We start from the raw sequence: 144,179 nt of genomic DNA, 5'->3' as shown, positions 1-144,179 counted from the left end.
TTAAGTGTGAAGCGTAATAGTAATGCTTAAAGTTAGGTAGGTTAATCCCCCCTGAATCTTTGGGTCTTGTCAGCCAGGGTAGCCTAATCCTAGGTTTTTTTTGGTTCCAAAGGAATCTCAAAATTATAGAGTTCAGTGCACGAAAAAAGGCATGAGGTATTCTGACTGGTAGGGTGCGCATTAGATATAGAAACCTAGGTAAAATAATCATTTTTATAATAGCGGCCCGTCCGAACCAAGATAGAAAGTCCAGGTGCCAGTCTTTAAGATTCTTTTCACAGCTCTTCAGGAGTGGAGGAAAATTCTTTTCAAACGTGTTCTGGAGTCGGGGGGTAAGCCAGACTCCCAGATATTTAAGTGCATTGGGGACTCATCTAAACTGTGAATTGGAAGTGGTCAGTCGGAGCAGATTATCTGGTAAAGTAATGTTAAGGGCTTCCGATTTTGATTAATTTATCTTTAAATTTGAAATGTAGTTGTATGTATTAAATTCTTTCAGTAGGTTAGGTATGGAGACAGTAGGGTTCGTGAGAAAAAATAAAAGGTCATCTGCATAGGCTGCCACCTTGAACTCCCCGTCCCCAATCCGGAATCCGGCTATTGCGGTATTTTGCTTAATCGTTCTTATGAAGGGTTCTAAGGTTAGTATAAACAGCAGGGGTGACAACGGGCACCCCTGCCTAGTCCCATTCGCTATATGTACAGGTTTAGAGAGGGTACCATTAATTTTTAATTAAGCCTTGGGGTTTTGGTATAAAGCTGATATCCAGGAGAGCATGTGCGTGCCCAGTCCTACATGTTGGCAAACTGCCCTCATGAAATCCCATGCCACTCTATCGAAGGCCTTCTCCGCATCCGTGGACAGGAGAAGACCCTCGATATCTCTTGTTCTTGCTGCATGTATAAGAAGGAGCGCTTTAGTGACGTTATCCTTAGCGTCTCTTCCAGGGACAAAGCCCACCTGTTCCAGGTCAATCAGCTCTGGGAGTAGTGGGCTCAATCTTGTAGCGAGTATCTTAGCGAACAGCTTAACATCCAGATTTAGCAGGGAAATGGGTCTATAACTAGGACATTCTAACGGGTCTTTTCCTGGTTTCGGTATCACCGTGATGTGGGCCGAAAGAAAATCTGGGGTCACCTCTCTAGGTGAGGACAAGGAGTTCAGGGCAGCCGCCAGGGGGTTCTTAAGGATGTTCAAGAAAGTTTTATAATAAATGGCTGAATAACCGTCCGGTCCCGGACTCTTGCCATTTTTTAGATGTTTAATGGCCTGGGTGATTTCTAGTGGCGTGATTGGGTCCTCTAGCAGGGTAGAGTCCGACTCCTGAAGAGCTGGGAGACCGCTCCTGAGTATGTAGTCTCTTATGATTTGGGTTCTGTCGTCAGTCACATTATGTTCTCTGTGTTGTGGTGGAAGATTATAGAGTTTTGTGTAATATTTCTGGAAATGATCAGCTATCGCTTCTGTTGCTACGTCAATTTTACCTTGTGCCCCTCTGATGCCGGGGATGTTATTAGAGGTTGTGTGTTCCCTTATCGCTCTTGCTAACAGTTTTCCCATTTTATTTCCCGCCTCGTAGTATAATTTCTTTCTGAAGAATAGCGTTCTTTTAGCTCTAGAATCCAATATTTGTTGTAGAGTCTTCCTAGCTTCTAGTAGTTGTGTGGCTGTGGTTGTAGATAAAGACTGTTTGTGCAAGGTCTCTAGGGTGTTAATTTGTGTGATCAGTTTTTTAATATTAAGTTCCTTTTCTCTTTTACGTTTGGATCCCATTCTTATCAACTCACCCCTAATCGTGCATTTGTGGGCCTCCCATATCATAAGAGGATCTACATCTGGGGTGTTGTTTAATTTAAAAAACTCGGTCAGTGTGGAAGTCAGGGTAGGAAGAAGCGACGGGTCTGTCAAGAGCGATGCATTTAATCTCCATGTCGGTTGTTTCTGTGGAGGGTTTAATAAGTCCAGCGACAGGGAAATAGGTGCATGGTCAGAAATCGTTTGGTGTCCTATGTGTGCCCCCTCTACTAACTGGAGATCTCTCTGTGAAATAAACAGGTAGTCTAGTCTCGCATATCTAGCATGTGGGATAGAAAAAAAGGTAAAATCTCTATCCTCAGGATGGAGAAAGCGCCATGCATCAACCAACTGGAGGGATTGTAGCAGTGCCTTTAGTTTTTTGAGTATTCTGTAGGTGATGCATGTTTTCCCATTGGACGTGTCTGCTAGAGGGTTGAGCGGGACAATAAAATCCCCTCCCAGAATCAGACAGCCGGAGGCAAATCCCTGCAACTCCTTTACCATTCGTTGGCAGAACGTGACATGTGCCTTATTCGGGAAGTACACGTTTGCCAGAGTTACTGGGGTGCCTCCTAGAGATCCCTTTAAAAAAATAAACCTACCTTCAGGGTCAGAGAGTTGTTCAGTTAGTTCAAAAGGTGTGTTTTTGCTTAGTAAAATTGACACTCCCTTGGATCTGGAATCGTTATTTGTAGCATGGAATGCCCTTGTAAAGTGGGAATTCGTAAGTTTAGGGACATGATGTGTCCTAAAATGAGTTTCCTGCAGGTAAACAATTTGCGGCTTACCTTTTTGGAGTTCCCTTAGAAGGGAAGTGCATTTCTCAGGGACATTCAGTCCTCTTACGTTGTGTGAGATGATTAGAGGGTTTTTCCCCAGCGATGAGTAGGCCATGGTGGGAGGTCAGGAGGAGGCGGCTTCGAGGACAATCTGCAAGGAGACAACTACAGAAACCTGGTTAAACACTTTGTTATTATTACAGACTCTCGATCTTAATCCCAATTGGGGTAGGTCTGAGTAGGTTAGAACAAAAAAATTGAGCACCAAAATTAAAAAGATATATAAAAAAAAAAAAAAAAAAAAAAAAAAAAAAGGGGGGGTGGGGGATAGAAAAAGGGAAAAGGTAGACGAAGTAGATAAAAAAAAGGGGGAGAGTAGATTGAGGGAGCAAATAAGATACTGGGGGGTCCCTCACTAGGGCGTGCTCTTACCGCCCCAGAGGGGGAGCCCACTGGGTATAATAGTGAACCCTGAAACCTGCAGTCAGGTCACTGGGTCACTTTGTGGGGGAAGAGGGAGTCGTCAATGACCAAGTGGGGGCACACCAACCAAGTAAGTAAATGTGTGAAATTAAGTTTGAGTGAGAACTCTATCGAGTCACACACAGTCTTAAGAAGATTAGCTAAATTACAAAAAAGAAAAAAAACTGAACCATTGTATACCCAACCCAGGTATTAATCAAAAATTCGGGTTGAAGTGGTGGGATGTCTTATAGGGTCAGGGCTGAGACCCAACATCAAATTCAAAACTAAGGCTAAAGTTCTCTATGGACGAATAAAGAGAGATCAAATGGGGTATTAAGGGTATTATCGTCCTCTTTGGAAGATCCATGTTTCCGTCCTGTGAGAACAGCTCGTCTTCAATTGTAACTTAAGATGAACCTGTGGAATAAGAACAGCTGCAAAACTGTGAAGTCGCACATCTGTGCAGGGAATCTTGAGATTTAAGAATGTGGGAGGAAATTGGGTGTGTTCAGAGCAGATGTAAACGAGAGTTATCATGCTTGAAGTTTCTGCAAAGCACCCGTGAACAACAAAACTGTGCAAACGTTAGTGTACACTAACAGCAAATTGGGATACGAGCGTCACATCATTCATCCTCCTGGAATCTGGCTTCTTCTGCGGATCTTCTTGAGGTTCCCATTTTGGCGTTTCCAGATCTGCTATATTTGGATTTCTTGGGCAGTCTCTTGTCAGGTGAGGAGAGGGGTGAGCTCGGTGGACTTCTTTCAATAGGTGTCCGGAGGAAATCAGCGTACCACTCTGGTAGGTCGATCTGATCCATATCTAGAGCGCGGCAAAATTCAGGGAGGTCAGCGGGGGTGCGCAGGGTGTGTTGGTGACCATTGTATGAGACCATCAGAGCAAAAGGGAATCGCCAGGAGTATCTGAGATCTTTTTCCCTTATTTTCTCCAGCAGAGGGCGCAAAGCGCGTCTATTTTGCAAAGTGATCTGAGACAGGTCTTGAAATAGCACGATCGTTGCACCATTGAAGACAATTCTCTCATTTCTCCTTGCTTTCCGCATTATTTCATCTTTTAGCACAAAGCTTTGCAGGCAGCATATAATATCCCTTGGAGGAGCTGTGTCCGGGCCTTTCGGTCTAAGGGCTCTATGAGCTCTGACAAAGTCAATCTCCATGTCCTCAGGTCTCTCTAATAAACTGTTGAACACCCTCTGAAGTGCTGGAGCTATTTGGGCCTGTTCCACTGATTCAGGAATCCCTCTCACCCTGACATTGCACCTTCTGCCCCTGTTATCGAGGTCTTCTATATGTCTGTTCATGTTTATTAGGTGCTGGGATTGCGTCAGTGAGGCCTTTTCAAGCCTGCCTATGGCCTTATCTCTGTGTCTTCCCGCGGCCTCTGCCGCCGCCATTTTCTCATTGATTACCAGCATGCTGGTCTTTAGGTCTGTGATGGCAGCGGAGAAAGTGGCTTTGATGTCTGCGGCTATCAGGGACATGTCGGCGAACGTCAGGGGGTGATCCGGTTTATGCTTACCCCTGCCTGAATCCTCCGGAGCCGACTGGGAGTCTTCGCTGTACTCCTCCTCGTTGTGAGCCGGCGCCATCTTGGATCTCGTATTGCCGCCAGAGAGCTGCTTAGCTTTAAAGATGTCCGGAATCGTAGAAGCCAAGTGAGGCACCGATCCACGTCTCGGGCGGGATTTAGGTGTGTAGTATAGCTTCTTACCCGGCATCTGGTGGCTCTGGGTCGGGTATTAGGTTGCGGACGGCTGTGTGTGCTGCGGAGCTCAGTTAGTGTGCGACCATCCTCGCCGCGCGCCAAGCCACGCCCCACTTTTTCACTCTTTATGCACCATTAATAATTTTTTGTCCCTCACTATCCACTATTCCTTTCACTTTCTTACTTTCCTCACTGTTCTGTTCACATACTTCCCATCATTTAGAATGTGCCCGCAGTCCAGTGATTGCCCAGGGCTGCGGTTCCCCACTTCTATTACCACTAATAACCATTCTTAGTGCACTACCCTCTTCACTGTACATAATGGCTCCCGTTAGTGGATTCCCCTTGTCATCTGGGCCGTCTATGGAGTGTCAATTTCCTCAGTGTTTACCAAACACCGTAATTGTTATTGTGGCATTTACACTGCCACTTATACCCAATTGTACTTGTAATTGTTTTACAGTATTTATTTTCTTTTCTATCTTTGTTTCATTGTTGTTTTATATTTTTGTGGCGATCCCTGGGTGCATGGTGCGTTTCCTGGCTGCCTTTGTCTCCCTAGCGGCGGACTTGTGTTTCTCCTGGCAGGGATGACGTCACCGTCTATTCCCTGCTTGCTCTCGTCGAGCCCAGGGCTCACCGCCCATTGGCTCGCCTCGAACGCGCTTGCGCAGTAGCGCTGGTCGCGCACCTGCGCAGTGCGGAGAAACTGACCCGGCGGCGTCGGGCGCCGCCAGATGGTGACGTTAGACGCCGCCGGACGGCGGCGTCGTGACCGCTTCCGGGTTGGGGAGCTCACTTAATGGGCCCTCGGGCCTTTTGGGTGAGCAGTGCGGCCCTCCCCACCAAAGGTTGTACACGTGGGCTTGGATGGAAGGGACGCCTCCGTTGTTCTACCGGGAATCCCTTGGGTACGTTTGTCCTTAATTTTACCCTGGATACTATCCTTTACCCCACGTTATCTATTATTGATACCGTTTTACGGATACTACCCTGTATCTCATGTTATATGCGATACGCTTTTTATTGACAGACCTCCACATCACCTTGTGGGCATCCCCTTACACTGTTGGGCTCCCACATCCACGTACCCTGTTGGTGCCCCACTTGGTGGACATTGTGGGTGCTCCTGCCCCCCACGGGCCATCCGACCTCTGCGCTACCAAGAAGCCCCCACGTGGCTTGATACCGTATCACCCCTTCTATGGTAAGCTTTAACTTATGCCTTAATATCACCAGCGAGGGTGCGGGCAATTTTATTCCTCCTTTCCTTCCCGGTTCTATGCCCTGTCTGTCTCCTTTTTGTTTCCTCCCTTTTTCCCCCCCTCCCCCCCTCCCGTTTCTTCCTTCCTTATCTTTCCCCCCCCTCCCCTTCCCTCTCCCCCCCCCCTCCCTCCCTACCTCCTGTTCCCTTCCCACCCTCCCCTTCCCTGGTTTCCCCCCCTTCCCTTCCCTCCCCCTCCCCCTTCCCCCCCTCTTCTCCCTCCCTACAACCCTCTTGCCCCTTCCCCTCCCCTCCTTCCCTGTTGTTTCCCTTCTCCCCTTCCTTCCTTCCTTCCTCCCCTTCTTTTTCCCCCCCTCCCCCCCCTCCTCCTCTTTCCCCTCCCCATCCCTACCTTTCCTTTCCCCACTTTCCTTCCCCCTCTTGCCCTTCTCCTCTTTCCTCTCCTTCCCTTCCTCCCCCCTGCCCCTCATTATCTCCCTCCTTCATGCCAATGGTTACCCTTTTTTTTTTTTTTTTTTTTTTACCCCCAACCAGCTAACAATTAGATCCCTCAACTATTGATTTGTTACCCATTCAGGGAATTTCGCACAATCCCCCTTGTCCGCCGCGGGGGAGTTATGTTTGGGCAGCTGGGTGCCGCACATATTCACCTAGATATAGGGTAAGCCACTTCTCTATCTATCTCTTATGGTGTCTTTTTACATGCTGTATTATGATTTTTGTATGTATATTGTTTGTATTATTATGTACTATCTTTCTCATAGATTGGTCCTCCTGAGGAAGCGGTAATACCGCGAAACTAGTCGAGAACCAGACCATTCTATACCCTGTAACAACAGATGTCTCTTGGGCTTTTCCGAGCCTCTGTTTTTGCAATTTTAACAAGTACACCATGTAACTTCTTTCTTTGTAATAAATTCTTTTACTTAACTTCTCATTGTTGTTTATCTGTACCGATATAGTCCAGTCATTTCCAGGGTGGGATCATGATCGGGCCAACATCAGCCACTGTCCCCTTGATCCCACTCTCCTTTGTCTTTGTATATTAATTTGGATGATGGTACGTTTCTAACAAATTATTATCTTCGCTTACAAGAGGCTATACTCATAATTTGTACATTAAAAACATACAGTGGACTTGTTACCCAAATTCAGCTTTGACTGATGTCTAGTTGATATAAGCTGAATTTGGGTAACGAGCCCACTGTATGTTTTTAATGTATTGGAATTTTAACATAGATGTAATAAAAAAATATATAATTTATAAAATCAGTGTTGTACTCTGGTGCCTACAGAGTCCATCAATTTTTCCAATTTTCCGCAAAGTTGAACTCCAGCCTTACCTTTAGTTTTGCACTGTTGTACAGGCTCCTCTCCTGTACTCAAATTCTTACTATAATCTCACTACACACTATGAGCTTCTAACCGTGGGCATAGGAAGCTGAAGCAAGTCACATAGAGCTTGTCTTATTTCCTAACTGAAAGTATCATCTGGTTCTTTCTTTTCCTTCCTCACTGTCCCTTGGCCGCCCATTTCATGCATTGGACTTTATTATGTTCAATCATGAAGTCAGTGCCGGGACAAGGTTATCTAGAGCCAGGGGAACATGCTAAAATGTGCAACCCCCCCCCCCAAGATTTATGAGCATTACAGTTCAGCGAAATCCCCCCACAAAAAAGCTGAGCACTAATCTGCATGCTTACACCTAGCCATAAATTCCCCCTTCTCCAAGTACAAATCTGCCCCCCTGCTAAAATCCCCCCCCATCCCCCAAATCCCCCTAGCTCAAATGCCTCCCCTTCTACCCCTAAAATTTGCGCTCCTAGTACACATCTTCTCCCTCCCACTTCCAATTTCCCCCTTCCCAGCACAAATTTCCTATGTTGGAGATGTAACACCCAAATAGGTAATTTATTAGATACATTATGGGGATGTAAAGCTTTGTCCAGTTTTTGGAAATCAATTTCCTTATTTATAGCGTTGCTTACAGGAAATCTAATAGCACTCACACCAGCAATGGCCTTATTAGGTCTAAACTTAGATATTTACCCAATCAGTTATAGGACTATAGTAGCCAATATTTTATTGGCTGCGAGACTCACCATAATCAGATTATGGAAATCCACTTTAGCTCCTAACCTATCAGATGTCATACTAAAACTTAATTCTATAGACCATTTTGAACTAATGCTAGCGCATAAAAATGATGCTATAGCTAAATTTACAAAAGGTTTGGCTTGCATGGACTTTACATCCTAGAGCTTCAAATTTCCTGAAAAATAACGAGAACTACTAATATTGTGTTTCAGGTAGATCATATAACTAAGAGTTTGAACTGATATGGAAACTTCCTCTCCTTTTTCCTTCCTTTCCTCCTTTCCTAATGTTTAGCAACCTACCCTTGTTTACAGAATGTTCCCGTTTGGGGTAAACAAGGATTCATTTATTATTCAAGAGTAATACACTATTGTATTGTATTGTACTGCGAACAAATCATAATAGATACTGGTAACCCAATAAAAATATTTGAACTAAAATTAGACCATAATTATAGACCGTCATATGTTTGAAAATGTTGAACATCACATACCCATTGGTGTCTTGTGAATTCACACATTTAGGTAAAAGCAAAAGACCCACAGAGGGTCAGTGAATGCAAAATGAATCAGACTGACAGGATAATTGATGGCTGTACCCCAGGTGTAGGATGACACTATGGAGGTCCACCTAAATAGGGGCCACAGTTGAAAGACACCAAAGGTTGTTTGAAGAGGGTATCATGTAGTTATGGGACAATAATAAAAAATGTACAATTATGGTCTATTTTTATGTTGTCTATAATACTGTATGTTTTCTTGATAGATTTGCTATATGATTGCAGTCTTCTCTGTATAAACCCCTTCTCTTCTCTGTATAAACCCCTGAAGAAAGGCAGTCAAGCCAGAAACGTTGGGTACACCAGAGACAATAATTACAATCTGAATACATTGTACTGTATCTTATGTATAATATCCATGCTGTCTTTGCATAGACATTTTTATTCTACTGTAAATTATTTTTGTAATAAAAATTTATATTTTTATACTGTTTGGTGTCCATGTCACCTTTTAAAGTCCCATCCCGTCAAGGGGGTATACGTTTGTGTTAAGAAATGGGATGTGGGGACGGGTCACCTGGCTCGGTGGATGGTGGAATCTCTTTCCAGAAGGTTAGAGCCATCTTTGTTTTGGGATCAGCATTTGCCTTCTGGAATAGGGAGGACACAGTCATTTAAATCCTGATGCCTGTGAAGTTATTAGCTGTGTTCACAGGCATCCAACATATCAGCCCTCGCTGCAGCCTCTGACTTGGTAACTTGCCATAAAGTTACAAAGTTGTACCCTGGTCATTGGGTCAGAGCAGACTGAGGAAATGCTCTTCCACATCTGAAGGGCATTGACAATATCATCTCAGTTACAGTGGGAGTAAACTCTTATGCATGACTTTTACTCATAGGGAAGCCTGTAGTAAGGTTTACCTAAAGGTACAGTAAATATCTCCTAAACGTGCACTGTTTAGGAGATAGTTATTTTGGATGCAGACGGTGACGTCACTGGCGCATGCTCTCTGAAGGAACGGCATACCGTGCCATTTTTTCAGTCTTGTGCCATGAACGGCAGCTCCCACGCGCATGAGCAACATCATCACGGCTCCGGCCACTCACACACCCAGGGTCCGTGAACACGGAAGGAAGGCCGGGTGAAGATGGAAGCACTTTCAGCGGTGACAGCACGTCACTGGAGGGATTGGTTTTAAGGTAAGTTTTACATAATGTGCTAGTATGTGATGCATACTAGCACATTATGCCATTGCCTTGCAGGATTGAAAAAAAAAAAAAAAAAAACAGCGGTTTACTACCCCTTTAAGCAATATCAATGCACTTGACAGGAGTGCTTTTTAGCAACAATAGATATAATCTTTACATAAGATTTGCACTGTCTCTCTATTTTATGGCATTCTAGGAATGTATCCCTGCAATTTAAAAAGCCAGCAAAGAGACAGCCCATATCCAGCAAAGAGACTGCCCAATCCAGCAAAGAGACAGCCCAGTCCAGCAAAGAGACAGCCCAAATCCAGCAAAGAGACAGCCCAAATCCAGCAAAGAGACGGCCAAATCTAGCAGAGACAGCCCAGTCCAGCAAAGAGACAGCCCAGTCCAGCAAGGAGACAGTCCAGTCCAGCAAAGAGACAGCCCAATCTAGCATAAAAATAGCCCAATCCAGCAAAGAGACAGCCAGTTCAGCAAAGAGCAGCCCAATCCAGCAAAGCGATAGCTCAGTCCAGCAAAGAGACAGTCGAATGCAGCAAAGAGACAGCCCAGTTTTCAGAAACCATGAAACAGACTGAGACAGAAGTAAAGTTAAATCACACTTGTTTAATAATAATAATAATAGTAATAAAAAGGTAAACAGAGTAAACATAGTCAAAACATAGCCAGAGTTCAGGAACCAGAACGGATAGTCAGACAAGCTAAAATGTCAGGGAGCCAGAGATGAGCATAGTAGAACAGCGAGCAGGATCTGAAGCCAGAAGGAATGTCAGCCAAGCAAGTCTTTAACAGGAACACAGGATAGCGTCTCTATAGATGTGACCAAGGTGAAGGCAGAGATCATCTGGGCTGAACGGCTTAAGTAGGCAGGACTGACGAGCAGGATATCATCAACAGGTGAGTCACTGTGGAGAGAAAGGAGCTGGCAATTAGCCGACAGCTGAGCAGCAAGCTTTGAGATGAAATTGCTGAGCCCAGCCCTGACAGTACCCCCTCCTCAATGATCCCTCCCCCTCGGAGGACCACCAGGCTTGAGGGGAAAATGTCTATGGAAATCACGGAAGAGAACAGAGGCATGTACATCTAAGGATTAGAACCAAGTGCGTTCCTCCGGACTGTAGCCTTTCCAATGCCCCAGTTACTGTATGTGCCCATGGAACCTATGGGAGTCAACAATGGACTGTACTTCATACTCCTCATGGTTCTCAACCTGTACAGGGTGAGGACGAGGCACCGAGGTGGTAAAGCGGTTGTAGACCAAAGGTTTTAACAAGGAGACAAATACATTCAATATACGCATATTAGAAGGAGGGTCTAATGCATAAGCCACTGGGTTAATCCTGCTAAGAATACGGAAAGGACCAATAAAGCGAGGTGCGAACTTCAGAAAGGGAACACAAAGTCAGAGGTTGTAAGATGACAGCCAGACCCTGTCCCCAACCTGATAGGAAGGCATAGGCAGGCGTCTGCAGTCAGCATGGAGTCTGTACCTATCATTAGCATGTCGCGAAGCCTCCTGGACTTGTGCCCAAGTGGAACAAAGACCATGGATATGCTCCTCTAATGCAGGAATACTCTGCGGAACAAATGAGTCAGGCAACATGGAAGGTTGGAAACCATAGTTCGCCATAAACAGGGACAATCGGGAAGCAGAATTCAAGGCACTATTGTAAGAAAATTCCGCCCGTGGTAAGAGGTCTGACAAGTTGTTATGATGGTCAGAAATATAGCAACGTAGGAATTGCTCCAAGGACTGATTGGCTCATTCTGCTTCCCCATTAGACTGTGGGTGATACGCAGAGGATAAAGCAAGCTGAATTCCCAACTGTGCACAAAAGGCTAGAACCGGGACACAAACTGACCACCTCTGTCCGAGACAATCACCTTGGGTAGCCCATGTAAGTGAAAGATCTCCCAAGCAAAAATGGAAGCCAGTTCCTTAGAAGTGGGCAACTTCTTAAGTGGAATACAATGGGACATTTTCGAGAACCGGTCAAGCACCATAAGGATAACTGTGTTGCCCTAGGAGTTGGGTAACTCTACAATGAAATCCATAGACAGGTGGGTCCAGGGCCTCTCTCCATTGGGTATGGGTTGTAGGAGGCCCACTGGAAGGCTATTCGGGAGTCTTACTCTGAGAACACACGGAACAGGCAGCTACGAAGGTGGTTACATTAGCACATAGACTAGGCCACCAGAATTGTTGGTAAATGGCCCAAAAGAGTTGATTCTTCCCAGGGTGGCCAGCAGCCTTTGGAGAATGGTAAGTCTGGAGCACGGCAGTACAAAGACTCTCTGGGACAAAGCAGCGGTCACAAGGTTTCTCAGGAGGAGCATGAACCTGAGCAGCAAGAATTTTGTCACCCAAAGGAGAAGCGAGACTGGTGCGAATCGTAGCCAGAATACGATCAGGAGGAATCACAGGAACTGGAACAGACTCGATCTTGGAAGTGGAGGAAAACTGTCGTGACAAAGCGTCAGCCCTTACATTCTTAGTACCAGGTAAGAATGAGACAATGTAATTGAAACTAGACAAGAAAAGAGCCCATCGTGCCCTTCTGGGAGAGAGGCGTTTAGCCTCAGACAAGAATGTGAGATTCTTATGGTCAGTAAGAATGAGAACCGGCACGGTGATACCTTCAAGGAGATGTCTCCATTCTTTCAAAGCTAAAATGATCGCTAACAGCTCTCTGTCACCAATCTCGTAATTGCACTCCGCAGGTGACAATTTCTTGGAAAAGTTGCCACAAGGATGCATAGCGCTCTCAGAGGTAGGACATTGAGACAACTCCACTCTTAGAAGCATCAACCTCAAGGATAAAAGGTAACGTAGGATCAGGATGTGCCAACACAGGAGAAGAAACAAAGGCAGCCTTGAGACTCTTAAAGGCCTTAATGGACTCCTGAGACCAACTCTGTGGATTACCATGCATTTCTTGTCATATCAGTCAGGGGCTTGACCAGAGACGAGAAGTAAACTTCTGATAATAGTTGACAAAGCCAAGAAAACGCTGCAGAGAATGTAAACCCACAGATCGGGGTCACTGTAGGAGTGTTGAAAGTTTCTCTGGGTCCATCGAAAAATCAGCAATGAAAATTACATAACCCAGGAATTTAACCTGTTCACGATGGAATTCGCACTTCTCCAATTTACAATAGAGATTGTTCTCTCTTATGCCCCGTACACATGGTCGGACTTTGTTCGGACATTCCAACAACAAAATTCTAGGATTTTTTCCAACGGATGTTGGCTCAAACTTGTCTTGCATACACACGGTCACACAAAGTTGTCGGAAAATCCGATCGTTCTAAACGCGGTGACGTAAAACACGTACGTCGGGACTATAAACGGGGCAGTGGCCAATAGCTTTCATCTCTTTATTTATTCTGAGCATGCGTGGCACTTTGTCCGTCGGATTTGTGTACACACGATCAGAATTTCCGACAACGGATTTTGTTGTCGGAAAATTTTATCTCCTGCTCTCCAACTTTGTGTGTCGGAAAATCTAATGGAAAATGTCCGATGGAGCCCACACACGGTCGGAATTTCCGACAACACGCTCCGATCGGACATTTTCCATCGGAAAATCCGACCGTGTGTACGGGGCATTAGTTTTTGAAGCACACAACAGACATCTGTGTGGTGGCTCTCCAAGGACTTGGAAAATATGAGGATATGGTTGAGATAAACCACCACACATAACTGCAACAAATCTCGGAGGACATTGTTAATAAATTCCTGGAAAACTGCCAGGGCGTTACAAAGGCCAAAAGTCCTTACGAGGTACTCATAATGGCCTGGTCTGGTATTAAATGCAGTTTTCCACTCGTCGCCCTCCTTAATCCTCATGAGATTGTATGCCCCTCTCAAATCAAGCTTTGTAAAAAACGTTGCTCCCTTGAGGCGGTCAAATAACTCCATAATCAATTAAATCGGATAGGCATTCTTAATCGTGAAACGATTGAGACCCCTATAATCAATACAAGGTCTCAGTTCACCACTCTTCTTCTTCACAAAAAAGAAACCAGCACCAGCAGGAGACGAGGATTTGCAGATGAAACCTCGAGAAAGTGCGTCTGCAACATACTCCTCCATGGCCCTATCCTCCAAGACTGACAAAGGGTAAACCCAGCCACGAGGGGGTATGGCACCAGGTTGAAGGTCAATTGTGCAATTATACGACCGGTGTGGGGGCAAACTACTGGCTTGACCTTTGTCAAAGACATCACTAAAATCGCAGTACTCCTCCAGCAGGGAGGAAAGTGAAGAGGTGCACAGGACCTTGGCTACCTTCTTGAAGCATATTTTACTGCATTGTGGTGACCAGGAGAGAACCTCAGCATGGAGCCAATCAGAAGAGGGGTTGTGCCTCTGTTACCAAGGATAACCAATAACCAGCAGAAACTTAGGTGAGGAAATAACTTGGAATTGGATTATCTCATGGTGAAGAGCCCCTATGGCCATGGACAGCAGAACAGTCTCATGAGTCACATGGGCAGGCTGTAGAGGTCTCCCAGAAAGAGCCTCAATGGCAAGTGGAGTGTCACGCAGCATCAGCGGAATTGAGTTCTTCGATACAAAGGCAGCATCAATGAACAGGCCTGCAGCCCCAGAGTCGATTACAGCCTGTATCGACTCAGCCCAAGAAAGGGTAACCCTAAACCAGGGGCTTATCCTTCTGGATAACTAGGTGTCAGAAACCATGAAATCAGACCAATACAGAAGTACAGTTAAATCACACTTGTTTAATAATAAAAGTAAAAAGAACAAATGTAGTCAAAATATAGCCAAAGTTCCGTAACCGGAACGTACAGTCAGCCAAGCCAGAAGTCAGGGATCAATGTAGTGGAATAGCAAGCAGGATCTGGAGCCAGAAGGGATGTCAGCAAAACAAGTCTTTAAACAGGAATGCAGGAGATGTGATGTTGACCAAGGCGAAGGCAGAGATCCTTTGGGATGGACGGCTTAAGTAGGCAGGACTGACGAGCAGGATATCATCAACAGCTGAGTAACTGTGGGGAGATAGGAGCTGGCAATTAGCCGACAGGTGAGCGGCCAGCTCTGAGAAGGAAGGGCTGAGCCCAACCCTGACACTGGGGATAAAACAACGCCACCTGTCTGTCTGTGACAGGACCTCAAGGTTCTGGCGTTCCCTGGATGGGTAGGACAAGACTTCAAAAAGTGATCTGCCTGGCCACAATAAAGGCACAATCTCTCCCTCCTCCTAAGGGTTCTCTCATCCGCAGAGAGACGCATGAAGCCCGAGTGCATGGGTTCATCTTCACAGACCGACTCAGTACCAGGAGGCATGGGAGGTGAGGGAGGCAAGGGTGGAACTGTTCGGAGACAAATGTACAGAAGGCTTCCGCAAGCGCTCCTTAAAAGGAAGTCTTTCTCTGAGTCTGGAGTCAGGATGGCAAACAGGATCAACTTCTCCAGCTCAGTGGGTATATCTCGGGCTGCTATCTTATCCTTAATGGTATACGAGAGACCATGAGAAAAGCAGCCACAAGTACGGAATTCAATGGCATAATCGGCAACAGTTCTCTTACTCCGTTTGATGGACATGAGGCACTTGGCAGCAGAAGCGGAGCATGCGGTAACGTCAAATACCCTTGTAAAGTAAGGCACATACTCTGGGTAACTCAAGACTAAAGGTTTTTGCGTCTCCCATAGAGGGTTTGCCCAAGCCAAGGCTCTCTCAGAAAGTAAAGATATCACAAAACCAATCTGCTTCTGTCCATGGGAAACGCCTGGGGCAGCATCTCAAAATATATCTCAACCTGATTGAGAAACCCTCTGCATTGAACTAGATCGCCCCCAAATCGCTGAGGAAGCGGAGCGGAACCAGACATACCTCCTATAGTGGTAATACTCATGATGGGTGCCGGCATAGAGACTGGAGCAGCAGCAGGGATGGCGTGCAACACAGGTTGTATGAGAGCAGCCACAGTGGGAGATTCCGGGTGAGCCGTGTGACTCAGGAGTGTTTGTAACACCATGGCAAACTGATCCATGCAGTGATCCTGCTCATCCAATCTGGAAAAAATATTACCAACAAGTGGATTAACTGCATCTTCTGAATTCATGGCCTTTGCCTACTGTCAGAAACCATGAATCAGACTGAGACAGAAGTACAGTTAAATCACACTTGTTTGATAATAATAATAATAAAAAGGTAAACAGAGTAAACGTAGTCAAAACATAGCCAGAGTTCAGGAACCGGAACGGATAGTCAGACAAGCCAAAACATCAGGGAGCCAGAGATAAGCGTAGTAGAACAGCAAGCAGGATCTGGAGCCAGAAGGTATGTCAGCCAAGCAAGTCTTTAACAGGAACACAGGAGAGCGTCTCTATAGATGTGACCAAGGTGAAGGCAGAGATCATCTGGGCTGGACGGCAGGACTGACGAGCAGGATATTATCAACAGGTGAGTCACTGTGGAGAGAAAGGAGCTGGCAATTAGCCGACAGCTGAGCGACCAGCTTTGAGAAGGAAGGGCTGCCCTGACACCAGTCCATCAAAGAGACAGCCCAATCTAGCAAAAAGACAGCCCAATCCAGCAAAGAGAAAGACAGTCCAGTCCAGCAAAGAGACAGCCCAATCCAGGAAAGAGACAGCTCAATCTAGCAAAGAGACAGTCCAATCCAGCAAAGAGACAGCCCATTCCATCAAAGAGACAACCTAGTCCAGCAAAGTCACAGACACAGCACAGTCCCAATAAGCATCATTGTCAATTAATTTACCAAAAAAAGGCTAAAAATGTGTCTCGACTCAGACACACAGTCAATCCTCTCCACACCTCAGGTGCGCCTAGACTAGCTTCCAGTCTTCAGGGAGAGGTGGAGCAGAGTGCAGATCACTCCACTTTCTGTTCTCTCCAGCTGCAGCCAGAGAGTTGAGCTGTATATCCTGCTCGCCCGCTCCACCATATGATAACTCTGGCTGCTCCCAGTGCCTCCCACACTGTCTCTGGAGGAGATGCTGGAAAGCACGTTCCGCCAGAAAAAAGCCCTGATGGGCACTCTAATACAGGATGTGTGTTACTGGCCAGATCACCTGGAAAAAAAATCAAAAACAAACTTAAAGCAAGGTTAAACTGCTGGTTAGTGCACCTAACTTCCTTTAATAATGGGTGAGCAGCAATATATTACATTTTTGGTTTTGGGTTTAATACCGCTTTAAGACTTTAGCCACCCAAGCAGGTGATCCAGGTCTGTAGATGCAGGTCACTGGTCTGCCCTTTTGCTAGCAACAGACTTCAAAACAGAAGTGACAGTTTCAGTTCATCTGTATAGAAGGAATAAGCTGTCATTCAAACACGTTGGGGGTTAACGTACACTCTGACAAATGCAGTCAGAAAAAGCACAGTAATGTATAACCATGCATGCTGATGTTCTGTTCTGTCTGTTCGCTTTTGCACTCACTTACATCAGTTGCAAAATTAAAGGAACTCCACGTATTTTGCTTCTCTGTATAATGCATGTAAATGTGTTGCATGAAGAAATATTAAGTTGTTATCCATGTAATTGGCACAGCTTACATTTATTCTAGTACACTACAAATTGACAGAAATTTGTGCTGAAAAAAATATGTAGTCTGCCATTGCTGAACTTTCTTCTGGAAAATGTAAATTGCTTGGCTTCCTATGCTTCCTATGCTGCTCCAGGGTTTTAAAACTTACTGAGCCACTGAAAACAAACACATTTTATGATTAGGCATTCTTACATGTCTGACATCACAAGCTGCTTACTTTTTCCTTATAGCAATAAGGTTGATTTACTAAAGGTAAATAGACTGCACACTTTGCAGTTGCACTCGTGTTTGCTGATTTCCATCATCCAATCATATGCAAGCAAAAATGCTTTTTTTTTAAATTTTGCACCTGATTGGGTATTCTTTACAAAGTGGAGCTTCGCCACATTCATTAAACTCTGGGAAAAATTATTCCTAGTGCACGTGTAAAGTGCACAGTGTATTTGCCTTTAGTAAATCTACCCCAATATTTCATCCTTTCAAGCTGCATGTTATATGCGGCTAGTGCGAGTGAGGCATTTTCAATAAGTGGCCATCTCTATCTGAAAAAAAACCTGTATCCCAAACTTTTTTTTAACTAATATCCTAAACCTGAACTCTGGGATAAGTAAATATTGTCTAAACCTATGCGCACACTATTTAGTGAGCGCTTGCATGTGCATATCAGGGGTACAGCAGCTCATTCATTTGAGTAACCTTTTTTAAAAACATGCCACACTGGAACAGCATGGTGCCAGTTTTGTGTACGTGAACATAAGCCACATTTTCTGATGCGTAGGGATGCACCCCTGCGCGTCTACTTAAGAGTAGTCTGCGGGTTTTGAATGCTCACAAGTATACACGCGTTCCCAACCCACACATTTGTGAACCTAGGCTAAATACAAGAGTCATTTGTATTCTTACTTTAATATTTGTGTGTTTTGTCTATTTCTTACAGATCTGTGCAGTAATTCAGTATATAACTTTACCAATGTGCATGAGCTTCCTGTAATAAAGACCATAATAAAGTCACTGCTCATCTCTCTCCTTGTGCAGGGTGACTGCTGGTCTGGTCTCCGCCCCCTGCTGTAGTTTTCTGCGGGCAGCCTACAGTGGATGGAGCCTGCTGGGCTCCTACCACAGCTCTGCTCCCTGTACAGGCTATAGTTAGCACAATGATAATGTCACTGCTACATTTACAAGAGAATATATTGGTTTATAAAGTCATTTGATGCACACAAAGTAGATTTTTATCTTTTGAGCCTATTCAAGAATTTATTTAAATTAAAAAGCTAAAAATCTGTAAGTGAATTTAAATGTTAACTGTAGGCAGATATATAGGAGTCAATCAAGGCTGTTATATATTCATGAATTAATCTTTAGATGTATTTGTCTTGATGCAACTAGTGTAAATATCTGAATTTGACTAGGTGCAGGCCTCTTATAATCTTGTGTACAGCACTGAGACTGGGAGAGGAGAAAGGAAAAAAAAGAGCCATTCAGGTGAGCTGTATTGATTATGTGCTTACAAAAAAACATTCTTATATGAAGGGCAATGTCAGCAGAGAACCTTGTCAATATTCTGCTGCTCTGTCACTGTCCAATAAGCAGCAGAGCAGGGTGGAAAAAGACATTGATGTACTAATGTATTTGCTCAAGAATAAACATTGCAGCTTATCAGTCCTTAGATGTGGTGGCTGCATTACTTTTCTATTTGCATGGTTGTTTCCTTTTATTTTTACCTGTTATTCTCCCAGTAACACACGTCCCATATTAGAGTGACAACATTTCCTCACTGTACTGTATCTATGTGTAGCACAGGGGTTTGCTACCAAAAGTTATCATGTTAAGTAATGTGTTGTTTTCTTAAGTAAGGGTTTGGCTCCCTCTAGTGACCGCTGAAACTTTACCAGGACCTTTCTTTCTTTTAAGAAGCAAACAGTTATGCATTATGGGATATGTAGTTAAATGAGGAAGTGACTCATGTTGTTAACTCAGTGTGGGGACTACTGGACCCACAATGCCAAGTCACAGAACAGCCTGCTGGGAGCAGTAATAAAAGGGACAGCGTGGCCATCTTTCTGTCTCTCCGGACGCCATTTAACAACCAGCAGGGAGGTCGCCCCATTGTACGCCTGTCTGCATATACTCCCTACTGTGATTACTGAGCCTACTGTTTCACATATACACTGACTATTATCTACTGTCATTTATTGTTTCTGATTAAGCACATTGTTCATTGTGTTTAATATCTACTTTAGTAAACCTTCTGAGTGGTTATAATTGATATTCTGTGTGAGTCTCTATTTACTACTACAGCTGGTGAAGTGACGGGATCCAGGGCTATGGTAAATATACTTTATGGTTTATCATTACTGTGTTTCTCTCTATTGCTGGGTCCCATACTAATATTACCAAGCAGGTGTGCCAGAGGGGTTGAGACCGTTCTTGGGGTTAAGAGGCAGGGTGCAGAATGCAACATTCATTAGCGGCTCCTTCCGGGGTAGTGCTACATATATAATGTTGTTAACCTAGGACAGAACATGTGTTAGGACTACAAAACATATCTCCCTCTTCTTGTCTTCATAACATAGGAGGAGGTGCTCTGTAATCTTCAAAGATAACTGAGACAAATGATAAAACTCAGCAGAGTACACATGAGCAAACCACTGCTAAGGCCCCTTTCACACTGGGGTGGGAGGTGCGTCGGCGGTAAAGCGGCGGTATTCGGACACTAGCAGGGCATCGCTCCAGTGTGAAAGCCCTCAGGCATTCACACTGGAGACACAGCAGCGGCTGTTTCGGGTCGGTTTGCAGGCACTATTTTTAGCGCCCTATTTTGAAGCCTATTAGAGCTTGTGACAGACCTAGCCGGGAGAGAGACTTTTGGAGGGGACTGAATGCTAGCCTCTTGCCAATCGATCATGGGCCCTGGCATTTGGGGGAATGGTGCTCTTTGTGAGCTGTGTGCCTGGGGACCCTTGAGGTGGTATTACTGTGGATTTGGGTCATGGTCCCCCAGGACACACAGACTCTGGGGACCCTGGATTTGCCATATTAGAAATAGTGGCTGATTCATAATGCTGGGGCAAATACTTTTGGGAGGTGCTGGTGTCAATTCCAGCCACCTGTCTGTTGCCTGCTAGAATGTGTATTGTAAATAAGTCTCTAGCATGGGATCTAAGAGTCATTAGATCCCCATTGTTGTTTGTGTTAATTAAACTCTGCTATTGTGATAATGTTGATTGGGTTTTCTGAGCTACAAGACGGCCAGTCTGGCCTAAAGGTCATTTCTGAGTCATCTAGGCTGTCTAAAGGGATTAGTTATTTAGCCCATGTTAATTAGGTTAATTAGGTTACAAGTGTATTGTTAAAGTAATACGAGCAGGTCTGCACCTCCTCTTTTACTGTATAAAAGAGACTGTATTCCTGTCAATAAAGAGAGATTCCTGGTTGAACTTACATACAGCCTGCCTGGTGTTTGTTCTGAGCTATCACAACTGGGTTAGAATGGCACATAGCTGTAGTTCTAATCCCAGAGCATCGGATGACTGAACCATCAGACGTGCGATCTGCAATCCGATTCTATAGCAGCAGAGGAGTGTCGGGAGAGTGGAACCGAGCGAGCAGGGGCTCGTTACATTGGCTGGCAGCGATGGGATTTGCTCTCCAGTTACTGGGACACTCCAAATCAGCCTGCAGGAGAGCCACGCTGAAAGACTTACTTGAGAGCCATGGAGGGAATGGTGGGATCGTGCTTCCTTGCTGTGAACACATTCAAACCATCACCTGGATCCAAGGTCCAGATAGCAGGAGAGGAGCGGTACAGATACCAGCCACCATGGAAGAGGAATTCAGGAGGTTGCGAGAGATGCAGATACAGCACAGAGGACCAGTATCAGAGCAGGTCCTGCTAAGATGCTTTGATTCTATCCGCTGCGAACTCTGGAAGGAAGCACTAGCCCGTGAGTAGCAAAACCGGGGAAAAGTTCTCCCCTCCAACCATTTAAGGTACTGGTCGCAGTATGAAGTGTGAATGCTGTTATTGGGGGAACAGCTGAACCAGGAGTGGACAGCTGAGTTAAGCAGGCTGATCCGGGCAGAAATGCGGTTGGACAAGAGCTACAGAGCCCTCCGGTGGTATGTAGCCCAAGTGTGCCTGTGGACAGCGGATGACAGCCCCACGGAAGGCTTTGATTACGATGGCCTGGGATTGTTATACTGGAGGCTGTCCGGGGACCCTGACTTTGGGAGTGATCGGGAGTGGCATTTGGAGGAAATAACGGAGCACAGAGAGTGAAGACTGAATGTCTCAGAAGTGCACTGGGCACAGGAAGATTTGGAGTTTCTGGCCATTCAGGAATGGGAGATGGAGATCGCCTACAGACAGCTGTTAGACTCTGCTCAGCAGCAGGGTGGTGCTCCCTTTGCCTGGGACTATCAGGAAATACCAGTTAACAACTCTGAAATCCTGGCTGAAGAGTTGACAAGGTGGCAGAGCAACAGTGTGCTTTGCCAACCTGCCCCCGCAGCTATGGAGGTCTTATGGTGGATGCAGCAAGTGCTGACTGACCTTGATGAACCTGTGTCTGCATTGGATGATCTTGGATGGAGGAATGTGCCTGTCCAGCAGAATGCCAGAGAATCAGCAGTGGAAAATCTGAAGATTGCCATCCCCAAACCTGAAGTGCTGACAACAGGGCAGAGCTCTGCTAACCTCTGCCCAGCACTGATAGCATCTTCTGGGTTCCACAGAGAGGAGATGGTGAACCTTTATCCCCAGACACCAGTTGCAGAGACAGGGGATTTGATAGACTTTTCTGCTGAGGAAGAACAACCTGGTGAGCCTCCAGCAGAAGAAGAGCTGTTATTAGGCCAAACTTCACTGTGCTCTGCCCAGCACCAATAGCAGTATCTGTGAAGTTACAAGGAACTTCCCCAGCTGAATCGCTGGCAACCGGACAGAGGGTCCAAGATCTCTGCCCTACACCTGCGGCAGTTCCGGAGGCTCAGGGTGAGAAGGAGGTGGTCACTTCCCAGCAGCAGATCAGGATACAGGGGGAGAAGGAAGAGGAGGTGTTCGTCGTCCCTCCCCAACAGTTGGCCAGGGTGGAGGAAGTGGTCTTTCCTCCCCAGCAAAGATCCGTGCACCTGGGAGACAGTACCACAGACATAATATCATCCCAACATCCAGATGATGGAATGGAAAAGGAGGCAGCCGGCTCACCTCCCCAATGGCAGCTACACAGTTTGGGAGAAGAGGAAGCCAGCCTCCTGCCCCAATAGTTAACCCGGAGCAGATGGTGTGGGGTTTCCAGCAGAAGGGCTGGCAACAGGGCCGAATACTGCTGGACTCTGCCCTCAACTAACAGAGGATGGAATTCCTGTGAAGGTGGATGGGACTTCAGTCTCCACCTGTATACCCCAGGGATGCTGGGCAGTCGGCCCGGATCCCCAACAGCAGGACAGAGTGAGCCCAGATACCCTGTCTTCTCTCCAGCGGCAGAAAGGACTCCAGGGAGAAGGGCCAGTCCAGGCCTCTCCCCAGCAGCAGATATGTTCTCTGAGAGAGGCAGAGGTTGGCTGGGTGAGTAATGCTTTGTTTGGAACAATTTGTTTGGGGTACTGTGTGGGTACAGGCATTAGAGGACTGGAACTACTGACTAACTTCGGAGTCAACCCGTCTGGGGTCTCCTCCTGTGTTAGTCTCCTGCCAAAAGGGGAGAAATGTGACAGAACTAGCCGGGAGAGAGACTTTTGGAGGGGACTGAATGCTAGCCTCTTGCCGATCGATCGTGGGCCCTGGCATTTGGGGGAATGGTGCTCTTTGTGAGCTGTGTGCCTGGGGACTCTTGAGGTGGTATTACTGTGGATTCGGGTCCTGGTCCCCTAGGACACACAGACTCTGGGACCCTGGATTTGCCATATTAGGAATAGTGGCTGATTCATAATGCTGGGACAAATACTGTTGGGAGGTGCTGGTGTCAATTCCAGCCACCTGTCTGTCTGTTGCCTGCTAGAATATGTATTGTAAATAAGTCTCTAGTATGGGATCTAAGAGTCATTAGATCCCCATTGTTGTTTGTGTTAATTAAACTCTGCTATTGTGATAATGTTGATTGGGTTTTCTGAGCTACAAGACGGCCAGTCTGGCCTAAAGGTCGTGTCTGAGTCATCTAGGCTGTCTAAAGGGATTAGTTAATTAGCCCATGTTAATTAGGTTAATTAGGTTACAGGTGTATTGTTAGAGTAATATGAGAAGGAGGTCTACACCTCCTCTTTTACTGTATAAAAAAAACTATTCCTGTCAATAAAGAGAGATTCCTGGTTGAACTTACATACAGCCTGCCTGGTGTTTGTTCTGAGCTATCACAACTGGGTTAGAACGGCACATAGCTGTAGTTCTAATCCCGGAGCATCGGATGACTGAACCATCAGACGTGCGATCTGCAATCCGATTCTATATCAGCAGAGGAGTGTCGGGAGAGTGGAACCGAGCGAGCCGGGGCTCATTACAGAGCTTATGGCTTTAATCAGGTGCTTAAACCCCCCCCCCCCCGCTGTAATTCATGTGTCCAGCGTCCTTAAAGGGGCTGGACGCATGAATAGGGGGTGGCCGTGGCAGCCATGGATTACCATATAGGGGGGTGGCATAGAGAGAGGGGGCGGCGCCTATGCGCGCTTAATGGAGGGGCCGCCCCTGATTAGATGTTTGGCTGGTTTGGGCTTTAGCTAGTTTTAGCTTGATCAGGTAAATGGAATTCAATCAAAACAAAGAGCATGCAACTAAAGATGTCATTACATAATTTAATAAAGGGCATATTTTCTGTAATAAACAACCTAATAATTCTTTACTTTTTTTTTTTCTTGGAGAAAACAACATAATGCCACTTTCAGCAAACCTGATATGCTTTAAATAATAATTGGTTTGTAACAGTATTTAATTAGTAATTAATAAATATTCCATTGCAGTGTGCAGGTGCTTTAGCATATGCTGAGCGGTAAGATGGATGTCTCTGCACTGTTATTCACATTTTAACTGGAAACATACCGAACTTACGAAAAAGGGATTTATTTTTAGTGCCATTCCTGATTTAAACCAATGATTAGCAATGATACTGATGGCCTTATGAATATGCAACATTTGGCATGATCACTGCTATTCATCAGCAAGAGCCATTGCAATCCAGCATTTCAAGAAACAGAATGTCAGAAAATACATTAAGATTCTAGGACAGAATGTACAGGAATGCTTTCAGAATACTCCTAAGGACAACTACAGCTACTTTAGAAGAAATGTTATGGTGCTTGCACACATTAATGAGTGGATGGACATGACTGCACTTTAAAAAGATAGATTGATAAAATTGCTCAGTCATATAACGTGAGTTTCTATGTATATGTACTGGGTAGACATCTAAAGCACCAGCATTACATAAGAGGGAGCACTAGAAGCTGGAAAGTCTTTTACATCTAATCAACTTTTTTTCAAGATCGGACAGCTAAGGATATCTACATCTAATCTAAGGGTACCTTTAAATATTGCGAGCGTCATCTCACATCTATGGTTACCTTTTCTCATAAGAATCACTTAACCCAGATCGTGTCTTGGGATATAATATTATATATATTGTATTTTATTTTTATTAAAAAGTATTCACATAATCCCATTGTAACATTAAAGAGGAACATCAACTACCTTTATTTTGGCCCTATCCCCCCCTTATCCTTTTGCTGCTGACATGTTTGCTATTCTGGTACATGCAAAGAAGTTTTTTTGGGTCCTGGCAAGGCCCTGTGGCTTGCCCGCATACTTGTGAATGCGCAGACACCCTGAGCTTTGGGAGTTCCAAACCAGCCTTGTCTTTGCACATGTGTGGAAAACCCATTTGTGGGCAGATGTGCCATAGGGCTCTGCCAGGACCCGAAGCCCTGCATCACATCTGCACACAAACAGCATCTGGGGGCAAACTTCATTATTGCCTAGGTGAGAAAGTTGGAAATGTTGCGTTGCAGCACAAGAACTTTCTTAATTTAAAAAAATAGCACCGACAGCATATAAAAAACATTGTATATTTATATAACCAATAGGATTAAAATTTTAGTTAAGAAAAAATAAATAAATTTAAAAAAAGTATTTTACTATTTAAGTTACATTATTAATAACCCCTTTTTATATCCATGTACACTTAAAGTGACCCTTTACATCAATACCTACTTCTCCAGCTGCCTGTACTTCTGAACCCCACTGCATTGAAGAAGAATGGCCAGGTGAAGTTTCTCCAGAAGCAGACATTTCCATTAGTGTCGATCTTCTGGTCCTCTGCAGCGCTCAGGTGACACCAAGGTACATTGGTGACATAGAGATTAATGGGAAGAACCACTGAGCATTGTGAGGGAACCAGGAGATTCACACCTCATTCACGTGATTCACGTGATTCATCTTCAATAGAATATTGTCTGGCAGCCCAAGAGGCAGGAGTGGCAGATATCCACTATGTTCTTCACAAGTGCAGCTTTAATTGGGAGTTTCAATTTGCTGACATGGTCACTTTAAACCAGTGTTGGGACAAGGTAATCTAGAGCCCAGGGTGAACATGCCAAATTGTGCCCCCCTCCCCCCCACCAAGATGCATGAGCTTTATGCGTCAGCAAAATCCTCCCACAGAAACACTGAGCACTAATCTGCATGCTTACCCCTAGGCATAAATTCCCCCTTCTCCAAGTGCAAATTCACCCCCCTGCTGAAGTCCTCCCTCACAGCACAAATCTTTGCCCCCCATCCTCCAAATCCCCCCATCTCAAATGTCTCCCCCCCAATAAAAAAAAACCCTCCTAGCACAAATCCTCTCCCCCCCAGTACACATCTTCTCCCCCCCACTTCAAATTTCCCCCAAATCCCCCACCAGCACAAATCTTCCTCTCCCCATCCCCCCTCCCAACATAAATCCCCCTAACTTACCACTCTTGGCACTCCCCCCAATTTTCCTTTCCTAGAACAGTACTTACCCCCTGCCACCCCCCAAATTCCCCCTTTCAACACAAATCCCCTCCCCCCAATCTCCTTGTGGTGCCCCCCCACCTCACATGATACCACAGTGCCAAGGGCGGGTACCCCTCCTGCCCACCTCTTGTCCTGACCCTGCTTTAAAAATACATTTTGCTAACTCTGTATTAAATTTGACCTCTGTCTCCATCTGAGGAGTGGATGTGAGGAATACCCCCCAAAAAACAAAAACAAAAAAAAATGGGCAAACTCGATAGACTACTCTGCCTTTTTCTGCCGTCACTTTTCTATGTTTCTATGTGGATGCAGAAGAGAGTTAAAAGTATCTGGGGGTTCACATAGATAATAAGCTGGACTGGAGATAGAACACTGAGGTGCTCTATAGGAAGAGCCAGACTCAACAAACTGATTCGCAAGGCCAGTGATATTGTTGGATTGGAATTGGAGTCTTTAACAACAGTGTTGGAGAGGAGAATGTTGTTCAAGGTACTCCTCCCACCCACTCCACAATATGCTGGTCAGTTTGGGAAGTGACACCAGTCAGTGCCATCTTAAGAGCATTATAGGCCCCCCGGCAATACAGTGCACTGGGGCCCTGTCTACATTATCACGCACGATTGCCCATCACTGTGCCCGTGAATGCAGCCTCACTGTGCCCATCAAATGCAGCCTCACTGTGTCCATGAATGCAGCCTCACTGTGCCCACCATTGCAGCCTCACTGTGCCCCTGAATGCAGCTTCACTGTGCCCACCATTGCAGCCTCACTGTGCCCACCATTGCAGCCTCACTGTGCCCGTAAATGCAGCCTCACTGTGCCCTCCATTGCAGCCTCACTGTGTCCGTGAATGCAGCCTCACTGTGCCCACCATTGCAGCCTCACTGTGCCTATGAATGCAGCCTCACTGTGCCCACCATTTCAGCCTCACTGTGCCTGTGAATGCAGCCTCACTGTGCCCACCATTGCAGCTTCACTGTGCCCACCATTGCACCTTCACTGTGCCCACCATTACAGACTCACTGTGCCCATGGATGCAGTCTCACTGTGCCCACAATTGCACCGTCACTGTGCCCATGAATGCAGCATCACTGTGCCAATTAATACAGACTCACCATCGCCTGGTAACACACACACACACAGCAGGCATCTCCTCCTGTGTATCACGGAGCTGGCTGGGTCTATGTTCGGCGGCTGCGCTGTAACAATGTCCCGCCCCTCTAGACCGGCTCGTGTTATAGGCGGAACCAGGGGCGTTGCTAGGTGTGAAAAAGACCAGGGGCTTCAGCCCAAAGCCCGTGGTGGGGGTGTTAGGCTCACTTGCTGGTTGCTGCCTGGCTCACCAGTGCCCATCCATGCTGACCATTAAACTGACCTATCAGACCCCTAAACTACTGATCCCCCCCGACACCTATACTGACCCCCCTGACACCTACATTGACCCCCCCTGACACCTACACTGATCCTCCCGACACATAAACTGATCCCTCTCCTGACACATACACTGATCCCTCTCCTGACACATACACTGATTCCCCCTGACACATACACTGATCCTCTCCTGACACATACACTGATCCCCCCTGACACATACACTGATTCCACCCTGACACATACATTGATCCCTCTCCTGACACATACACTGATCCCTCTCCTGACACATACACTGATCCCTCTCCTGACACATACACTGATCCCTCTCCTGACACATACACTGATCCCCCCGACACATACACTGATCCTCTCCTGACACATACACTGATCCCTCTCCTGACACATACACTGATCCCTCTCCTGACACATACACTGATCCCTCTCCTGACACATACACTGATCCCCCCTGACACATACACTGATCCCCCCTGACACATACACTGATTCCACCCTGACACATACATTGATCCCTCTCCTGACACATACACTGATCCCTCTCCTGACACATACACTGATCCCTCTCCTGACACATACACTGATCCCTCTCCTGACACATACACTGATCCCTCTCCTGACACATACACTGATCCCCCCTGACACATACACTGATTCCACCCTGACACATACATTGATCCCTCTCCTGACACATACACTGATCCCTCTCCTGACACATACACTGATCCCTCTCCTGACACATACACTGATCCTCTCCTGACACATACACTGATCCCTCTTCTGACACATACACTGATCCCTCTCCTGACACATACACCGATCCCTCTCCTGACACATACACTGATCTCCCCTGACACATACACTGATCTCTCTCCTGACACATACACTGAACCCCCCTGACACATACACTGATCCCTCTTTTGACACATACACTGATCCCCCCTGACACATACACTGATCCCTCTCCTGACACATACACTGATCCCCCTGACACATACACTGATCCCCCCTGCCACATACACTGATCCTTCTCCTGACACATACACTGATCCCTCTCCTGACACATACACTGATCCCCCCTGACACATACACTGATCCCCCCGACACATACACTGATCCCTCTCCTGACACATACACTGATCCCCCTGACACATACACTGATCCCCCCAACACATACACTGTTCCCCCTCCTGACACATACAGTATCTTACAAAAGTGAAGAAATTACACTTTGCTACAATGTAAAGTAGTCAGTGTACAACTTGTATAAATTTGTGTAAATTTGCTGTCCCCTCAAAATAACTCAACACACAGCCATTGATGTCTAAACCGCTGGCAACAAAAGTGAGTACACCCATAAGTGAAAATGTCCAAACTGCGCCCAAAGTGTCAATATTTTGTGTGGTCACCATTATTTTCCAGCTCTGTCTTAACCCTCTTGGGCATGGAGTTCACCAGAGCTTCACAGATTGCCACTGGAGTCCTCTTCCACTCCTCCATGACAACATCGCGGAGCTGGTGGATGTTAGAGACCTTGTGCTCCTCCACCTTTCGTTTGAAGATGCCCCACAGATGTTCAATAGGGTTTAGGTCTGGAGACATGCTTGGCCAGTCCATCACCTTTACCCTCAGCTTCTTTAGCAAGGCAGTGGTTGTCTTGGAGGTGTGTTTGGGGTCATTACCATGTTGCAATACTGCCCTGCGGCCCAGTCTCTGAAAGGAGGGGTTCATGCTCTGCTCCAGTATGTTACAGTACATGTTGGCATTCATGGTTCCCTCAATGAACTGTAGCTCCCCAGTGCCGGCAGCACTCATGCAGCCCCAGACCATGACTCTCCCACCACCATGCTTGACTGTAGGCAAGACACGCTTGTCTTTGTACTCCCCACCTGGTTGCCGCGACACACGTTTGACACCATCTGAACCAAATAAATTTATCTTAGTCTGCTTGTCTTCAGTAAACTGTTTGTGGGCTTTCTTGTGCATCATCTTTAAAAGAGGCTTCCTTCTGGGATGACAGCCATGCAGACCAATTTGATGCAGTGTGTCGTATGTCATATTTGATGCAGGGCGTATGGTCTGAGCACTGACAGGCTGACCCCCCCACCCCTTCAACCTCTGCAGCAATGCTGGTAGCACTCATACATCTATTTCCCAAAGACAACCTCTGGAGATGACGCTGAGCACGTGCACTCAATTTCTTTGGTTGACCACGGCGAGGCCTGTTCTGAGTGGAACCTGTCCTGTTAAACCGCTGTATGGTTTTGGTCACCGTGCTGCAGCTCAGTTTGAGGGTCTTGGCATTCTTCTTATAGCCTAGGCCATATATATGTAGAACAACAATTCTTTTTTTCAGATCCTCAGAGAGTTCTTTGCTATGAGATGCCATGTTGGAACTTTCAGCGACCAGTATGAGAGAGTGAGAGTGAAAACACCAAATTTAACACACCTGCTCTTCATTCACACCTGAGACCTTGTAACACTAGTGAGTCACATGACACCAGGGAGTGAAAATGGCTAATTGGGCCCAATTTGGACATTTTCACTTAGGGGTGTACGCACTTTTGTTGCCAGCGGTTTAGACATTAATGGCTGTGTGTTGAGTTATTTTGAGGGGACAGCAAATTTACACTGTTATACAAGCTGTACACTCACTACTTTACATTGTAGCAAAGTGTAATTTCTTCAGTGTTGTCACATGAAAAGATAGAATAAAATATTTACAAAAATGAGAGGGGTGTACTCACTTTTGTGAGATACTGTACATACCTCCCAACTTTTGAACTTCAGAATGAGGGACACTTTAAGGAGTGAGTGAGCTGTGGTGCTAAGCCCTCCATGCAAAATGTGGGTGTGGCCAAACACCTATCAGTGGAAGGAGCTTAAGGGTGAAGCGTCGTTGTGTCCAAACTGCAGGGATGAAGAGTGTGCTATGTACAGAGTGTAGGGTTGAGGAGTGTGCTGTGTACAAAGTATAGGGTTGAGGGGTGTGGCTGTGGCACTGTTAAAAAGACAGGGAGAAGGCTGGCATTATAATTGTTAGAGGGACACAGGCTATGTACTATACAGTAACAGTAAATCACAGATCCAGATGTAACCTACCAACCTGTGTGATCATTTACTAAATGTCCTCAGTCTGGTCACCTTGTGCTGTGCCAGGAAGAAACTGTCCCCTATATGGGTGCTCCCTGTCACCATCTGTTGCCACCCCCATACCCAGAGCAGTCAGTGCCCCTCCCCATGCCCCTAGGTGAGTGGCGTCCTCCCCAGTCATTGTTTGCCCACCTGTCAGCTCCTCGCCCCCAGTGATCAGCAGGTACATAACTACATACCTGTAACTTGTAGTAGGGGAGCAGCTCATTGCTCAGCACGAACCATCTCCAGACTGGCAGTGGTGTGGTAGCTCTTCAGGTAATTGGTTCATTTGAAGAGTCAGCCTGTGTAGGTGTCAGGGCTGGAGGTTTAAAAATGTAAGGCAAATGGAGAGAAGAATGCCCAAAGGACCACAACATCGAACCACTGAGCAACAGTGACCAATCTGAATAAGAAAAATAACATACACAAATGAAGTACAAAAAATCCTTTATTACTACAAAAAAAATATATAAAATAAAGTGCAAAAAAACACAGAAACCACCTTCTGTCACCATTAATAGACAACCTTGTCTATGAAAACCAAAAATTGCATCCAGGCGCCACGCTCACATACATATAGTCCACACATACATTGAATAGCGCAGCCATAAGATGGAATATTGCATAGGGGATTGTGTATGAGGGCCACCTGAACAATGTCCTCAGAGAGATGCTGCAGATAAAGGTTTGACAATGGCACAGTGAACCAGCCCAATGGCTCAGACCTGTAACAGCCAATGAAGGCTTAAATTATGCATTTTCTGCTGCAGCACCCCTACACAGAGACATACCGGGTACACAAGGTGGGTCACATAAATCAAAGAAAAGCACCCAGAGCACCAGCTGCAAGAAGAGAATGTAATAATGGCAAGCCTACGTATACTTCAATAGTTAGTGACTGTACCTACCTATATTAGTTGTTCAAAAAGTACACATGTCCATTGGTGAATGAGCTGGTAATATAAAAAAACTTATGCTCAAAAATTGTCTACATACAGTCACTCCTCACTATGCTTAGGTATGAGCAGGCTAGGAATTGAATAGAAGGTAGTGGCAGCAGAGCAGTTAAGTGGCAGCAAGTGAAGAGTTAACATAACTTCTCTGCAGAGCACAGTATATGCAGCCTAGGAATGCAAACATAGGCCCCTTTCACACGGGACGGATCCGTGTTGATCTGCCCCGTGTTTATCCGCTGCTCAGCGGGGATCGCTCCGCTTTCCCCAGCTGAGCAGGCAGATGACAGGGCGGGACCCGCACACTGTGCAGGGACCGCCCTGTCAGATCTCCGCTCTCCCCTATGGGGGATCGGAGGAACACGGACCGTCTGTCCGTGTTCCTCCGATCCGCTCTGCAGACGGATAGAAAAATAGGATTTTCTTCCGTCCGCAGAATCGGACGAGAGCGGAGGCGGACGACATCGGGTGTTAGCGGATGTACATCCACTGACACCCGCTATCCCATAGGGATGCATGTATGTCCGTATTTCATCCGAAAATGGATGGATGAAATACGGACATACGGTCCGCATGTGTGAAAGGGGCCTAAGATTAGACTTATGGCAGAGGCAGCAAGAAAATGAACAGGCTTCATTGTGGAACACAGCACATCATATACACACTCATACACACGCACACACACACTCACATGCAGACCCATACAAATCCATACATATTCATACACACATACAGCACAGTAAACTGACTGAACTTCTGTGTAGACCCCTCGCCCCTGGCATTCTCTGCTACACATGGGGGAGGGGGCGTGGCTGAGCCGAGACTGAGGGGGTGGATTTCTTTCATTAGTGAATGCAGCCAGCAGGAGCCAGGAGGAGAGCTCAGTGAGTGAAATCACAGGGCAGCTCTAAAGGGCTCTGTAATCACTTGTGCTGCTGAAGCGACTGGAGGTGTTATAGGAAGCACAGCCCGATGTGCTCTAGACTGGCTACCATGTGACCCCCCCCCTTCTCACATGTAAGCTCTGCAACTTGTAGCCAGGAGCCAGGGCGGAGCTGGGAGAGAGAGCCGCTCTAAACAGAGGTAGCTTCCTCCAGAGTGCGCACCCGCAAATCGCGTCATCAGTTGCCGGGATGCCGGCGGTCCTGGCAACCAGTGTCTGGACAGAAGTTTGGAGCTGTCAAAACTAAGCACTGATGTCCTGACACCGACATCAGTGCTTAGATTTGACAGCTCGACACTCACTGCGGCCGCACGCCCCAGCTTGCCCACCAATCACTGGATGTTTACACTTGGGGCATGAGAAATACGAGACCCGGGGATTCTTGGGGATGCTGGGCAGGTGGGGCCCCCCTGGCAAGTGGGGCCCCCGGGCAACTGCCCAGCGTGCCCATGCGAAAAGACGGCCCTGCCACCAGTGGCAGATTGTTACAACCATGATGCACCACAGAGTGACACAGGAAATCATTTTTGCCTGTGCCCATCAAATTATATAATTCTTCCCTGTGAGGGCTGATGTGAAGATTTAATCAACCGTAGTTTATGATCAGGATTTGTATGTAGTTTTTATAGTATGTTGGAATATTGTTAATTATTATTTGGGGTAATGTTAGGTATTAGTGTATTATTTGCATTTTGGCAGTTTGATTTTCTATTTTCAATCAGTGTTATTTATTCTATGTTGTATTTTAATAGTGTGGATGTTTTATTAGAGTATAGTTTTAATTTGGTATTTGTACTAATTGCTGTTATTGGTAATTTTAGTGTGTCATTGTGCTTTGTTCTGTTCATTATTGTGATCTTGTGTAGTCTTTGTTGAATGTAGCTGTATCGCAATAATTTCCCTTTGGGATTATTAAAGTATTCTGAATCTGAATTTAATAAAACCCAGCTCAATGTGCCAATAGCAGCAACCCTTTTACATCCTATGAGAAATTATCTTTTGCTGAGTTGACTGCAATAAACTGAAACCTGACCAGTTGCTAAATAATAATAATAATTATAATAACATGAATCACTTACATGCACTTCTGCACTCACCACCACTGCATATAACCCACACGCTGCCACTACACTGAGGCACACTTCTGCACTCACTGACACAGCACCAACCTGCACTTCCATATTAATTATTTTCTAAAAAAAAAAAAAAAAACATATTTAATTTTAATAACAATATTTATTATTATTTTTCTTATTCAGCCCTAAAAGCCTCTTAGATGAAGGGAAACAGTTACAAGGACAATACCAATAAATATTCTAAAGCAATACTGCCCTCATGTGGTATTTCCAAAGCATTCCTGTGGAACAGAATAACAGAGAGCTTCATTCTGATGGTTAGTATATTTTTTTTCTTGCCAATCTCTTCTTTCTTTGTATATTTTTTTTTTGTTTTATCGTTAAAAAAAAAACGAACACAAAAAACAATAATAAGTATTTTACTGAAAATAATATTTTACCATGGGAAGTTTCAGTTGGCTGCATTTAATCACCATGTCCATGCACATGAATTCCATCTAAAGACAACATTATTAATTAATTATTATTATTTTTTTTTTTTTAGATAACCTGGGAAAGAGGTAAAACCTTCTAGAATATTTATGTTCTGGGAATAACTTGAAAATGTTGGATTTCCCCTCCCTTTTATTATTGGTGACATTGATCAGCGGGAAAAATAGAGGGGGGAATCCCTGGTGGGAACACAAACAGCAATAAAAAATTTCCCACTCTTTCCAAAACTAAAGATATACTTGCCTAGAGATACACTTCATTATTTTATGTAGTGTTCCGATTTCAGTCTCTTGACAGAGAAGGGAGATTACTTGCAGAGTAGGAAAGAGAGATGTGCAGAGTAGGAAAAGAAGAAGCAGATGTATGGTTTCTCCACCAAGAAAATATTTATTTTGTTGGTTTTTTTTTCTTCTCCCAGTAAGGTTTAAATATTTTCATTCTTTTGCCCTCCTGTGAGCACTTTGTATCCTGCATGCACAAAATGAATAGAAAAATGTCGTCAGCACAACAAGGATTCCTCAGAAGGGTCCAAAGCAGGGCTTGAGTCCTGCGGGAACGCATGGGAATGGCGTTCCTGTACTTTTTGCACAGCAGGAACGCCGTTCCCGTTAACAGCAGGACCCGGTCCGGCACACAGTCCAGCCTGGGCGGTATGAGGTGTGTGGCTCCTCTGTCACACTGCCCCCCCACACACACACACACACACACTGCACCCCCCTCCCTGACACACTGCTCCCCCACCTGTCACACTGATGCCCCAAACACACACTGCTCCCCCGACACACTGCTCCACCTCTCTGATACACTGCTCCCCCACCTGTCACACTGATGCCCCCCACACACACTGCTTCCCCCCCGACACACTGCTCCTCTCCCTGATACACTGCTCCCCCACCTGTAACACTGCTCCCCCACCTGACATACTGCTGCCCCCCACACACCCGGTTTCCCCCCCCGACACACTGCTCCCCCCTCCCTGACACACTGCTTCCCCACCTGTCACACTTCTGCCCCCCCCACACACTACTCCCCCCCCCAGACACACTGCTCCCCCCCAACACTTCTCCCCCTTCCCTGACACACTGCTCCCCTCCCTAACACATTGCTCCCCCACCTGTCACACTGCTCCCCCACCTGTCACACTGCTTCCCCCCCCGACATACTGCTCCCTCCTCCCTGACACACTGCTCCCCTCACACTGCTCCCTCCTCCCTGACACACTGCTATCCCACACACTGCTCCCCCTTCCCTGACACACTGCTGCCCTCCCTAACACATTGCTCCCCCACCTGTCACACTGCTTCCCCCCCCAACATACTGCTCCCCCTCCCTGACACACTGCTCCCCTCCCTAACACATTGCTCCCCCACCTGTCGCACTGCTCCCCCACCTGTCACACTGCTTCCCCCCCGACATACTGCTCCCTCCTCCCTGACACACTGCTCCCTCCTCCCTGACACACTGCTATCCCACACACTGCTCCCCTCCCTGACACATTGCTCCCCCCACCTGTCACACTGCTTCCCCCCCCCCACATACTGCTCCCTCCTCCCTGACACACTGCTCCCCCTACACTGCTCCCTCCTCCCTGACACACTGCTATCCCACACACTGCTCCCCTCCCTGACACATTGCTCCCCCCACCTGTCACACTGCTCCCCCACCTGTCACACTGCTTCCCCCCCCGACATACTGCTCCCTCCTCCCTGACACACTGCTCCCCCTACACTGCTCCCCCTTCCTGACACACTGCTCCCCACCTGTCACACTGCTGCCCCCCCACACACTACTTCCGCCTTGACACACTGCTTCCCCCTGGCACACTGCTCCCCCCTCCCTGACACACTGCTCCCCTCCCTGACACACTGCTGCCACCCCACACACTGCTTCCTCCCAACACACTGCTCCCCCTCCCTGACACACTGCTCCCCCCTACACTGCTCCCCCCTCCCTGACACACTGCCCCTCCACACACATTGCTTCCCCCGACACACTGCTTCCCCCCCTGACACACTGCTCCCCCTCCCTGACACACTGCTTCCCCCCACCTGTCACACTGCTGCCCCCCACACACTGCTCCCCCCATCACACTGCTCCCCCGCCTGTCACACTGCTCCCCCTCCCTGACACACTGCTTCCCCCCACCTGTCACACTGCTGCCCCCCACACACTGCTCCCCCCCAACACACTGCTCCCCCGCCTGTCACACTGCTTCCCCTCCCTGACACACTGCTTCCCCCCACCTGTCACACTGCTGCCCCCCACACACTGCTCCCCCCGACACACTGCTCCCCCGCCTGTCACACTGCTCCCCCCCCTTGACACACTACTCCCCCCCACACACACTGCTTCCCCCAACACACTGCTTCCCCCCGATACACTGCTCCCCCCTCCCTGACACACTGCTCCCCCCCACTTGTCACACTGCCCCCTCCCTGACACACTGCCCCCCCCCCCCCAACACACTGCGAGTATGAGGAATGCATGAAGTGTGCTTATATTAGATAATTTTCTACTGTTTTTAAAAATGTTGAAGTTTTTTATTTTTTTTTTATTTTTTTTGGAGGGGGTGCCAATAGCTGGTCTTGCCTAGGGAGCAGAATAGTACAGCACCGAATAGTACAGCCCAGGGCCGATCCTGGGAGGCTCAGGTGCAGAGTCTTTCCCTCCTCCCTTCCTCTTGAGTTCCTCACTGCAATGTTTGCCGGTCGGCCACTGTAACAAAGTCCCGCCTCCTAGACCGTCTTCTGTGATAGGCAGAACACTGATTCATTCTCCCGGTATTGGATCAGTGTTCTGCCTATCACAGGAGCCACCGTCGGTCTAAGTGGGATTTTGCTATAATGGCCGGCTGCTGAACATTGCAGACTCAAGCTCCGTGATAAAGTGGGAGATGCCCGCTGTGTATAATCCAGGCACAAGTGAGTCTGCAATTATGGGCACAAGTGAGGCTGTGCTGATAGGCACAGGTGAGTCTGAACTTGATAGGCATGGGTGAAGCTGCAATGATGGGCACAGTGAGGCTGCACTGATGGGCACAGTGAGTCTGCAAAGATAGGCACAGTGAGGCTGCGTTGATGGTCACAGTGAGTCTGCAATGATGGGCAGAGTGAGGCTGCATTGAACCTTTATCACACATTTTAGTGTTTTTTTTTTTGTTAGTATAGCATACAGGTTATATTATTTTGTTGTTACATCTGTTATATATTTTCTTGTTTAATGTATATGAATTTTGGAGGTGTCCTCATAAAAAACTGGCACTTTACAAATGTTGCACTTTATTTGTTAAAAAAGGAGTACATAAAATATATATATATATTATATACACAGTATCTCACAAAAGTGCGTACACCCCTCACATTTTTGTAAATATTTTATTATATGTTTTTATGTGACAACACTGAAGAAATTACACTTTGCTACAATGTAAAGTAGTGAGTGTAAAGTTTGTATAATAGTGTAAATTTGCTGTCCCCTCAAATAACTCAACACACAGCCATTAATGTCTAAACCGCTGGCAACAAAAGTGAGTACGCCCCTAAGTGAAAATGTCTAAATTGGGCCCAATTAGCCATTTTCCCTCCCCAGTGTTATATGACTCATTAGTGTTACAAGGTCTCAGGTGTGAATGGTATGTTAAATTTGCTGTTGTCGCTCTCACTCTCTCATACTAGTCACTGGAAGTTCAACATGGCACCTAATGACAAAGAACTCTAATGACCTGAAAAAAAAAAAGAATTGTTGCTCTATGTAAAGATGTCCTAGGCTATAAGAAGATTTCTAAGACCCTGAAACTGAGCTGTGGCATGGTGGCCAAGACCATACAGCGGTTTAACAGGGCAGGTTCCACTCAGAACAGGCCTCGCCATGGTCGACCAAAGAAGTTGAGTGCACATGCTCAGCGTCATATCCAGAGGTTGTCTTTGGGAAATAGACGTATGAGTGCTGCCAGCATTGCTGCAGAGGTTGAAGGGGTGGGGGGCATTTTACGATGTGAAAAATGAAATGCATATTGAATTAAATTATGTGATTTTAGAAAATGAACTATAATTTCCCCCTAAGCCCATTGCTGCTCTCTTAACAGCTGTGCAAAAGTTAAAGCGGAGGTCCGCCCAAAAAAAATAAATGAATAAATAAAAGTCAGCAGCTACACATACTGCAGCTGCTGGCTTTTAATAATAGGATACATACCTGTCCCGAAGTCCAGCGATGTCGGCACCGCAGCTGATGTTTCCATCAGCTGTTGGGTGCATGCCGCTGCTAAGGAAACCCGGCAGTGTAGCCTTAAGGCTTCACGCCGGGAACCCTACTGCACATGCGTGAGGCCCCGCTCCTCTCTCCTACTGGCCCGGCGACAGGGGGAGGAGGAGAGAGCCCCGCAGTGACGTCATGGGCCTCTGAGTGGACTCCCGGAAGTGGGAACACTGAAGAAATGACACTTTGCTACAATGTAAAGTAGTGAGTGTACAGCTTGTATAACAGTGCAAATTGGGGAACATGAGACAAATGTGCGGAAGTTCCACTTTTGGGTGGAACTCCGCTTTAAGTATCTGAAATTTCAAGTTTTACCCTGTTAGAAGTCAATACGGAACGCCTATGCTTGTAAAAGCAACAAGTCCTCTGAGTTAGGTTTGCAAGTTTTTATTGAATTCCAAGGGAAATCATTTGTTTTCCTGTACATTGCTATTACTTCTAGTTTCAGCTAAAACTTCTGTCTGACTGAACACATTAGTCTAAGCTAGCGTTGATTGATCCATCTTCTATAGTTCATACTGTGACTCATGTATTAGGTTTCCATAATTCTGCTGTCACCTCGATTTGCTTTTACTTCTCTTTGCACTTCTAATACCGCATGCTAAAACAGCTTGTTCTCTTCTATTGATTTCCAAAATGTCCCCAAGGGTCCTTTACAGAACTGTTATCTTCTTCCCTTTAGACTATTATTCCAGGTGACCTGATTTCATCCTACACTTATTTTCACATATCACACAAATCTACTTACTCCCTGACCTCAGAATATCAATTCAGAAAGTTACTGGCCAGCCAAGAGTCGTATTGATTGAACCAATAAATCGTTAAAAGCCCTAAGGCCACAAATACTGTTTACAGTCCAATAAATAAAAACAGCATTGAATCAAATGGCTGTTGCAGAACAGTTTAGTCAATTAATGCCTGAAAATTATTTCTTAAAGTGAACTTCGGTAAACAGCGGCTGGCCTGTAATGTATGAGTAATGACATTCTATAAGACAGGGGTGTCCAATCTTTTTTCCAAGAGGGCCAGATTTGATGAATAGAACATGCTTGAGGGCCGACCATTTTGCCTGACATTCTTAAACCATTAAAATTTGGTCTAAGTGTGTCCATCCGAGCACTAATACACGGCCCAACAAGAATTCTCTTGCCTTTGTGCTGTGTGTGGTGAATAGATGAGCTTGGGCGTGTTATTTGGATATACCGGATTTAATCTGCTTATAACACGCACCTTCACTTTAAAAATGAAGTTTCAGGAAAAAAAATCTTAAATTTTAAATAAAGAACTGTGAAGCAAAATAAGGGTCAGTGCCCATCAATGCAGCCTAATCAGTGCCCATCTGCGGCCCCCACTCCATTGCCATGAATGTGGCCCCCACTGTATTGACATGAATGCAGCCCCCACCGTATTGACATGAATGCAGCCCCCACCGTATTGACATGAATGCAGCCCCCACCACATTAACATGAATGCAGCCCCCACCACATTAACATGAATGCAGCCCCCACCGTATTGACATGAATGCAGCCCCCACCGTATTGACATGAATGCAGCCCCCACCACATTCACATGAATGCAGCCCCCACCACATTCACATGAATGCAGCCCCCACCACATTCACATGAATGCAGCCCCCACCGTATTGACATGAATGCAGCCCCCACCGTATTGACATGAATGCAGCCCCCACCGTATTGACATGAATGCAGCCCCCACCGTATTGACATGAATGCAGCCCCCACCACATTGACATGAATGCAGCCCCCACCGTATTGACATGAATGCAGCCCCCACCGTATTGACATGAATGCAGCCCCCACCGTATTGACATGAATGCAGCCCCCACCGTATTGACATGAATGCAGCCCCCACCGTATTGACATGAATGCAGCCCCCACCGTATTGACATGAATGCAGCCCCCACCGTATTGACATGAATGCAGCCCCCACCGTATTGACATGAATGCAGCCCCCACCGTATTGACATGAATGCAGCCCCCACCACATTCACATGAATGCAGCCCCCACCGTATTGACATGAATGCAGCCCCCACCGTATTGACACGAATGCAGCCCCCACCGTATTGACATGAATGCAGCCCCCACCGTATTGACATGAATGCAGCCCCCACCACATTCACATGAATGCAGCCCCCACCGTATTGACATGAATGCAGCCCCCACCGTATTGACATGAATGCAGCCCCCACCGTATTGACATGAATGCAGCCCCCACCGTATTGACATGAATGCAGCCCCCACCACATTCACATGAATGCAGCCCCCACCGTATTGACATGAATGCAGCCCCCACCGTATTGACATGAATGCAGCCCCCACCACATTCACATGAATGCAGCCCCCACATTGACATGAATGCAGCCCCCACCACATTCACATGAATGCAGCCCCCACATTGACATGAATGCAGCCCCCACCACATTGACATAAATACGGCAGCCCCCACCACATTGACATGAATGCAGACTCACCATTGCTGTCAGTGCAGCCTGATTCATGTCCATCTGCAGCCTTGGAGGAGACAGGGAGGGGGCGGGACGAGCGCCAACAGATATACAGGAGAAATTCCTGTTTACACGGCGGCCTCTTTAATTGAAAGTCCCGCCTCCTATGATGGACAAAACAATTGTCCAATGGCAGCGCAGGAGACGGGACTTCCTTTTACACAGGACGCCGTGTAAACAGGAAATTCTCCTGTATCCTGTACGGCGCTTGTCCCGCCCCCTCCAAGGCAGCCAGCATATCTATCTTTTATGGCCCCCGGCGCTCGGGGATTCGTTGGGGGCCACAAAAGATATATATGTCAAAATTACCAGGCGGGCCGTCCGAAACCGGACCGCGGGCCGCGATTGGCCCGCGGGCCGGACTTTGGACATGCCTGCTATAAGATAATTTTATTGGTGTCAATACATTTTGGATTTACTGTGATGACAAATGGAGGATATAGTATGCACCACACCTAACGTGAGGTTGACAGATCTCTGCTCAGATATTGAGCTGGTATGTACTTATATGACAGCAACATCAGGTGTATTTTTGCACAGTTGCATCTGTTATTTAATGTACGTGATAGTTTATGTTTTTGGGTTGTATTCAATATGTGCAAAGAGAGTTCACTCAAACACGTATAAGTATAACATTTGATCAAAGTAATGACAGATACAGATATTAATATTAGAAAATGTAACAAGAATACTTACTGAAGCTGTTGTTTCTGGCATGGCCGATGACAAGCTTTTGCTAAAATAGGACTCGAATGAAAGGAAATGGTCAACTTCCACTGCAAGCAACACTATGACCTTTTAAATACTTGGTCAGTTTGCAGTGACATTCCTTTGATATGAGTCAGCTATGGTAACCAGGATATTAGAGGTTTTCTTATATATTTGTGAGGCAACTAAACAAATTTAATAAGGAAATATGAAAAATGCCATTTTTCCATCACAGAAGCATTAAAGAGACACTAAATGAGCAAAGTGATAGCATCTGCTGAGAGTTCACACCTTCAGTAAGATATATTCACCCTTCCAGTGTCTCTGGCCTCTTAGCCGCTGCAAGAGTTGACCCCAGGCAGGGGCGTTGCTAGGTCTGCAAAAGATCTGGGGCTAGAGCCCATAGCAGTGGTCACAGGTCACCAACCGGGGGGGGGCTGGGGTGCACGCCGGTGGTAAGCAAATTTTCGTGGGCAATGGCCGGTGTTGGCAGTACAATCATCATGGCACCATGGTTGATATGGTGTCAGGGTGATTAAAGCACATTGTTTGTATTGTTACATTCTAATATATAATGCCACCAGATGCAGCTTGATACTTGCCACTGTCACCTGCTACTAGATGTGGATTGTCACTTGCCACTGTCGCCTGCCACCAGATGAGGATTGTCACTTGCACCTGTCACCAGATGTGGAATGTCAGTTGCCACCATTTTCAGATTGTCACTTGCCACGTCACCTGCCACCATTTGCAGATTGTCACTTGCCACCTGATGCGGATTGTCACTTGCCATGTCACCTGCCACCATTTGCAGATTGTCACTTGCCATGTCGCCTGACACCAGATGTGGATTGTCACTTGCCAACTGATGTGGATTGTCACTTGCCATGCCAGCCAGTGCCACCAAATGTGCATTGTCGCTGCATTGGTGGCAGGCTGGCAGCACTGGTCCATTTAGTGAGGGCAAGTGAGCGGTGATGCAGGCGGGCAGTGAGAGATGATGTCATCTCTGCTCGTCCGCCCGCTCACTTCTTTCCACACTTTTAGGCTACTTTCACACTGAGGCACTTTACGCTAAATATTGCGCCTGCAAAGCGGCTGTAATGCACCTCTCCTGTCACTTCAGTGACAGTGTGCTTTCACACTGGGGCGGTGCGCTTGCAGGACGTTAAAAAAAGTCCTGCAAGCAGCTTCTTACGGGTGCTTTAGGAGCGGTGTATACACCGCTCCTAAAGTGCCCCTGCCATTGAAATCAATGGGCAGCGCCACCGAAGCACCTGCAATGCGCTTCGGTAGCAGAGCTTCGCGGGTGCTATTAACCCCTTAATCAGCCGCTAGCGGGGGGTTAAAAGCACCCCGCCAGTGGCCGAAATCACTGTTTAAACTACGGTAAAATGCCGCTAAAAATAGCGGCGCTTTACCGTCGATGTCCCCCCACCACAGTGTGAAAGTGCCCTTACAGTAGCCTCTGTGTGTGGGACATCTGCTGCAAGGAATGCAGAGAGGGAGTCAGTGTTCTCCTCATGATCAGCGGGCTGTGCTGGCAGTGAAGCCTAGTGCTGCTTTTTGGCTGAGGGCAGCTTAGTGGGTGATGAGGCTGGGGAGACTGCAGCACTCTTACTTCTTTCAGATGAGGAGGAGAGGGAGGCTTCGTCCATGTCAGAGTCTGGGTGACAAAGTCTCTGGGCAGTGGTTGTGGTGAGGCAGGGCAGCCGTTCTCTGCAGAGCCATCTTGGACTGCTGTGTGCTTCATAAATAAATCTGTGAGGCGGCGGGCAGTGGCGTCACTAGGGTTGGTGTCACCTGGTGCGGCAAAACATGGTGTCACTCCCCTCCTGTCTATCCTGCCCAGCGCCCTGCAGGCGCACCTCCAAATGGCCCCTGTAAATTAAAGTATAGGGTGGTATTGGGCAGGCTGGTTTGATATAGAGCAGGTTGGGGTGGTATAGTACAGGCTGGAGTTGTATAGGGCAGGCTGGATTTGTAAAGGGCAGGCTGGGGTGGTATAGGGCAGTTTGCGGTGGTATAGGGCAGGTTGGGGTGATATAGGGCAGGCTGGGGTGGTATAGGGCAGGTTGGGGTGGTATACGGCAGGCTTGGGTGATATACGGCAGGCTGGGGTGGTATAGGGCAGGTTGCGGTGGTATAGGGCTGGCTGGGGTGGTATAGGGCTGGTTGCAGTGGTATAGGGCAGGCTGGGGTGGTATAGGGCAGTTTGCGGTGGTATAGGGCAGGCTGGGGTGGTATAGGGCAGGTTGCAGTGGTATAGGGCAGGTTGTGGTGGCATAGGGCAGGTGGTGGTGGCAAAGGGCAGGCTGGGGTGGTATGGTGCCAGGTTAGGACTCTATGTAGTGACATGTGCAGCGGTGCAGTAACTTACAGCATGCCTGGAGCTGAAGACGCTCTGGACTGCTGTGTCCTCGTCTCTTTCTTCTTCAGCTGTGGGATCAGCCAGTGAGTGAAGGAGTCTGTGGGAGGAGTGGAGGAGGCAGCCACACCCCCAGCTCCGCCCACCAACTCTGGCTGCCTCCGGAGACATTGGAGATTCCCAAGGCCGAGGGACAGCTTAAAATGGGGGGAGTGCTACAGGCAGCCTCCCCCGCACGGCTTGGTACTCTGCTCACACCGCTCCGCTGCGGCTCTGCAAGCAGAAGTACAGTGTGTACTATACACTGTGTAGCGGTGGGCGGCAGCCCCGGTGCAGCCCGCCCCCCACCCCCACCCCCATAGCAACGCTGGCCGGGACACGATGTCTGCACTCTGCAATCGCCGCTGGGCCATGATCTGCTGGTGTGCAGGGATCTCCTCCTCCCTGGGACAGATAGGCTGAGTGGCAGAGAGCCGGGTTTTTCACCCTGTGAATCGGATCACACAGCCATACTGGCTCGGCGGTAAGGACACACCCCCGCTTCTCTCCTCTCATACGCCTCTCATGCAGTCCGCCCGCCGCAGCCGCGGCCCGAGTCTCTGCAGCAGGAGACTCGGGGCTATGGGACCCAGATTCGGGGCTATAGCCCCAATAGCCACCCCCTGGCGACGCCTCTGACCCCAGGTAAGCTCCAGGATCAGAGCTTACTTGGGTGGATGACATCAATGATCCTCCATATATGGAAGTGTTGGGACTTGGCAACTGAACACTCAGGCTTGAACGCTGTCACATGGGGGAGGTGACATGTCCCCCATACCTAGAGGCCCTGCCTCATTCAAGTCCTTTTAAGTTCATAGTAATTAAAGTGAAAAGGCAAATGTGTAGGGCACAAAGCTATTCTAAATAAATGCGAAAGATTACTGTGAATAGCTTATAAAGACCCACTGGCCATACACTGTGGTTTGCTTGAGAGTCTTTCAACAAAACAAGCTGGCACAATGGCATGTCAGTGGTGTGATGACTTCTATTTAATGCAGAGTATTACAGCCATAAATAAGTCAACATGTTTCCACCATCCAGGCCTTATTTGTGACTGACATGTACCTCCAACCAAATATGTTAAAAAAGAGAAGTGCGGGAAAGGCAAAAAAAAGTCATACTCACCTAGATGGCTACAGCACTGATGCAAGCTGCAGCTGTCCCCACCAGAGAACTGAGCGATCAAACACTGCTGATCACTCAGTTCTCACTCCTCTGCCCTTCCAGTACTCTCTGGACACTGGGCTGTTGAGAGGTGGGGGCTGGCTCAGGCTCTCAGCAGATTGTTGAGAGCCTGAGTCAGCTGCCAGTCCAGGCTTCTGGGTGGATCCTGACTATATGGTGGGGATTTTTTTTTAAGATCCTGCACCGGGTGAGTGACGTCAGTTGACAGCAAACTTTAGCCCGCTGACTACTGAAAACAGGTCACAGGAGTGCAAAACAAACTGCACTCCTTTGATCCATAGGAGATGTATAGCCAAACAAGCTTTGGCTTTACTTTTTCTTTAAATAGAAAATCCAATCACATGTGCAAGGGTACAACACAGAAGGTGGGGTGGAGCAAGCAACCACAGTTTCTATTTAACATGTTTGGTTGGAGGCACGTGTCAGTCATGTAAAAGACCTAAATGGCCGAACTATGTTGACATTTTTGTGTCTGTAATGCCCCGTACATACGGTCGGACATTGATCGGACATTCCGACAACAAAATCCATGGATTTTTTCCGACGGATGTTGGCTCAAACTTGTCTTGCGTACACACGGTCGCACAAAGTTGTCAGAATTTCCAGTCGCCAAGAACGCGGTGACGTACACCACGTAAGACGAGACTAGAAAAGGCCAGTTCAGAACCAAGCGCGGCACCCTTTGGGCTCCTTTTGCTAATCTCGTGTTAGTAAAAGTTTGGTGAGAGACGATTCGCGCTTTTTCAGACTCGTGGTTTTCAGATCGTTTTCTGCTGTTCAGTATGTGCTTGTGGGTTTGTATCTGCTCTTCAGTGCGTGCAGCGAGTACCATTGATTTATCATTGTGTTCTTGTTCGTTTGTTACTGTTTTTCAGGTCGCTTTTCACAGGCCTTGCTGTTCTTCAGTGCGTTCTGTTACTTTGTTCTAATAGACAAAACGAGGGGCTTCTATCATAGCAAATATAGAGTGTGGTGGTCTCATCCCTATCAGAATGAACCATAGAAAAAGAAATCCCCCTATGTTTGGGACTTTAGCAGGCCACCAACTCTTTGGGTAAAAAAATATATATTTTATTGATATAATTAAAAAAGACGTAAAAGCGTCTAAAACATACAAAATAGAAAATCATTCCATAGTAGATACACAATCAAAACAGAGAATATGTATAGGGTGACAAAAAGTAGATATACTCTCACAAGGGTAGTGTACCCCGATACCCGATGCATTTCTGGTGTTCTGGTACCTTCATCAAGGGTTTGAGAGTTGGGTATTTTGTGCATACATGAATTCCGAAAGGAATTACTCTTATGTATCTACTATGGAATGATTTTCTATTTTGTATGTTTTAGACGCTTTTATGTCTTTTTTAATTATATCAATAAAATATATATTTTTTTACCCAAAGAGTTGGTGGCCTGCTAAAGTCCCAAACATAGGGGGATTTCTTTTTCTGTTACTTCGTTCTGAGCAGCTGACCGTTTTCTAGCCATGTTGCGTATATGTACTCCTCGTAGAGTTCGTGCTGTGCGGGGGCTTGGTGTTGGGGTCCTGACCTTGACACAAGTCCAATCCATGAACAGGGTGGGGAGGAGTTCATGGACCAAGAATTGGTTGCTTCAGCGTGACCAGTTCTGTCATATGCCTTTGCTCCGTGAGATCCGTGAGAATAATCCTGATGATTTCAGGAACTTTCTCCGGATGACAGACCCCGTATTTCACCATTTGTTGGCTTTGCTGACCCCTTATTTTAGCAGGCAGGATACCTGCATGAGGCAAGCCATCACTCCGAAGCAGAGGCTCATCGCCACCCTGCGGTACTTGGCGACGGGGAGAAGCCTGCAGGACCTCAAGTTCTCGACAGGCATCTCCCCCCAGGCTCTGGGGATCATTATCCCGGAGACCTGTTCTGCCATCATCCAGGTCCTGCAGAAGGAGTATATGAAGGTAAGATTTTTATCCTTTAATCTCACATTTTCTTGTATTTAATGTTTGATAAAATATTGTATTTCTTTCCTCATTCCCTAATTACCATGATTGGAATATGCTGTGAATGTCCCCTTTGTCCTCACGCATGCTGGATTTTTATGTAATTATTTTTTTTGTCCTTCATACATATTTGCCTTCACTTACCTCCCCAGCATGGTCTCCTGGCCCTATATTTACCTCATGTAGTCACTTAACAATGTATTTTATCAGCTCCATAGTAGTGCTTTACCCCAAACACCCCCTAAAATGTGTAAAAATGTGATTTGTGCTTTAAATTCAGGCAGAGTGCCAGAGGCTTTTTTTGGGGGGTCCCCAAATCATTTGGAACCCTCCCTCCCCCCAACTGCTAAGTCAGCTGATACCAATTCTCTATCTATTCTCAATCATCTATCTTCTGACTTTGCCAAACCCATACACACTATACCCATCTCTTTTGTGGTCAGATGTATGGATGAATTCCCCAAAGCATGTAGTGCAAGGGCCTGCCTGTATACTTACAAATGGTACTGTTTAAAGTTTTGGTATCCTATTATTATCTTAATAGGTAATAGCAGAATTTCCAAATGTGCTAAAATTTGTACAATGTGTATTTATATCTTTGTATTATGACACTTCTTACCTGTCCAGTGGGCTGCCAATAGTGTAACTAAGGAGGGGCTGGCCAAAGTAATACCCATTATTTAGGCATTCATCTCTCAATGAAGTGGAGAGGGTTACCTGTCCAAGAGTCCCCCCCTATAATGTTAGAAATGGCCCATGAGAGGGGGTGGGGGAGGGGGAATCTGATAGGTGTACCTTATACTTTGGTCTTTAAAATCTCCCTCAAATAAATGTTATCTTGATGTTGGCCGAGAATGTTTGTGTCTAATCTGCTTTCCCTGTTTATGTGCAAAATGACTAATTTGTTTTTGTTGTTTGACTCCACAGTTTCCTTCCACGCCACAGGAATGGCAGACTGTGGCCTCCCACTTTGCCCAGTGGTGGGACTTTCCTAACTGCGGAGGGGCAATTGATGGGAAACACGTCCACATCGTCCCACCACCCAACTCAGGGTCATACTATTTCAACTATAAGGGGTTCAGTAGTATTGTGTGTTGGCGGTGGTGTCGGCTACTTACGAGTTCCTGTATGTGGACGTGGGGAAGAATGGCCGGATGTCCGATGGTGGAGTCATCACCCAGACAGAGTTCTACAGGCGTCTCCAGAATGGCAGCTTGGACTTGCCACCTCCAGAAGACAATGTGGAAAGACTCCCATTCGTCTTCGTTGCAGATGAAGCGTTTGCGCTGGGGGACCATCTTATGCGGCCATTCCCTATGAGGACCCTCACCCCGGACCAGAGGGTTTTTAATTACTGGCTGGCCAGAGCCAGAAGAGTGGTGGAGAACACGTTTGGAATCATGGCCAGCCGGTTCCGCCTATTTCTTACACCCATACACATGGCGAAGTACAAACTGAATCATAACATCCTGGTGTGCTGTGTTCTACACAACTTTTATGGCAACATTCTGCCAACTATGCTGGCTCAGTTGGGCCTGAGGCTGGAATTCAAAATGAACCAACCCTGACGGCGCTTAAAAGTGTCCGTTGTGGCTTGCCCCCCCAGAGTGCCTGTGATGTCCGTCTAAGATACCTTGAATACTTTGCGGTAGGGGGGCTATCACTATGTCAATGTCTGAAACCTTTTTCAAATAAAAAAAAGAATTTAACTACTAAAATCTTTGGTGACATTTACTGCTTGTGTTTCTTTTAGCTGACCCTGACAGAAATGTGGTGAGTCCTAAAAATGGCATGATTGTGTAACATTACAAAGCATTATTGGGTGTTATTTACTAAAGGCAAAGACGCTTTGCACTACAAGTGCACTTGAAACTGCACTTGTAGTACAAAGTGGATTTGCCCTTAGGGAATAACCCCCATTGTCACTGAAAACACCAATTAGAGCACAACAAAAGTTTTGGAGCGTTGAAACAATAATCCACACATTCTTGATTAACAATCTTTTTAATACCAGCACAATCACATGTGCATTTAGAAAAGGTTTTTAAAACAAACCAACATGTTTGTTGTATAACAATTTTTGGGGTCACATTAGAAAAAGTATAAATGTCCATATAAGATAAAACAGGTATGTTTAAAACCAACAAGAAAGACACAAATCTTGAACTTACAAAGTTCACATTTGGTAGAACTTGATGGCAATATCAGACATGAGTATTTACAAACTGTGTTTGATATTGCGTTCAGATGGGGTGAAGTCACCCCTAGAAAAGCCAAATTTTGAAGATGCACACCAATTGCCGAATGTCAACATGTGCTAGCTGCCATCATGGGGGATCAAGGGACGTGTTTTGTGGGTGCAACCCCTTCCTCACAGCTACTTTATTATTGAGTAGGGATGAGCCGAACACCCCCCTGTTCGGTTCGCACCAGAACATGCGAACAGGAAAAAAGTTTGTTCGAACACGCGAACACCGTTAAAGTCTATGGGACACGAACATGAATAAACAAAAGTGCTAATTTTAAAGGCTTATATGCAAGTTATTGTCATAAAAAGTGTTTGGGGACCTGGGTCCTGCCCCAGGGGACATGGATCAATGCAAAAAAAAGTTTTAAAAACGGCCGTTTTTTCAGGAGCAGTGATTTTAATAATGCTTAAAGTCAAACAATAAAAGTGTAATATCCCTTTAAATTTCGTACCTGGGGGGTGTCTATAGTATGCCTGTAAAGGGGCGCATGTTTCCTGTGTTTAGAACAGTCTGACAGCAAAATGACATTTTGAAGGAAAAAACTCATTTAAAACTACCCGCGGCTATTGCATTGCCGACAATACACATAGAAGTTCATTGATAAAAACGGCATGGGAATTCCCCAAAGGGGAACCCCGAACCAAAATTAAAAAAAAAAAATGACGTGGGAGTCCTCCTAAATTCCATACCAGGCCCTTCAGGTCTGGTATGGATATTAAGGGGAACCCCGGCCAAAATAAAAAAAAAAAAATGACGTGGGGTTCCCCCTAAATTCCATACCAGACCCTTCAGGTCTGGTATGGATTTTAAGGGGAACCCCGCGCCAAAAAAAAAAAACGGCGTGGGGTCCCCCCAAAAATCCATACCAGACCCTTATCCGAGCACGCAACCTGGCAGGCCGCAGGAAAAGAGGGGGGGACGAGAGTGCGGCCCCCCCTCCCTCCTGAACCGTACCAGGCCACATGCCCTCAACATTGGGAGGGTGCTTTGGGGTAGCCCCCCAAAACACCTTGTCCCCATGTTGATGAGGACAAGGGCCTCATCCCCACAACCCTGGCCGGTGGTTGTGGGGGTCTGCGGGCGGGGGGCTTATCGGAATCTGGAAGCCCCCTTTAACAAGGTGACCCCCAGATCCCGGCCCCCCCCCTGTGTGAAATGGTAAGGGGGTACATAAGTACCCCTACCATTTCACGAAAAAAGTGTCAAAAATGTTAAAAATGACAAGAGACAGTTTTTGACAATTCCTTTATTTAAATGCTTCTTCTTTCTTCTATCTTCCTTCATCTTCTGGTTCTTCTGGTTCTTCCTCCGGTGTTCTCGTCCAGCATCTCCTCCGCGGCGTCTTCTATCTTCTTCTCCTCGGGCCGCTCCGCACCCATGGCATGGGGGGGAGGCTCCCGCTCTTCTCTTCTTCTTTTCTTCTCTTCTTCATTTTCTTCTCCGGGCCGCTCCGCAATCCATGCTGGCATGGAGGGAGGCTCCCGCTGTGTGACGGCACTCCTCGTCTGACAGTTCTTAAATAACGGGGGGCGGGGCCACCCGGTGACCCCGCCCCACTCTGACGCACGGTGACTTGACGGGACTTCCCTGTGACGTCACGGGGAATGCCACAGGGAAGTCCCGTCATGTCCCATGCGTCAGAGGGGGGCGGGGTCACCGGGTGGCCCCGCCCCCCGTTATTTAAGAACTGTCAGACGAGGAGCGCCGTCACACAGCGGGAGCCTCCCTCCATGCCAGCATGGATTGCGGAGCGGCCCGGAGAAGAAAATGAAGAAGAGAAGAAGAGAAGAAAAGAAGAAAAGAAGAAGAGAAGAGCGGGAGCCTCCCCCCATGCCATGGGTGCGGAGCGGCCCGAGGAGAAGAAGATAGAAGACGCCGCGGAGGAGATGCTGGACGAGAACGCCGGAGGAAGAACCAGAAGAGCCAGAAGAACCAGAAGAACCAGAAGATGAAGGAAGATAGAAGAAAGAAGAAGCATTTAAATAAAGGAATTGTCAAAAACTGTCTCTTGTCATTTTTAACATTTTTGACACTTTTTTCGTGAAATGGTAGGGGTATAAGTACCCCCTTACCATTTCACACAGGGGGGGGGCCGGGATCTGGGGGTCACCTTGTTAAAGGGGGCTTCCAGATTCCGATAAGCCCCCCGCCCGCAGACCCCCACAACCACCGGCCAGGGTTGTGGGGATGAGGCCCTTGTCCTCATCAACATGGGGACAAGGTGTTTTGGGGGGCTACCCCAAAGCACCCTCCCAATGTTGAGGGCATGTGGCCTGGTACGGTTCAGGAGGGAGGGGGGGCCGCACTCTCGTCCCCCCCTCTTTTCCTGCGGCCTGCCAGGTTGCGTGCTCGGATAAGGGTCTGGTATGGATTTTTGGGGGGACCCAACGCCGTTTTTTTTTTTTTTTTTTTGGCGCGGGGTTCCCCTTAAAATCCATACCAGACCTGAAGGGTCTGGTATGGAATTTAGGGGGAACCCCACGTCATTTTTTTTTTTTAATTTTGGCCGGGGTTCCCCTTAATATCCATATCAGACCTGAAGGGCCTGGTATGGAATTTAGGGGGACTCCCACGTCATTTTTTTTTTTTTAATTTTGGTTCGGGGTTCCCCTTTGGGGAATTCCCATGCCGTTTTTATCAATGAACTTCTATGTGTATTGTCGGCAATGCAATAGCCGCGGGTAGTTTTAAATGAGTTTTTTCCTTCAAAATGTCATTTTGCTGTCAGACTGTTCTAAACACAGGAAACATGCGCCCCTTTACAGGCATACTATAGACACCCCCCAGGTACGAAATTTAAAGGGATATTACACTTTTATTGATTGACTTTAAGCATTATTAAAATCACTGCTCCTGAAAAAACGGCCGTTTTTAAAACTTTTTTTTGCATTGATCCATGTCCCCTGGGGCAGGACCCAGGTCCCCAAACACTTTTTATGACAATAACTTGCATATTAGCCTTTAAAATTAGCACTTTTGATTTCTCCCATAGACTTTTAAAGGGTGTTCCGCGGCATTCGAATTTGCCGCGAACACCCCAAATTGTTCGCTGTTCGGCGAACTTGCGAACAGCTAATGTTCGAGTCGAACATGAGTTCGACTTGAACTCGAAGCTCATCCCTATTATTGAGGAAGGGGTTGCCCCCCCAAAATGCCTCCATTGATCTTCCGTGATGGCAGATAGCACATGTTGACACACTGTGTGCCTCTTCAAAATTTGGCTTTTCGCAAATATGTAAAAAAATGCTAAACATTTTTAGCTCACAAAAAGCGCACAAAAACATAGGGATTTTGAGGGGTTTTAAACTCTCCCTAAAACATCAGTGATGTTCTTCATTTTTTTGAACATCGTTGATGCTTTTCTGGATGTTTTCCAAGTCCCTATTACACCCCATGATCTCCCCAATCAGGATCTGTGCACTTTCCGAGGTGAAATGCCCTGGATCCACAACATCACGATCACCTAAAAAGATAGAAACAAAAACACACCATGTATTATAAATATGCCAGCATCCATGTCTTACCTGAGCCTGTGGTCGCAGACACTCACCTGTTGTGGTGACAATTTCCACCACGTCTTCCTCCTCCTGCTCTGCTTGGCTTGGGTGGATTTCCCCTTCTTCCAGAGGTGGGGGGTCTGTGGTCTCCTTGGATGAGGGGTGTCCTCTGAGTCTTTTTTTCCCTTTTAACCCCTATGTAAAAAAAAAAATAGGTATACTTAGCACACAGATATTTGATGGCAGAAATAGGAATATGAAACATTGCTTGGAAGTGGGGTACAATTGTCTGTTTTGGCAGAGTTCCAAGATGGAGAATTTTTAGTGTCCTTTGTCAAGCTTCAATACTTTACCTGTTTTGTATAAGCTTCACAGATGGAGACACCCCTATAGTATACACTGGAGCACGTGTGTGGGGCCTCCTAATAAAAAGGGTGTTCTTGTGTCCCACACTAGTGCTCCAGTGTCCAGATGTGTAAACAGCTACTGAGTGTCCTCTCCTTACACAGAATCTAGTTTGCATTTCATTCTAGTTACAAACCCATCTACACAACCAAATTATTTGCAGACAAGTAGGCCATAAAAAATGTGGGCAAATGCATATGGCCAAAACAATGATGGTTTCTAGGCCGAACGAACAATGTTTTATACAAATGAATAATGTGCCCATGAACATGAAAGTTGCCATTTTAAACTGGATAACAGTTAAGAAAAGCACATGGGAGGGCAGGAGGCAGAGCCTAGCGGAGCAGACATGCATTGTTAGAGCTCCACACCGCTGAGGAGAGAAGAGAAGGACAAAGCGGAGCCTGCAGGCTCAAAAGGTATCCATTTGAACCTTTTTGCCCCAGGGAACAAACTGTGAAAGTTTGGGCAGGAAATATGGTACTGGGAGGAAACCGTGGCAGAAATAAAAATCACCTCACAAAGAGCTCACAGGCACTCCCTGCAGCTGAAGCAGCTCCAGTCACCTCACATTATACAGCATCAGGGCGCTCTCACAGACAGAAAATGTCACAGCAAGACTCTCCATTTGAGTCAGATACAGAACAAATCCTCTCACAAACTTCTCCACAAGCCTCCTCAGCATCCCCAGTAATATTATTACAATTTGAAAAGATGCTTCATAAGGCTTTAAAACAAACCTCAGACCAAATAACAAACAGCCTAACCAAAGAAATAAGAGAGCTGGGAAACCGCACCGCAGCCTTAGAAATAAAAATGGATGAAATTGAAATTACAACCCAAGAAAATATAACAGAATTGGAACAATTAAAAAAAGAGAATTTAATACTTCAAACTAAGCTCGAAGATTACGAAAATAGAGCCAGACGTTCAAACTTGCGCATAAGGGGAATACCTGAAACTGTGACAGACCTGCAATCTACTATTACTGCTCTATTACAAGAACTAAAGCCAGATATCCCTATTGAACGTTTAGAACTGGACAGAGTACACAGAGCCCTCACAGCCAAAAAGAAAGATGGACCCCCACGTGATATAATCACAAAATTTCATTATTACAGAACGAAAGAACAAATACTAATTGCTGCAAGAGAAAAAAAGGAACTTAATTTTCAAGGACACAATTATCACATTTTTGCTGACCTATCCCAACTTACTATTACTAAAAGACGATCCATGAAACCCCAACTAATGGAACTGCAACGCCACAACATTATGTATCAATGGGGCTTCCCCTTTTCAGTCAGATTTAACTACCAAGGTACAATTTACAGAAGCAGATCAGCAGATGAACTACAACAAACCCTTTTAAAATTAAATCTGACAGAACCCACAAGCAGCAACACTCCCACACGCAGAAGAATGGCATCATCTTCTCCTTCAGGCAGCACCCAGAAAATTTCAGAACAAAATGGGAATCATCATTCTCACAAAAGAGGCCGTTATGCCACATCATCCATGGACCAAGAAGATTCAATGGACTGACATCCTAATTCCTGATATCTCTTCATTTATTATACTAAGAGATGGTTCTCTATAAAAAACCTGTATTGAATGTAACTGCATTCTGATAGTCACACACTGTGTGGGATCATGTTACATTCCAGTTATATTTCTTATTACTTCTGATTCATATAGCCTTAGAATATATAAGTGAAATAAGGAAATTCTTGTTCAGTTATATATTATCAGGTAATAACAATAGATTTATTACTTTTTAGGACAAATATGTTCAATAATCCAGAAGTAATGGAAGCTTTTTCTTTCTTTTCTTAAAACAAATATATTATTACCTAATTAGTTCCTAGAATTATGTTTTTGTTTATTCTAATCTAAAGGCAATACAACCTCAATTTTATGAGTTAACATATCTAAACGGTTACATATGAATAAAATATGTAATTGTTTACTCTAAAAGGGTTAAAATCCCAAAATAATTCAAACTATCTTCATCAATACCAAAGTTATTAACAGTACCTTTCTAACTGAATTATTTAGCCTAGGGCAAGACTAACCATATACAACCACCCTGGAATAAATAATTTCAACAAAAACTATATTCTGCACTCCAATTAATGAAACATCATTTTGATGTCTTTTGACATAGCACTTCTCTCCTGTAAGCGGAAGATCCGTGTACCCCCATTAGCCCTCCTCATTCTCCCAACCATATTATGTGGGAGTGTGACGAAGGCACTTATTCCCCTGAGAGAGATATTTATTCTCTTTCACGGGTAAATTGTGATTACTTGCAAAAAATAATTTATACAATGTATCATCTAATCTCATATGTTTTTTGTTTACTCTTTACTCCAGAATTCACTGGTTTCTTTTCTATCTATTCATCTCTTCAGTCCACACAGGTTGATCTGCGCAGTCAGCTCTGTATAACAAAAAGTAAGTCAAAACTATTTGATCTATTGCCATGGCACCACTGAATATACTTTCCCTGAATGTTCAGGGAATAAATGTCCCTCAAAAAAGGACCAAAGCCTTCCGTACTTTCCATAACAAGAAGGCTCACATAGTATGCCTCCAAGAAACACACTTCACCAAAGATTCTACTCCAAAATATATTTCTCCTTTTTATCAACAAATTTACACGGCTTCTGCCTGTACCAAGCAAAGGGGAACTCTAATTGCATTTCACCGATCCACACCATTCACCTTATCATCAGAAATTAAAGATTCAGAAGGTAGATACCTGATACTCATGGGTTATATAATGGATACAGCAATCACAGTGATTTCCTACTACGCTTCTAACAAACAACCTACACCATTCCTCTCACATATATTACAAGTGATTAATACACACAAAATAGGAACAGTGATAATGTGTGGGGATTCGAACCAGGTCCTCCTCCCATTTCTAGATAAATCACCTTTTACACCATCCAAAATAACCTCTAGATTACCTTTTTCTCAACTTCTTTCCAAATACAATCTGGTAGATTCGTGGAGAGAAAGTAACTCAATGAAAAAGAAATTCACTTATTTCTCGCACCCTCATCAAACCTTCACCAGAATAGATCATATTTTTCTAACAATAGGAATGATACCAGAAATTATTGCATCAGATATAATTCCGATTCCGTGGTCTGACCATAATGCAGTATACACTACTATAGCCTCAGCCATACCAAAAGCGCATGACCCAATGTGGTACTTACCGGACATAATACTCAAACACCCACTACATCAGATGGCCATTGAACAAGCTTTAAAGGAATACATATCAATTAATAATACAACAGACATCTCCCCAATAACACTGTGGGAAGCTCATAAGCCTGTCTTGCGTGGTACAATACAAAGACAAATGGCACTATTTAAACGGGAACGCAAAAATCTAGCAAAAAAACTAGAACTCAATTTTAATGCAGCCTACATATCATTTCAAGATAATCCATCTCAGAGTACAAAATCTCATCTGGAAAAATCTAGATTGGAATACGATCTATTTCTCACTGAGTCAGTTGATAAATCCCTCAAACGCTCCAAACACAATTTCTACATGAATACAAACAAACCAGGTACATATTTGGCTCGGGCATTAAATTCAACTAACAAATCTTTCAAACCAATACGTTTGAAATTATCAAAAAATGTTTACACTTGTAATCCAGTTAAAATAGTCCATAAATTTCACTCACATCTCGCAACTTTATACAAGACAAACAATGAATTTAATTTTACAGAAGCTGAATCCTTCTTCTCAAAAATAACCTTACCTGAGTTATCTCAGAATCAAAAAAGCAGTTTGGATGAGCCTATAACTATAGATGAAGTTGCTAACGCCATAAAAGACCTAAAACTTAACAAAAGACCAGGCCCAGACGGCTACTCGGCTTTATACTATAAAACATTCTCAGAAATACTCTCTCCCATTCTCACTGAAACTTTTAACAAACTTCTAGATGGACATTCTTTTCGGCAAGAAACACTAATGGCAATTGTTTGTATGATCCCAAAACCCCTTTCTGATGATACTTCCTGTGTGAATTATCGGCCTATCTCTCTGTTAAACCTCGATATTAAATTATTAGCAAAAATAATAGCAAAATGCCTCAATAGCATTATAGGAAAATTAATACATAGAGATCAAGTAGGCTTCATGCCAAATAGACAGGCAGGCGATAATATACGCAGGGCAGTGTTATTGGCACATATTGCTAAAAAACAGAAAATCCCTTTATGTTTTCTATCTCTCGATATTAAGAGGGCATTTGACACAGTATCCTGGCAATATATGCAATATTCATTACAAAAATGGGGTTTTGGACCCCACTTTTTAACATGGATCAAAGCATTATATAATAAACCCAAAGCCTATATAAAATATGCTGGATACAAATCTGAAGCCTTTAATATCGAAAGAGGTACCCGACAGGGTTGCCCATTATCTCCCTTATTATTTGCCCTTATACTCGAACCCATGGCCCAATACATCAGAACAAACCAAACTATAACTGGCATTGAAGTAGGAGGTATTACACACAAATTATGTATATTTGCAGACGATATATTACTTTTTCTATCATCACCACAGGTCTCTGGTCCTAACTTAATACCAGCTCTTGATGGATTTGCAGCCCTATCCGGCCTTATGATTAATCCTAAGAAATGCCTAGTGCTTAATATTTCACTCACAAACATGGAATTGATCCCGGCTAGGGCTGCACTCCCATTCACATGGGCAGAAAAATCAATCCCATATCTTGGAATTCATTTAACAGCATCTCATTCTGACTTATTCTCAACCAATTATCCTCCTGTATTAAGACAGATCACAAATCTAATAAAACAATGGTCGCAACTTCCTTTATCCTGGATAGGGAAGATTAATGCAATCAAAATGACTATTCTACCCAAATTGCTTTATCTATTCAGAGTCCTCCCTATTCCAATTCCTTCCTATTTTTTGAGAATAGTACAAAAAAGAGCAACTTCGTTTATATGGGGCTCTTCTAAACCATGTATACCTATACACACACTACATCTTCCCAAAAATAAAGGAGGCCTGGGATACCCTAATTTTACTAACTACTACAGAGCAGCACATTTGGCCAGTCTGTCCAAATACCATGCAAAACAGGAAATCCCATTATGGGTATTAATAGAGGCTTCAGAAAATGACCCTCTATTAATATCAAATTTATTATGGCTTGATCCTAAAGACCGCTTTAAAATTCATAATCCCATAACTAAACACTTCTTATCTCTCTGGGATAAACTAAAAACCAAATATCAGTTACAATCTCCACACAATCCTCTCCTTTCTTTTATCAGAAATCCGGCCTTTTATCCGGCATGGATCTACCCAAATTCTTTTAAAGCTTGGACAACATCAGGCATTCAGACACTAAATGACTTCATAGTATCTAAATCATTCCTTTCATTCCCATCGCTTAGAGAAAAATATGATCTACCAAACTCTGAGATATTTAGATATCTCCAAATCAAAAATTTCTATACACCATTCCTAAAGGGGGATACACCATTATCCCAATTATCCATTTTTGAATCAATCTGTACAAAAGATCCATTTGCTAAAGGTACAATTTCATCACTTTATAATCAATTATATGGAGTAGCAAATCTTAATAGACCCTCTTACGTTCAGTGGTGGGAGGAGGACCTGGGACGAACTTTAGAAGACACGGACTGGTCTAACATATGGCTCACATCTAAGTCATCTTCACCGAACATCTTAGCACTGGAGACAAATTATAAAGTCCTAACTCCCTGGTACCTTGTACCCGCTAGAGTGGCAAAATATTCACCTAATACCTCAGCTCTTTGTTTTCGAGGATGCCCAGAAATAGGCACATATTTACACATATGGTGGACGTGCCCAGTAATCCAAACCTTCTGGAAGGAAGTCTTCGTGATTACATCTAAAATATTTAAAAAAATAATACAACCAGATCCATATTTAACTTTACTTAATCTAAAACCGGAATGGTTAACACTCTCTCAATTCAAACTTATGATCCAACTAATAACGGCTGCAAAACAAACAGTGGCCAAGGCATGGAAATCTCCTACATTGGTACTAGCAGAAACAATTCACAGAATGAATAATACAATGTCCCATGCTAAGATGGTAGCCATCGATCAAAATCAAATTCCAAAATTTGAAAAACTTTGGCATCCTTGGATAAAGCAACAGTTCCTGTCAACCTTCAATGACTCTGTCCTGTTGCCATGGTAACAGATTAAATGACTTACAGAGACACCCATTCTAAGGCTTCAAAGAGAACTAAAAAGAATAATAATCTGACGAGCGGGACAACCTTGTGGACCATACCTCTACCTTTCAACCCTTTTTCTTCTTTCTCTTTCCTTTTCTCCACCTTACGATTAAAGCTCATTATCAGAATTTATTTGAGCTATATACACTCTACTTGTAAACAATATGTATAGTAGGTATAAATCATTTAAATACCTACAAAAGTAACTAAGGAAATGATATATATCTTTAATTTAGGTTTACGTGAACCCAATGTTTAATATTTGAAATTTCATGATATTTACCTATATAAACCCTACTGTAAAACAATGAGCTTACTTTATAGATCCTTGTAAACTTACTTTATGTATCTTTATAACATTATATACTCAACTTCTTTTGACAAGGAAAGAAAAGCACATGGAGCAGCACGAACGTAATAAACATAAAAAATAGGAACACAGCACAACTACTTAATTTTTGGCAGCACTCTCCGGATCTTTCTGTACTGCTCATGCTCTCTTAATTTGAGGTCCGACCACCGTTTCCTGAGCTGATCATTCGATCGTCGTACCCCGAAATTCCGGTGCAGACTTTTGACCACTTTCGCCATGATCTTGGCCTTTCTGACATAGGGGTCGGGGTAAGGTTCATACTTCTCGTCATAATCGGCCTTCTTCAGGATGTCGACCATCTCCAACATCTCCCCAAAGGACATATTTGATGCCTTAAATCGTCTCCTTCTGGATCGGGACGTTTCTGGCTCCAGCATTTCCTCCTCCTCCTCATTGGTGTATTTATCAGACACCTGCTCTTCCCCCACTGCGCCGAATGAGAAGAGGCTGGGAATAGACTAGAAAGAATGTCAGGGATGGGTGGAGTTTCACGCATGCGCAGTGTCTATAAAGCTTAACACGCGTGCGTAGTACGTACGATCTGTGAGCGGAGGAAGGAGTAACGGAGGTGCCGATCGCGATTGCGATGGTAAGATTTAACATTGGGCCTATACTGCTTCTAGATTGAGGCCTGTATTTGCACAAGTTTAGAAGACTTTAGGCTGACATTAGGGTTTGTCTTGTGTTGTGTCTTGCAGTGAAAATGGATATCTTGAAAGATAAGGACTTTATGCCAATCTTCATTGATATGTTCAGGGAGCTGCCCTGTCTATGGCAGATAAACCACCCGGAATATAAGAACCAAACAAAGAGGAAGGCAGCGCTGGATAATTTGTTGGAATTTGTGAAGCCGGTGATCCCCACGGCAGACATCACCTATTTGAAGATCCTAATTGGTGGCCTGAGGAGCACTTATCTAAGGGAGCACAAGAAGGTCCAGGATTCCCAGAGATCAGCAGCTGCAGATGAAATTTATGTCCCCAGGCTGTTGTACTATGACAGGCTGCATTTCCTGGCAGGTCAGACTGAACCCAGGCCAGCACTCTCCACTCTTCCTTCCACGCTTCCTTCCACCTCAGCTGAGGCTTCTGACGTCCAACTTGGGCCTTCCAGGCAGCAACATGTGGAGGAGCCCTGCTTGAGCCAGGTATAGCATTCTTCTAAATATTTCTGGTTGTCCAATCAATGATGTTAAATAGATGTTAGTTTGGATTGCTAATTTATGATTTTGATTGATGATGCAAAAACTAAAACCATGTCCCTTTTTCATACACAGGGAAGTCTCAGCCAGGAAGTGCCCGGGCCAAGCAGGCTGCCTGATATCCAGGTCCCTCCCCTCCACCTTCAAAGAAAAAGTGGCAGGAAGAGGAGTAACCTGGAGGAGGCTGCCATAGGCCTCTTTTGGAAGGCTACTAAGGCCCTCAGAACACCCCACAGTGTGGAGGAGGACTTTGCTGGCATAACTGCATGCAAAATGATGCAGATGGAGGAGGGTCAACGCCTCTTATGTGAGTTCTTAATTTTGGAAGCTCTCAATAAGGGGTTGAGGGGCCAAATAACATGTGCAACCCACATTTGTGACCTCACACATAGTCCTCCTCCTCCTCCTCCAGGTCCTACTCCTCCTCCTCCTCCAGGTCCTACTCCTCCTCCTGCCACATCTCCAACACCATAGCCACAGCCGGGAAGGAAGTGTGGAAGGAAGACCAGAGAGTGATGGCCTGGGTTCAGTCTGGTCTGGCAAAAGATGCAGGCTCTTGTATGACCACAGCCTGGGGACACAGATGTCATCTGCTGCTTTCCGGATCTCTGGGACTTCTGGACCAGAGTGCACTTCCTTAGATAAGGATTCCTCAGGCCACCAATTTTGCTGGAAAATAATTGATGTGCGCCCTGGGGTCCAAGGCTTCGCCAATTTCTGCTGTTTCTCCAGCGTTGTCTCACTCTTTGTTTGTGAGCCCTTAATAAAGGTTTTTTGGTTTCAATTATACTCGCCTATGTGTGTTTTCCTTCAAAAAGGACAGTTTGTTTGTGAGGAGGCAGGTACATTTCTAATATACAATGTGAAATTAACAAGAGACACCAACACCAAGCAACCTCCTTGAGATTAAATAATACAAGATAATAATGGTGTTGTGGTAACTTGACGCACAAAACACACCCAAAAATATTCAGGATGTTAAATAACTAAAAAAAAAAAAAAAAAAAAAACAAGATCAGCCTTGAAAAAAATACAAACCAAAAAAAAACACATCAGGCTTGAAAAAAAACACAAACAAAAATGATATATCTTTTTGGTCAAATGTGACAAATCATAATATATTGAGGGAATCACGATAAATAATAAAGAAAGAAGTTTGAGAGAAGTCTGTGTGAATATCAGCAGCAAAACTACTTCGTTCTTCCTGCATTATAAAGAAGAAGAGAGTGCGCTGTATTAAACCATTTTTTACATTGCAGCATGACAAAAGTGCTCTATTCATTCCGAACGCTAATTTTAACAGACCCAGCTGTTCCGTCTCGGAATTTCTTCTGAGCATGCGTGTCTCGGAATTGTCCACACACGGTCGGAATTGACGCAATCGGATTTTGTTGTCGGAACAATTTATAGCCTGCTCTCAAACTTTGTGTGTCAGAAAATCAGATGGAAAATGTCCGATGGAGCCCACACACGGTCGGAATTTCTGACAACACGCTCCGATCGCACATTTTACGTCGGAAAATCCGACCGTGTGTACGGGGCATAATACTCTGCATTAAACAAAACCCATCACGCCACTGACATATGCCATTGTACTGGCTTCTTTTTCTGGATCAAGGGTTCAAGAGATCTCAGCAACTATTTTGCCAGAGCACCGTCTTCAGAGCTGAACTAGAAGATTAAGGGAGGTAGTAGCATTTCATGCTTTGTTTCTACTTTCATCAAAACGAGGTCTCCTACTTGAACATTTGGTTTCTCCTTTTTCCACTTTCGTCTTGCTTGGAGGGATGACAAACACTCTTGCTTAGTGTTTCAAAAAGGTATCAGCAAGGTTCTGAAAGCATGCACCTGACCTGCATGCTTTGGCCAATCATAGCACGCTCTGCTGTGAGAGCCATGATTGGCTGAGTGAGTCCCCCCCAGTCCACTACCAGGCCCTTTGTCACGTGACGTCAGAGGGGGCGGGGTCACCCATTTACGTTACTGGGTGGCCCCGCCCTCAGCTATAAAAGAGCTGTCATCATGAAAAGACAGCAGTGGCTGGGACGCCTCTTATGGAGGCGGACTTTTACATTTTTGTTTTATTTCGTCGCTGTGATTAAAGATGAATGGAAGTCACAGGACACTTTTTTTTATAAAGGAAATTGTCAAAAACTGCCTGCTGTCATTTTTACTTTTTTGACACTTTTTGGTGATTGGATAGGGGTACAATGTACCCAATACCCATTCACATAGGGGATGGGGTCTGGGGGGCCCCCTTGTTAAAGGGGGCTTCCAGATTCAGATAAGCTCCCCGCCCGCAGACCCCCACAACCACCGGGCAAGGGTTGTGGGGATGAGGCCCTTGTCCCCATCATCATGGGGACAAGGTGCCTTGGGGGGAACCCAACGCACCCTCCCCATTTTGAGGGCATGTGGCCTGGTACGGTTCAGGTTGGGGGGGCTCTCTCGTCCCCCTTTTCCTGCGGCCTGCCAGGTTGCGTGCTTGGATAAGGTTTGGTATGGATTTTGGGGGGACCCCCACACCATTTTTTAAAAAAAATTTGGTGCGGGGTTCCACTTAATAACCATACCAGACCCAAATGACCTGGTAATGGACTGGGGGGAACCCATGCTGTTTTTTTCAATTATTTTTATGTATATTGCCGGGATCCGACAATACATTACAGCCGCGAGCAGTTTTAAATTACATTTTTTCTTTTAGAAATGTCATTTTGCTGTGGCGCTGTTATAAACACGGGAAAGATGCGCTACTTTACAGGCAGACCAAGGAGGCCTCCCAGGCACGATATTTAAAGGAATATTTCATTTTTATTGTTTCACTTTGCAGGCACTGTTCAGGTTTAGTTTAAAAACTGCGTCACAGAGCGGACTGAAAGCAGGCAAACTATGCTGTAACCATCATTAACACAGTAAAGTCTCTCCTCCATGATATCTTACTGTGTGGGACTGGCCGTGCAGCATCCCGTCAAAGACACCCCCTCGTTGCATACCGTTACTAGGGGCAACAGCAGACATCCACAACTCCCTTTACTGTATTAAGCAGGATTAATAAAGTCACAACATTTTTTTCTTCTCTGCAATGCAGTGAGCAATGCCCACGCCACGCAGAGTGCTGGACATATTTGTAATCCGGAGCACGATCACTCACCGTGGTTGCCACGGGTGATAGCACAAGGTTACAGTCACTGGTTGCAGGGCTTTTCCTTGGTAGTGAGTGTCCATTACAACAACTGAGTGCAGGGGCGTGATGGCAGCAAACTTGGTAAAACAGGCAAAGTCTCCCTTGGCTTTTGCGGTTGCTAAGGGCGATGGCCAGCGTGTTAACCGTGAAGGTAGATCTAGGTGGGACCTCCATATGTAGCCATGGAGTTAGCACTACTGACAAACAATCCACCAAATTACCCCACTGCCAGACTTCATGCATCCTTTCCAGAGACAATGAACAGTCTTTTGCAAGCTTTGTTTTTGATGTTTTATTGGGGGGTACAACTTGGATAGGGATTGGGATATGGGCTGCCCATAGAATTAATCATTGCCATCATATTTACAGATTTCAATATACTTTGATCATAGTTAGAGCCTGAAGATTGAATGTGCATACTTGACTAAATAGAAATCTTCTCCCTGCAGACTGTTACTCCCTCTGCATCTCCATGCAGACTATTACTCCCTCTGCAATCTCCATGCAGACAACTGTTCCTAAGAATTCTCCATCCGTCACTGTGTGAGGGACAGAAACATCACTTTTGACCATGTAAAAGTAATGGTCTTAGTTCTCTTCACCACCTGCTCAAACTTTCTTCCCCTTGCACACTTTGTTTCCTCCTGCTCAACTTGTAATTACATTTGAAGTATAACACATCTTCTAATGGGTATGAAGAACTCACTCTGAATAAGCCCCTCTACTGGTTCTGGAGACTCGCTGCTACTAGGCCTGAGGCCTGCATAACCTCTCTTGGAGGCCTAGTAGGTTAAAGTCTATCTTCTAGGTAATAGACTACTGCTCCCAGCCAGTCCAACTTGCAAACTATGTGCCAGCCGGCCACACTGATTTGACACAACCAGGGCTGGTGCAAGGATTTTTGACACCCTAGGGGAAACCTAATTTTGCCGCCCCTTCCCCTTGACTCCTCCCCTAACTTCACCCACTTTGCCCGCCCATGTATACGGTGGAGGTGGCAGGGTGGAGATTTTTGCGGCGCCTTGCCACTATTTCTTTAGCTCTGGTCTGCAAGCCTGCGCCTGTGCCTCTGGACCCGGCTTGAAGACAAATAGTGGCGACACCAGCTTGCTTCCTCACACCAGCCTTGGTCCACAGGTATATAGACAGGCTAGGGTAGTATATGGACAGGCTAGAATAGTATATGGACAGGCTAGGGTAGTATATGGACAGGGTAGTATATAGACAGGGTGGTATATAGACAGGGTGGTATATAGCCAGGGTGGTATATGTACAGGTGAGGGTGGTATATAGCCAGGGTGGTATATGGACAGGCCAGGGTGGTATATAAACAGGCCAGGGTGGTATATAACCAGGGTGGTATATGGACAGGCCAGGGTGGTATATAGACAGGGTGGTATATGGACAGGCCAGGGTGGTATATGGACAGGGCGGTATATAGCCAGGGTGGTATATGGACAGGGTGGTATATGGACAGGGTGGTATATAGACAGGGTGGTATATGTACAGGGTGGTATATAGCCAGGGTGGTATATGGACAGGCCAGGGTGGTATATAGCCAGGGCGGTATATGGACAGGGTGGTATATGGACAGGGTGGTATATGGACAGGGTGGTATATATACAGGGTGGTGTATGAACAGACCAGGGTGGTATATAGACAGGGTGGTAGATGGACAGGGTGGTATATAGACAGGGTGGTATATAGCCAGGGTGGTATATGGACAGGGTATTATATATACAGGGTGGTATATGAACAGACCAGGGCGGTATATAGACAGGGTGGTATATAGACAAGGTGGTATATAGCCAGGGTGGTATATGGACAGGCCAGGGTGGTATATATGGACAGGGTGGTATATAGCCAGGGTGGTATATAGCCAGGGTGGTATATGGACAGGGTGGTATATAGACAGGGTGGTATATGGACAGGGTGATATATGGACAGGGTGGTATATAGACAGGGTGGTATATAGCCAGGGTGGTATATGGACAGGGTGGTACATAGCCAGGGTGGTATATGGACAGGGTGGTATATAGACAGGGTGGTATATAGATAGGGTGGTATATGGACAGGGTTGTATATAGTCAGGGTAGTGTATAGACAGGATGGTATATAGCCAAGGTGGTATATAGCCAGGGTGGTATATGAACAGGCTAGACCCTAGACTAGTGGGGGAGAGAATGAGGGAGAGGGCAGAGAGGAGGATGAGGAGGAGGAAGAGAGGTTTAAGGAAAAGAGGGGGGAGGGGCAGAGAGAAAAAAAGAAAGGGGGAGGGGGGAAGAAGTTGCAGAGCACAAAGTGGTGGGAACAGAGAGGGGGGTTGTTCTGGGGATGGAAGTCACACTCACCAAATATGTCTCCCCCATTCAGTCTGGTGTCCACAGGGCTGTGGAATCTATTGTTTGAAAAGTGACGCTCAGCTGTTCACAGAACTCCTCTCGCAGCACAGAACAAGTGCATGGCATGCATGTGGCTAGAGTGTGGGCGGGGTTGGGCGGGCACAAATGGGAGGCGGTCTATCGGATTGGACAAGCAGCAGAGTGAGGGCGGGGTTAGGAGGACAGTGGAGACAGGACACAGCCCAACTCATGTGTAAGCTGGCTTTCCCCGCTCTCACTGTGTGACTATGACAGGATGCCAGAGGCTGTGGAGTGCCGGAAATAGAGGTATAGCTGCTCTCCATCTCCACACTACAAGTCATGGTGCCTGGGGGAGAAGACGCTCCTCCTGCATCGGCCCACACAGACTCTGCCCCCTGCTCTGTCCGCTCTTGTTTATCCTTATCATCGCCCGGGTCATCCCCTGGATTGTCACCCTGCATCCCGGAATAAAGCGCCAATCTGCTCTGTGCAGAGTGGTGTGTAATAGCAGAGAGTGATGCGGAGTCACTTTGTCAGCAAGGATTTTACCGCCCCTCCTATCCTGCTGCCCTAGGCGGCTGCCTGTCCCGCCTAATGGTTACACCAGCCCTGGACATAACTCCCCACAGTGTCTTCTCTGAACCAGGACTCTTCACCATCCACCGTTTGCATGATAAAGACTCTGCTAGTGACCGTGTAGAAGCAGAGTTCCCTTACAGAATCCCTGGCACCTCCAGCCATCCACTGTGGTAACACTCACCGACCTTCCAGCCCTGAGTTCTTGATGAGGAACTTGCCCAGACCATGCGTTCCGACAGCTTCTCCTGCCCCTCTGCTCCAGGAGTTCCCTGTCACTGACCGTGTGGTGACAGAGACATTGCCAATGACCGTGTAGAGGCAATGTTCCCTCACAGTTCTCCCTGGGCCTCCTCCTGTGATCGCTACACCCCCCCAGATGGGGGTGTGCTCCTGCTGCTGTCTAGCACTCCATTCCTCACATCACCAAGTCAACTCCTCCTCCCCAGCAGCATGTGACCTCAGCATATATAGGAGGCCCACCCCCTGCCAATGCCAGTTAGGGATTGGTCAGGGCTCCCACATGTGCTGCCTGCCACTCCAGCTCTAGGACCAGCCTCCTCTTCCAGAACATTCTCCCTGGAAGCAAGGGAGGCGCCTCAGAACTGGAGCACAGGTGGCCACACCCACTGCTACTCTAACCACTCCCAGCCCCAGAATCAAAACAGACAGGCCTAGCTTGCAGCATAGGCCTGCCTAAATTTGCCTGTGCTGATCAAACCTAGTAAAACAACCCTTACTAGCACCTACCTTTTGGTAGAGGGTGCTACAGACCATAAATGGCTATGGAAGGGGAAGGACTATTTCCAAAGACACGTACTTTCATCCTGGACTCTGTCATTTATTTTTTAAGGTCATTGGGGGTTATTTACGAAAGACAAATCCACTTTGCACTACAAGTGCAAAGTGCACTTGAAATTGCACTGAAAGTGCACTTGGAAGTGCAGTCGCTGTAGATCCGAGGGGGACATGCAAAGAAAATTTAAAAAAAAAGCATTTTAGCTTGAACATGATTGGATGATAAAATTAGCAGAACTTCCCCTCATTTCAGATCTACCCCTCAGATTTACAGCGACTGCACTTCCAAGTTCACTTTCAGTGCAATTTCAAGTGCACTTTGCACTTGTAGTTTGCACTTGTAGTGCAAAGTGGATTTGCCTTTCGTAAATAACCCCCATTGGCTTGAAATCAAAGGGACCTTGATTAGTTGTGGTGATCTTCTCTAACCATGAAACCGTAAAACATTTGCTGCACATTAGTAGTAACTGCAATTTGCTCCTTGTGGAAAAGACACCTAACAGTGTATTATTCAAATCAGGGCCTCTAGGAAGTATGTCATTCAATGAGATACTTTCGTACTGAGTACTAGAATCAAAAACTACTCTGATCTGCAAACATCTCCTTTTCAACTCCATCAAGGAACATATGATCTTCGGTGGACATAGCAAGTCTTTCAATACTTGGAGTTATAGCAAATACATTGTCATCTAAACTGTCCACACTAATGCTAGCCATACACCTATCGAAAAATCATTCAAACTAGTTTTTGAAAAACAAACACATGGTCGTGAGGGCAAACAATTTTGCCATCATGTATTGACCGAAATTTGATCGATAAATCATTCAACTGACATAAATTAATCAATTTTTCGTTTGTTTTGTCACATAAGCCCAGTGCAAACTATTCGGGCGAGAAACACATTAACCTTTCAATTTATTGTCTGTTCGGCCGAAGTTTTCCAAACTTCTCCGTAGATTTTTCGGCTCAAAAACGTCACAACCGATTTTTGATTTGTGCCCATTAACTAGACGATAAACGAACGAATTGTCCAAATGACAGATTTTCGAACTATTTTTCATCTAGTGTATGGCCACCATAAGACCCCATACACACTATTAGATTTTCTGCAAATTTTTGTCTTCAGATTTACCAAAATCATGTAGTGCAAGGGCCTGCCTGATTGCATACAAGTTGAAACTCTAATGCCGCGTACACACGGTCGGACTTTTTTGGCTACAAAAGTCCGACAGCCCGTCCGACAGACTTTCGACTGACTTTTGGCGGACTTGCGGCGGGCTTTCTAACGACTTAACTAAATACGATCACACAAAAGTCCGACAGATTCATACATGATGACGTACGACCGGACTAAAATGAGGAAGTTGATAGCCAGTAGCCAATAGCTGCCCTAGCGTGGGTTTTTGTCCGTCGGACTAGCATACAGACGAGCGGATTTCTGGATCCGGCGGAGTTACGATGTAAAGATTTGAAGCATGTTCCAAATCTAAAGTCTGTCAGATTTGCGACTGGAAAAGTCCGCTGAAGGTCCGGTGAAGCCCACACATGATCGGATTGTCTGCCGGATTTGGTCTGTCGGCGTTGGGGAGCTACAGTTCATTGAGGGAACCATGAATGCCACAATGTACTGTGACATAATGAAGCAGAGCATGATCCCCTCCCTTTGGAGACTCGGCCATAGGGCAGTATTCCAACATGATAACGACCCTAAACACACCTCCAAGATGACCATTGCCTTGCTAAAGAAGCTGAGGGTAAAGGTGATGGACTGACCAAGCATGTCACCAGACCTAAACCCTATTGAGCATCTGTGGGGCATCCTCAAACTGAAGGAGGAGGAGCACTAGGTCTCTAACATCCACCAACTCCGTGATGTCATCATGGAGGAGTGGAAGAGGACTCCAGTGGCAACCTGTGAAGCCCTTATGAACTCCATGCCCAAGAGGGTTAAAGTGGTTGTAAACCCTTACAGACCACTTTTACCTACAGGTAAGCCTAGATTAAGGCTTACCTGTAGGTGCAAGAAATATCTCCTAAACTTACACGGTTTAGGAGATATTTGCAAAAGACAGGCACCGATGTCTATGGCACATGCGCCGTAGACAACGGCGCGCAGGCGCACTGAGTGTGCCGTTTCTAACGGCGATCGTGCCATTAGTGACGGCTCCCGTGCGCATGAACAGGAGTGACGTAATCGCGGCTCCGGCCAATCACAGCGCAGGAGCTGCGATACCCGGAAGGAAGATGGACGCTTCCTATAAGAGGGGACAGCGGTGAAATCGCAGGCTCCTGTGTCAGGTAAGTGACACATAATGGGCTACTATGCGATGCATAGTAGCCCATTATGCTTTACCCTTGCAGTGAAACAAAGAGGAAGTAAAACCCATCAGAGTTTACTTCCTCTTTAAGGCAGTGCTGGAAAATAATGGTGGCCACACAAAATATTGATACTTTGGGCCCAATTTGGACACTTTCACTAAGGGGTGTACTCACTTTTGTTGCCAGCGGTTTAGACATTAATGGCTGTGTGTTGAGTTATTTTGAGGGAACAGCAAGTTTACACTGTTATAAAAGCTGTATACTCACTACTTTACATTGTAGCAAAGTGTCATTTCTTTAGTGTTGTCACATGAAAAGGTGTAATAAAATATTTACAAAAATGTGAGGGGTGTACTCACTTTTGTGAGATGCTGTATACTCGGAATACCCATCTCTCAACAGGCCTAACAGTGAAAAATTCACAGTAAACTCTCTGGCTTTCCACATGGCCTGACGCAATTGTGGATCAGGGGTTAACACTCCCATAGCCACTGTTTCCTTGCCTGACAATACAACACTGTCCGCCCCTTCATCCCATAAACATAGGAGCCAACTCAATAGGGGTTCTCCGGACCTCTGTTTGTATTGTTTTGTCAACTCATGGAGTTTGTGAACTGTTTCAAATTCAACATCTCTGGGGTTGTGATAACGCACCTCCCCATCTGCCATATCCTCTCTATCATGTTGCCTTTTCCTATGCTTAGTAATGAGACGTCTGGCACACTTTTTCTTTCCCATTAGATGATCATCATCAGAAACATCGAACGCTATCTCCTCATCCTCACTATCATTTGAGGAGAGCACATCCTCACAATTCCAGTTTTGGGATGTGACAATGGCACTTACCCTGGCTTTACTAACAGGTTTATGGTCCTTCCTTTTCCTTAACCACTTCAGCCCTGGAAGAATTTACCCCCTTACTGACCAGAGCAGTTTTGCGATACGGCACAGTGTCGCTTTAACTGACAATTGCGCGGTTCAGGTGACGTTGCACCCAAACAAAATTGATGTCCTTTTTTTCCCATAAATAGAGCTTTCTTTTGGTGGTATTTGATCACCTCTGTGGTTTTTAGTTTTTGCGCTATAAACAAAAAAAAGAGTGACAATTTTGAAAAAAATCTATATTTTTTTACTATTTGCTATAATAAATATCCCCAAAAAATATATATATAAGGTGAACTTTTAACCTTCAAAACCTTTGTCAGTGCAGTCTTGTCAGTGCAGCCTTGCCCAAGTGCAGCCTTGTCAGTGCAGCCTTGCCCCAGTGCAACCTTATCAGTGCAGTTTTGCCTCAGTGGTCAGTGCAGTCTTGCCCCCAGTGTCCATGCCTACCGCCGCCGCCATACACATAGCTGCATGTAGTTTTAAATATGGCGCCGCGGAGTTCGGAGGGACTCGGCGCCGGTGGAACTGAACGAACGCCGCCGTGATACACATAGTCGAGTGTATTCGGCTCTTTCCGGCGCCGCTCACAGTCCTGCCCAGTCCCGCCCTATGATGGACATAACACAGGTCCAATGGCGGGACTGGGCGTGACTGTGAGCGGCGCCAGAAAGAGCCGAATACACTCGAATACACTATGTGTATCTCGGCTCTGTGATTTCGGCGGCGCTCGTTCAGCTCCACCGAGTCCCTCCGAACTCCGCGGCGCCATATTTAAAACTACTCACTATGTGAATGTAGGTGGCGATCGCCGCCGACAGCTCACAATTAGCGGGGATCGGCGTACAAGACGCACCCACGATTTTCCCCTGATTTTAAGGGGAAAAAAGTGTGTGTTATACGCCGATAAATACGGTATATTTTAATTGTTTATTTTTTATCAATTTACAAAATGTAAAGTGAGCAAAAAAAGAAGAATCTGAATCAAATCAATATTTGGTGTGACTACCCTTTGGCTTCAAAGCAGCATACATTCTTACACTTGAACAAAGTAAGGGATTTTGTAGGATTAGAGTCAGGTGTATGAATAAACAATTATACCAAGCAGGTGCTAATGATCATCAATTTCATATGTAGGTTGAAACACAGTTAACTGAAACAACTGTGTGGAAGGCATAAAACCTAGGTGAGGAAGAGCCAAACTCTGCTACTTAGGTGAGGTTGTGGAATATAGTTTCATGTCACAGGTCATACACCATTATCAGACTGAGCACAGCAACAAGACACAGTCTAGTTATACTGCATCAGCAATATCTCTCCCAAGCAAAGATTTCAAAGCAGACTGGTATTTCAAGATGTGCTGTTCAAGCTCTTTTGGAGAAGCACTGGGAAACAGACCACATTGAGAACCATAGATGCAGTTATCTGCCAAGGAAACTTAATGCAACAAATACTTACTCCCATTTGAAATCAGAAAATGTTCAACAGTGCCATCAGCACAGAACTGGTGAAAACCAGTAGGATGCAGGTAGACCCATCTACTTTCCGGAGAACTCATAGCCAGAAGTGGTCTTCATGAAAGAATTATGGCCAAAAAGCCATACTTGGCTAAGTGACTCAATTATACACAAAAACATAGGAACCAGAGTGCAGATAAATGGCAGCAGGTGTTCTGGACTGATGAGTCAATTTTTTAAATATTTGGTTGTAGCAGGAGGCAGTTTGTTCACCACAGGGCTGGAAAGTGGTAGAATAATGAGGGTCTGCAGGCAACTATGAAGCATGGTGGAGGTTTTTTTGCAAATTTGGGGCTGTATTCCTGCAAATGGAGTTGGAGATTTGGTCAGAGAAGCAATGTTGTCTTCAATGCTGAAAAATACAGACAGATGATTATCCATCATGCCATATCATCAGGAAGGTGTGTGATTTGCCCAAAATTTATAGCCAAACATACAGTCAATGTCATTAAGAACTATCTTTAGCATAAAGAAGAACAATCCTTCCTGGAAGTGATGGCTTGGCCCTGATCTCAACAGAGCCCTGATCTCAACATCAGGTCTGTTTAAGATACATGAAGCAATTGAAGGATTTGAGGAAGCTTACATCTGCAGGCTGTGGTTAGTTCTCCAAGATGTTTGGAACAAATCGGCTGAGTTACATCAGAAACTGTGTGCAAGTGTACCTAGAAGTTGATGTTGTTTTGAAGGCAAAGGGTAGTCACACTAAATATTGATTTAATTTGGATTTTTCTTCTGTTCATTTACTTAACATTTTGTTAATTGATACAAATAAACCATTATTTTTTATATTTTTGAAAGCATTAATAACGTACAGCATTTTTTTCACACCTACCTAAAAGCTTTGCACAGTAGTGCACATCTAGGCAAGGACCAGTCATGATGTACTGAATGTACCATTTGCAGGTTAAAGATAAACATTAGGCTATTTAGAGATGATATGTAAAACTAACACCAGTACATAAACTAAACCTGACCTAGGGCTGGGGAAAAAATTCGATTTGAATTTTGAATCGAGTTGAGAGGTCAAATCGATTCAAATTTTCAGCAAATCGATTTTTTTGAATTTTTTTTTCACCAGGACCGGCGCTGACACCGCGCTGGTCCTGAGGAGCTGCGGGCAGGAGTTTTTAAGTGAGGCCACGGCTTTGGCCTAGTCTGCAAGGATGGACGTCGTGGACTAGGCCGAAGCCGCAGCCTCGCCTAAAAACTCCTGCCCGCAGCTCCTCAGGACTGGCGCAGTGTCCATCAAAAAAAAAAAAAACTCGATTCGAATTGTGAATCAAGTTTTTTTTTTTTTTAAATCGCAGATTTTTTTTTGGAGAAAATCGCCCAGCTTTAACCTGACCTGGCCTAAACAATGGCTAGGGGAACAGTGCTTGAAGGTTAAAAGTTCACCTTATGTAACAAAACAAAAAAAACAAATGCACATTTTTTTGCAGGTATAATAATGTGCATTTTTTTTTTTTTTTTTACATTGCAGCCTTTAGAACATGGACAGAAGATCGCAGCTGCAATGCATTGATCCTGCAGACACTCAGTAAGCTGTCTGCCTTTACCCTTAATACGGGCAAGCAATTACTGAATGGCAGGAAGAATCAATGGACTAGGGGAGCACTCACAAATGCCCTTGAATATCACTGAGAACTACAAGCTGTTGGCCACAATGGCTAATGGTACTTGTGGTCTAAATTATTCACAGGAAGCAATGAATGAATGAATGACGCAGCCATGTGGGTGGAGGCTCGCATGGGCACGGTATTTTAAAATTGTGACAGTGATCCCCTGCACTGGGATCACTAGGAGCATGTTACATCTTACACCCCAAATATGGGTGTAACATGCTCCTAAAGGTGAAACTACCTTTTAAGTGTAGGCACAATTTGTGATATCCTTTAGTTTACTTCCTGTGTCCTTGTATAGCCATTTTCCTGGTGCCAACATGGCAGCATGCATGTGGTAGTATGCTGCAATGGATTGTGCCAGGAAAGGAAAATTACGGTAAGTATTTTATGCAATTTGCACTTTGCAAGGAAGTACCCTTAGCTAAGTGAATGAGGTGAAGCTCTGCTGGACTTCCATCATCCAGTCATGTGCAGACAAGTACTGTATATTGTTTTTTTTTTTTTTTTTTTTCCTTGGCATGTGATTTTTTGCCAAGTGAATTTTCACCACATTCATTAAGCTATAGAAATATTTACCTTGCAAAGTGAACAGCCTGTTTGTCTTAAGCAACTCAACATCCACATGTTATCTGTTCTCCAAGTCAATATTTAGCCATGCCCTCTGTCAATAGCACAGCCTTAGTGGGCAGTAGAGGTTTTGGCATTTACCAGTTTACTTGAAAAAGCTGGGCATAGAACTAGGGGGTGTGACTTAAAGTGGAACTATGGGCAAAATAAAAAATGGCATATGTCCATTGCTAGCATTAACACAGCAGATTAGATTTTGTTTACCTTAGTCCCCCCTGTAATATAGTTTTATTACCTGTTGATGTTGCACTTAAAAGACCAAGCTGTCCAGATAAAAGTGACAGTTGGACGAAACCATAGTAAACTGGAGGAGGTACCGTACTTACAATTGTCAGTTTTTATTCAGGCTCCCTTTAAGAATTAAATTGGTTGAATCACACTGAATTTCAGTGGCACACTTTCTCCTTGAATACAAATCAGCTGTATAGTCTGCAGGGGATGTAAGCTGACTGAAAATATCATTTTTTACTTGCAGCAAATTTCTTGGCTTCAGATAGTAGAAATTTACAAAGGTCAGGAGAGTTATGTACAATAAATAATTAGCACTGCTCTCTTTAGCAAGAAAAGACATTGTGAGTCTCACAGGTCTGATTATGTAAGCTAGTTCACAAAGAGGTGACTACTGAGCAGAATGATTGAGCTCATCACGCACTGCGACCATTTTGGAGGGGAAAATGAACAAGAGTTGTCAGGCTTGGCAAAGATTGTCATCACTGAGGACAGCTTGTCACAAATGGTAAAGAAGTACATAATCTGAAATCCCTGCACAATCCAGGGGTCATGCAAAAAAATGTTAAATTAAAAACATGGCGTTGTGCAAGGAACGACAGCCATTTAAAATACTCACAACAAAAAGAATGACTATTCTGTAGTATGTTAAAAGATTCAGACACTGCATAAGGCGGTCATGAACCAAACCTAGGTGTTCCACAGATAAATCACGATATTGGGGGCTATTTTTAAATTTTCCTTATTTTTCATCCCTTTTTGCATATGTTTTTGGAGAATTGTTTAGTGCTGTTTATCAAGTGGGCTTTCTAATTTTCAACAGAAATGTCAACCTGGAAGAACAGCCTGTACAGCTGGTGCCCAACCTGCAGCATTTGGCACGTTTTGTGCGGGCCCTCTGGAGCCCTTTAGACACTAATCTGTGTTTCCCTATTACCTTGTTATAGCAGTGAGTTCTAGCAGCCTCATGTAATATTTCTCTAGTCTATGACTGTCCCCTGAAGAATGTCCCCAGTCTCTAACCTATAGCAAGTTCACAGTCTTTGCAAGTCTCCTGCAGTATGTTCATAGTCTCTGACCATCTCCTGTACCATGTCCCCAGTAAAAAAAAAAAAAAACAAGAACAAAGGGTGCACCAGTCTTGCGCCTTACCTTTTTTGGCTACCTATCCTCAAAGCGCATCAGCCATTTGAAGTGTCTTCCCTAAGCTGGGGTCGGCGCAGGGTGTGCGGGTCACTGTGGATATTGATTAACGCAATATCATGTGCTATTTGTGAGTGGTCATTTTATTTCTTCAATAAAAGAGTTTTTAAGGTAATGCACAAGGCTGGTGCACCTTTTGTTCTTGTTTTTTTCTTTTGTTTTTCTGGGGCTACTCCAGTATTCAGGGAACTGCAAAGTCCTGCTCAGTTTCAAGTTGTTAAAAACCTAAAGGTCTCCATTGCTGGAACATCCACCTTGAGCGTAGGATGTTGTTCGTTTTGCTTGTATACCATCTACAGTCTCTAACCATTTAATATATCACATCTGCAGTCTCTTACCATCTCCTGTACCATGTCTGCAGTCTCTGGCCATCTCCTGTACCATGTCTGCAGTAGAGATGTGAAGGCCCGGGAAAAAAACAGAAAAATTTGGAAAAAAAAAAATTTTTTTTCCGTTTTTTTCCTGAAGGCTTTTTTGTTTTTTTCCAAAAAATTGTAGGAATTGAAAAAAAAAAAATGTGGAATATTTTATTTTAACATGACGAATAAAATATTTTATGACAGGGTATTCACCTTAAGTTTTTGAAGTTCCTTATTGTGATGATGGACAAAAAAGAGTAGCTGCAGATGCAGAGATGGATACTGACAATTTCAGCTCAGAAAATGATTCTGATTAAATGTCCATTGAAACTTAGTCCCACTCTCTTCTTAACACTTCCCCCATCTTCAATTCTTTTTATAAGAATGGGGTTTTTTTATTTTTATTTAATACTGTGGAGAAGAAATATGAAAAATTGTTACTTTTGGTTTTGAAAATTGTCATGTGGAGGCTTTCTGGCTGTTCCACATAAACTAGTAAGCAGTTCAGGAGATTGTTGCTCCCTTTGTTACAAATAAATATTATAAAAAAGTAAATTCTGTTTGTGATAATTGTTTGGTTACACTATATTTTTAATATGCTTGTTGTGATAATTTTATGCCAAGTCAAATTGTCCATAGTCATATTTTATGTTCCTAAAGTAACAGAATGACTTTCAATCGTAAAAAGATAAAAAAAGTGCTAATGTAGCATTTTTTTCAATTTGTCTGAAAATTTCATTTTTTTCCCCAAAAAAACGGAAAAAAGAACAGGTTTTTTTCCGAGCTTCAAAATTTTCTGGAAATTTTACATCTCTAGTCTGCAGTCTCTAACCATCTCCTGTACCGTGTCTGCAGTCTCTGGCCATCTCCTGTACCATGTCTGCAGTCTCTGGCCATCTCCTGTACCATGTCTGCAGTCTCTGGCCATCTCCTTTACCACGTATGCAGCCTCTGACCATCTCTTGTATTATCCAAGTGTAATAGGTCAAAGAAACCACCAAATTAAAAAACCTTATAAGTCCAAAATCTTTATTGTTATAGTAGAAATGAAAACGTTTCTCCAGTCTACATCTGGCAGCATGTCCCCAGTCTCCATCAACTATTATATCATGTTCACAGTCTCAGTTTCCTTCAGCATGTTCACAGTCTCTGAAAGTTTGCAGGGACATGTCCACAGTCTCTGGCAACCGATTGTATCATACCTATAGTCTTTGACTATATCTGTTGGGTGTAGTCTCTTACACTGCAAATACACTGAAATTATGTGTGGCCATTTGGTGATCTCAAAAGCCACCCATATCAAGAAAGTTGATTGCCGCTCAAATGAGTGGTGATGCAGCAATAATTGCCACAGCACATTTGCACATTATTTATTATAGGCATTTATACAGTGCCAACACGCAGTGGTTTATATACTGTACATTCACATTATAGCACACTTACCCCCTAGTGTGCCCTCCTCGGACGATGTCCACAGCTGCTGCTGATGCAACCTCTGCTCAAGCACATTGTCCCAGGACCCTTTTTCATTATCTTCATCTTACAGATGCCAGGAATAGGCCCAGGAGTATACATTGCACAGTGCAGCGTGCACAAAATTAAAAAATGCTGGAGTAAAGAGGAAGAATACTTTTGGCAGAAGTAACTTTGCATGTCTATTTTGCTACAAACTCTACCTCTTAGTTTTTTTTTTTTTAATCTAGGGGCTTTAGCTCCACGTTGATAGAAAGTGCACTTTCATTTATCCCTTCTGCCTATCTAAGCAACCCACCTCTACCCCAGATGTATACTTACTTGCTAAAACAGGAATAGCCTCATAGAGATTCATGGGGGATTGATTGTGCTGGCATACCAAAACAGATTTTTTTTCCTGCAAGCCAACAACATTGGTCATGGAATACAATAGAGGGTTGAGCTACTTTTGCTTGAGGGACAGTCTGTAAGGATAAGTGCAGTTTCTATTCTTCTATAATGACAGGGTTATTTTAACATTAGGCTCTTGCTTACAGGTGGGTAAAGTACAAAGAGTCCTTTTAGGTGTGTTGCTGCATATTCCTTGTCCATTCAGGAGGAGGCTAGAAGTAGAGAGGTGACCAAGAGGCGATGCTAAGCTAAGGGAAAATTGAGGACACACAACTTGCTTTGCATCTTGGCAGGAATGTTATTCAGAAAGTTGACTATACCGAATTAAAATTCTTCAGGAAAAAAAAAATATTTATTTCCCTTATAGGTCACAAAGTGTACATTTTGTCCTGGAAGTCATTTATTTTATATTTTTCTTGTTAGAAAAAATATGTAGTTTCAATGCTAAAGTCTACACCAAGAATTAAACCATATAGAAAATGATTTCAAACTACAATAGATGACAAATAATTCTGCCCAGAATTTCAATAAATGTCAAAGTTTAGAACCAGCCAAACATAAAAAAAAACAACATGTATACATGATGTTAGGTATTTATTAGGTATTTTTTATTTTAAAAAATACATACATATTTTAAATGCAACTTGTGTAGGCACCAACATTTTTCTTGATACTTGTACTGATATTAGGCCCTTGTAATTCAGTGCATAATAGAACTCAAAATGGAAGATGGAAGGGCAGCCCTAGGGGTCAGTCACTCCTTGGTGCAGTGCAAAATGTACTGACAAAAACATGCTGACAGGAGGAGAGAGCAGTTTGGCAGTGTGATACTGCTCTTGGCCAATGCTTCAGCAGTGGAGGTAGAAGGTTTAGTTGTACTGTCTGCAGGGTTGTTTGAATCATAAGACAGCTTGAACAGAATTACAAATCCCTTATAGAGGTACAACGGTTCCTGTATATACAGTTCAAATGTATATTTGAGATCAGTTTAAAAAGGCAATCCAAAAAGCCAATCTGCCAACAGGCATTTCATATTCTAAAAATGAAAAGAAGAAAATGCAAGCCCTAACTGGGAAAACCTGGTGAAAACAATTACAGGCAAAACATACACACTAATGGCATTTAAAAGTAAAATAAATCAAAGGCACACAATAGTGCTTTATTTAATCTATTATTAATCTATTATTATTATTTAATCTATATTCTGGAAGAATAGTAAAATTCAAAAAGTATTGCACTTCTTCAAATCAGTGATTTGGCTACTGTCTCTCTTTCTTTACTTCTTCTCTCCATTTTGCTTTCTTCTCTATATTCCTTTGGAGTAGCGTGTGTTCCTCTTTGACAGCCTGAAAATGGGGAAAGAAATTCATCTTGTTATACATGTTGTGTGTACACACACACACATACATACACATACACACTTTATGTAATTTTATGTTAATAATTTGCATCCTAACTAGATGCAATATAAGGTCATTCGATTTCTGTTTGTCATATGTATACTGTATAACAGAAATATCACAATCCACCACTTTCCACTATAAATCACAACCTGAATTTTGTAACCCATTATAATATCCAGACCACAGTGTAGGGCATGTGATATCACACAAAGTTCTCTCTGCTGTGATTGGAGGAGAGACCTATTGCATGACTTTGAGGGGTGTTGCGGAGTATGTTGTTAATTATGATACTATTGCATCATTAAACACTGAAGAATAGGAAGGCAGCGTTTTTACTGAGGGAAAGGGTATTATAAGGCTTTTTAAAGGGGATACAGGACTATAAAGCATTAAAAGGAGAAATTCTTCCATTGGGGTTTAGCCCTTTAAGTGACTGTTAGCACCAGGAGGCAGAGGTGGATTCCCAATCATGTGATCAATGATTGGTTATCCCAATGGTCACATGATTGGGAGCTCATTCCACCAATCGTAAACAGTGAACAAGAGCTGTTGTAACACCTTAATCAGTGTGCTTGAAGCATGCAGTAAGCATTCTCTCAGCACTGAATCTCAGGGCCACATACAGTTGTGCTCATAAGTTTACATACCCTGTCAGAATTTATGATTTCTTGGCCATTTTTCAGAGAATATGAATGATAACACAAAAACTTTTCTTTTACACATGGTTAGCGTTTGGCTGAAGCCATTTATTATCAATCAATCAATTGTTTTAACTCCTTTTAAATCATAATTGCAACAGAAACTACCCAAATGACCCTGATCAAAAGTTTACATACCCCAGTTCTGAATACCGTGTATTGCCCCCTTTAGGATCAATGACAGCTTGAAGTCTTTTGTGGTATTTGTGGATGAGGCTCTTTATCTTCTCAGATGTAAAGCTGCCCATTCCTCTTGGCAAAAAGCCTCCAGTTCCTGTAAATTCTTGGGCTGCCTTGCAGGAAATGCAAGTTTGAGATCTCCCCAGAGTGGCTCAATGATATTGAGGCCAGGAGACTGAGATGGCCACTCCAGAATCTTCACTTTATTCTGCTGTAGCCAGTGACAGGTCAACTTGGACTTGCGTTTTGGATCATTGTAATGTTGGAATGTCCAAGTATGTCCCATGCGCAGCTTCCTGGCTGATGAATGCAAATGTTCCTCCAGTATTTTTTGATAACATACTGCATTCACCTTGCCATCAACTTGCCATGAATTTTGACCAAATTTCCTGTGCCTTTGTAGCTCACACATCCCAAATACATCAGCGATCCACCTCCACCTTTCATCATAGGCCTTGTTGACTCCTCTCCAAATGTAGTGTTTATGCTTGTGACCAAAAAGCTCAACTTTGGTCTCATCACTTCAAATGACTTTGTGCCAGAAGGTTTGAGGCTTGTCTCTGTGCTGTTTGGCATATTGTAAGCGGGACACTTTGTGGCATTTGCGTAGTAATGGCTTTCTTCTGGCAACTCGACCACGCAGCCCATCTTTCTTCAAGTGTCTCCTCATTGTGCATTTTGAAACAGCCATACCACATTTTTTCAGAGAATCCTGCATTTCACCTGAAGTTATTTGTGGGTTTTTCTTTGCATCCCGAACAATGTTCCTGGCAGTTGTGGCTGAAGTCTTAGTTGGTCTACCTGACCGTGGTTTGGTTTTCAAAAGAACCCATTTTCCACTTCTTGATTAGAGTTTGAACACTGCTTATTGGCATTCTCAATTTCTTGGATATCTTTTTATATCCCTTTCCTGTTACAGTTCAACTACCTTTTTACCCTTTCCCACAGATCCTTTGACAATTATTTTGCTTTCCCCAAGACTCAGAATCCAGAAACATCAGTGCAGCACTGGATGAAAGATGCAAGGGTCTGTCAGGAGTCAGAAACTCATTGACCTTTTATAAACACACATTAATTACAAGCAAACAGATCACGGGTGAGGATGGTTACATTTAATAGCCATGCAAACCCCTTTGTGTCAACTTGTGTGCATGGTATCAGGCCAAAATCACCAGGGTTTGTAAACTTTTGATCAGGGACATTTGGGTAGTTTATGTTACCATTATGGTTTAAAAAGAGTAAACACAGTTGATTGCTAATAAATGGCTTCAACCAAACACTAACCATGAGTGAAATAAATGTTTTTTTTTTGTTATCATCTATATTCTCTGAAAAATGGCCATGAAATCATAAATTCTGCCAGGGTATGTAAACTTATGAGCGCAACTGTATATGTATATGTGCCGTGGCTTTGCCAACACATATGTGTTACTCCAGAAAGTAGAGGTTAAAGTGGAACTTCAGTCATAAAATTAGGTCCTGATAGGGGAATCTAGGATGGAAAAGGACCTGGGGGTCCTAGTGGATGATAGGCTCAGCAATGGCATGCAATGCCAAGCTGCTGCTAATAAAGCAAACAGAATATTGGCATGCATTAAAAGGGGGATCAACTGCAGAGATAAAACGATAATTCTCCCGCTCTACAAGACTCTGGTCCGCCCGCACCTGGAGTATGCTGTCCAGTTCTGGGCACCAGTCCTCAGGAGGGATGTACTGGAAATGGAGCGAGTACAAAGAAGGGCAACAAAGCTAATAAAGGGTCTGGAGGATCTTAGTTATGAGGAAAGGTTGCGAGCACTGAACTTATTCTCTCTGGAGAAGAGACGCTTGAGAGGGGATATGATTTCAATTTACAAATACTGTACTGGTGACCCCACAATAGGGATAAAACTTTTTCGCAGAAGAGAGTTTAATAAGACTCGTGGCCACTCATTACAATTAGAAGAAAAGAGGTTTAACCTTAAACTACGTAGAGGGTTCTTTACTGTAAGAGCGGCAAGGATGTGGAATTCCCTTCCACAGGCGGTGGTCTCAGCGGGGAGCATTGATAGCTTCAAGAAACTATTAGATAATCACCTGAATGACCGCAATATACAGGGATATGTAATGTAATACTGACACATAATCACACACATAGGTTGGACTTGATGGACTTGTGTCTTTTTTCAACCTCACCTACTATGTAACTATGTAACTATATAGATTACTTTATGCTGGCCGCTTTTGCAGGTAGAGCTATGTAAAACATTACAAATAAGTGCCTATACTGGTAAAAATCCAGCAAAGCCCTGTCTTACCCTGCTCTGCACAGCCTCAGTTGTCCTATATACTCGGCACTGTGCCTATAATCAGTGAGTCACTAGAGGCTGATCTGTTGATATCCTCTCCTTTCTACCTAGGCAGACTGTGAACTTCAGGACTGTAAGGCTTCATATACACTTGAACTACTTTGGCCACGGGAAAATGCAAAACATGGCAAAATCGCATCATGATTTTACCATGATTTTCTGCGTTTTGCGGCCAGCAGTCAAAACGTTCCTATCCTGAACGCGATTCTTCTGCGTTCAGGAGAGGTTGAACCTCCTCTAACCTCAGCAACTCCTAAATGATCCTAAAAGCCTATGTGTACATGGACACATAGGCTTTTATGGAGTAGAGTTTAGGAGCTTTGGCAGAAAAACGCCAAAAGCTCCTAAACTCAAGTTAGGAGCTGCTAGTGTACAAGTTTAGGAGTTTAAGGAGCTGCTAGTGTATAAAGCCTCTGTCAGCTTTCTTTTTTAGCTGAGCCAATACATACAACATACAATTAAGGGTGGAAATATAAATATTTTAATTGAAAAAAATGACATGATTTTCAAGGAGAGGGGGAGATCAAGGAGAGGGGTAGAGTTTCCCATAAGGAAGTGACTGCTCTGGGCTTCAACAAAATAGCACCCTCCAGCAAGAACAAACTGGAGCAATGCTGGAGGCAATTTACAGCACGCACTAATTTTGGTAGCACAATTATTAACGTGGGATGTATTTTCTTCTGTTAAAGAACATTAAAGTGATATTAAACGGGCTAAAAAATTAAAAAATTTGGGCTGCCTGCAGGTTTATGCTAAAATGTCCTAGTATGTGCCGCATACTAGCACATTATGACAAATTTAGCTTTCAAATGCTGCCCTCCAGTGGCGTGCTCTCACCACTCTGGGGGCTGCCATGTTCACCCAGTCTTCCCTCCAGGTTAGAGGGCTCTGGCCATTTGAATGGCCAAGTTGCGATGACGTCACACCAGCACAAGCATGTGGGAGTCACGTTCCCGGCATGGCACTCTGTGGGCCCTGAATGCAGAGCATCACTGCGCATGCATGAGTGACCTAATCAGCTATTGCCGATGTGAATATCTCTTAAACAATGCACGGAGAGATTTGTGATGTCTACAGAAGCATTACTGTAAGCTTACCTGCAGGTACAAGTTCATATACAGAGTTAACTACTGCTTTAATGGTTATCAAACTGTTATGGGTAATGTGCCGCTTTAAATAGTAATATTTGCAGCTTTACTTAGCTTTACTTAGTCTAAATCTAACACTAAATATAACACTTGAGGGTTAGAGGTTATTAAGGTTTTTAAGGACTTAAGAGTCTGAGAGCAGCTGCACTGGCAACTCCTTTACCAAACAAGTTGGACATGATTTGCAAAAAAAAGTAAAGCCCAGTGAAGTGAATGGTACTTCACACAGCTCCACACTTTAATAAATAGGGCTCATTGCTACCTGTCTACTAACTATTGAGACAGCACAGAAGCTGAAGTGTCTGGTTCAGACAAAATGGCGGGACACATACATCTCTATTAAATAATACTTTACCAATATAATAATTTAAGAATTAATACTTTGTGCATAAGTATGAATACCCGGTTCTCTTTAAAACTCTACAATTTCACATGATCATGTTATTACAAATTAACACTAAAAAGCCCAACGTCTGACAGTTTTTGTTTAGTTTTGAATAGACTTCAGTATTCTCAGTCATTCTAATGTGGACACAGACAGCAACACTTCTAGAGGAGGGTTAAAAGGGTTAAAGGTGTTTTTTTGCTTTCTGTGTTGAGTTATATTGTTGGACCGCGCAACCTGTAAATAGATTGCAAAATGCAATATCAAAAAACAACCACTAGATGTCCCTAGTGGATGAATTATACAAATGTGTTATACAAATTCATAAAGTGCAAAATAAATAAATGTGCATTGAGTTTGGCACCTAATGTTTCCAGTGAGTGGCAGATAGTCAAGTGCAGTGTCCAAAAAACTTATTCAAATGTGTAAAAATAATAGTCCAAAAACTTTCATCAAGTGATTTCCAAAGGTGCAATGATCTCATGGATTCGACAGTCAGGTGACTGAAATTCTTCCTCCACCAACACCGATCACTCAGCCTACTCACCAGATTTACATGACCCCCATTACAGGAGTCATATGCAGCAAGTGGATACTAGATGTTCCCGTTGTCCGTCTCAGTGACTCAGTAATGAAGCTTTCAGGACCACATAGGAAAGATACCCACCAGATCGCCAGACATCAATGGAGGGATGCAGAAAAGAAACAGTCTCCCATGGTGAAGTACGTAGGTCTTTTGTTAGAAATAATCACTAAAAATTCACTTTAACAAGTGCACAAATGTTAAAAAAGGGAAGTGGAAGCGGGGACACCGTTCTGCGCTCCACCTATGTTCCACTATGGGCAGAAGTGACGTGTCACGCTCGACCACAGCCAACGCATTTCAACAGCATGCCTGACATCATCAGGGGTCACATGGACATGCTGACGAAACGCGTTGGTTGTGGTCAAGCATGACACATCACTTCCACCCATAGTAGAACACAGGTGGAGTGCAGAACGGCGTCCCCACTTCCACTTCCCTTTTTTAACATTTGTATACCTGTTAAAGTGCATTTTTAGCTATTATTTTTAATAAAAGACCTACGTACATCACCATGGGAGACTGTTTAGTTACTGTATCCCTCCATTGATGTCCGGAGATCTGGTGGGTGTCTTTCCTATGTAGTCCTGGAGGCTTCATTGCTGAGTCACTGAGACGGACAACGGGAACAACTAGTATCCACTTGCTGTATATGACTCCTGTAATGGGGGTCATGTAGATCTGGTGAGTAGGCTGAGTGATCGGTGTTGGTGGAGGAAGAATTTCAGTCTCTTGATTTGTATAAGTCAACCACTAGGGACATCTAGTGGTTGTTTTTTGATATTGCATTTTGTGCTTTATTGCATCTCTATTTACAGGGTTTGCGGGTTCATCACCAATTTCCACTGATTAGGTTTAAACCTCACAATGAGCAGCCCCTAAACTAACATTATTATTAATCACAGTTACTCCCATACTTACACAGTCATATTGATAGATTAAAGTGGATGTAAACCCGAAAATTATTTATTTTTTGTGATATCATACTGTATAGTATAAGATTTCCTATCATTTGAGCCCAGTCTTTCCACACAGAGTTAATCCAGCTCTGAGCAATCCTCTTTTATTGTTCAGTGAGATAAATCTTGACAAACTGAGAAAAACTTTGTCAAATCCTCCTCCTTGCTGTGAGTGACAGGTGATTTACATATCTCGTGCACTAGCCTAAGAGACATGCAGTATTTTTTAATTCCCTCCCACTCCTTTCTTCAGCAGCTCTGCAAGGATTGGCTTTATCACACCTCAGCATGATTTGGCATGCTGAAGTCATGTGGTTACTTTCCTGTCTTTTCACTGGATGTTAGAGATCATAGCAGAAGTTCAGTGTTAGAAATACACAGGAGAAAATGGATATTGACAAGGGGAGTGTAGAGGTGGGCGGGGTGTCTACTGACATCACGACTCCACCCACCGAGCTCCAGACAACAGACCCACCCACAGAATCTGCAATTTTTCGGGTCTCAAAACAGACAGAGGGGAGACATTTGACAGGTAAAGATACATGCAGGAGGCATGTATATCCTTATAGATAACCCCTATGGCAGTAGTTTAGAAAGGATGACATTGAGTTTACATCCACTTTAAGAATGGAAATCTCCAAAGTCACAGACAGGAATAATAACTAGAGTAGTGTTTAACAAAAAATAAATAATTAAAAAAACAACTTTGACTGTAGTTGGGCTTTAGAGAAAATTTATGCGGGGCAAAACAGATCTGAATGATTCGAGTCACAGATTACACAGGGCTAAGTATTTCCAACCTACCCACATGTGACAGCACTGGGCCAACCACCAAGCATCACTAGAGGAGTGAAGGAAAACGTGCTGATGGGGAAGGGGGTCACTAAAACAAACCTCTTGCTTTGCTCTACCTCAGTGTTCTTTTCACTTTAGAGGGAATATGTTAATGCAATCTTTATATAGTCACTGCTGGTCAGCTTTATTTCATTTACAGTGACTCTTGTCTCTATAGAGCTAATAGGCCAATTTGTAGTGAAAATACAACAATCAGTTTGATTCGTGTGTATGGGATGGGTGACTGATGCGTATGGCTGGCTCTGCTGTGGACACCGGTGTTCCATTAAGACTTTTTTTTAACTAATATTTTTGGAGGAGGGTACTTTGAATTTAATTTTATCATTTTTCTAGATGTGTATCATCAGAGGTGTTTACTAAATCTGTCTTGGTAAATTATTAATAAAGATTACTAGTCCTTTATACTTTTGTATCCTTTTTGAAGAATACCTTTGGGGACCTTTTTCCCCACTTTTTTGAGAAACCTAGTATGGCAGCTTATTTTAATTTGACATTTTAACTCCAAGATATTGAAGAACTACATTAAAAAAGAACAGATTTGTTGTAGTAGGTAACTGAAAAAAAAACTAGTTTAAAGTGTAGAACACTGTAAAATAAACCAGTTACAAACCTAAACAATTCAACCTGACCATTAGAGCTGCACTATTAATCGTTAAAAAAAAAAAAAAAAAAAAGCAATCTCAATTCAACCCCCCTCACGATCTTAATACAGCATTTCCTGGATTCAGTGCAGAGAGTTCTCTGCTCACAGCTGACAAAAAAAACAAAAAAAAACAGGCAGCCTGTCAAGTTTATCACAACATTGTCAGTGCTGAGGGAGAACTATAAAAAAAGTATCTTTTAGTTTTTGTAGATCAAAGGAATGAACTTGGGTCTGTAAATGAGGTCAGTTTAACCACTTAACCACTTCAGCCCCGGAAGGTTTTAGCCACTTCCTGACCAGGCCATTTTTTGCGATACGGCACTGCCTTGCTTTTACTGACAATTGCATGGTCATGTGATGCTGTATCCAAATAAAATTTTTATTTTTCCCCACAAATAGAGCTATATTTTGGTGGTACTTGATCACCTCTGAGGTTTCTATTTTTTGCGCTATAAACAAAATAAGGCGTAGCAATTCTGAATAAAAAACAATATTTTTTACTTTCTGCTATAAAACATTCCCAATAAACAATTTTAAAAATAAAAATGTCTTCATCAGTTTAGGCCAATACGTATTCTGCTACATATTTTTGGTAAAAAAAAAAAAAAAATCCCAATAAGTGTCTATTGATTGGTTTGTGCAAAAGTCATCACGTCTACAAACTATGGGTTTGATTTATGGCATTTTTATTTTGAATATATGGCATTTTTATTTTGAATATGGTAGTAATGGCGGTGATCAGTGATTTTTAGTGGGACTGCGACATTGTGGCAGACAAATCTGACCCTAAGTGATACCAATACAGTGATCAGTGCTAAAAAAAATGCACTGATCCCCGTATAAATGACACTAGCAGGGAAGGGGTTAACACTAGGGGGTGATCAAGGGGTTAAGTGTGTCCTAGGGAGGTGCTTTCTAACTCTGGGGTGGGTGTTACACTGGAGGAAAACAGAGATTGTGTTTCAGCTTAGCTGAAACAGTAGATCTCTCTTTTCCTCACTGACAGATCAGCGGCGTGCCTTGTTTACATAGGCAAACCACTGCTCCGTGTCTCCTGTGAATGATCGGACTGCTGATTGGCTTCTGCTGTGTCCAATCAGAGCGGGAGCGGCACGCACGCCCCCTACACTGCATGCACAAAATCACATACAGGTATGTGATTTCGCGCACCCGGGTTGCTCTGCCGCAGTATATGGGTGGTGGGCGGTCCGGAAGCGGTTAAAAACTAAGCCTTTTTCTGACACTTGTTGCTTAAGTTAAATTCAGTATTTTTTGCTAGAAAATTACTTAGAACCTCCAAACATTACATACATTTTTTTAGCAGAGACCCTAGAGAATAATATGGCGGATTTTGCAATATTTTATGTCACACTGTATTTGCGCAGCGGTCTTTCAAATGCAATTTTTTTGGAAAAAATACACTTTAATGAATTAAAAAAAAAACTAAACAGTAAAGTTAGCCCAATTTGTTGGATAATGTGAAAGATGATGTTATACCAAGAGAATCATGAGAATTGTGATCTTTATTCAAAAAAATTGTGATTCTCATTTTAGCCAGAATCATGCAGCTCTACTGACCATATGATGAAATATGCAGCGCTTGCCTTCAGAGAAAACCATCGGTCACAATAATCAGTAAATCCAAAGACTAAGTTCCCATTTACCCAACAGGGTTATCCTGTAAATAGCAAATAATTGCTGGTGGGAAGTCCCATTCAAAGCACTGGGAAGATGTAATCGAACATGCAGCGATTACCTGCGCATGATTGGCATGGACTGTCTGCATCCAGGGCTGATCATGCTCAGATAATCGCTGCATGTACGATTACATGTGAACGGCCGCAAAGAGCTGCAGATGCTGTCAGACTCCCAATGCTTTAAATGGGGTTTCCCGTCTACAGATATTTGCAGGAAGCCCCTCTTAATCTCCCATGGGTAATCACAGTTAGCCCCACATGCAAAGGTCAATGGGGCCATAATCATCTGAAGTTACATTCAAAGATCAACATTCCCTTTAAAAGCTGGACCCTACTCATTCTGTCTCTCGTCACAGGAAGAAATGGTCCAAGTTTAATTTTTACAGGAAAAGTTAAGATCTGCAAATAACTTTTGCTGCTATGTTGAAATTTACTAAAGGTACCCTTTTTTACCGCAATTTCTCATTATATGATTTTTTGGAGTTTGTGATAGATTTACTTTTAATGACAAGGCAGGTAAATGTAGGCGAGTTAGATAACACCAGGCTTGTCAGGCCCACAACTGCGCATATTAAGTACTTACTTTTTTACCAGACCACACCATCAAAACACATCCCATAACTGTTCCCACAATCATCGCCATGCAGATCCTTATTCGCAATTTACCCCTGGCATTTGCTATGGCTTCCACCCTGAAAGAAAAACATACAAGTACAATAATTGTGTGTGTGTGTGTGTGTATATATATATATATTACAAACACACATACACACACACACATATATAAATATATTTTTATATATACAGGGTTTTTTATTCAGCCACATCTGGCGCTGGCCCTGTTCTCACCCATCACTTTAACTTGTAACCTCTCCCTGACGGAAAAAGAAGCAGAGGCTATAGGAGGTACTGCAGCCAGGCCGGCTGCTGATAGGTGATAGGGGGGGCCGGCTGAATAGCGCTTTGAAGCTGGGAAAAGGGGGAGAGGGCAAAGAGAAGAGCAGTAAAAAGGGGTGTGTGTGCCTAGGTCAGAGCTGAGAGCTGAAGAAGAGTGAAGAGATAGCATTGAGATGTGGATAGGGGATGCAGAGTAAGGAGCTGTGGAAGAGAGCTGAACCCTGCACTTCGTGTGTAGAACACTCCTGGACCCTACACTCCATGCAGAGTGCACCTCTGAACCCTGCACTCTGTGCAAAACACACTCCTGAATTCTGCATTGTGTGCACAACACATTCTTGGACCCTGCATAGTGCACTCATGAAACCTGCACCCATATGGGTCCTGCAACTATTCTCTGACAATAAAGCTATATATAAACTATATTACCAAAAGTATTAGGATGCCTGCTTTTACACACACATGAACTTTAATGGCATCTCAGTCTTAGTCCGTAGGGTTCAATATTGAGTTGGCCCACTCTTTGCTGCTATAACAGCTTAAACTCTTTTGGGAAGGCTGCAAAGTTTAGGAGTGTGTCTATGGGAATGTTTGACCATTCTTCCAGAAGCGCGTTCATGAAGTTAGGCTCTGATGTGGACGGGAAAGCCTGGTTTGCAGTCTCGCTCTAATTCATCCCAAAGGTGTTCTATCGGGTTGAGGAAAGGAATCTGTGCAAGCCAGTCAAGTTCCTCCAACCCAAACTCGATCGTCCATGTCCTTATGGACCTTGTTTGTGCACTGGTGCACAGTCATGTTTAAACAGGAAGGGACCATCCCCAAACTGTTCCTACAAAGTTGGGAGCATGAAATTGTCCAAAATGTCTTGGTATGCTGACGCTTTAGGAGTTCCCTTCACTGGAACTAAGGGGACAAGCCCAACCCCTGAAAAACAATCCCACACCATAATCCCCCCTCCACCTAATGATTTGGACCAGTGCACAAAGCAAGGTCCATAAAGACATGGATTGGGGTGGAAGAACTTGACTGTCTTGACTTCAACCCAATAGAACACCTTTGGGATAAATTTGAATGGAGACTGTAAGCCAGGTCTTCTCATCCACATCAATGGCTGACCTCACAAATGTGCTTCTGGAAAAATGGTCAAAAATTCTCAGACACACTCCTAAACCTTGTGGACAGCCTTCCCAGAAGAGCTGAAGCTGTTATAGCTGCAAAGGGTGAGCCAACTCAATATTGAACCCTACGGACTTAGACTGGGATGCCATTAAAGTTCATGTGTGTGTGTAGAGGCAGGCATCCCAAAACTTTTGGTAATATAGTGTATATATACAGTATCTTACAAAAGTGAGAACACCCCTCACATTTTTGTATATATTTTATCACATCCTTTCATGTGACAACACTCAACACACAGCCATTAATGTATTAACTGCTGGCAACAAAAGTGAGTACACCCCTAAGTGAAAATGTCCAAATTGGGCCCAAAGTGTCAATATTTTGTGTGGCCACCATTATTTTCCAGCACTGCCTTAACCCTCTTGTGCATGGAGTTCACCAGAGCTTCACAGGTTGCCACTGAAGTCCTCTTCCACTCCTCCATGACGACATCACGGAGCTAGTGAATGTTAGAGACCTTGCGCTCCTCCATCTTACGTTTGAGGATACCCCACAGATGCTCAATAGGGTTTAGGTCTGGCCAGTCCATCACCTTTACCTTCAGCTTCTTTAGCAAGACAGTGGTCATCTTGGAAGTGTGTTTGGGGTCGTTATGTTGAAATACTGCCCTGCGGCCTAGTCTACGAAGGGAGGGGATCATGCTCTGCTTCAGTATATCACAGTACACGTTGGCATTCATGGTTCCCTCAATGAACTATAGCACCCCAGTACCGGCAGGACTCATGCAGCCCCAGACCATGACACTCCAATCACCATGCTTGACTGTAGGCAAGAAACACTTGTCTTTGTACTCCTCACCTGGTTGCCACCATAAACGCGTAACACCATCTGAACCTAATAAGTTTATCTTGGTCTCATTGGACCACAGGACATGGTTCCAGTAATCCATGTCCTTAGTCTGCTTGTCTTCAGCAAACTGTTTGCGGGCTCTCTTGTGCATCATCTTTAGATGAGGCTTCCTTCTGGGATGACAGCCATGTAGACCAATTTGATGGAGTGTGCGGCGTATAGTCTGAGCACTGACAGGCTGACCCCCCACCTGTTCATACTCTGCAGCAATGCTAGCAACACTCATACGCTGAGCACGTGCACTCAACTTCTTTGGTCGACCATGGCGAGGCCTGTTCTGAGTGGAACCTGTCACATTAAACTGCTGTATGGTCTTGGCCACCGTTCTGCAGCTCAGTTTCAGGGTCTTGGAAATTTTCTTATAGCCTAGGCCATCTTTATGTAGAGCAACAATTCTTTTTTTTCAGATCCTCAGAGTTCTTTGCCATGAGGTGCCATGTTGAACTTCCAGTGACCAATATGAGAGAGTGAGAGCAATAACACCAAATTTAACACACCTGCTCCCCATTCACACCTGAGACTTTGTAACACTAACGAGTCACATGACATCAGGGAGGGAAAATGGCTAATTGGGCCCAATTTGGACATTTTCACTTAGGGGTGTACTCACTTTTGTTGCCAGCAGTTTAGACATTAATGACTGTGTGTTGAGTTATTTTGAGGGGACAGCAAATTTACACTGTTATACAAGCTGTACACTCACTACTTTACATTGTAACAAAGTTTCATTTCTTCAGTGTTGTCACATGAAAAGATATAATAAAATATTTTTAAAAATGTGAGGGGTGTACTCACTTTTGTGAGAATATATATGTATTATATATTTTTTATATATATATATATATATATATATATATATATATATATATATATATATATATATATATATATATACACTGCACAGCAGACTGGATATTAGATCATTAAGTTATCTCTCCCAAGGCAGCAATAAATGCATATTACTTCTTCACTGAGTGACTTGACAGATTTGCAACCTCTTAAAGCATATTTAAACCCTTAAAAACAGGCCTGATCTAGTTTGTCTGATCTGTTGGTACAGTAAAAAAAAGTCAAGGGGCCGTCTTTCCAAACTAAAAAAATGTATACATAATAAACTGCTAATATAATTTAAAAAGACAATGATCTAAGTAATGCTAGCTAATTGAAGCACGTACCTACTGCACAGTGTTCAGAGAACAGTAGTAACAGTGTGCAGGGGTCACTAGTATGTAAAACAGAGTGCAGGGCTTAGGAGTTAGTAACACAGAGTGCAGAGGTCACTAGTACGTAACACAGAGTGGATGTCAGTATTATGTAACACAGTGCAAGGGTCAGAAGCATGTAACAGAGTGCAGAGGTCAGCAGTAAGTAATGCAGAGAGCAAAGGTCTTCAAAGCATGTAACAGAGTGCAGAGGTCAGCAGTAAGTAATGCAGAGAGCAAAGGTCTTCTGTTACTATCTGTGTGCACTGAGAGCATTCACCTTGCTGTACAGAGATCAGTGCACATTCCATGAGGAGGGGTGGTGTGCTCAATTGATTTTCCATAAAGTTCATTGCTGTGCACGCAGGAGTCCCCAAACTGAGCCATCCACAGGCATTTTCTTGCCACGCTCTCCTGTTGACCAAATGTGTTACAGGTGTTTTGCCTGATCTCATTATTGGCGGCCCCAGCTGTATTTGCCGTGTAGCTGGCGTGACAGGTATGGGCATCCTGGAGTTCCTGACCAAACACCTTCTCTTCACACTGCCAAGTCCTGTGCACTTTGTGTGCACTGCAAGAGAGGACCAGGGAAGGCTGCTGCAGCTGTTCTGAAGGCTTAAGTTTTACTGAAGACTAACTGTTACTGAAAGAATCCACTCTAAAAAAAGTGTGAAGTGCTCCTCCTCCTGACCATCTGCAACCCCTTGCTCTGTGTGCAACTGGGGGAATCCCACAGCAGGATGATCAAGAGAAGGAGTGCTTAGCTCCACACAGTGCCCGTTGCCACCAAAATCTAGGTGGCGCAACTCACCCCAGCACCCCTAGCTTTGGCCTTACTCAAAAGTATAAAATATTGCAGCTTATCAATTCTCAGGTGTGATGACATTAGTTTTCTGTTTTAGGCTTTCTTTCTTTCACTTCAATCCTGTGAATAATACACTTCCTGTTCCTTCCTGTGTACACTCATTTCTCTGCTGCATCTATGGAGGGATGCATGGTTATCACACTGTCTGGACTTCAAATATGCCTTCGTTTGTTTGGCCACATGTCTCTTGTTAGTAACAGGAATGCACTTACTTTTGCACTCGTGACCCAGAGTCTGTTTACAGCGGGCTAAAGCTAAATCCCACTGTCAGCTGATGTCACAAAGCCACTCCAGGCTTTGGGAGGATCCTGACCATTTTGTCTGGATTCACCCAGCAGCCTGACTGACAGTTGGATCCAGCTCTCAGCGCGCTGCCATGAGCTGCAGCCAGCTGCGCCCACCCCCTCTCTAGCCTGGCACACCAGTGAGTGCTGGATGGGCAGAGAACAGAGGGGTGACTGACAGTTACTGCTCTCTGCTCCGGAAAGACTGAGAACTGAGTGATCTACAGTCCTGTGATGATTCAGTTTTCAGTCTAAAGCCTCGTACACACGATCGGATTGTTGGCCAACAAAACCGTGGAATTTTGTCCGAAGGGGTGTTGGCCCAAATTAGTCTTGCATACACACGGCCACATAATTGTTGGCCCACAATTACGAACGTAGTGACGTACTACGTTGTTTTTCAGCTCTTTAGCTCAACCCTTTGGGCTCCTTCTGCTAATTTCGTGTTAGTAGAAGTTTGGTGAGTGTTGATTCGCGCTTTTCATTTTGTTTCTGAATGGCCGTTCGTCAACCAGCCATGTTGCAGAATCTGAGGAGATAACATTGGCCTTGGAGTTATTGCTTTGACATTATTTTTTCTGGTCGAATAATGATTTGATTTGGTATATTTTCTATATTTTTGGATGCAAAGAATGCACTTGTTGGTTAAGTTCTATTGGCAGATAGCATGCCTAATTTTATTTGTTTTTTTTTTTTAATGCACAATAAAAAAATTGTGGAGACTAATACTTGGCTTTGTGTTTTACTTCAAATGACAGTTTGGGAGTAGGCAGTTACATTTTAAAAAAATACAATGTAAAACTGACAAGGGACACCAACATAGTTGTATCTTTGATCTTAAAAACTACGGGATAATGGTGTTGTGGTAACTTGCCCAAAAAAAACAAAAAAAACAAAAAAAAAACCAAACAAAAAAAAAACCATAATAATATTATTCTTGATATCACTAGAAAAAAAAAGCCTTTGAAAATTTGTTTGCAATAACTCCATCAGTATCACCAGCTTCATTATTATCCCATTAAAGAAGAGAACTGTGCGCTGCATTTCAAGATTTCATAATTTGCCACGTCACGAATGTTAATTCCCCATTACGAACGATAGTTTACAAGACCGACCGCTTCTGGCTCATCCTTGATTCCGAGCATGCGTGTTTTTACTTTGGACTTTTGTCCGACGGACTTGTGTACACATGCTTGGAAAATCCAACAACACACATTTGTCCGCGGAAAATTTTAAAAAATGCTAGCCAACATTTGTCCACGGAAGTCTGGAGCATACACACGGTCGGATTTACCGCCAACAGCCTGTCATTGAACATTTCCCATCGGAAAGTCCGATCGCATGTACAATGCTTTAGAGCGGGTGGGGGACAGCTGCAGCATCACACCAATACTGCAGCATGGAGGTGAGTATGTATGTTTGATTTATTTTTTTGGAACCCCAAACCTCTTCTTTTAAGATTTACTCACGATACATATTCTGGAATATTCTCCCTTCTTTTGTAACGTCCAGTCCACACTAGCACCTTTTTATCAAAGTCCGACGGCTTCGTCTGATTTCTGTATAAATGGTTAACTAGTAAAAAATGAAAAAAAAAAAATAACAGTAAGACAATGATTCTGAATAGATGGAATTTTAAAACTGTATCACTTTCCTATGTAATGTCTACCTGCAGCAATATATATTTATGGTTGAAGCCCTCTGTCCAATACGGGTATGGACAACATTTAGACTTTAACATAAGACTTACAACATGAAATGGACCTGAAGTGTGCCCTGGTCTGGTGGACGGTATACCAAAATAAGTGGGCATACCCAAGGTTTAGAAATGAATGTTTGTGAAGAGAAATTAATTTGAGAAATGTCCTGAAAAGGGGATGGGAGGGTTTGTTTTTTGCGCACAGGAAACCGACAAAGACCACAGGCGAACGGGCTGGTTAATTCCCGCCCCGGGCTCCTCCCATAAATTCAGGCCACCATACTGGCCTTCTTACTTATGGTTGAAGCCCTCTGGCCGATACGGGTATGGACAACATTTAGACTTTAACATAAGACTTACAACATGAAATGGACCTGAAGTGTGCCCTTGTCTGGTGGACAGTATACCAAAATAAGAGGGCAAAAACATTCAGGTAAGAGTATAGTTTTATTAGCTTTAGTTCATTTATTGAGCAAGTTTGCTGAATGCTTGTGCCATCTCCACTTGAGGATTTGGGATGTACCAGGTGAAGCAGGCAGGCTTCCACCGGATTTGGGATGTACCGGGCAAAGCAGGCAGACTTCCACCTGCCTAATCTCTTAATGACATGGTCTGGGACCCCATGGCAGGATGCAGCCGATGTGGAAGGAGTGATCGGAATACTGGCTGGGGTTGAGGATTAGGTTACGAAGAAGAATCCTTACATGTTTCACGAACTGACAGGCGCTCAGGGGTTTGACCGGAAAAGGTAGAAGGGGACTAGAGTCCGGCTGTTCGGGCAGGAGTGACAGTAGGCGATTGAGTATGGTGACTGGACACTAGATATTGTTAGTTTTATAGAGGTGGATGTCTACCCCGGGGCCTGCCTGCTGGGTTTTGGAAACTGCAAGGTGGAGGACGAAATGGTCTTGGTAGTGAACCAAGTGACGTCTACATAGAACGTGGCCTGCGGGGTTGCTGCAGGTGAACTCACCAGGCTGCAAGAACCCATAGTAGGCCAGGTATATGGCCGCATGTAGGACCAGGCTGGGGAGAAGACCAAATGGAGAAGTAGTCAGGATGGTGGACATAACCCTGAATATGGCACTTGTTATAGGTAGACATTTGGCATTGACTATCGGTTGATGTTTCTGGATGCTGCGTAAGATGGTTTAGATCGCGTGGGATGCGAACAAGGATGGTTTAGCGGGGTCTCGTAAGGCCAGAAAATGTTGGCTGCTGGCTAAGTATAGCCGGATAGTATTATGAGATAAGGCCAACTGAGTATGGCAATACGAGATAAAGGCCAGTATGTGCTTTATGTCTTTTGTTTTCTCGGAGCAGAGTACGAGAAAATTTGTTGAAGGCATTTCAGGCTGTATGGTAAGTGTGTTGTGGGACAGTGATTGGTTGATGAGCTGGGTCGCTCCGCGTAGATGTTGTTCTAGTCCAGGGTCAGCTGAGACCAAGTGGGGATACGGGCTGATGCTGGATCAGCTCCAGGAATCTGCTGGAAAAAGGAGGTGTAATTAAAGCTTGACAGTGCATCTGCTGCGAGGTTGCACCTGCCCAGAATGAACAAACAGTGGATATTAAATTGATGTTGTAAACACAGTTGTACCAGCCTGCACAGAAAGGACATAACGGAGAGGGGCTTGGACCTGCCTTTGTTAATAATATCTGCCGTGGCCTGATTGTGAAGGCCACGGTTTGTCCTGTCCAGATATGACCCCAGAGCTGGGCGGCTGCCACTATCGGGTAGAGCTCAAAAGAGAGGATGTTCGGGTAAAGCCGGGAATTGAAAGTATCTCTGAAGGCCAGGGTCCTGCAAACCAATGGTGGGTAAAAATTGCAGCAAAGCCTGTGGAGGCTGCAGCATCTGTCACTACCTGTGGAGATAGGGATGATATAGAAGGTATAAACAAGGATATTCTATGAAATCAAATAGCAGCGTTAAACTCAAATTAACCTAAAATTGTGTGTGAAAATTAGAAGTGACAAACTAATTAACACCACCCTCTAACAACACAATGTGACCTTGTGCTTATAATCAACATACAATGTGTGAAACATCCGTGTAATAAACTATATCAAAAACTAATAGCAAACATATAAAGTCCGATAATCAGTGAGACGTAGTGATATGAGTGATAGTCCATAACATAATATGGTACAAATCTTCAGTGACACAATCTTCCACCACACCGCTGTGATTTGTGACTTCCACTCCCCTTCAGCGAGCAAACTCACCAGCTCCTCTTGCCTTATGCCGCGTACACACGAGCGGACATTACGGCGGACTTTGCCCGGCGGACTGGATTTCGTCGGACAATTCGATGTGTGTGGGCTCCAGCGGACTTTGTTTTCTCAAAAGTTGGACGGACTTAGATTTGAAACTTGTTTAAAATTTATCCGTTGAAATCGAGTCCGGTCGAAAAGTCCGCCGTCTGTATGCTAGTTCGACGGACAAAAAGCCATGCTAGGGCAGCTATTGGCTACTGGCTATGAACTTCCTTGTTTTAGTCCGGTCGTACGTCATCACGTACGAATTCGACGGACTTTGGTGGATTGTGTGTAGGCAAGTCCGTTCATTCAGAAAGTCCGTCGGAAAGTACATCGAAAAGTCCGCCGGGCAAAGTCCGCCGTAATGTCCGCTCGTGTGTACGCGGCATTACACTCTCGTGTTCGGCTCACAGGCTTTTTCCCACACAGTAGAGGACAAAGTAGTAACCTCCAATCAATCCCCGTTTAGTATCCAGAGTATATATGCAAACGCTCTCTCCACATGAAAAAAAAGGAAGGCGAACCAATAGTGCAGTAACGCAATAAACTTTAATTAAAACAAGACTCTCCTCCACCATTGAACTCACATTTCACAAACTTCAATCAAGCAAAGAGTCACAGCAACCATGGTCATCACCAAAAAAACTCTCCAAACGAAAAAATGGACGTATGGTGGTCACGGCGGACCCAGGTAGCTCAATAGTCGGTGACACTCTCACTCGTTCCCTGGGGTCTCCTGGAGCCGCTTCCCCGCTTACTCGTATGGCGCTTCCTGTCACAGCGTCCCACGTCAAGCACGTTAGATTGCCGTATAGCCAGGCCCCGACATGTTTCGTCACGAAGGACTTAATCATGGTTGCTGTGCCTCTTTGCTTGATTGAAGTTTGTGAAATGTGAGTTCAATGGTGGAGGAGAGTGTTGTTTTAATTAAAGTTTATTGCGTTACTGCACTATTGGTTCGCCTTCCTTTTTTTTCATGTGGAGAGAGCGTTTGCATATATACTCTGGATACTAAACGGAGATTGATTGGAGGTTACTACTTTGCCCCCTACTGTGTGGGAAAAAGCCTGTGAGCCGAACACGAGAGTGTAAGGCAAGAGGAGCTGGTGAGTTTGCTTGCTGAAGGGGAGTGGAAGTCACAAATCACAGCGGTGTGGTGGAAGATTGTGTCACTGAAGATCTGTACCATATTATGTTATGGACTATCACTCATATCACTACGTCTCACTGATTATTGGACTTTATATGTTTGCTATTAGTTTTTGATATAGTTTATTACACAGATGTTTCACACATTGTATGTTGATTATAAGCATAAGGTCACATTGTGTTGTTAGAGGGTGGTGTTAATTAGTTTGTCACTTCTAATTTTCACACACAATTTTAGGTTAATTTGAGTTTAGCGCTGCTATTTGATTTCACTGTTTGTGAGGGCGGGTTTATAGTTAATCATTTATTATTTTGCACTGTTCTGATTATTTAAAGCGGCTGCTTAGAGTGAGGCTTTAGTCCCATGAGCGCAGCGTTTGGCACATAGGAAGGGGCGGAGAACCTGTGTACCATATTAGTGATACATAAACAAGGATATACCATTCCAGGTGGAAAGGAACTTCTCCCACATAGATAGGTCCGCTACTGCCGCGGTGTCCAAGTTGAGGATCTGATCGGGGGTCCTGTGCCTGTGAGAGAAAGACCAGGAGACGTGACACAAAGGAGCAACCCTGGGGGATGATCTTCCTGATGAAATTAAGCATTCCTAACAGGGATTGCAGCTTTTTCTTGGTACACCCCCTAGTATGGGTGAAATCTCGGAGGACTGCCCTGATGTGGGTCAGTTTGTCAAGGGGGAGGCTGGCCTGCATGGAGCAAGTGTCTAGGTTGACTCCGAGGAAGGTAATGGTGTGTGCTGGACCGTCAACTTTATGTTCAGCCATGGGAACATTGAGATTCCCAAATACAACTCTCAGTTTGTCGAGGTCTCCTGGGGGCACACTGGGCTGTTCAATTAACAAGAAGTCGTCCAGGTAATGGATGACTTCTTGACACTGAGCTTTATGCAACAGTATCCAGGTGAGGGACTGCACGAAAGTGTCGAAGAGCCAGGGGCTACTCTTCGAGCCAAAAGTCAGTTTAGTGGCGAAATAGTATGCCTCTTTCCACTTAATGCCATGCAGGGATGGGTAGATAGGCAGGAGCTTGAAGGCATCCGAGATGTCAGCCTTAGAGAGCCAGGCGCCTGTCTGATGATAGCTTGAATTGCCATGTCTACGGAAGTGTACTTCAGGGAGAACTTCTCAGAGGGGATTGGGGAATTGAGGCTGAATGTGGGAACAATGAGGCGCAGACAGGTCGTACACCAGACGTAATTTATTTGAGAACTTGCCCTTGACTAGCCCAATAGGGCTGACTCTCCAAGTACTGAACGGGGGCTGAGTGAAGGGACCTACGATGAAGTCTCGCTCCAGTTTGGCCTGTAAGAGCTGGTCTATGGCCTGCTCGTCACTGGCCGCTGAGTGGAGGTTCCTGCATTCGTAGGTAGTGTGGGGCAGAGAGATGAGGCCGGTGTGAAATCCTGCTGTGAATCCCTGGATAAAGAAGGTGGCCAGGGAGGGAGTGGGGTGTGAAGTGAGGTAGAGCCCCAGCCACAGGACATTAACTCAGCCTAGTCATGATTTCTTTTGTTGCTTGACCTCGCATAAATTCCTCGGATGTGCCCTATGGCATAGGGTGCAGATGTGGAGCAGGCGGCATTGGCTGAAGTTGCACAAGCCATAGTTAAATATGTTGCAGATAGCTGCTCTTCCTACGGTCCGAACAGGGCGTCCAAACTTGTTCACCTGAGGCGTCTGTACAGGGGCCGACTCAGCTTTCCCCCAGAGGTGGAGGGGAACTGGAAGGGGCGACTGACTGTCGCATTGGCGCACCAGGTGGTGGTGTGGGTAGAGGACTGGTAGATAGCGCACAGTGGTGAGCGCAAGTCGGCAAAGTGATGGCAGAACAGCTCTGTGTCCATGGGGCTCCAATTGGTGCTTATCTGAAATTGTGTGAGCCTGGCTGATGCCTTAGCGGAGAAGGAACAATGATAATCGTAGAAAGAGAAGCCTCCGTAATTATAGCCCAGGTCTATGGCAGTGTGAAGGTATAAGTCCAGCTATTCCCTCCTGCTGGAAGAAGCTGAGCATAGGACATCCCTCAGTATGCCGAAGGCCAATGTAAATTCTGGGATGGACAATTTACGATTGAGCCTGGGATCTTTGGCCTTAAGGACCACTGACACGTCTCCTCAGGTGTAAGCCTTGTTCTCTTCCAGATCATGGACCGAAATGAGAAGAGAGGCAAGGTTGATGTCTTGAGGTTGATGTGGCAGAGGATATTTATTGGAGGGATGCCTACTGGGTGCTGGGCCCTGCTACGACTGGCGGAGGGAAGAGGAGCTTGAAGTGCTCGCCATTCCTGGATGTGGCGGGGAAAGGCACACCCCTGCGCTTCAGTTCTGCTATCAATTTTGGGATGGTCCATCCCCTGAGGGACTGCACGCTGCCGCTCACTGAGACCGGAGAAGGTGACAGAGGGGCCGTGAGGTCTTCACTGCCGGCCTGGGACATGGCTCTGGGTGACTTAGATACGATGTCCTGTCTTTGGGGTCGAAAGTTGGTCGACCGGAACCTAATGAGGGTGACATTAAATTCAAGTTTGCTTCTTTTCCTAAAATAGGCATACGTACCCAGCTTGTGCTCTTTTTTTTTTTTTTTTTACCTGGGGGGGAATATCGTTCAACCTGGTGCAGGGTGGACCTACTGAACTTGACTGACCTGGAGGAGAAATTGAAGATGGCAACTGGTGAAGGGTTTGACTACCTAACATGGAGAAGTCATTTGCAATGTGTTTAAGCGCCCGGTGCATGAATTTGAAATAAAATGAGTGAAATGTTTATGCCTTGATGGAGGCACGAATCGATGTGTTGCGACTGCGACAAACTTATGTATCGAACTGTGAGGCACGGTATGAAATGAGGCTAAATCAGCTGAGGCCTACTGGGATGAAATGATGTCTGTCGGATGCCCCTAGGATTCGATTGGGTCGCAGCATGTGACAATAAAATGAATGAAATGTTAGGGTGAAATGAATAAAAACGTCTTGCCAGAGGCACGAATCGGTCGTGCTGCAGCTGCGCCTGACAGCGAACTGGACTCTGGAGCATGTATTGAAATGAGGCAAAAGAAGAAACACTAATGCCCACTGGAGCGATTCGGATCAGAGCGCGGTACATAACAGTGAAATGAATAAAATGTTTTGCCCTGACAAAGGCACGAAATTTTTTTTTTTTGCCATGACAGAAGTACGGATCGCTCGCATCGCAACTGCGACTGACAACAACCGAATTCTGGAGCATATACTGAAATGAGGCCAAAAACAACTGGGGCACACCGGAACGAAACGGAGCATCACAGATGCGACTGGATTTGAATCGGAGCGCGGTATGTGGCAGTGAAATAAAGTTGATTGCCATGACAGAGGCACGATCGGTCGTGCTGCTGTTGCGACTGACAACGAACTCGGACTCTGGAGCATGTACTGAAATGAGGCAAAAAATACCTGGGGCATGCCGGTACGAATTGGTGCATCTTGAATACGACCGGATTCCTATCGGAATGTGATACGTGTCAGTGAAATGATGTGCCATGGCAGAGACATGAATCGGTGAGCCGCAACCTGCGACTGACAACGAACGTGACTCTCTGCAGCATGTACTGAAATGAGGCCGTAAACAACTGGGGCACACAGGAACGAATCGGTGCATCCTGGATGCGACTGGATTTGAATCGGAGCGCGGTACATGAGAGTGAAATGATTGAAACGGTTTGAAATGTTTTGAAATGGTTTAGCCTTGATATGGCACCGATCGGTGTACTGAAAATTCGCAAACGACATTGATTTGTCTGCGGAGCATAAAACAGTGAGACACGCCTAAACGAAGCGGTGTCTTCGCATCGGTGTGAGGTACGTGAAAACGAAGAAATGTTTGGCAGACGTTGCGGCTATGTGTAGGGTTTTTGCGAATGATTCGTAAGTTGATATTGAGTTTTAGTGGCAAGATATCTAACAATGCGTGAAATGAAAAAAAGTCAACCGAAAACCCTACCTGCGACAGCCGAGCCAGACGCATTGTACGTAACTGCGAACGGAGACGAGAGCCTCGAAAAACTTCGAACGCGGGAACTCACGGATGCTAATGAGTTTTTGAAGAGTCGGCCTAGTGTCGCGTACAGGAAACGGCCATATCGCGCACAGGAGACCGACAAAGACCACAGGCGAACGGGCTGGTTAAATACCCCCCCGGGCTCCTCCCATTAATTCATGCCACCATACTGGCCTTCTTACATATATACACACACATACATACACCGTAATATATTATATTATATATATATATATATATATATATATATATATATATATATATATATATATATAATTACACACACTGTATCTCACAAAAGTGAGTACACCCCTCACATTTTTGTAAATATTTTATTATATCTTTTCATGTGAAAACACTGAAGAAATTACACTTTGCTACAATGTAAAGTAGTGAGTGTACAGCTTGTATAACAGTGTCAATTTGCTGTCCCCTAAAAATAACACACAACCATTAATGTCTTAATGTCTAAACCGCTGGCAACAAAAGTGAGTAGACCCCTAAGTGAAAATGTCCAAAATGGGCCCAATTAGCCATTTTACCTCCCCGATGTCATGTGACTCGTTAGTGTTACAAGGTCTCAGGTGTGACTGGGGAACAGGTGTGTTAAATTTGGTGTTATCGTTCTCACTCTCTCATACGTGAAGTTCAACATGGCACATCATGGTAAAGAACTCTGAGGATCTGAAAAAAAGAATTGGTACTCTACATAAAGATGCCAAGACCCTGAAACTGAGCTGCAGCACAGTGTCCAAAACCATACAGTGGTTTAACAGGACAGGTTCCACTCAGAACATGCCTCACTATGGTTGACCAAAGAAGTTGCGTGCACGTGCTCAGTGGCATATCGAGAGGTTGTCTTTGGGGAAGAGATGAGTGCTGCCAGCATTGCTGCAGAGGTTGAAGGGGTGGGGGGTTCAGTCTGTCAGTGCTCAGACCATACGCCGCACACTGCATCAAATTGGTCTGCATGGCTGTCATCCCAGAAGGAAGCCTCTTCTAAAGATGATGCACAAGAGAGAACAGTTTGCTGAAGACAAGCAGACTAGAAACATGGATTACTGGAACCATGTCCTGTGGTCTGATGAGACCAAGATAAACTTATTTGGTTCAGATGGTGTCAAGCATGTGTGGCGGCAACCAGGTGAGGAGTACAAAGACAAGTGTGTCTTGCCTGCAGTCAAGCATGATGGTGGGAGTGTCATGGTCTGGGGCTGCATGAGTGCTGCCGGCACTGGGGAGCTACAGTTCATTGAGGGAACCATGAATGCCAACATGTACTGTGACATACTGAAACAGAGCATGATCCCCTCCCTTTAGAGACTGGGCCGCAGGGCAGTATTTCAACATGATAACAACCCTAAACACACCTCCAAGACGACCACTGACTTGCTAAAGAAGCTGAGGGTAAAGGTGATGAACTGGTCAAGCATGTCTCCAGACCTAAACCCTATTGAGCATCTGTGGGGCATCTTCAAACGGAATGTGTGAGCGCATGGTCTCTAATATCCACCATCTCTGTGATGTCATCATGGAGGAGTGGAAGAGGACTTCAGTGGCAAACTGTGAAGCTCTGGTGAACTCCATGCCCAAGAGGGTTAAGGCAGTACTGGAAAATAATGGTGGCCACGCAAAATAATGACACTTTGGGCCCAGTTTGGACATTTTCACTTAGGGGTGTACTCACTTTTGTTGCCAGCAGTTTAGACATGAATAGCTGTGTGTTGAGTTATTTTGAGGGGACAGCAAATGTACACTGTTATACAAGCTGTACACTCACTACTTTACATTGTAGCAAAGTGTCATTTCTTCAGTGTTGTCACATGAAAAGATATAATAAAATATTTACAAAAATGTGAGGAGTGTACTCACTTTTGTGAGATACTTACATAGTTACATAGTTACATAGTTAGTCAGGTTGAAAAAAGACACAAGTCCATCCAGTTCAACCTTAAAAATAATAAATAAATAAAATGAAAAATATCGTACAAACCAATATACCAAATTTTATACCCTCAGTTGATCCAGAGGAAGGCAAAAAGCCCTAGCAGAGCATGCTCCAATTTGCTATAGCAGGGGAAAAAATTCCTTCCTGATCCCCCATACTGTGTGTGTATATATTATATATACACACACACACACACATTATATAAATTATAATTTTGAAAAAATTAAAAGCTCCCTTTTCCATCCACACACACACCCTAACAGTCACTGCTTTCTGCTCCAAGCAGCCTGAGAACTGAGAGATCAGTAGTCATGTGATCACTCAGTTCTCGGGCTTATAGCTGACATGGGACAGTTGCAGCATCACACCGATGCTGCAACACAGAGGTGAGTATGTGTGTTTCTTTTTATATACCCCAAACTTCTCTTTTATCCTCTTCTGTTCACCATTATCAATAAGAGTGAACCTGAAAGAAAATCCCACATTTGGGCTGTTACCAGAACAGGAACAGAGGGAGAATCTTTCAATGGGGACACCATCTTTGCTAACAACCAAGGATTGCCTCGCTTTGGAGCGATTTCTTCTCACTTCCAGTTTGGCTGTAGTGGAAGTGAAGAGAAATTTCCCCAATGGAACTCCAAAGGTGGCAAAAAAACCTCACAGGTTAAAACCTTTCCTTACTCAATCCAAAACAGAACAAAAAGTTTTGCTTTTAGTTCTACTGTAAACTTGTGTTTACGACCACAACATACAGGGATATACAAGGTAATACTGACATATAATCACACACATAGGTTGGATTTGATGGACTTGTGTCTTTTTTCAACCTCACCTACTAAGTAACTATATAACTTTTATGTGATTGTACAAATATACACACAGTTATTGTATGACTTTTATACAGAATCTTTTATACAGAAAAACACACCCAACCTATTTCAATCATAATTCTGAGTTGAAGGGCAACAACAATTTTAATCTTTCTACTGGCTCTGCAGTCAGATTCAAGTAATCAAGTTTATACAGTAAATGCAACACCAGACCTCAGATGCAGACAAATGTACATTTTTATTCCCTCAGCCTAACCACACTTGCATGGTGTTTATCATACTTGTGGCACTCCTGTTGTTTTCTAGAATAGTGCTCTTGTTTGGGGCCTGGCAATAGAGAAAAATAGTTCATCAACCAACAAGTTGTTAAGAATACCCGTCCTTGGACAGGTCAACGCAATAAAATGCATCTGGGGTCTGGAACTGAATTTACAAAAGTGATAATAGCGAAAGAGGTTGTAAACCTCCCTTTGCAAGTTGTACCTATAGGTAAGCCTAGAATAAGTTACACAATTCTGGGAAAAATGAGAATCGCGATTTTTTTGCTTAGAATAAAGATCACGATTTTCTCAGCTTAACATCATGTTTGTTGCTTTTGTTCTATACTTGTAAAGCTATAGCTCTCAGCTGGAAGAAAACTACCCCCCCATCACTGGCTTTGTGGAAACAACTCATTAACAATAGCTTACCATTATACAAAGAAACATATATAAATAGGGGTTGTCTCCTCAAATATGAAAAGGTTTGGTCCAAATGGCTCACGGACCCCTCTACAGCCTCGGTAGCCTCCTAGAGGAATATGACTCTCCCCATTAGTTATTGGGCAAGGACTCATGATTATGCGAAAACTCTGGGTGGGCATATGTAACATGGGATCACACCTTTCTTTAAAATTAAACTGGCACAGAAACCATGTATGACCAATGTATGTATGTATGTATGTAGGGTTTTCTTTTTTTTTTTTTGCTGTGTGTTTTGTTTTGTTTTGTATGTATATAGCTTCTTCAATTGCTAAAATGATTCATTCTTTTTCTTTTGTTTTGTTGTCTGTTTTTTGAAAATCAATAAAAGCGTATATAAAAAAACAAACAAACAACATCATGTTTCACATTATACAAAAAAATTGGCCTAACTTTACTGTTTAGTTTTTTTTTAATTCATTAAAGTGTTTTTTTTTTTTTTACAAAAAAAATGCATTTGAAAGACCGCTGCGCAAATACAATGTGACATAAAATATTGCACCAACCACCACTTTATTCTCTGGGGCCTCTGCTAAAATATATATATATATATATATATATATATATATATATATATATATATTAGAGGTCGACCGATATGGGTTTTTCTCTGGCCGATGCCGATATTTAGAAATCGCGCTGGCCGATGGCCGATATATGATGCCGATTTTTTTGGGCCGATATATTAGGCCGATTTTTTTTTTTTTTTTTTCCCTTCATCTCATAAAATCTAACAGTTAGACCCCTTTCACACTGGGGTGTTTTTCAGGCGCTTTTGGGCTAAAAATAGCGCCTGTAAAGTGCCTTTAAAACGGCTCCCCTGCAGTCTGTGTGAAAGCTTGAGTGCTTTCTAACTGAGGCGATGCGCTGGCAGGATGTTAAAAAAAAGTCCTGCAAGCAGCATCTTTGGAGCGGTGTATACCGCTCCTCCACCACTCCTGCCCATTGAAATGAATGTGCACCGCTGCCGAAGCGCCTGCAAAGCGTTTCGGCAGCAGCGCTTCATGGGCGCATTTAACCCCTTCCTTGGCCGCTAGCTGGGTTATAAGCGCCCCGCTAGCAGCCGATTAGCGCAGCTAAAATGACGGTAAAGCGCCGCTAAAACTAACAGCGTTTTACCGTCAACGCCTGCCCGCTCCAGTGTGAAGCAACCTTAAGTAATAAGTGATACAGAAAATTTTTTACATTTAAACATTTATTAAACAAAACAAACCTTCAATCAGTTCACTTCTCTGTATAATTTAGATTTAAAAAAAATAACTATCTTAAATATTAAATACACAAAAACAGGTAATCAAAACTTTTGGACGAAAAAAAATGGGCTAACTTTACTGCTTAGTTTTTTTTTTTTATTTCATTAATTTTTTTTTTTTAAATTGCGTTTGAAAGACCGCTGCGCAAATACCGTGTGACATAAAATATTGCAACAACCGCTTTTTTATTCCCTAGGGTCTCTGCTAAAAAAAATATATATAATGTTTTGGGGGTTCTAAGTGAATTTCTAGCAGAAAAAACAGGATTTTTACTTGTAAGCAACAAGTGTCAGAAAAGATTTAGTCTTTAAATGGTTAAACTGAGAGCTTCTACACAAGGAGCTCAGTTCATTGATAAGAAGATACATTGTATCTTTTCAAGTTCTTTTTATCAGACTTGGCAGGCTGCCCAGTGGGGAGAGAATCCTCTCCACAGATAACCTCGGGAAACTTGCATTGACTTCTATTACAGAAGTCATTTGCAAGTCCCCATGAAGTTATAATCGGCTTTTTTTATCAGCACAATCGCCGATGCCGATTAAGTAAAAAAAGCCAAATATCGGCCGATATATCGGCCGGCCGATATATCGGTCGACCTCTAATATATATATATATATATATATATATAATGTTTGGGGGTTCTAAGTAATTTTATAGCAAAAAAATGATTTTAACTTGACACCAACAAGTGCCAGAAAAAGGTTTAGTCTTTTAGGCTTAAAGTGAATGTAAACACACTCTCATCATTTTTAAATTACTTCCATAATCTATAAGGATATACATGCCTCCTGCATGTATCCTTACCTGTCAAATATTTTCCCTTTAGCTGTTTGGAGCCCTGCAATACTCCGGATTCTGTGGGCAGGTCTGTTGTCCAGGGCTTGGTGGGTGGAGTCATGATGTCAGTAGACTCCCCGCCCACCTCTACACTCCCCTAGGCCAGGCATATTTCTTACACTGAACTTCTGCTGGTCGTGTGGATTATGCCCCATGATCACTAACATCCAGTCAAAACCCAGGAAATTCATCACATGACTTCAGCATGCCCAATCATGCTGGGGTGTGGAGCAGCGAATCTTGGGAGAGCTGGAGAAGAAAAGAGGGGGGATGTGAAGTACACAGAATGCCTCTCTCACACTCCTGCATGAAATAAGGAAATGACCTGTCACTCACAGCATGGGGGAAGAAACAGACACCTATTTCTCTGTGTTTCTGTTTTTATCTTAGGGCTCTTTCACGCTGGGGCGGTTTGCAGGCGCTATTGCGTTAATAATAGCGCCTGCAAACCGACTCAAAAGTGCCGCTGCTTTGTCTCCAGTGTGAAAGCCCCGAGGGCTTTCACACTGGAGCGGTGCGCTGGCAGGACGGGAAAAAATTCCTGCCAGCAGCATCTTTGGAGCGGGGAAGGAGCGATGTATTGAAATCAATGGGACAGCGCGGCTATACCGCCGACAAAGCGCCGAGGTGGCTTTTAACCCATTCTCAGCCGCTAGTGGGGGTAAAACTGCCCCGCTAGCAGCCGAATACCGATGGTAAAGCGCCGCTAACAATAGCGGCATTTTACTGCTGACGCCGCCCCCGCGTTAAAGGGGCCTTACTGAAGAAAGATAAGAGGATTGCTCAGAGCTGGATTAACTCTTCGTGGCAAGACTGGGCACTGATGACATCCTCTGCTGTAACAGATATGAGTCTTAATTCCCCCAAATTTTAGGGGTTTACATCCACTTTATTGTGCACGGGACGTTTTACAACCTCTCCTGAATGATTTAACGTGACAGATAGTAACCGTCGTCTAAAAACGCCCGTTTTGCCGCATTTACATGCCGTGTTTAGCTGTGTTTGCGCTTAGAAGCATTTTTTTTTTTGTCAAAAATTAAAAACGCCTATAAACAAAACATGGCTAAACGCAAGTTACCGTGTTTAAAAGCTGTTACAGGCATTTGGCTCTTCAAATGCCTCTGAACATCTGTCCCGAACGCATTTTGTTTGCTTGCAAAAAATGCTTCTAAACTCAACTGCCTAGAAACGACTATAAACGACCCTGTGTACATGTACTGATAAGATAACAGAGGAGAGTTCAGGGGCAGCAGAAAAAAATGCCCAACTGCTCCTAAACATCCGTTTACCAGCAGCAGTGTACATAAAGCCTAAGTGGTTAAACTTCCCTCATATACAGACCAAAGTTAATTCCTTTGATCTAAAGAACAAAACGTTACAATGTTTATAGTTAGCTCAGCGGCTGAGGAATGTTGTGAAACTTGGCAAACTGCCTGTTTTTTTGTTTTTTTGGGGGTTTTTTGACAGCTGTCGGCTTGAGCAGAGAACTCTGCATAGAATCAGGAAAATGCTTTGGTAAGATCGCAAGGGGGGCAGAATCGCAATCTTGATTCTTATCAATCGTGCAGCTCTACTATAAGTACTGTAAATATCTCCTAAACGGCGCACAAAATTCACTGTATACTGCGCCCATGATATCATCGGCACATGCGCTGTAAACAAAGCCCCCTATGCCGTATCTTCATGAGCGAGTGCCATGACCAGGAGCTCCCAGGTGGCTCTGGCTAGTCACAGAGCCGAAGTCCGGGGCCCCCCAGGAAGAGGGGTGAAGATGGATGCAGCGGGAACAGCGCGGGCTTCATTTGCAGATAAGTGTCACATACACATGCGATGTATACAAGCACATTATGCTTTTACTTTGCAGGGTAAAAGAAAGGAAGTAAAACCCATCAGGGTTTACTTCCTCTTGAAGGGAGGTAGGATATGGAGGTTTGTTAAAGCTAAAATCCAGATATGGATATTTTTGCATAGTTACTTTGGTCCAACTTGGACAAATGTAGGTATGCATATTACATATCTGAATGATCCTCGTGGAAGCAGAGAATTACTACAATAGACACCGCTACTACAGTGATTTTCTCCTGGATATCATGCCCAGCAGCTGCCCTTTTTCATGATAGCCACAGGGGTTCGCTCACTCAGCACGGGCACCAGAGAGAGCCTTGTATTTTTCATCAATTAATAAAAGGAGTTCTCTGCTTGGACGAGGTGGGGACACTGGGGACTGTGGCATCACGGCCTAGCATCTTAACCTTATCCAACATTTATATATAACACTTTGTGTTCACTGAGAAAAAAGCAAAGTGTTCTCTAAATGGCGCCTATCCAAAGCACATGGTCCCCTGTGGTTACTATGCAGAAGAGCAGCACGGGATTCAGACTGAAGTAGCAATGGCTACTACTGTAATTCTCTGCTTCCACAAGAATCAGGCATGCATGGAATATGTATATCTACATTGGTCCAAGCTGAGAAAATAATATGCATACCTCTAATTCAGCTTTACTTCTACAGTGTGGGCCGGCTGCGCAAATTCACTTAAATATACGCAATACTGCTCTTAAAGGAAGGGGGCACGTGCGCGCCAGCCAGGCTGTGCTGTGATTCACAGCACATGCAGATCCACCAGATGCCAGCCAATAATTGACCACCGGCACTCGTGATTGGCTCTGATCTTCTCTGCTAAGCAAGTAATGAAAACAACTAGATCCCCAGTAAAAGTAGCACACAGTACACACAGACACTTGTTAGGCACATATTTAACCCTTTGATGACCCTAGATGTTAACTCCTTCCTGCACAGTGTCATTAGTACAGTGGCAGTGCATATTATTAGCACTGATCACTGTAATAATAGCACTGGTGATGTCATTGGCAGTTAGTTTCCCCCAGCGTCAGCTGGTGTTATTGCCCACCACAATATCGCAGTCCTTTTATAAGTCACTGATCGCTGTCATTACTAGTATAATATAGTTTATAAACGCTATAACTTTCACACAAACCAATCCTTATACACTTATTGGGACTTTTTTTTTTTTTAACCAAAGACATGTAGCAGAATACACTTTGGCCAAAATGTATTAAGAGATTTTTTTTTCCAAGTAAAAAAATTTTTTTTTTTCAAAATTGTTTTTTTTTTTTTGGTTATATTAAAAAAAAAACCCCAGAGGTGATCAAATACCACAAAAATATATTTGTGTTAAACAAAATGATATAAATTTTGTTTGGGTACAGCATTGCATGACCACACAATTGTCAGTTAAAATAGCACAGTGCCCAAAAAAATGGCCTGGACATGAAGGAGCTAAAACCATCCGGAGCTAAGGGTTGGGTTATAGGTGAATAGGACACTGGTACGCTCAAAGACAGGAAGTCCCCATCTATATAACCCCTCCCATACAGGGAGCACCTCAGTTTTTTCGCCAGTGTCTTAGGTGTTGGTCACGGTTATGTTGTGCTAAAATAAGCTCCGTTAAAAAGATTCCTGACAGAATCACAGGGCTATGCCTTGCTATCGGATCCATTCAAAGTGCTATATAAAAAAGCCAAAGTGAATGGTACCTGAGCCTCAAGAAAGAAGACGAGGTTTTGCCTGTAACGCTCCTTTTTGAGGGCTGGACCCTGGGTTCGGGCACCTTGGTTACATTTATCATACCGGTAGGTTGTCTGGCAGGGTGCGATACAGGTCCAAGGGAGAGGAACCCCATATAGAAGGGACCCAGTCCTTGAAGGTCTACTATGACATGCTCGCCGTGATGGGTGAAGATTGGGTCTGTCTGTATTCCAGCAGTATCCTTCGGCGGGGAATGGTAAGTGAGAAGATCCTAAAGTATTACACTTATGGACTTCTCTACTGAGTAGATTGTGCTGACCTGTTGTCTCCACTAGAGGGTGTGAAAGAACATGCTAAGTTTTACATTACTATGCTTCCAGCTCCTGTTCAACATTAGTGCCAGATTGTAAGCCTGCTCTGAGCCATCAGGAAAGGGTTGGGGGTCTCTTGCCTGCAGGCATTGGGTCCCCCTGGAAGAACACCCCCCCCCCGCCATCCGATCGGACCACGCCATCTGATCAGACCACGTTTAATGTGCGTGCGCAGGAATCAGGCTTCTTTTGTAAATTAGGAGGGGGAGGCGATTCTAGGACGTCGGGGGGCAGGGGCTAAGCGGCCGACGTGCACGAAGAATGCTGTGCACAGTGCACAGCGCAGGTGAAGAGCTCATTTCCCTATAAAGTTGTTTTCTCTGAAACAAACTGGTGGCTGGTGAAATAAGGACACAGAGCCTATCTGGGGCACGTAAGCTGTATGGCCAGTGTACACAGGCATTTTTAAAGGCATATCTACTCAGCATCAGGCTGAGCAAATTATTAGCGGCATAATACTAATTGCTGGACTAGTGCTCAGCAGTAGATGCATGGTGTTAGTACCTCTGCTTTGTGCTCAGGACTATGTCTTCCCATAATACAAGAGGGATTCTTCAGGGAGAAGTGCAAGGGTCTGAGGATCCTAGTCACGCATCCACATGAACATCTTCCCCTGAAAGACCTGAAGCGACAAACCAAGCTGAGCCATTTAGGCCTTCTAGTGTTGCAACTGCTTCCAACTTTTCAGCCTCTGCATACGTCACTAAGGACTATTTGGCCTCAGCATTAGCTGGATTGGAAGGAAAAATAGCTGAAATAATCGCATCTTCTTCCCAGTCTGGGAGAAAAAGTGATAGATCCCATTCCCCTGCCAACCTTCTGGTTTTGGAACAGGAATGGGCAGAAGATATTGTGTTACCTTTGGAGGATCAGGAAGAGAGACAGACAGATGTCTCCTCCTCTGAGGACTCAGACTCAGAAGAGCCTGTTTCAGCCTCACAATCCCAAAGTTTATTGGTCCAGTCTCTTACAGAATTGGTTCGCTCTGGGTACAAGATGCCCCCAGCAGAGACGGCTGAGGCTTCTTTTTCATCCCTGGGCTCTCTGAAACCCCCACAGAATCCTCATGCTTTTCCTGTACATCCCTTACTCAAAAAGCTAATGTATGCAAACTGGGATCACCCAGACTCACATTTTCTGCCTCCTAAAAGATTTTCTATTCTTTATCCTATGGAAGAAAAATTCACAAAAAAGTGGAATTTGCCGTCAGTTGATGCAGCTATCTCCTCTGTTAATAAAAGTCTGACCTGCCCGGTGGACAATGTTCAGGTGTTTAAGGATCCAGCTGACAAGAGGATGGAAACTTTACTTAAAGCCTCCTATTCCATGGCTGGGGCAGTGGCACAACCTGCAATAGCAGCAATAGATATTTACCAGGCTCTGAAAGATGAGGTTAAGCAGGTCATTAAAGATGTGCCTGCTTGAGAGGAAGGGGCTCAGGATCTAGCTGAGCTGCCAAGGGCCTTGTGTTTCCCAGTTGATGCTATCAAAGACTCTATTCATCAGGCATCCCACCTGGCCCTCCTATTGGTGCACATGAATTCTACGGCTAAAACACTGGTCAGCTGAATCACCATGTAAAAGCTATTGGCTGGTTTTCCCTTTCATGGGGAACAATTGTTTAGGGAAGATTTGGATAAATACATCCAAAAAATGTCAAGTGGTAAAAGTACCCTTCTACCGATTAAAAGGAAGAATAAGCGTTCTTCATACAAAAGAGCTTCCTCTCCAGTGCCAGGACCTCCAGCTTCCAGGCAGTTGCGACGGCCTGCACCTTCAGGGTCAAAGGGTAGGCCTCAAGGCCAAGTACAGGGCCCAAAGAAATCCTGGGGGCAAAAACCTACAAAGCAGAATCCCAAAGCCTCCTTGTGAAGGGGTGCCCCCGCTCGATCGAGTGGGGGGGAAGACGTCTGAGGTTTTTAGGGGCTTGGCAGGAAGAAATTCGAGACAGATGGGTCATCTCTGTAGTAGCCCTAGGATACAAACCAGAATTTCAGAAGTTCCCTCCGGATCACTTTTTGAGTTCCAATGTTCCAAGAGATCCAGAGAAAAGAAGGTCTTTGTTTCTAGCACTAGACCAATTGATGTCTCAGGGAGTAATCATACAGACCCCGTCAGAGTAACAGGGAATGGGGTTCTATTCAAATCTCTTCACAGTACCAAAACTGAATGGAGATGTCAGACCCATTCTAGACCTCAAAAAAGTGAATCAGGTCCCCCCAGCAGTGTCAGAGGGGGAAAGGGACATTCCTCCATGCATACTGTTCAGCACAGCTAGAGGAAATGAGTGATTTTCTCACGTTCCGCCTGTGGGAGATAAAACTAAGCATGTATGGCTGGCCCTACATTGCAACGATCCTTATACCATAAACAGTTGAATTCCAGAAGAATTCCAGGCATGGTATATTATTACATAGTTACACTGGTCCAACTTGGAACAATTTAAAGTGGAATTAAAGGTTCAGCTTTAAAAAAAAAAAAAAACACATATTATACTTACCTGCTCTGTGCTGTGGTTTGCGCAGAGCAGCCTCGGATCCTCTTCTTGGGTCTCCTGCTGGCTCTCCTGGCTCCTCCCCCTTGACCAATGCCCCCAATAGCAAGCAGCTTGCTATGGGGGCGCTGGTACGTGCTCGCTCCTGAGCCTTGCTCTATGCATCCATAAGTCACATAGGGGCTGATTTACTAAAGGCACAGATACTGTTTCAGTTTGAAAAGAATACTTAATCACATGCAAGGAAAATAAAAGCAATTTTTGTTTGCACATGATTGGATAATAGAAACCACTAGAGCTTACTCTCATTTCAGAGCCTCCCTCAGATCTAGAGCAACTGCACTTAAGGTGCACTTGTAGTGCACAGTATATTTGCCTTTAGTAAATCAATCTCATAAAGCCGGCCCCGCTCCCTCCTCATTGGCTCACTGGCTGTGACTGAAAGCAGTGAGAGCCAATGGCTGCGCTGCTGTCTCAGCCAATGAGGAGAGGGAGTCAAAAAAAACCTTCATAGCGATTACAACCACTTTAAGGCCCCGGTCACACCGCTGCGACTTGTCAGGCAATTTGATAGTTTCAAATCGCCTAAAAAGTCGCACCATATTGTCCGCAATGGAAAATGGACAGTTTTTAAAGTAGTTCTTACACTACTTTTTGCAAGTTCAGGTGCGATTTGCATAGACATCTGTGCATAAAGTCGCACAGATGTCTTCCAAGTTGCACCTGAACTCGCACTGACATGCGACTTAGAAATTGTGCAACTTCACTTAAATATATATATATCTATCTAGATATATATCTATATATGTACACTCACCGGCCACTTCATTAGGTAAACCTGTTCAATTGCTTGGTATCACAAATTGCTAATCAGCCAATCACATGGCAGCAACTCAATGTATTTAGGCACCTAGATGTGATGAAGACGACTTGCTGAAGTTCATAAAGAGCATCAGAATGGGGAAGAAATGGAATTTAAGTGACTTTGAGCATAGTGTGGTTGTTGGTGCCAGACGGGGTGGTTTGAGTATTTCAAAAACTGCTGATCTACTGGGATTTTCATGCACAACCATCTCTAGGGTTTACAAAGAATGGTCTGAAAAAGAGAAAATATCTGGTGAGTGGCAGTTGTGTGGATGAAAATGCCTTGCTGAGGTCAGAGGAGAATAGGCAGACTGGTTCAAGATGATAGAAAGACAACAGTAACTCAAATAACCACTCGTTACAACCAAGGTATGCAGAATACCATCTCTGAATGCACAGCACATCGCACCTTGAAGCAGATGGGCTACAGCAGCAGAAGACCGCTCTGGGTGTTACTCCTGTCAGATAAGAACTGGAAACTGAGGCTACAATTTGCACAGGCTCACCAAAATTGCACAATAGAAGATTGGAAAAACCTTGCCTGGTCTGATGAGTCTCGATTTCAGCTGCGACATTCAGATGGTAGGGTCACAATTTGGCATAAACAACATGAAAGCATGGATCCATCCTGCCTTGTATCAACGGTTCAGGCTGGTGGTGTAATGGTGTGAGGGATATGGTGTGGCACACTTTGGGCACCTTAGTACCAACTGAGTATTGTTGCTGACCATGTCCATCCCTTTATGACTACAGTAGAGTGTACACATCTTCTGATGGCTCCTTCCAGCAGGATAATGCACCATGTCACAAAGCTCAAATCATCTCACCACTGGTTTCTTGAACATGAAAATGAGGTGACTGTACTCCAATGGCCCCCACAGTCACCAGATCTCTATCCAATAGAGCACCTTTGGGATGTGGTGGAACGGGAGATACGCATCATGGATGACAAATCTGCAGCAACTGCGTGATGTTATCATGTCACTATGGACCAAAATCTCTGAGGAATGTTTCCAACACCTTGTTGAATCTATGCCACGAAGAATCAAGGCAAAAAGGGGTCTAACCCGGTACTAGCAAGGTGTACCTAATAAAGAGGCTGGTGAGTATATTAATACAAATTTATATATATATATATATACACACACAGATGTATACAATATTAGTATACAATATATACTGTATCTTAATGTATATATATATATATATATGTGTGTGTGTTTTTTTTAATTTTTTATTACTGTGTGCTCGCTTTCTTTATTGCTTGTGGTTTCCTGCATTTCCCCATGATATGATATAAAAGGCAACAAATAAAACAAAAATGTCATAAAACGCAGTAAAGTGCAGCAAAAAGTGCATTATAGACATATTCATGTTGTAAAGCGCTGCGCAAACTGTATAGAAAGTTTTTATGCAATGCAGTTTTTATTCCTGATCTTCACTAAAGACCACTTACCGGCTCTTTCAGCCATCAGAAGCACAATTTCCCCATTCATGCTCAGATGCTGATTGCGATGAATGTGGGAGAACGTCATGGCAGGCTGAGTGGGTAACACATTTCAGGACATCCAGTTGTCATTCTCAGTGAGACATTTGCCCACCTATCACTTATCTAGATATGAACATTAGAATGATCTCCTGTACTTACCACCCTGTGTCTGATTGGCAGTCCCTTTGGGCTGGAGGTCATTGGTATTGTGGCTGTAGGGCCTCCTGTAGAGTAGAGTTCTGCTCCCTGGCTGCACAGCACAGACATTTCTCAGCAGAGAAGACACAGAGGCCAGGCTGAGTCTGGACATTGTTGTGTACAGAGGAGATGAAGGGCAGCCAAATGTACACAGAGGAGTCCTGGGGTGTCAGTCTGCTGAATTCTCCTCTGACAATCTTCCGCCCTGTCAGTGTGCAGTGAAGGAGAAGACAGGAAGTCTGATCTCTGTCATCTCATTGGTTGGCTGTTCTGAGTCATGATAACTCAGTCTGGACAGGATCAGGGGAGGGGCACCCAGCACATACATTACACAGTACATACACAGCACATACATTACACAGTACATACACAGCACATATATTACACAGTACATACACAGCACATATATTACACAGTACATACACAGCACATACATTACACAGTACATACACAGCACATACACAGCACATACATTACACAGTACATACACAGCACATACACAGCACATACATTACACAGTACATACACAGCACATACACAGCACATATATAGCACATACATTACACAGTACATACATTACACAGTACATACACAGCACATACATTACACAGTACATACATTACATTGCACATACAGTACACAGTACATACATTACATTGCACATACAGTACACAGCACATACATTACATTACACATACAGTACATACACAGCACATACATTACATTACAATACACATACAGTACACAGCACATACATTACATTACACATACAGTACATACACAGCACATACATTACATTACATTACACATACAGTACATACACAGCACTTACGTTACATTACACATACATTACACAGTACATACATTACACATACATTACACAGTACATACATTACATTACACATACAGTACACAGTACATACACATCACATACATTACATTACACATACATTACACAGTACATACATTACATTACACATACAGTACACAGTACATACACATCACATACATTACATTACACATACAGTACACAGTACATACACAGCACATACATTACATTACACATACATTACACAGCACATACATTACACAGCACATACATTACACAGCACATACATCACACAGTACATACACGGCACATACATTACACAGTACATACATTACACATACATTACACAGCACATACATTACACAGTACATACATTACACATACATTACACAGCACATACATTACACATACATTACACAGCACATACACAGCACATACATTACACAGTACACACATTACACAGTACACACATTACACAGTACATACATCACACAGCACATACATTACACAGCACATACACAGCACATATATAACACAGCACATACATTACACAGTACATACACAGCACATACATTACACAGTACATACATTACACAGTACATACACAGCACATACACAGCACATACATTACACAGTACATACACAGCACATACACAGCACATATATAGCACATACATTACACAGTACATACATTACACAGTACATACACAGCACATACATTACACAGTACATACATTACATTGCACATACAGTACACAGTACATACATTACATTGCACATACAGTACACAGCACATACATTACATTACACATACAGTACATACACAGCACATACATTACATTACAATACACATACAGTACACAGCACATACATTACATTACACATACAGTACATACACAGCACATACATTACATTACATTACACATACAGTACATACACAGCACTTACGTTACATTACACATACATTACACAGTACATACATTACACATACATTACACAGTACATACATTACATTACACATACAGTACACAGTACATACACATCACATACATTACATTACACATACATTACACAGTACATACATTACATTACACATACATTACACAGTACATACATTACATTACACATACAGTACACAGTACATACACATCACATACATTACATTACACATACAGTACACAGTACATACACAGCACATACATTACATTACACATACATTACACAGCACATACATTACACAGCACATACATTACACAGCACATACATCACACAGTACATACACGGCACATACATTACACAGTACATACATTACACATACATTACACAGCACATACATTACACAGTACATACATTACACATACATTACACAGCACATACATTACACATACATTACACAGCACATACACAGCACATACATTACACAGTACACACATTACACAGTACACACATTACACAGTACATACATCACACAGCACATACATTACACAGCACATACACAGCACATATATAACACAGCACATACATTACACAGTACATACACAGCACATACATTACACAGTACATACATTACACAGTACATACACAGCACATACATTACACAGTACATACATTACACAGTACATACACAGCACATACATTACACAGTACATACATTACACAGTACATACACAGCACATACATCACACAGTACATACACAGCACATACATTACACAGTACATACATTACACAGTACATACACAGCACATACATTACACAGTACATACACAGCACATACATTACACAGTACATACACAGCACATACATTACACAGTACATACACAGCACATACATTACACAGTACATACACAGCACATACATTACACAGCTCATTATTGAATACAGGCAACTTTCTTATTGTTCTCCAAAATACATGTGTGAGCTACTTTTGCAACAAAGTAACCAGTATTCCGCTAGCAATAATATTATTGTAACAAGAGACAAAAACCTGGAATTGTTTTGGAGAAACTTTTGTGTCCACAAGTCAGTTCAAATAATGGTGATCGTACACACAATCTTATCACCCTACTAATGTGTCATTAACTCAACATGATCAAACTGGAGACTGACTGAATTGCCATACCCCCCCCCCCCCGATCGATTTATGGTGGCCATACATACTTCAATTTTATCATCTTATCAATGTACCATGCAATCAAAATGATTGAATCAGGAGCCAATTGAATATCTATAACTTCCCTCTGGATCGATTTTTTGGCGGCCATGTGCGCTTTAATTTTGTTATCCAATCAATGAGTGATTCGATCAAAACAATCAAATCAGAATGCAGGGTCCTGGGTTTAGTAACACGTCATCATATCTAGTGTGCCTCTACCAACTCTACGTTTTAACTATATTAATAATAATTAATATATTATTTAATAATATTATAATCTATTAATATTGGCATGCGTCTTCATTACCAAGAAATTGTGGCAAAAATCAGATCACATTGGGGGTGTCTACTGTCCTGCCATTCATTCAATGTTTTAACATTTTTAAAATATTTTGAATGAAGTGTCACTTTTGTGCACTTCAAATAAAGTTCATACAAAAAAAAAAAAAAAAAGGGAGCTGTGTAATGCACTGAAATGCGCACAACACCGCTCCTTACTGCTGGCTCAGTGCATCTGGAATGGACAGCTGCCATACAGTAAGGCTCCATTCAAACTTCTGCAACTTGTCAAGCAAATTTGGACATCAAACTTGCATGACAAGTCGTTCCCCGTGTTTTCCAAAAATACCCATTCATATATGTGCGACTTAAAGTTGCAGTTACTTCAAAGTAGTTCATGCACAACTTTGGGCCGACTTTCATGCAACTTGAGCACCATCAATGTTAATCATCAGAAGTTGCACAAAAGTCGTACCTGAATATTATACAATGCAACTTGTGTGCGACAGTTGTCCATTATCACTGGTCAACATCAAAGTCGTATCCAACATGCACCCATTCTAAGTTGCATCAACGTTGGCGCAACTTTTGAGTCATACAAGTGTGAATAGAGCTTTAACCGTTCCAGTTTATTGTGCAGCAGCTGTCAGTTCCTATGTGAATGAACACTAATAGAATGTTAAAATGAATGGGCGTGCTCAATACATGCCAGCGTAACAGTCATATAGTTAACAAACCAGCTCTGCCCACACTGCATGGGTTAACTGCTCGTTTTGTCTAGGGATGCAAGGAAAAGATGTACTTACCTGGTCCTTTGATCCTCCAGGAAAACAGTGGGGGACTGTTCCTGCCGTCCTCACATCCAGAGCCGATATTTCATCAGATTAGGCGATCTGTCAGATTTTGTAACGGAAGTGACGTTCCCTCGCTGCCATCTTGCTACACTCAGCACTCGTCCACAGTAAGGATAGAGTGAGAAGGCGGCAAGCGGACATCTTCTTACACCCACCGGAGTCTTGCATCTCACACTTATTTTTTAACAGTAAACTCAGCTTTATATAATGAAATTCAGAATTTGAAATCCGTAAGGCCCCTTTCACACGTACGGACCGTATGTCCGTATTTCATCCATCTGTTTTCGGATGAAATATGGACATACATGCATCCCTATGGAATAGCGGGTGTCAGCAGATGAACATCCGCTGACACCCGATATCATCCGTCCCGCTCTCGTCCGATTCTGCAGACGGAGGAAAATCCTATTTTTCTATCCGTCTGCAGAGCGGATCGGATGAACACGAACAGACGGTCCGTGTTCATCCGATCCCCCATAGGGGAGAGCGGAGATCTGACAGGGCGGTCCACTGTGCAGGGACCGCCCTGTCATCTGCCGGCTCAGCGGGGATCAACGGAGCAATCCCCGCTGAGCAAGCGGATGTTCACGGAGCAGATCATCACGGATCCGTCCCGTGTGAAAAGGGCCTTAGACTGTTTTGAAGTGGAATTTTCAAAGCAGCGGTCTTCTGTCAGATCAGCAAACCTGTGAGATCAGCAGGCTCGCCGCTGCTTTTAAAATTCAACATCTAATCAGTCAGACGGATTTTTAAATCCTGTATTTCACTATATAAGCTAAGTTTACTGTTAAAGTGGGGTTCCACCCAAATTTTGAACATTATCTCTATGCATTCTCTTCCTTGCCTAGATGCTGACATGCTGTGTAAAAAAATTTAAATCGCCGTAATTACCTTTTTTTTTCTAATCTTCTTAGCACTTCCTGGTTTTCCTCCCATGGGAGTAGGCGTGTTTCTAGCCTCTCCCAGACCTCCCACGGTCCCCTGGGAGCTAGTCTCAGGCTTCCCAGCATGCATTGTGCAACAGCGTCATCACAACATCTCGGTGAATGCTGGGAGCACAGCATTCACTGCATCCAGGAAATACATGCTTGTGGGCTTCAAATGCCCACAATGAAGATGGAAACTGCCTTCAGTGAATTTTATAAGTTATTCTTTACAACGAAATCGGAAACAGGCGGACTTATTACACAGAACATGTGAGTAGATAATCATGAGAAGAAAAGTTTGTGAATGAACTCCAAAAAAAAAAACGATAGATAGGTGGACCCCCCGCTTTAAATATAAGTGTGAAATGCATGACACTGGTGGGTGTAACAAGATGCCCGCTTGCCGCCTTCTCAGTGTATCCTTACTGTGGACGAGTGCGAGGTGAAGCAAGATGGCGATGACGGATCATCACTTCCATTACAAAATCTGACGGGTTGCCAAATCTGACGAAACACCTGTATATGGGCGTGATGATGTCAGGAACAGTCCATTCACAAGACTAGTAGCATGCGGGTGGGACAGGAGTGGCAGGGACCAGCCTTCCGCTCTGCGGATTAGGTAAGTATATCTCCACTTCGCAATCCCCTAGACAAAAACAAGCTTTTTTTTTTTTTAATCAAATCCTTTTTATTATTTTATATGAAAACAACATTGACACGATACAGGCAAAACCACAAAAATAGAAATCACACCAAGCCAAAACCTCCAAAAAAGAAAAAAAAAACCCAGACCACCCCCTTCAACAAACCCCACCATCTCACCACCCCCCGCTCACTCATTTAAGCATTTAACCCATGCAGTGCGGGCACAGCCCCACTGCATGGGAAAATACATTTTTTCCCAGAGTTCTTCTTTAACTAATTTCCATCCCTCCTGGCATTTTAACTGGGTCTTAAAGTGGAGTTCCACCCACTTTTACAACTCTTCAGCATCCCTCACTAAACTGTGCACTGTAAACGAATTTGGTTTTTAAAAAAAAATTTTCTCAGCACCTACTGTATATCTGCTGTATTCATTTTTCACTTCCTCCTCCCTGGCCGTGGCCCATTGCATCATTTCCTGTTTGCAATGCCTTCTGGGAAGGGGAGGAAACTTCCTCTGACGCTGCCATTGCTGTGGAAACCTGACCTGAAACCTATTACACCGCTTGTGATGTACTGAGCATGTGCGAGATCTGCAAGGATGAGATCCAGGAAGAAATACAGTCTGCCTTCAGATGCCCAGACTTAAGATGGCCACGGCCTGCTGTAAGTTTATAAAATAACAAACTACTGCTATAAACTAACAAAACAGACCTTAGTTTACAGACTTTACTAGAATACATTAAGCTTGTGTATTATAGGTGTATTTTTACTTAAAAAGTATAATTTCGGCCGGAACACCACTTTAATGCTGGGAGGCAGAATGGCTGTCACAGCAGTCACATGATCAGGAGCATGTCCCGCCAGCCTCCGATTATAAACAGACATAGGTAACTACCTGTGATAGTTCAGTCCATGTGCTGGGAGCATAATTATCTACTCGGTTACCAGGTAGGATTACCTACCTAAAAAACATTATGTAATCAGTGGCATTAGAAGCACTAATACGTGTGAGAAGTTGGTGTTCTTTTTTAGAGAAATAAAACATTTTAGCCAGTTTTACATTATGTGGAGCTTTTTATTTATTGGGAATGGCATTGAATGAGAAGAACCAAAGAAGAGAAGATCAGATTACGGGTTAAGTTATAAATGAGCGCTGAAAGACTTGTTTTTATAAAGAGGTGAATTTGATCCGGTGAGTCTTCAGTGTGCACATAGGTGACATGCATTGAAATGCTGGTTGGAGTGCATGGTGATAATGGTGACTCACTGATAAGTATGGCACGGAAGTGGATTTATTTGCTGGGGTGATCATATAACCTTTCACATGCAATAAAATGTGAAAGTATCAGCTGAAAGTTTTAAAGTATGCTCATAACGTAAAAGAGACTTTTGTAACATTTTTTTTTATTTGGACAATTTTGAAGAAATCATCCACTGTTCCACTGTATGTTTTATGTTTGAGGAGTCTATCAGGGATCACTGTAGAAGGAGTGCGCTGCATTCCTGTATTTATAAATAAGGGGAACCTGTGTTACCAAGTCGTGAATACCCAATCATGTGTAATGGAAATTAAAAAAAAAAAAACTTTATTTACCAACTTTTTTTTTTTTTAGGATTGTGCACGTAAAAAAACTTAATTTTAGGGTCATTACAACAGGAAACATCTAGAACAACATATGCCCAGTTCATCCACAGTACACATTTCATCTAGACATATTTAAACTAACACTGGCCATACTAGAAAATACATACTTTTTTGTAAACTTTTTTCTTGCTTTGGACATCAAATTTAAAAATATTTTTTGACAATATTGACCAAACAACGTTGGGTTTTTTTTTTTTTGTCTCTGAAAAACAGAATGTGCTTCACCTACTAAATGAATATAGACTGTTCCCTTTTTTAAAGTGAATGTTAACAGATTTTAGTAAATAACATGAAGCTGTGTTCACTATTATCAAATAATCACATACAAAAATCCATTTATTCTATTTTTGTTCCCTAATTCCTACTACAAAAGCAAAAATACATTGTTATTATGTATTTAGAAATGAAGTCTACAATTCAGTGCTCACAAGCTACCATCACTCCTAATACACAGTCTGGGCCCAAGGGGGCTTGAGGCCGGGTTCACACCTATGCAAATTGGATGTGACTTTCTCCGCATCCAATTCGCATGACAGGAGATTGTGACCGGTTCTCTCTATGGATCCGGTTCACATATCTCCATTGTGGCTGCAGAGCAGCTTGCCAAGGAGTGCTGTGCATCTTTGACTCCGTTGCATGGCCGAATTTAGGCAAAAATTCTGCCCTGATTTGTCCCTGAAATGGAGATCAGAGACAAACCGGACCCCTGCAGCGAGCCGCTTCCATCAGTGGTGTGAACCCAGCCTGAAACAACACTGGACACATTGAGGGGGGATTTACTAAAACTGGTCCACACAGAATCTGGTGCAGCTGCAAATAGTAACCAAACAGCTTCTTACTTCAGCTTATTCAGTTAAACCATTTGTTACCCCAACACTCCATATTGCTGATATGTGCTTGTTATACCATGTACTTGAAAAAGAAAGTACAGTAAAACCTTGGTTTGAGAGCGTTTTTCAAGACAAGCAAAATTTTTAAATACATTTTGACTTGATACAGTATACAAGTGATGTCTTGATATACAAGTAGCGTCATGTCACAACTGAGTATAAAACAGAAGAGAGGCGCCTCTAAGTGTAGTAATATTGTTACATTTAATGAAGGTACAACATTTACCAACTCACATGGTTGATGATTAAAACAGGCACATCTATGTATGCAGGCATCCGGGGTAAAGTTGTCCACATAGACCGTCCTCCGCACTGCCATCGACTTTATCCCTTCCACTTTGTGCTCCACGAGCGCTTCAAGCCTCGTTTTCAGATCGCAGGGTAGTCTTCCCGGTCACAATTGCAGACTGACAGAGGGGAGAGCCGGTGGTGCTGAGGAACGGTCTATGTGGACAGCTTTAACTCAGATGCCGGCATACTTAGATGTGCCTGTTTTAATTATCAACCATGTGAGTTGCTAAATGTTGTACCTTCATTAAATGTAACCATATTGCTACACTTAGAGGCGCCTCTCTTCTCTTTTATACTCTGTAGCTCCTGCGGGATTTTGCTTCTAATCCCCTTGTGGAGGCTTCCATTTGTGGATGGACATTTTATGGTTACATAACCTGGTCACATTGCTATAATCTTTTTATATGGACTATAAACTCAAGGACCTATGAATAGATGGTTGTGGAACAAATCATTTGAGTTTCCATTTTTTCTTATGGGGAAATTTGCTTTGATATACAAGTGCTTTGGATTGCATGTTTCTGGAACGAATTATGCTCGCAATCCAAGGTTTTACTGTATCCTGTTCCCTTTGTATTGCTTCCTTTATGTGAAATCCCTAGTGTTCCTGCTAGTCCCCTTGCTTTCCTATTAAAAACTGACCACACTAAGCAGGAGAGCACACTGTGATCTCTAGGTATGCTGGGAACTCAGTGTACTCTCCTCCAATAATCAGACTTGTCCTGACACCCCCCCCCCCCCCACTGCACAGCCATTCACTGGGAAGCTCAGTGTGCTGCTGTTTCTCCTACCCCTAGCTCTTATCCAGCTGAGAACAGAGGGAATGTGATCACTTATAAAAACGAGGAAAAAAAAGGTATTTATAATATATATATTTTTTTATATATCTATACAAAAATGTTTCGCCTTTCATTTCTATTTTAAACTGAATGGGTTGTTTTACAAGTTGATCATTTACAATCACTTTAAGCTTTGACAATAAGGCACCGTTCATACTAGTGCGACTTGTCATGCAACTTTGGACACATACATTTCATTGATTTCAATGGCACCAGTTCCAATCTATGCAAATTAAAGTTTCAACGACTTTGAAAAGGTTCCTGCACTACTTTGATGCGACTTTCTTGCGACTTGGGTGGCAAAGAATGTAAAGTCACATCAAAGTTGCACTCGAAATCGTGCGACTTTGGAGTCGCACTAGTGTGAGCAGAGCCTAGAAGCTGATTGGTTGCTATGCACAGCTGCACCAGATTTTGTGTGCACCAGTTTTAGTAAATGTCACCCTTTGCGTTGTGTTGGATACGCTCTGGGTAATTACAGTGAGCAAAATTATAAATGCAACACTTTTGTCTTTGCCCCTATTTTTCATGAGCTGAACTCAAAGATTTTTGACTTTTTCTATATACACAAAAGGCCTATTTCTCTCAAATACTGTTCACAAATCTGTCTAAATCTGTGTTAGTGAGCAATTCTCCTTTGCCGAGATAATCTATCCACCTCACAGGTGTGGCATATCAAGATGCTGATTAGACAGCATGATTATTGCACGGGTGTGCCTTAGCTGGCCACAATAAAAGGGCACTCTAAAATGTGCAGTTTTATCACACAGCACAAGTGTCGCAAGTTTTGAGGGAGCGTGCAATTGGGCAATTGAGCGTGGAATTGGCATGCTGACTGCAGGAATGTCCACCAGGAATGTCCATCTTTAGAAGAGACTTCCTTCTGGGATGACAGCCATGCAGACCAATTTGATGCAGTATGTGGAGTATGGTCTGAGCACTGACAGGCTGACCCTCCACCCTTTCAACCTCTGCAGCAATGCTGGCAGCATTCATATGTCTATTTCCCAAAGACAACCACTGGATATGACGTTGAGCATGTGCACTCAACTTCTTTGGTTGACCATGACGAGGCCTGTTCTGAGTGGAACCTGTCCTATTAAACTGCTGTATGGTCTTGGCCACCGTGCTGCAGCTTAGTTTCAGGGTATTGGCAATCTTCTTATAGCCTAGACCATCTTTATGTAGAGCAACAATTCTTTTTTTCAGATCCTCAGAGTTCTTTGCCATGAGGTACCAAGTTGAACTTCCAGTGACCAGTATGAGAAAGTTAGAGCGATAACACCAAATTTAACACACCTGCTTCTCATTAATACCTGAGACCTTGTAACACTAATGAGTCACATGACACCGGGGAGGGAGAATGGCTAATTGGGCCCAGTTTGGACATTTTCACTTAGGGGTCTACTCACCTTTGTGTTGAGTTATTTTGAGGGGAAGGCAAATTTACGCTGTTATAAAAGCTGTACACTCACTACTTTACATTGTAGCAAAGTGTCATTTCTTCAGTGTTGTCACATGAAAAGATATAATAAAATATTTACAAAAATGTGAGGGGTGTACTCACTTTTGTGAGATACTGTATGCGTGTGTGTGTGTCTGCATACATGTGTGTGTGTGTGTGTGTGTGTGTGTGTGTGTGTGTGTGTGTGTGTGTGTGTGTGTACGTGTGTATGTGTCATATATACACATGTGAGGGGGGCTGAGACTGTACAGGTGTGAGGGGGGCTGAGACTGTACAGGTGTGAGGGGGGCTGAGAGCATACAGGTGTGAGGGGAGGGCTTAAAGCTTACAGGTGTGAGGGGGTCTGTGAGCGTACAGGTGTGAGGGGGGCTGAGAGCGTACAGGTGTGAGGGGGACTGAGAGCGTACAGGTGTGAGGGGGGCTGAGAGCGTACAGGTGTGAGGGGGGCTGAGAGCGTACAGGTGTGAGGGGGCTGCAAGCGTACATGTGTAAAGGGTTGCTGAGAACGTACAGGTATGAGGGGGCTGAGAGTGTACATGTGTAAAGGGGTGCTGAGAGCGTACAGGTATGAGGGGGCTGAGAGTGTACATGTGTAAAGGGGTGTTGAGAGCGTACAGGTATGAGGGGGCTGAGAGTGTACATGTGTAAAGGGGTGCTGAGAGCGTACAGGTCTGAGGGGGCTCAGAGTGTACATGTGTAAAGGGGTGTTGAGAGCGTACAGGTATGAGGGGGCTGAGAGTGTACATGTGTAAAGGGGTGCTGAGAACGTACAGGTATGAGGGGGCTGAGAGTGTACATGTGTAAAGGGGTGCTGAGAGCGTACAGGTCTGAGGGGGCTGAGACAGTACATGTGTAAAGGGGTGCTGAGAACGTACAGGTTTGAGGGGGCTGAGAGAGTACATGTGTGAGGGGGCTGAGAGAGTACATGTGTGAGGGGGCTGAGAGAGTACAGGTATGAGGGGGCTGAGAACGTACAGGTTTGAGGGTGCTGTGAGTGTACAGGTGTGAGGGGGCTGAGAGAGTACAGGTATGAGGGGGCTGAGAACGTACAGGTTTGAGGGTGCTGTGAGTGTACAGGTGTCAGGGGGCTGAGAGAGTACAGGTATGAGGGGGCTGAGAACGTACAGGTTTGAGGGTGCTGTGAGTGTACAGGTGTGAGGGGGCTGAGAGAGTACAGGTGCTGGTTTGGGATGTCTCTTTTGGGTAAAATCCTGTGACGTGTCATGAGGATAAACATTGCAGTTTTGGTTACTGACCCCCCGTTTCCCTCATGAAGACTGAGGAGAAGAATACATTCAAAACCTTCACCATCTCATCATCCTTTGTAGTATAGTGAAAACAGCCTAACTGTTCCAGGTCAGTAAATCACAAAGTATTAGACCTGATGCACACAGAGCTTAGAAAACATTGCTTATACAGGTGTTGAGGGTTTTTTCAGCCTGTTAGAACACCTCTAGGTAAGCCTATGTGTTCATGCACATATAGGTATTTATGGGCATATTAGAAGAGGAGGGTTTACAGGAAGGAAAAAAACACCAAAGGTACATTCGGGAGAGGAGCTGAAGAGCTTAAAGAGCGTGGAGCGTGCAAACATGCACATAAACGCTAGACAAGTCTAGAGTTGGAGCATTAATGCATTACAATGGCCAGAATAAATGATGATTCTGGCCAAAAGCATGCATTAAAGCAGAACTCCAGCCAAATATTTTTTTTTCCATGTCCTTGTTGCTGATCTCCTACCTTCACCAACTTGGCCATCCATGTTCTTCTGAGCTCTGTAATTCTTTTGTGATAGGCTGCTGACTTCCTGTTTGTAAGACCGCTGACTTCTATCCTTCTCCTAAGCTCAGCCAGCGGTCAGACACGCCCCGTTGTAGTCCTCTGAAAACGAGCAGGGAGGAAGCAGACATGTTGTGGGTGGAAGGGGTCTCACAGCCCCCAGTCTGTGCCGCCAATGGAGGAGGTGTCCTCCTTCTCCTCCCTCCTCCTCCTCTGCTCCTGCCAGCAATCCCCCCTTCCACTCCACCCCCCCCGCCCCTGCCGCACCTCCCCTGCTGTTTCCGTGCTGCAGAGTGGGGATTACAATCAGTAATTACTTGTATGACACAGCAGGGATCTCCCACTGTGTCAGGTATTGTTATATGAGAACACTGATCGCTGATCCCCCGCCATTATAGGAACAGTGTGCTGTCACTCTTAATAATGGTGGGGGGCGGGGCATCAGCGATTGGTGTTCTCACATACAATACTTGACACAGTGGGCGATCCCCACTGTGTCATACAAGTGATTTCTGATAATAATCACCGCTCTTCACTGATGGTCCCTGATATTGTGGTCCCTGACATTGTGGTCCCTGACATAATGGTCCCTGACATGGTGATCCCATGGTGGTCCACTGCATGGTGGTCCCTGACAAGTGGCACTGGTGGTCCCTAACATGGTGATCCCTGACAAGCAGCACTGGTGGTCCCTGACATGGTGGTCCCTGACAAGCGACACTGGTGGTCCCTGACATGGTGGTCCCTAACATTTGGCACTGGTGGTCCCTGACATGGTGGTCCCTGACAAATGACACTGGTGGTCCCTGACATGGTGGTCCCTGACATTTGGCACTGGTAGTCCCTAGCATAGTGGTCCCTGACATTCGGCACTGGTGGTCACTGACATGGTGGTCCCTGACATGGTGGTCCCTGACATTCGGCATTGGTGGACACTGATAAGCTGCACTGGTTTGCATTTCTATTAAATGCATTACATTTATTAATTTAATTTAAATGTATTTATTAAATTAATATGATATTAATATGCATTTATATTAAAATGCTTTGCATATATAAGGCTGTAACCTATCATACCCTGTGTCATGTATGGCTTGCTGGCTGCAGAATGAGGGGTGTGATGTATGGTAAAGTGGGCGAGTTCACATTTACATGTACAAGCCTAATGTACCCTCCCACATTTACTCCCATCCCAAGGATTCATGGGAAATGTAGGCTTATGAAATCTCTGTTCTAAGAGATCCTCACAGCCAGAAAAGATGATGCAATTTTTGAATCACAGAGCTGACTTCCTAAAAATTCAATCAGTCATATCTCTTAAATGGTAATAAATGTCACAAATGTAATAACTGTTTAGTGTTTTGTGTGGGGGGTGTACTAATGGTGGATTTTTTTGAAAATCCCAGAGTTCTGCTTTAATGCTCAAACAATAAATGCACCTAAACTTGCAGTACTCAGCTTTTTGCATTTTTCTGCCAGGAGTTCTGGTGTTCAGGGGGGGCTTTTACAGATGCCCTATGTGCATGAGGTCATAAAGCCAAGGGACAGCCAGGCATATAGCATTTTCAGAAGTACGTCATCAACGGCAGCTCACTCGTTTCTCTTTTTAAATGTTTTTATTTTAGATATATCTACAGAGGTCTCTCTGCTTCTCTTTTAAGATCACAGCACAGATAATCCTGAAACAATTAGAATACAAGTAATAAAGAAAATGAAATGATTCTGGGAGATCAGTAACACGGATTGTGCGTAAGGTAGGAAGATGCGAGGCGATGATATATGGGAGACAGATGGTAATGTCTGCATCTCATCAGATACCCAAAGCCCATCTCCCGAGGGCAAATCAGACCTCTTTGAGCACATGCAGCAGTTATTTTTTGTCTGAGCACCAATTTAATGACATTATAGAGAAACTTGCTGCTAATAATGACTTTGTTCTTTGCCTCCCACAAGAAATATACATAATGAGAGGAAACATAATGCATCAAATGTTCAACCTAATTTGCTGGTAATCCAATAAAATAAATGAAGCCTGTTTTGAGACTCAAATTTACTCGAAGATGCAAAATAAAGTTCTTTTTTTTCAGGTACTCCAGACACTCATCAGCATATCATTGATGTAACTGCTAGAGAGTTGCTAACACTCCCAAATACAATATCAATTCAACGCAATTAAATTGAAAGAACTCTACTAAGAGCTTTCATATTATCTTCTGCATGAAATAAATCATAATAATTCTTGAAATTCTGCAAACTACTGTATAAAATATATGCCATCCCTAGCATCTCGTAAGAAAGGTTGGCAATAGACGATAAAGGGTGGCCTAAACATATAGGCACAATTCACATGGCCTCTCATTTATGTCAGAACCAGGGGGTCCATAAACATGCACACTCAGCTTGGTCATATTTATTCCATGGAGAGGGAATGATTGTGTTGCTACAAAGACAGGGAGAGCAATTGCCAAATATCTTCAATGCTGGCTTATCAAGTAGAAAATAGATAGATCCCATTACAACCCTATAAAGCCGTACTCTTGGGGTAAAGCAGAAACACCAAATTGCTACTAGTATCAAAGTTTATCATGTTACCATAGCTTTCTTTACTCTCTCTCTCTCTCTCCCTTCTCCTTCTCTCTCCCCCTTCTCCCTCTCTACCCTTTATTTTTCTCTCTGTCTCTTTCCCTTCTTTCTCCCCTTTCTTTTCTCTCTCTTCCTCCCTCACTTCTCCCTCCCCCTTTCTATCTCTCATTATTCTCTATCTCACCCCATTTTCTCTCTCCCTGTCTGACCCCCTTCTCCTCCTGCCTCTTTTCTCTCTCACCACCTTCTCCCTCTCCCCTTTTCTTTCCCCTCCTTCTCTCATTCTCTCTCTGTCACTCCCCTTTCTCTTTCTCTCCCCTATTTATTCTCTCACTAAGCCTTCTCTGTCTCTCCTCCTTTTCTATCTCTCTGTCTGTATCTTCCCATTCTCTCCCTCTCCCCTATTCTCCTGCTGTCCCTCCTCCCTTCTCTCTCTTCTGTCTCTCTCCCCTTTCCACTTCTCCCTCCCCTTCTCTCACACCCCTTTCTTTCTAATTCTTCTCGCTCTTTTGCTTTCTATTTCCCACCTTCTCTCTCAACCCTCCCCTCTCTCCCTCTCTTCCTCTCTCCCTCCCTCCCTCTCTTCCTCTCTCCCTCTCTTCTCTCTTCCTCTCTCCCTCCCTCCCTCTCTTCCTCTCTCCCTCTCTTCCTCTCTTCCCCTCTCCCTCTCTTCCTCTCTCCCTCTCATCCTATCTCCCTCTCATCCTATCTCCCTCTCTCCCTCTCTCCCCCTCTCCCCCTCTCTTCCTCTTTCCCTCTCTTCCTCTCTCCCTCTCTTGCCATCTCCCTCTCTTCCTATCTCCCTCTCTTCCTCCCTCCCTCTCTCCTTCTCTTCCTCTCTCCCTCTCTCCCTCTATTCCTCTCTCCCTCTCTTCCTCTATTCCTCTCTCCCTCTATTCCTGTCTCCCTATCTTCCTATCTCTCCCTATTCCTCTCTCCCTCTCTCTCCCTCACTCCCTCTATTCCTCTCTCCCTCTATTCCTCTATTCCTCTCTCCCTCTCTCACTCTATTCCTCTATTCCTCTCTCCCTCTATTCCTCTATTCCTCTATTCCTCTCTCCCTCTCTCTCTCTATTCCTCTCTCCCTCTATTCCTCTATTCCTCTCTCCCTCTCTCCCTCTATTCCTCTCTCCCTATCTCCCTCTATTCCTCTCTCCCTCTCTCTCTCTATTCCTCTCTCCCTATCTCCCTCTCTCCCCTCTTCCTATATCCCTCTTTGAAAGCGTTAACTTTTTTTTTTTTTTAATAACAAACATGTCATACTTTCCTTCTCTGGTTTTGCACAGAGCAGCCCCAGTCCTCCTCTTCTGGGGTTCCCCAGCTGATGCTTCTGGCTCCTCCCCCTTCCTCATACCCCACTATCAAGTCACTTGCTAAAGGAGATACTCGTGGGGGCTCACTCCTGAGCTTTGCTGTCTGCATCTCTAGACACAGACAGCAGTGCTTTGCCCCACAGCCTTCTCTCTCATCATAGGATTTGACTGATAGCAGCAGCATCAGGATCTAATGGTTCCTGCTGCTATCAATCTGCCCTATGAGGAGGGAGAGAGCCACTGGTCTCATGGACAATTCTGGATTTAGATCGGGCTCAGGTAAGTATAATGGGAGGCTGGGGGGGATCCTGGGCACAGAAAGGTTTTTTACTTTAACACAGAGATTGCATTTTGCTGCAGCTTAAGATTGCAAGCTATTGCTCAGTCTGCCTTCTACTAGGACCCCCAGATCTTTCTCCATCCTTGATTTCCACAGAGTTTCTCCCTATAGTGAGTTGCTTGTGTTTATGTTTTTAACCCCCAAGTGCATCACCTTACATTTCTATACATTAAACCTCATCTGCCATGTGGTTGCCCATTCCATTATTTTGTTCAGGGCTTTCTGTAAAATTTCTACATCCTGGTGTGAAGTTATTGCCCTGCCTATTTTTGTGTCGTCTGCAAAAGCTGAGATTGAGCTATTTATTCCATACTCTATATCATTTATGAATGAATTAAACAGAATGGTCCCAAGACAGAGCCTTGGGGTAACCCGCTTACCACTCCAGATCAGTCTGAGTACACGTTATTTATTGCCACCCTTTGGACCCGGCACTGCAACCGGTTTTCTATCCAAGAACAAACCTTATGGTCCAAGCCTGCAGACCAAAGCTTGTAGATTAAACATTTATGGGAACTATATCGAATGCTTTTGCAAAATTCAGATATACCACATCCACAGGCCTCCCCCTATCTAGATGGCAGCTCACTTCCTTGTAGAATGGTAACAGATTGGTCTGGCAGGAAGGACCTTTTGGTAATCCCATGCTGATTGCTACTAATGATCAGTGGCGGCTGGTGTTTTCTTCTTTTAGGGGGGCAGAAAACAGCCACCCCCTGCCCTCACCTGGCTGGCCAGCGGCAACCCCCCAGAGGAGAGTCGAGACAACAAAGCAAAGCAAAGCCCCGCACTTACCCCATCTAAGAAGCGGGCGGGCAGCGTGTCCGGCAGCTTTTTACCTCCTCCTGTGGTGTGGATCACAGCGGCTTCCACCATGCATCCCCCTCCTAGGCATCCAATAGGATTGCCTGACCTTTCAGCCAATCGGGAAACAAGTATCAGACCGGCGCTTCCTGATTGGCGGAGAGGCGATTCATTTGCTTTTCTAACACACCTGGGTGGGCTCCGAGCGCAATGCTCTGCACCACGAGTCCCCCCTATTTTGAAGCCTATTAGAGCCTATGGCTCTAATCAGATGCCTCAAAAAACACCCCCGCCGCTGTAATTTATGCGTCCGGTATCCTGAAAGGGGCTGGATGCATGAATTTAATCATATAGGGGGTGGCATGGATAAAGGGGGCATGCCCGTGCGCCCTTAATAGACGGGCCGCCCCTGCTAATGATACTGTTTTTGTTGCAAATTTTGGGATATAGTCCCTTATCATCCCCTCCAATAATTTACCTACTATTGCTGTTAGGCTGACAAGCCTGTAGTTTCCAGGAATATGTCTCTGCCCTTTTTTGAATATTGGTACCCCAATGGCATTTCTCCAATCAGCTGGTCATCATGATGCCCACCACCTGCCAACTTGCTGAAAAAAAAAATCCGGACCAACCTGGAACACATAAAAATCCCAATGGTACTCATAGCTGAATGACATCCCCCAAAGGGGCAGGGATAGTGGTGACATCATAATATTACCATGACCATATTGTCAATAAATATATAAATATGGCCAAATGATTGTTAAGTCAAAAATAAGTAATGTGCATAATTTGTAGGCATTCTAAAACAGAAAGTGTGTTTCTGGCTGGATCACCTGGGGGGAAAAAAAGGCAAAAAATGGCAAGCTGCAAAATATTACATTGTTGCTTTTGGGTTTAATTAAGTGCTAAATGCTAAATTTAAATATTAGAGTTTTATGTTATGGGCTTAAATGCAACTATAGCGTAGCAGAGTTTTTCCTATTTACAAACATGTCCAGTAATTACAGATGATAGTAAAGTGTAATGTCTCCTTCTGCTGAGTTGCAACTCTGATTGACAGTTCTTTGCATAAACAATGGAATGTCCCACATGCTGTGTCATACTGAATCACAAGATGTTCTTTCACTCAAGTCAACATACCTACATTGTGAGAAAGTCATCACCCCATTTAGTCTTGTCATCTTGGAATAGCCACCTTCTGAAAATGCTGACTGCCTGGCTTTTCTGCCTAAACTGTGGTTGCAATTCTTTCCTACTCACCGGCTTCCAATATTGACTTCCTATAGTGCTCTGGGATGCCATGTGACTGAATACTAAGACCCCTTTCACACTGAGGCGCTTTTCAGGCGCTTTCACGCTAAAAAAAAGCACCTGAAAAGCTCACAAAAAAAAAACATTTCCATTAAAATCAAATAATGCTTTCACATTGGGGCAGTGCACTGGCAAGGTGGTGAAAAAAACGCCCCTCTCCATTGAAATGAATGGAAAGCTCTTCAAAAGTGCCTGAAAAGCTCTTCAAAAGTGCTCAGTGTTTTACTGGCAGTTTAGAAGCGCCTCAGTGTGAAAGGGGCCTTAGGCTGGATTCACACCTATGCAGTTTTAGTGCTTTTTGCATTTTGCAGATTTGCTCTACGGTCCATTTAACATGGTTTCCTATGGAACACGTTCTGTAGTACAAATCTGCAAAATGCAAAAAGCACTAAAAATGCATAGGTGTGAATCCAGCCTAAGATGTGATGGCTGCATTCGTTTTAGCCTTTCTTTCTTTCTTTTCATCTGGGTAAGTCTGTTGTTTTTCAACAGAACAAGCGGTCCTGAAAAGGTATCCTAGTGTTGAGACAAGCCATTCACCACTGACAGGGGTGCTTAAAATGCTCAGCTTTTATTCATTTATATAAAACCTTAATCCCAAAAGAAAATAAACTGCTGCTGTGGCTGCAGTGTAAGCTAGAGTTTGGCTTCAATTTGTTAGTATATCTAAATCTGCTAGTATATCTAACACTCCCCTCCCCCAAGATAGTAGTACTGCTGTCCAAAGGTGCCCCTGTGCTCTTTCATCCAGAGTGAGGGCACTCTAAGATAGGAAGTGTGTTAATGGCCAGATCACTAGGTGAAAACAGGGAAAAAGCCTAAGAAAGAAAACTAATGCAGCCATCACATCTAATGACTGGCAAGCTGCAATATATTACATTTTTGTTTTTTGGTTTAATACCACTTTAAATGATCACTTGGTTGTGTTTTCCCCAGGCCAAAGGTTCCCAGTTATTCTCAAGATACAATACTTTTTTATATTTTTTGGATTTTGTTTTCACAGCTATTTCTATAATGTGATCATTTCTACATACATCGAATATGGACACCCCCACCATTATAATACATCAGATTACTGGTGACTTGGGGTCCTGTCCTATCTCTTGTCGGCCTCACAACCTTTTACAGTCAGGAAGGTGAACATGAGTAAACTGTCTCATGTTGGTTTCTTGGAATCCTTGTGACAGTAATAAAAATATAAATTAATAAAAGTAACTAAATATAGTAAAAAAACCATGAACCCCCCACCCACACACTCAAACACACACACTAAAAACAAACGCACCACACAGTGTGCACATAGATGTGGTTAGGATGCACAGATATACAGAAAACCCCTATTGCACTACACAGATTAGGTGAACATTTGAGACTTAAAGTGGTTGTAAACCTTAGACATGAAATAGGAACAATGCATATCCTTCTATAGTGTGTACTTGTCTCAATCCAGAGCACTAACTTTCATCTCTGTTGTTCTTCTGTTATCAGCATGAGTCACTTCTGACAAGGTTTCCTGACACCAAAAGAAAAAAGGTGACAAGGGAGGGATCTCCAGCTGATTGATAGCATTAGCTCTGTTCCTGTGTGGTGTGTGAAAGGGGGTGTGTCCATTCCCTCCAATCAGCTCTCAGAACTCTCCTCACTGAGCTTTGCAGAGAGTAACTTCAGCTCTCAGCCCCCTGTTTTAAACTCTCAGACAAACTTTATAAATTTGGCACTTTGGATGGCTGTAGAAAGAGAAGACAGATAAACAGGTACAACCTATGTAGGAGGATTTGTTTCACCTCTGTGTATCACCTGAGGCCAATCACTTCAGTGGGTATATGTAATGCCACGTACACACGAGCGGACTTTCCGGCATACTTGGTCCGGCGGACCAGAGTCCGCCGGACAATCCGACCGTGTGTAGGCTCCGGCGGACTTTTCCGGCGGACTTTTTCCCAAAAGTCCGCCGGACCTAGATTTGAAACATGTTTTAAATCTTTCCGTCGGACTCAGTTTCTAACGGAAAGTCCACTCGTCTGTGTGCTGGTCCGACGGAAAGCCAGCTCGTCTGTATGATGGTCCAATGGACCAGATACGACGCAAGGGCAGGGTATTGCATTTCGTGCTCGCTGCAATAGGAAAAACAAATTTTCCTATTGCGGCGAGCGCGGGGCATACCAGGCCTTTAGGTCTGGTATGGATTTTAAAGGGAAGCCCCTACGCCGAAAAAACGGCGTGGGGTCCCCCCTAAAATCCATACCAGATCCCGATCCGAGCACGCAGCCCGGCCGGTCAGGAAAGGGGGCGGGGACGAGCGACCCCCCCCCCTGAACCGTACTAGGCCGCATGCTCTCAACATGGGGGGTGTGTGCTTTGGGGGAGGGGGCACCCTGCGGGGCCCCCCCACCCCAAAGCACCTTGTCCCCATGTTGATGAGGACAAGGGCCTCTTCCCGACAACCCTGGCCATTGGTTGTCGGGGTCTGCGGGCGGGGGGCTTATCGGAATCCGGGAGCCCTCTATAATAAGAGGGCCCCCAGATCCTGGCCCCCCACCCTATGTGAATGAGTATGGGGTACATGGTACCCCTACCCATTCACCTAGGGAAAAAGTGTCAATAATAAAACACACTACACAGGTTTTTAAAATAATTTATTAAACAGCTCCGGGGGGAGGTCTTCCTCCGGCTTCGGGGGTCTTCCTCCGGCTTCGCGGGTCTTCTTCCGGCTTCGGGGGTCTTCTTCCGGCTTTGGGGGTCCCTCCGGTTCCTCTTCTCCCGGTGTCCGGTTGGTTCTTCTCCGCTCTCTCTGGCCTCTTCTCCCGGTGTTCCAGTTCTTCTGCCGGCTCCTCCGCTGTCTTCATGCCGCTCTGTTGCCAGCAGAGGTCCGGACTTCTGGGCTTCTTGTCTTCTTCCCTCTTCTCTTATCCAGATGTTGACATGACGCTCTCTCCGGCTGGACTGCTCTCTGAGAGCTCCGTTGTGACTTATATAGGCGGAGACCCCGCCCCCTTATGCCGTCACAGTCCTTGGGCATGCTGGGACTGTGACGTTTTAGGGGGCGTGGTCAACATCACCCGGTGACCACGCCCCCTAAAACGTCACAGTCCCAGCATGCCCAGGGACTGTGACGTCATAAGGGGGCGGGGTCTCCTCCTATATAAGTCACAGCGGAGCGCTCAGAGAGCAGTCCAGCCGGAGAGAGCGTCGTGTCAACATCTGGAGAAGAGAAGAGGGAAGAAGACAAGAAGCCCAGAAGTCCGGACCTCCGCTGGCAAAAGAGTGGCATGAAGACAGCGGAGGAGCCGGCAGAAGAACTGGAACACCAGGAGAAGAGGCCAGAGAGAGCGGAGAAGAACCAACCGGACGCCGGGAGAAGAGGAACCGGAGGGACCCCCGAAGCTGGAAGAAGACCCCCGAAGCTGGAAGAAGACCCCCGAAGCCGGAGGAAGACCCCCCCCGGAGCTGTTTAATAAATTATTTTAAAAACCTGTGTAGTGTGTTTTATTATTGACACTTTTTCCCTAGGTGAATGGGTAGGGGTACCATGTACCCCATACTCATTCACATAGGGTGGGGGGCTGGGATCTGGGGGCCCTCTTATTATAGGGGGCTCCCGGATAAGCCCCCCGCCCGCAGACCCCGACAACCAACGGCCAGGGTTGTCGGGAAGAGGCCCTTGTCCTCATCAACATGGGGACAGGGTGCTCTGGGGTGGGGGGGCCCCCGCAGGGCGCCCCCTCCCCCAAAGCACCCACCCCCATATTGAGGGCATGCGGCCTGGTAAGGTTCAGGAGGTAGGACCGCTCGCTCGTCCCTACCCCCTTTCCTGACCGGCTGGGCTGCGTGCTCAGATCGGGGTCTGGTATGGATTGTAGGGGGGACCCCACGCCGTTTTTTTGGCGTAGGGGCTTCCCTTTATAATCCATACCAGACCTAAGGGCCTAGTATGACCCGCGACAGGGCTCGCAAGGTGTCAATCTCGCAAGGTGTCAATCTCGCCGATAAAAGCGGCAAGATTGACTTCCTTTTCTAGTCCCGTCGTACCTGAGTCATGTTCAAAATGAACGGACTTGTCCGTGTGTGGGCAAGTCCGTTCATTCTGAAAGTCTGCCGTAACTCCGGCGAAAGTCCGTCGGAAAGACAGGCGGACCTAGCCCGCCGGAAAGTCCAGTCGTGTGTGGGCAAGTCCGTCCGTTTTTAAGTCCGGCGCATCTGGCAGACAAAGTCCGTCGGAAAGTCTGTCGGACCAAGTATGCCAGAAAGTCCAATCGTGTGTACGCGGCATAAGAGTTTACAACCACTTTAAGCACTTGAGGCCTACTCATATGGGTGGCTAGACTGCAGGGTTCAGATATGGCTAAGCTGCGTCCAGTTTGTGTGCAATCAGAACCATTGCCCTAGGATTCAAACTGTCTGCATCCAGGGATGGCCAAAGGGCAATTGGCGGCTGGTGCTCATTATTTTTTTTTTGGGGGGGGCAGCAAACAAACCTGGCCCCCTCCCCCCCCATCACTCAATCAATCGCCCGCTCGATCGCCGCTTTGCTCACCCACCAGGCTGCCCGCTAGCCCCTCACTTACCTCATCTAGGTCGCGACTTCGTCGGTTTCTCCCCTGCATCTCCTCCCGAGTCCCGGCGGTCGCTTCTCCTTCTTGCCAATCGGGTCTTAGGACTCTCAGCCCATAGGGTATTAGGACTCCCAGCCAATCAGGTCTCAGGACCCACTTACTGATTGGTTGGGAGGAGAAGCAGGAAGACTTTAGTGAATATTAATTCAGTAATGTCACATAAGTGGGTGGGCTTGGGATGCAGAGCCCACTCTTTTGAAGCCAATTAGAGCCTCAGGCTTAAATCATGTGCTTAAAAAAAAAACCCCATTGAAATCCATGCGTCCAGCACCCTGCATGGAGATTAGGGGCCGGGCACATGGATTAGGGGGGTGACGTCCCTGCGCCCCTTATGAGCGGCCCGCCACTACCAAAGGTCCTAATCTCATGTAACCGCTAATATGATGTATGGTAAAAACCCCATACAGGATTTGGTATCAGTCAGTAGCCACTAGTCCCATAAAGCATCAACCACCAATCCACCAATGTCCACAAAAACATATGTAGCAATAACTCTCGGTGGAGCTGCTGGTTTAAAGCGGGCTTGTTACTTTCACTCTCGATACCTCTGTTTCACCGGCACTGGGTCTAGGGTTCCGTTGAGTTTACCTCTGGACGATATAAGCACCAAACACTTGGGTAGATTTTCCAATGCTTTAATGAACAAATAAAGGAAGTAGCAGGAAAGAGACAGAAGGAAAACTGCAGGGAAGCTCAAATACCTTTGATTAGTTTTCTTCAGAACATTCTTCGTAATCGAATACTTGTAGTTGAATGCGCTCCCCTTGTGGGATTCAATCTTTGCCCGCCTGGATAGACCTCTCTCACTTGTCTAGCAGCCAGTACGTAGCACGAACAAAAGTCTCTGCCACAGACTTGTTTGAAACAAAACCCTTACGGTCCTCTGCCACAGGATGTATTGGTTTACAATGAATGTCAGACACAGTACTTGAACCTTTAAGCCAACCCGGTAGTACTATGCAGTAAGACTACTTCAGGATACGTCCTCCAACCGAGTCACCAGGCCCCTCTCCAGACCAGCACTCTGCATGATCCTTCCATGATGGGTCCTCCCCTGGGATCTTCTCGGTTGTCCAGCTTCTTCACTCAGGATAGACATCTCAGGACCGTTCCTCTGCTGCTGTGGTAGGCCCCAGACAGACCTCTGGGCCCACCCACACGCCGCAGTGACGTGGGCCTCCGGACCGGAGGACCACGAGGTGGTACTCTTAACACATACCTGTCGGCCAAGAGGGCCAGCAGGTGGCTGAAAACGAACCCCTAAACATGGTGTCTGTCCCATAAATACCCTCTCCCAGAATGCAACTCTGAGGACCACCTCCACCGAGTTGTCTCCGGGACAGAGGAGCACTCATACGCTTCAACATGTTGCTTTTCCAACACAAGCCGATGGTGACAACGACACCCACCGGCACAGTGTGGAACCACATGCAACTCAGCCAAGCTGGAACAGAGGCAAATCCAACTTCCTATAACAAGTGACCCACTAGATTTACCTATCAGCGGTAGATAAAAATCTACCAGCGCTACACATATCAAAGAGATGCTCCAATAGTGCAGATCATCCAAATATAATTTATTAATATCAGCACAAGGTCTATAGCATTTTAAACTTGTACTGCCAAAGAGTAAAAGGCGAAGACGCCTCATAAGTGTTCACCAGTACCGCCTGCCAGTGCCACGAATCAGTGCCCACAGTGCCACGAATCAGTGCCCACCAGTACATAAGTGCCAGCAATCAGTGC

General features: G+C 44.4%; 1 protein-coding gene across 1 annotated transcript; it reads right to left on the bottom strand.

Moving 5' to 3' along the window:
• Positions 1-79,548: 79,548 nt before the first annotated feature.
• Positions 79,549-119,135, bottom strand: LOC141108000 (protein FAM162B-like). Its single transcript, XM_073599144.1, has 4 exons — positions 118,834-119,135; positions 96,607-96,712; positions 90,445-90,553; positions 79,549-80,308 (listed from the first exon to the last, which is right to left on the bottom strand). Exons 1-4 carry the CDS (start codon positions 118,982-118,984, stop codon positions 80,222-80,224), a joined length of 453 nt encoding a protein of 150 aa, XP_073455245.1. The 5' UTR covers positions 118,985-119,135; the 3' UTR covers positions 79,549-80,221.
• Positions 119,136-144,179: the final 25,044 nt, after the last annotated feature.

This window comes from Aquarana catesbeiana, linkage group LG09 (genome assembly GCF_042186555.1).
Source record: "Aquarana catesbeiana isolate 2022-GZ linkage group LG09, ASM4218655v1, whole genome shotgun sequence".
Lineage (NCBI taxonomy): Eukaryota > Metazoa > Chordata > Amphibia > Anura > Ranidae > Aquarana > Aquarana catesbeiana.
This window is presented reverse-complemented; position numbering and strand designations above follow the sequence as displayed.

Excerpts from the sequence above, each read along its gene's own strand:
- LOC141108000 (XM_073599144.1), bottom strand. The coding sequence starts at position 118,984 with ATGTCCAGACTCAGCCTGGCCTCTGTGTCTTCTCTGCTGAGAAATGTC. Across the intron at positions 90,554-96,606 it reads AATATTCCAGAATATGTATC|GGTGGAAGCCATAGCAAATG; the intron begins GTGAGTAAATCT and ends TTTTTCTTTCAG. Across the intron at positions 80,309-90,444 it reads TGGTGTGGTCTGGTAAAAAA|GCTGTCAAAGAGGAACACAC; the intron begins GTAAGTACTTAA and ends CCCCATTTTCAG.